The 140,188-nt window shown below is 49.3% G+C and overlaps 6 protein-coding genes, 3 long non-coding RNA genes and 1 pseudogene across 13 annotated transcripts in view; 6 read left to right on the top strand and 4 right to left on the bottom strand.

Annotated features, from left to right (window-relative positions):
• LOC141998070 (killer cell lectin-like receptor subfamily B member 1B allele C) overlaps positions 1-11,283 on the top strand; it is a 16,466-nt gene extending 5,183 nt beyond the window's left edge. Inside the window, exons 2-7 of the mRNA XM_074970706.1 lie at positions 720-833; positions 4,471-4,569; positions 8,111-8,260; positions 8,951-9,105; positions 9,786-9,898; positions 11,169-11,283. Coding sequence (XP_074826807.1) covers positions 720-833; positions 4,471-4,569; positions 8,111-8,260; positions 8,951-9,105; positions 9,786-9,898; positions 11,169-11,283 — 746 coding nt within the window. The remainder of the gene's footprint in view (positions 1-719; positions 834-4,470; positions 4,570-8,110; positions 8,261-8,950; positions 9,106-9,785; positions 9,899-11,168) is intronic.
• A 2,231-nt stretch (positions 11,284-13,514) lies between these two features.
• On the bottom strand, positions 13,515-20,375 carry LOC141998654 (C-type lectin domain family 2 member D-like). Its single transcript, XM_074971526.1, has 6 exons — positions 20,318-20,375; positions 19,917-20,027; positions 19,180-19,272; positions 18,532-18,710; positions 16,738-16,841; positions 13,515-13,729 (listed from the first exon to the last, which is right to left on the bottom strand). The coding sequence occupies exons 1-6, from the start codon at positions 20,358-20,360 to the stop codon at positions 13,525-13,527; spliced, it is 735 nt and encodes a 244-aa protein (XP_074827627.1). The 5' UTR covers positions 20,361-20,375; the 3' UTR covers positions 13,515-13,524.
• Positions 20,376-34,706: 14,331 nt separating this feature from the next.
• On the top strand, positions 34,707-45,776 carry LOC141998069 (killer cell lectin-like receptor subfamily F member 1; annotated as a pseudogene).
• A 6,097-nt stretch (positions 45,777-51,873) lies between these two features.
• Positions 51,874-63,636, bottom strand: LOC141998663 (C-type lectin domain family 2 member D-like). 4 transcript variants are annotated; one of them, XM_074971548.1, is made up of 6 exons: positions 63,472-63,636; positions 60,370-60,550; positions 59,167-59,271; positions 58,072-58,280; positions 57,174-57,283; positions 51,874-55,327 (listed from the first exon to the last, which is right to left on the bottom strand). In XM_074971548.1, the coding sequence occupies exons 2-6, from the start codon at positions 60,407-60,409 to the stop codon at positions 55,183-55,185; spliced, it is 609 nt and encodes a 202-aa protein (XP_074827649.1). In that variant the 5' UTR covers positions 60,410-60,550; positions 63,472-63,636; the 3' UTR covers positions 51,874-55,182. The 4 variants fall into 4 exon arrangements, with proteins under 4 accessions (XP_074827649.1, XP_074827652.1, XP_074827651.1 ...); XM_074971551.1 differs by having other exon boundaries at positions 57,174-57,280; XM_074971550.1 differs by having other exon boundaries at positions 60,370-60,546.
• Positions 63,637-71,430: 7,794 nt separating this feature from the next.
• Positions 71,431-74,226, top strand: LOC141998670 (uncharacterized). The gene is made up of 3 exons (XR_012641879.1): positions 71,431-72,267; positions 72,397-72,558; positions 74,158-74,226. It is a non-coding gene; the product is annotated as an uncharacterized LOC141998670 (long non-coding RNA).
• On the top strand, positions 74,225-77,643 carry LOC141998669 (uncharacterized). Its single transcript, XR_012641878.1, has 3 exons — positions 74,225-74,244; positions 76,356-76,458; positions 77,162-77,643. It is a non-coding gene; the product is annotated as an uncharacterized LOC141998669 (long non-coding RNA).
• Positions 77,644-78,582: 939 nt separating this feature from the next.
• LOC141998667 (natural killer cells antigen CD94-like) lies at positions 78,583-91,941 on the top strand. Its single transcript, XM_074971557.1, has 6 exons — positions 78,583-78,777; positions 79,293-79,530; positions 80,201-80,311; positions 87,159-87,394; positions 88,326-88,432; positions 89,600-91,941. Exons 2-5 carry the CDS (start codon positions 79,434-79,436, stop codon positions 88,362-88,364), a joined length of 483 nt encoding a protein of 160 aa, XP_074827658.1. The 5' UTR covers positions 78,583-78,777; positions 79,293-79,433; the 3' UTR covers positions 88,365-88,432; positions 89,600-91,941.
• Positions 91,942-92,622: 681 nt separating this feature from the next.
• Positions 92,623-98,670, bottom strand: LOC141998671 (uncharacterized). 2 transcript variants are annotated; one of them, XR_012641881.1, is made up of 3 exons: positions 98,593-98,670; positions 94,209-94,450; positions 92,623-93,117 (listed from the first exon to the last, which is right to left on the bottom strand). It is a non-coding gene; the product is annotated as an uncharacterized LOC141998671 (long non-coding RNA). The 2 variants fall into 2 exon arrangements; XR_012641880.1 differs by lacking the exon at positions 98,593-98,670 and adding an exon at positions 95,737-95,882.
• A 574-nt stretch (positions 98,671-99,244) lies between these two features.
• Positions 99,245-117,699, top strand: LOC141998658 (C-type lectin domain family 2 member B-like). The gene is made up of 6 exons (XM_074971531.1): positions 99,245-99,418; positions 100,250-100,503; positions 101,062-101,160; positions 108,935-109,170; positions 115,676-115,782; positions 117,091-117,699. Exons 2-6 carry the CDS (start codon positions 100,410-100,412, stop codon positions 117,206-117,208), a joined length of 654 nt encoding a protein of 217 aa, XP_074827632.1. The 5' UTR covers positions 99,245-99,418; positions 100,250-100,409; the 3' UTR covers positions 117,209-117,699.
• Positions 117,700-122,652: 4,953 nt separating this feature from the next.
• Positions 122,653-128,326, bottom strand: LOC141998666 (killer cell lectin-like receptor subfamily B member 1B allele C). The gene is made up of 5 exons (XM_074971556.1): positions 128,191-128,326; positions 126,854-126,934; positions 124,337-124,491; positions 123,688-123,800; positions 122,653-122,776 (listed from the first exon to the last, which is right to left on the bottom strand). The coding sequence occupies exons 1-5, from the start codon at positions 128,324-128,326 to the stop codon at positions 122,653-122,655; spliced, it is 609 nt and encodes a 202-aa protein (XP_074827657.1).
• Between the last annotated feature and the right edge of the window lie 11,862 nt (positions 128,327-140,188).

The raw sequence follows: 140,188 nt of genomic DNA, 5'->3' as shown, positions 1-140,188 counted from the left end.
AGTCTGTGTCACAGAGCTGGGATTTGAACCCCCAACTCACAAGTTGTTCCTTATCCACAAGAGCATCCTTGCTCACTAAGGTTTTCAGAGCTTATGCAAGGTAGCCTACATACGCTCCAACTCTATACCTGTGAGCCCGGTCCCTGTGCATTGCGAACTCTTTGGAACTTGTGCACAGACCCCGGACTCTCAAGTTACCCCTAGCAAAATCCAGCATAGCAGCCTCTGGGACAGAGACTGGAAGGAAGAAATCAGCCGTGATGTGCCATCTACCCAACGCCGTCTCTTTTCACAGGAAGCATCTGTACAAGAGCTTGACGATCCCAAAGCTGTGGGAAAGGGAGAGGGGGCAGGTCTGGATTGGGCTGCTCCCAGCAGGTCTGGGAAATACCCGTTGTAATTTTATTTCCACACTCTTTCTCAATTTTTATGCAGCAAAAAATGTTTGCCCCCCCCCCACAGCTCGCAGAGCTGCAGTTTACAGGAAAGCATGGGGGCGTCTGGAAGCCAATCAATTCAATGCCTCCCAGCTCTGCAAGTGCAAATGCCTTGATTGAAATGACGCGATCGGTTCAGTCCTTAGCCTTAAACAGCAAAGGGAATCCACAGAGCGGTGATAGGCAAAGAAATTCAACAGCTTCTGATAGATAAGACTTCCTGGCTTTGGATGTGGTGTTCATTTTGTTTTATGCACAATAGGTGGTTCTCCTGATTCACAGCCCTGCTTACTGGCGTGCTCTCTTCTCGGGCTGTACATGCCATGGCTGGGGACGTCGTCTATGCTGACTTAGACATCCCGGGAGCCCGCTTACCTCGTTCATCTCAACCCCACAGTGAGTGTGTTCTTACTTCCTACTTTTGTGCTAAGACTGGGATTTTCAGGTACATCTCCCGGTGTCTAACTGGAGAGGAGTGTACAGAGATGGGGTCCAGAACAGAGACACTAGTTTGTGTAATATAGAGTCATAGAAATGTAGGAGTAGAAGGGACCTTGCTGGGTCATGTGGTCCATCCCCCCATGCTGGACAGGACCAAATCTGGGCCTTGGGTCTAGCCGAGTAAATGACTATTTATTAGTTGATATGTATAGTACAGTATATTTTAAACTTTGTACTGTGTCAATGTAAATGTCTCCCAGGCCACTTCAGAACTAACTTTAGTCCTAGCACAGAAAGACAAGCAGAGTATAGCTTTGTCAGAGTATCCTTAATGCTTATTTTAGTTTATTATTTACAGACTTGGGGTGGAAACAAGTTAATGCTGTAGGTGACAATGTTTCCTGCCGAGTGTCTCTAGAATAATGGGGTACGTAAAGGCTGGCACGGATTCACAGGGTCTAGTCTGTGCCCCTTCAGCGTCCCAAACCCCCAGGGTTCACGCAGTGCCACAGCGGTCCATGGACCCCAAGACTAGGTCTTTGGGCACACGTGATCCCTGCCAAAAATCCAGCCAAGCCAGAGCCCTGTGGGTGGCTTGTTCTGTATCCGTCCAAGGGCACAATGCGCTCAGGGAGTATTTGCAGTGATGCAGGCAGCCTTTTCCGAACACGGTAATCATTTATTAGTCACCTGGCTACAGACTCTGAACATCCTTGGGTTGGCAAAGAAGCAAAAGTTACATCATCATCCATCCTGGCCAAGCCAGTGCTATGAACCAGCCAAGCTGCAATGGATTTCATCTCTGGCTCTCTCTCTGTCCCTTTGTCCTCCCCAGGGGAGAGCTTCTTAGTCCCTGCATAGAGAAGTCCCTATTCCATCCACCGAGCACCATTTTCCCTTTTGTTCTCCAGCTCTGTTCACGTCTCACCTGATGAAGTTTCCTGCTCTTAGGCATTGATGGTTCAGTCCTTGGGACTTCTCTCCGAACCGTCTGTTGATCTGGGTCGGTTTCAGCCAGTGCATTAAGGACCCAATTCATGCCAGCCAGGCAGCGAGGTGACACACACACCCATGTCTCCTTCACTTTTCCAGGAGCAATGTTAATTCCCCTCCTGCCGACACGTTGGTGGCAATGCAAAGTTCAGAGGAAAACTGAGGCATGCATAGGAATCATGAAAATATTACAGATTTTTCCCACTTTGTCACAGAAGGGATGAAAAAAAGCTTCCACGGTTGAGTTTGGGGAGAATGAGTGAGAATGAGCATTGAGATTCGGGATGCTCAGAGAGTGAATTTAAATGTATTATTTCAGAAAGCAGGGCAAAGACTCTGCTCTCATTTAAACCAGTGTAAACCCAGACTAACTAGTTCTGGAGTCACTGTGAATTGACATCACGGTCACTGAGATCAGGATCCAACCCCGACTCCATTGACTGCAGTGAGGTCACTCCGGATTTACAGCAGGGTCAGTGAGATCAGAATTTAGCCCTGAATACTTCAGATAAGAAGCTTACATTTGCAACAGAAAGAACAGGAGTACTTGTGGCACCTTAGAGACTAACAAATTTATTTGAGCATAAGCTTTCGTGAGCTACAGCTCACTTCATCGGATGCCATATCAGCATGGAGTAGAGCGCCAGAATTACTTCTTGTGTCTTGCTTACAACGCTCCTGTTAATACATCCCAGCACGATGTTAGGGGTGGGGTTTTTGTTGTTTGTTTGTTTGTTTTTTGCAACAGTGTTAAACTGCTTACTGAGGCTAGGTCTGAAATAAATAAAAATCCCTAGATCTTACCTGGGGCTTTTCACCCCTAGATTTCAAAGTGCTTTACAATGGTCAGTATCATTATCCCTGTTTTACACATGAGGAAACTGAGGCACAGAGCAAGAAAATGACTTGCCTGGCATCACCCAGGTGGTCAGTGCGGTAGCTGGGAAAGAACCGTGGTTTCCTGCATCCCACTCCACCGGTCCATCCACTAGGCCGATAAAACAAAATGAAAGTGACCTTGGTTTAAAGACACCCCCTCCATGTTCTCTCTCAGCAGTTGATTTCCTCTCCCGGGGCCAGGGCATTACATTTATTCACTCTGACATTTTCGCCAACTGCTGGCAGCCCCCAGGGCTCTGATCTCGTTTAATCAATTATGTCCCCATCCAATTTTGGTGTCGTCTGCTGATTTGATGTACGATGTTAATCAGCTGTGATAAGGGCACAGGTAGAGCTGTTTAGTTTTGGTGTTCGTTGCCATAATCTTGTTTTCTGGACTGTTAAATGTAAGACGCCTGGCTGGGGTGTGAAGGGGTTTCGAGAAGGAGGATCTTGAAAAGCAAGAGACACCCTCTGTTGTTTCTCTCACAACGACTCTATTTTTGCTCTTTGTGGTTTTCTTTGGTCTCGGATAAAAACCTTACCCCTTTGGCTGAGAGGTAGCCATATTCACAGCCTGCCAGGCCAGCTTTCCTCTGCTTGAGCCCAAAGAAACAGCTGTCGTGCCTCTGTCCCTCTCCAGGGATTCACACAGATCAACACCTTGATTCAGCTGCGTCTCACTACAGTGGCCAACCCTCCAGGATTGTCCCGCAGTCTCCAGGAATCACAGATTAAATCTTAGGTCATGTGATGAAACCTCCAGGAATAAGTCCAACCAAAACTGGCAACTCTAAGAGTGCCAGAAAGGGGGGGGGCTAGAGGGCCATAAGGGCGAGCGACAGGGCAGGGAGCAGAGAGGAGTGAGCGGGGGACGGGGTCTTGGGAGGAAGAGGCAGCGCAGGAGCAGGGCCTCGGGGGAAGACCCAACACGCCGCTGGCTGGTCGTAGGCTCACACCAAGGGTCAGGGACAGACACGTTCTCCCACAATATGCTGCAGAACAATTGCTATTGTTTTACTACTTCATGATAACATTAGGGGCTGCATAATTCTGCCTAGGCAGTTTCAGGGATGCTCTTAAAAGGGACATTCGCTGACGGACAGCTGTATGGTAGCCCCCAGAATCATGATTTATTTATCGTTCGATGAGCCAAGGTAGGGTGGTCTGGTGGCTAAGATGCTGGACTGTGATTCTAAAGATCTGAACTTGGTCTGCCGTAGACTTCCTGCGTGATCACGGGCAAGCCGCTCCAATCTCTGTGGACCTGAGTTCCCAGCTGTAAAATCAAGGTGTCAGTACTTGTCTACTACACAGGAGTACTGCGAGCAGTCGCGGGGAGCGTATTTGCTGGTGCAGTATAGATTGGCACGCCATCCTCTTGCATGGGTTTCTGGACAAGCTTTTAAAGAGAATAACAAGGAGTCTGGTGGCCCCTTAAAGACTAACAGTTTTATTTGGGCATACGCTTTCGTGGGTAAAAACCCACTTCTTCAGATGCAGTCTCCATGCATCTGAAGAAGTGGGTTTTTTACCCACCAAAGCTTATGCCCAATTAAATCTGTTAGTCTTTAAGGTGCCACCGGACTCCTTGCTGTTTTTGTAGATACAGACTAACACAGCTACCCCTCTGACACTTGTCTAAAAGAGAATGTAAATCATCAAGTAATTCCAATATTTCCTTTTTTATTATAATTTCCCCAAATACTGAATTGGCCAGAATTCCATCAGTGTCCACACTGGCATCAACTTGTCTTGAAGATCGGAGCTGCTGGGTACGTTGTCCTGCTGATGACAGTCATAGTGCTGAGTGTTTGGGGTAAGTTGCTCCACGCCCGTTATTCACTCTCAAGCATAACACAGGCAGTCAGATCACAGTAATACCTACCGTTAAGGCATTTCTATTACAAGGGACATTTTTGGAGTCTTATAATTTCCCACAGTTTTCACATTTTGAGCTGAATTTTCCCCTGGTCATTCTTAGCAATATTTTTTAAAAAGTTTGAGCAAAAGTAGCTCAGATGTTCTTGGATATGACAAAAGTGGGGAGGGGAAAATAAGCTTGTGGCTTTTTTTTTTCTTTTTGAACAGTTGTGTGACAGGGTGTTTGCCACAGAAATGAGTTGGGGAACAAGAGAACCAGCTCCCCTAGGAATTGGGCAGCCCAGAACTGAGGCATTCTATTTTATTGCAATTTATGTTTTATTTGTAAAATTAGTTAAAAGAGCTCCTCTTCGAAGCAGCAGTTGTTTTTAATGTCCTAGAAAAAAGATTTCCGGCTAACACAAGGCATTGAAACAAACTTGCTATTGTAGTTCGTAATCAGGGCTTTTCTGATTTTCTTGCTCAATGTGTCAAATGGTTTCATAACATCAAACAGGAGACACATCCAACAAGGAAATAAGATAAGCGCTCAAGGTGTTTGAGACCGCCGGTAGCTGCTGCTTTTAATAATTTTAAAAAGCAAATGAAATGAAAAGAAATTGAAAAATAGAACCAAATATAAAAACTCAATAAACAATTTAATGATAAACTTAATAAAAATAAAAATTTGATTTCAAAATTTTGAAATATTTCAGCATTTCATTTTGAAATTTTCCAATGCAATTGTTTTGATTTGATTTTTTTTTTAAATTTCCACTCCGCAGAAAATTGTGAAATTTCTACTTTTTGTTCCAAACAATTTTGGAATGAAAATGTCATCACAATGCAGTGACACAGAAATTTGAATATTGACCCACTCTACTCATCAGTTTGGGGGAGACATTTAAAAGTTCTAAGCCTTGAACATCCGGTTCACCAACGTTCCTTTCTGTGATTCCTTAACATTTTGATTTGGGGAAATTTGAAGGATTTGTTGTTGCTGTTTTTTTAATAGTTCAGTTATCATGCACAGTGATTTTCGTTATACTAGGAGGATGATTTTTAACAGCAGATCTGCTCCCTTAGCACTTTGCTTGTAGATAGAATTTAAATGGAATTTCTCTGATGCCGACATGGAGGGTTTTCCCAGTTTAACTAAAGGTGTGAATTTAAACGAATTTAGTTTAGATAATTTAGTTTAGAATTTAGTTTAGATAAGCTATTACCAGCAGGAGAGTGGGGTGGGAGGAGGTATTGTTTCATGGTCTCTGTGTATATAATGTCTTCTGCAGTTTCCACAGTATGCATCCGATGAAGTGAGCTGTAGCTCACGAAAGCTCATGCTCAAATAAATGCGTTAGTCTCTAAGGTGCCACAAGTCCTCCTTTTCTTTTTGCGAATACAGACTAACACGGCTGCTACTCTGAAACCTTTAGTTAAATCGACACAACCCCAGTTGTTGACCCTCTTATTTTGGCTTAACGTGACTGGGAGCAGATTTAAGCAAAACTGAAATAAGGGCATTGCTAAGAGTGTTAGTGATGATCATGCAATATTCAGGCCGGTCTATTTGCCTGAAGTAGGAGTCGAGGCAGTCTTCAAGTGTACGCTTGTTTATTACACTCCCACTCTATCCAGAAACACTTTAGCTTTATCGCTTCTCTCTCTTTTCACCCCGTCTGCGTGTGGGCAGATGTAACACACAGTGTCTTTGTTCACACATATTAGTAAGAATATAAAAATATCAAAAGGCAAATGGGCAAACAACTCAAGACCCCACATTCTATCTCAGGCAAATATACGGGCCTGAATACTTCATTATCATCACTAAAAGAAAAGGAGGACTTGTGGCACCTTAGAGACTAACCAATTTATTTGAACATGAGCTTTCGTGAGCTACAGCTCACTTCATCGGATGCATCAAATAAATTGGTTAGTCTCTAAGGTGCCACAAGTCCTCCTTTTCTTTTTGCGAATACAGACTAACACGGCTGTTACTCTGAAACCTAACATTATCATCACTAACACTCCTAACAGGCATCCCCACTAATTAAACCAGTGCAAGTTTGTGTGTGGACAAGGCGTGTATAATCCGTAAGCAGGACCCTCCACCCCTAACTGCCCCCCCAGGACCCCACACCCTATCCAACCCCCCTGCTCCCTGTCCCCTGACTGCCCCGACGCCTATCCACACACCCTCCCCCCCCCGGGACTCCCACGCCTATCCAACCCCCCCCGTTCCCTGTCCCCTGATTGCCTCTTGGGACCCCCTGTCCCTTATCCAAACCCCCCCTACCCCGCTCCCTGCCCCCTTACCATGCCACTCACCACAGCAGGAGCTCGCAGCCCCACCGCCCGGGGCCCGGCCAGAGCGCTGGTGGTGCAGTGAGGTGAGGCTGCGGGGGAGGGGGAACAACGGAGCAGGGGCCGGGGGCTAGCCTCCTTGGCCGGGTGCTCAAGGGCCGGGCAGGACGGTCCCACGGGCCAGATGTGGCCCCGGGCCGTAATTTGCCCACCTCTGGCCTAGAGCGCTTCCCACATAAATATCCATTCACCCAGCTCCCCGGCTCAGTGACGGCGGGAGATAGAAGCAGGTGCTGAAGAGGTGAGGCCTGAAATCAGGAGTGATCCAGCCAACCCAGGAAACTGAACGGCTCTGGTGCTGAGTGCAAGAGGCAGCTCTGCAAGATGCGGCCCCCCTTGCTTCTCACACACTGCCTACCATCCACCCCCTTCAGTGAATCAAAGGCCACCCCGCATCCCTGTCACAGGCACCATCTAATCTGTGCACTGAATAAGGCCAGGGTTCTGTGTGGACAGCCTGCGTATCATAGACTCATAGACTATCAGGGTTGGAAGGGACCTCAGGAGGTCATCTAGTCCAACCCCTTGCTCAAAGCAGGACCAATCCCCAATTTTTGCCCCAGATCCCAAATGGCCCCCTCAAGGATTGAACTCACAACCCTGGGTTTAGCAGGCCAATGCTCAAACCACTGAGCTATCCCTCCCCCCCTCATACTAACACAGATGCACCAGGGAGGCAGAGGTGAAGTTGCACAAGCAAGCTTCGCCCAGACATTTGCCTAACTTTGGAGCGCTGCCCTCTGCAACCTCCGTGGTCTTTGAACATAGAAAAAGCTAGGGAATTGTAGGGATTTTCTTGCTCGTTTTCACGCCTGTCACACTTGCCAGTGAACAACTTGCTCATTCTCAAAGGCAGGATAAAATGAAACAGACGGGATCCCAGTGCATGAAGTCACCCGAGCTGCTCATGAAGGCCTTGCCTTTGTTACACAGACAGGAAAAGTGAGAAGGAGCTGAACGGTTGTAGCGAAGGAGATGCCCAGTCTATCCATTTCTTTCAGTCCCCCCCCCCCCGTCTCTTTCCCTGGTACAGTCACTAGACGCTGCTGAAGGAGGTGTAATTTACAGACCCGCATTCGTAATGTTTTAAAGCACAGAAAGCAACGTTCATTCACATGGATGTTGTGCTGAAGTTTTTCAGGGCTCCTCGGGGCGTGGACTGGCTCCCGAAGGCGATGTGGTCTCCGAGAGACCCAGAAACGAAAGTAAATGTGTCGGCAGCGTGGAGAAATTGTCTCACCTGAAACAGCACCTGTGTGACCCACCCCAAAGCAGCTCAACAGGTAACCTCACAAGCGTTGACTTTCATTTTTCTGGGTAGCTGCATCTTCAGCGGTTTGTTATTTAACCTGTTTTCCCCCAGGCTGTTTGTGGGACCTGCTTTTAGCCATTCGCTCCCCGGCCCAGAGACCCTGTACTGGTACGAGAGCTTGGAGGGGAATGGAAAGTTCTGTTCCATGGGAGATTCCAACCCTTGGGAATTTTTTTTTTTTCATCCGACTCAGAACCAAGAGCGGAAGTCTTGACGTTTCCTGGGAAACGAAAATGCCAAACAATTTTGATCCAGGACCGTGGCAATATTTCGGTTTGATAATGTCAAACACACACCGCCCCCCCCCCCGAGGCTCCACCCTCGCTCTCTCTCGTCCTGTCCCCACTCCACCCTCTCCCCGATGCCCCCGCCCGCTCACCATTCTCCACCCTCCTCCAAGCCCCTCCCTGACCTGCCAAACAGCTGGTCAGCAGCTACAAACAACTCCTGCTCACACTGGAATGCGTTACCTAGGGAGGTGGTGGAATCTCCTTCCTTAGAAGTTTTTAAGGTCAGGCTTGACAAAGCCCTGGCTGGGATGATTTAATTGGGGATCGATCCTGCTTTGAGCAGGGGGTTGGACTAGATACCTCCTGAGGTCTCTTCCAACCCTGATATTCTATGATTCTATGATTCATTAATGATGCTTTTTCCCTTCCAGAAGGCTCCAGCTGCGTACTTTGCCCCCGGGACTGGCTGCCGTACAAGGGAAAATGTTACTGGGTGTCTAAAGAAACTAGAATGTGGAACAGCAGCCGTGATGACTGCTTAACGAAGAGCTCTCGTTTACTGGTGACCCAGGACCAGGAGGAGATGGTAAAGTGAATTTTCTTGCAGGATATTGGAGCACTGCGCCGTAATAAACCAAATGTGGGAAAATGTAGTTCCAACCCCACCGGTAAGCTAGCGGATATTTTGTTTGAAGGTCAGCGGCTGGGAGTGCCAAGATCCCAAGTGCGGTATGCACGGTTGCCCGTTTGGGTAATATTTAAAAACCTGACACTCCTGCAGGAGTGCTGGAACCTCCCTGCCCCGCCTCTTCCCCCCCGAGGCCCTGCCCCTGCCCGACCTCTTCCTCTGAGGCCCCACCCCCGTCCACTCCTCTACCCCCATATCCCCCGTTGCTCGCTGCTTTTCCCCTCCCACCCCCCTGCCCGGGTCAGGAGGGACTTGTCTATGGAGCTGGGGATGGGAGCTGCAGCCGCCTAACGATGATAGGAGACAGACCAGGCTGATTAGGGGCTGGCGCGGGTGATGATCCCCGCCTCCCCTGTTCACAGTAACTGGACTTTGGTTGTCCAGTCGGTAGATCTGACCGGACACAGTCAGATCCCCTTTTCCACCAGACTTTCCCATCAAAAACCAGGCACCTGGCCACCCGAACGGCATGTTGTGTTGCGTTGGATTTTTATTGCCCTTGGATTAACACTGAAGCAGACTTCAGAGAATTAAAGCACCATTTATTCACCCAGATGCCTGTCTCGTCCACTTTACAGGATTACATACAGACGATCACAACCGAGAAAAATTCTCTTTGGATTGGATTAAACTTTAAATCTCCCGAGAGGACGTGGATGTGGGTAGATGGCTCCCCCTTCAATAGAGACCTGTGAGTTTCCTAATGTTTTTCCTATTTGTGTTTGCAAACAATCTTACTGCCTCGTTTGCGGATTCAGAAGCCAAAAATGTGACACTTCACCTCCTTTGAAATTATTACCGTATGGGAAAGCCCAAGCTTTCAAAACCCTAAGTCAGGTCCCCAAAATGGTGAGATTTGCTTAAAAATCATGAGTAGTGGGGGTTTTTTTTAATGCATTTAGGGTTCTTTGTCTTTGTCTTCTGGTTTTCGGGGTCATGTTTTCAATCAAAAGGACGGGTAGAAACTTTGTTTTTTAAAAGGCAAGCTGAGATTCTCTCATAATCACCTGACTCCAAGAGCTGGAACTTAAAGAAAAGCACAAAATAGCATGAGGCTGGCCGTAAAACTGCAAGTGCTCATAGTGCTGCAGAAGGGAAGGTCACAACATGTGTCAATGGAAAGGCTTGGGGGTTTGTGTGTATTTCAGGTGTCGCAATAACCAGAGAGCCAGGTTCAGCATAACCTGATGTTCAGGTGAGAGCAAGGCATCTCTTCTAAAACAGTTTGGTTTGAGCCACACTGGCAGATTCTAGGAATTTCAGTTAAAGCCCTGGTCATCCGGACCTGAAAGATGTCCCTTCCCAGATGATCAAGGACGTGCGTCTGTGTGCAGCTAACGAGGCCTAGCGGGCACTTGAAAGTTGTAACACTATCACTGCATCAGTTAGGGGAGGTGAATTTTTACTGGTATAATTATACCATTATAAGGAGGGAGTTCTCCCATCAGCATAGTTAATCCACGTCCCTGAGAGGTGGCGGGCAGGTGGACAGAAGAATTGTTTTCTGAACCTTGCGCTGGCTGCACCAGGAGTTAGGTCAGGTTAGCTACGTCTCTCGGGGGTGTGGATTGTTCACACCCCTGTTAGACCTAGCTGTACCAATATAAGTCCCTAGTGTAGGCCAGCATCTAGGCTCCTAACTCCCATGGATTTCAGTATTTAGATAGAAGGGATTAGGCCCTAACTTCCATTGAAATCGGTGGTAGTTCGGAGCCTAACTACCTTTGAGGATCTAGGTCTGAGTGACTTGACAAAGGCCATGCAGGGAAATCTGTGGCAGAGGCTAGAACCAAGTGCTGATCTCCTGGGGCTCAGCCCAGTGCATTAACAATAAGGCCAGCCTTCCCTTTGAAATGGTTGGGGGGAGAAAGTGACAGCGTCCTGCCCCACGGCACCACTACAGACCCAACTCCCTGCAAAGTCTAAACACATCGGCAATGACTGACTCTTTGATTCCACAGCGCAGGGAAACCCGGTGGAAGGGACTGCGGGGTGTTAAAAAGAAACCAGATTGCATTGGAAACCTGCAGCGCTGAATTAAAATGGATCTGCCAGAAAGACGCGCTCCTGATCTAAGCAAGGCCGTTGCAGAACTGACAGAGGAGAGGGCTTCTGTCTGGGTCTGCCCCAAGAAGATTATTGTAAGGGCTTTGTAACTTCCGTTGTTCCACTGTTTGATGCATCTGGGGCAGGATCCCAGCTGATGTAAATCAGCACGGCCTCGTTGGCAGAGCTGTGGGCCAGGTTACACAAGATGGGGATGCTGCTGACACTGAGGTGGCCCCCGATGGTTGATTCACTGCTTCAGCTACATGTTCTCCTGCACGGCTCTTTCCCCACCCTGCTTCTCTCTCTCGCTGAGATTCGTGGTGGGGACTGGACCCTGCCGTCAACCTGGGTTGTTTAAACCTGGTGCTCACGAAACGCCTCTGAGCAGGATTAGGTGGTATGGTGCGTACTGGAGGAGGAGGAGGCCCTGAACCATGAGGCCCTGAACCATAAGCCCATGTACCAGAGGTCTGGTATGAGGCCTGGGCTAAAGTGGTCAAAACTTTGCTGACATGAAGCAAAACCAGGTTGTAAGCAAGAGGCAGGCCCTGCTCACGCAGACACATTCCAGGGTGGTACCCGAACACCTCGATACCAGCACATTGCCCACAGATCTCAGGAACCCACTGACCCATCTTAAGGACAAAGTCAGATAACAACATGATGAACACAGGTGTTTGGTTCAAACCAACCCGTACAAGGTAACGGGTGGCCCCTGGATATGTCAGTGGGTGGCACCCTGATCCATCAGAAGTGATACATAGCTTGTTTGTATCTGTGTATAAAGATGTATCTCAGAGACTGTCTTTGTCCGGTCTAGGGGATAGCGGAAAGTCCTGCCATCAGCTGAGCTAGTCCATCACAACGGGCATACATGTGTTAGCGTATCTGTAATCGTCAAGCCAGGGCATTAGGACTGTGCTTTATTGACAATAAACCTGACCAAGCACCTTCGCATCTTAATGGATCGTGTGGTCACTGAGCGGTTTGCTCGAGGTTGGCTGTGCCAGCTGTCTGCGCAGAGCTGGGATGGCACACAGGGAGAAAACACACACTAACCCAACCACACCTACGATGGTGCTCGGTGTCACTTGTGGATCCCCTCAACCTCCCTGTCGTTTTTGGGACTCAGTCTCTTCAGGTGCATTTAACTCCAGACACTGATCCTGCATCCCTTAAAAAAAACAGATTGTCTGAAAAGTCTCCCGTCACCACCCTGGGGCACGGGTCACTTGCTGGAGGATTCTCTGCACCTTGAAGTCTTTAAGCCATGATTTGAGGACTTCAATAGCTCAGATATAGGTGAGAGGTTTATTGCAGGAGTGGGTGGGTGAGATCCTGTGGCCTGCATTGTGCAGGAGGTCAGACTAGATGATCATAATGGTCCCTTCTGACCTTAATATCTATGAGTCTAAGCTGTGAGCTCTGAAGCAGGAGGGTTCGGATCCTGTGTAACTTTTTTCTAAGCAGCGAAAGTTCCTTGTTGCAGCATCGCCTGCCCGATCTGGTTTTGGGCTAGCTGCTGCCTCAGTTTCCCTTCTCTCCAGTGGGAATCTCCCAACCTTCCAGCCTCGCTTGGTTGTTGCAGGGACCTGGCCCTCCAGCTAAGTTGTAAAAGAAAATTCCACCCTTTCCAATGTCTCTGAGGACATAAACAAACACAAAAGAATCTGCTACCCCAGCCTAAAGTTTTCCTCTGTCTTCTTTCCTCTAATTCGTCTGACCATTAATTGAGCAAAGCTCTTTCCTAGACTCTCTCATAGCTCCTGCTGAGGTTCTTAGAGTCTCTACCAAGCATCAATCCCCAGAGCTTCCTACCTGGCATTTCCTATCTTCTGCTCCGCAAGCTTCTCTCCTTTCGCCACCCCTCGAGGCTTGAATTAGCCCCATGACCTGCCTGTCATGTGACTTAGCTTGCCTCCCCAGGTGGAGAAAATAAGCAAAGTGTAACAGGTGTGGCTGGGACCCATCTCCCCTTAAAGGGCCAGCCACCCTGTGATAGTCCCATTCTCCAGCTAAATGTCCAGTCCTCCGTTGAATCTTGCTGAGCTCGTGGCCTCAATAACATCTTGTGGCCATGAGTTCCACAGGATAATTAAGCAGTGTGTCGATACAAAAAATTCTTTTCATCTATTTCAAATATGCTGCCTTTCCATTTCATTGGCTGCCCTCTTGATTTGATTGATTTTTTACGTGGAGTAGATGCCTACTGATCAGCTATGCGTTACAAATGAGCATAAGACAGTTTGCATATTTTCTTAGAAGTGTTTATTGAGGAACAGCATTTAAAGGAAAAAGGAGGCAATTATTCCCTTGACTGTTACTGTTTTGCTGTCTCTTCCAGGCTGTTCTCTTTTCATTTCCCATATCCAACAGTCTGGCACAGATCCAGTTCTTCTCTGTCTCGCAGCTTGACGTGCTGACACCTATGTCATTCAGATATGCACAGTCTCCTCCTCCCCTTACTTCGAACCTGCAACCAGAAGCCGCGGAGCTAGAATCAGTCCGTAGCCAAGGCTAGTGTGTCCCACCCACAGAGAGGCATAAACTTGCGCGGATTTTGTTAAACTGGGGGCAGCCCCCTGTGTGGATGGATGCCGTGATTCCGGTTTAAGAGCGTTTTATTTTGTTTTAGCTCATACCAGTTCCCAGCTGACTGACACTAAACCAGAATAAGCCACTTAAACTGAAAGAAGAATGTCCAGACAGCCTTTAGCACTGGTTTAACTAAACCGGTATAAAATCACACCTCGAGTCTAACGGGGGCTACTCTGCATGTAGACCAGCCCAGAGACAGACAGTGGAATTCTCCGCACCAAAGCAGAGCCCGAGAGGAAGCGTCTAACCTGTTCTTAAAAACCTCCCGCAACAGGGATTTCACCACCTCCCAGCTAACCTCTTCCAGGGAGTAACTACGCTGATAGTTAGAAGGGTTAGGCCATGTCTACACTTGCATTTTATAGCACCCTAACTTGCTGGCTCAAGGGTGTGAAAAATCACACACACACACCCTGTAGCTGCGCTCCCCGCACTCAGAGCTATTCCCCTCGTGGAGGTGGATTACACAGAGCGCGGGGAGAGCTCTCTTCCAGCCCTCGCGCGTGACCACACTCACACATCAAACTTTGTAGTGTGTAGACTTAGCCTTAGACAAATGCCTGTCAGGGTCCTGCCGCAGTGCAGGGAGCTGGACTAGACGACCTCTCTCAAGGCCCCTTCCAACCCTACATTTCTATGATTTTGATGAGTCGATGAATGGAGTTTGTAATACAATGCTCAACTGTATCACACTGTTAAGCCACTAGATGGCGCCATGTGTCACATACCTTATTGAAAAGTTTCAGAGTAACAGCCGTGTTAGTCTGTATTCGTAAAAAGAAAAGGAGGACTTGTGGCACCTTAGAGACTAACCAATTTATTTGAGCATGAGCTTTCGTGAGCTACAGCTCACTCATCGGATGCATGCTCAAATAAACTGGTTAGTCTCTAAGGTGCCACAGGTACTCCTTTTCTTTTCTTTTTACGAATACAGACTAACACGGCTGTTACTCTGATACCTTATTGACGCTAACCTCGGTCATACCTGGCTCAGTATTAAAGGATCGTAACACGGCTGCTACTCTGAAACATATCTGGTGTGGGTCTCTATAAAGGACGCTCTGTAGCCAGCCCATAACCCGGTACCAGAGCCTGGCCTGCTAGGGGCAGCCCTGCCACCTACCCTGTACACAAAGCACATGACAGAGTATGTTGGAAAGAGAGAACAGAGGGTGGATAATCGGATGCTGATCTTTAACAACAGCCGGTCAGGGATGTGAAACATGAAAACAGCCTGGCAGTAATGTGAAACAAAGCCCTGATGTGGGGAGGCGGGTTGGAACTGGGCTAAGGTGGTTGCCACCCAGAGCGTAACTTATTATTAGTAAAAAGAAAAGGAGGACTTGTGGCACCTTAGAGACTAACCAATTTATTTGAGCATGAGCTTTCGTGAGCTACAGCTCACTTCATCGGATGCATAGCATATCGTGGAAACTGCAGAAGACATTATATACACACAGAGACCATGAAACAAAACTTCCTCCCACCCCACTCCCCCGCTGGCAACAGCTTATCTAAAGTGATCATCAAGTAGAGCCATTTCCAGCACAAATCCAGGTTTTCTCACCCTTCCACCCCCCCCCCCCATACACATACACACAACTGTGTGCTGGAAATGGCTCTACTTGATGATCACTTTAGATAAGCTGTTGCCAGCGGGGGAGTGGGGTGGGAGGAAGTTTTGTTTCATGGTCTCTGTGTGTATATAATGTCTTCTGCAGTTTCCACGATATGCTATGCATCCAATGAAGTGAGCTGTAGCTCACGAAAGCTCATGCTCAAATAAACTGGTTAGTCTCTAAGGTGCCACAAGTACTCCTTTTCTTTTTACGAATACAGACTAACACGGCTGTTACTCTGAAACCTGTCACTTATTATTAGGTTTATTAAGGTATAGCCTGAGGAGCAGAGGAGTGTAGGATCCGATTGCGCTAGGTGCTGTACAAACACAGAGTCACTGACGTTCCCTGTCTCACAGCGCTGACAATCGGCGTAGACCTGACAGACACAGGGCAGGGGTAGGAGTGGCACACACAGGTAGCGTGAACGATGGGATGGCAGCAAAGGGCATGGGAGTTGCACCATTTTTTATTTATTTATTTTATTCGGTGGGTTAGTGAGGAGGGGCTCAGCTAAGAGGAAAGGGGGGAGGGGGAAAGGACAGAGCAGAAGAGGGGCAGGGGTGGCATGAAGCACCTGTGAATACATCTACACTGCAAAGGAAGATGTCACTAACACCAGTGGGCATACCCACACTAACCTTAATCTCGCTAGCATGGGTAATAATCACAGTGCCCAGGTGGCAGCATGGATGTCAGTGCGAGCTAGCCACAGGAGCGCATAGTCTGGACGCCTGGCATGCATGCACTCAGGGTGCTCAGCTGTGCTGCCAGGCCTACCCCACACTAAAATGACACCTCCATCTGGGGTGCAGAAAGACCCTGCAACAGAGTGGGGTAGAGACAAGGGTTGGAGCAAACAATCAGAGATGAAATCCTGGAGGCACTGGGCCAGAGAGGCAGGTAAGGCTGCCAGCATGGTTTTGCTTTTCCATTCTAACCTAAAGACCTAAAATACTGTATTCCTATTAACTAAAACACCTTGGCTTTCTCTGCAAACAGCTGCTGGCTGCATCGCTCCCTCAAGGGGTGAAGTCTCTAAGCAGAGGCTTGTGCTGACGCCAGTTTCAGGAGAGTGGGGCCACAGGGTTCCCCCCCCCCCATAACAAACTAAACCCACAAGGGGTGGAAATACTAGTTTTTCACCTATTTTTGACTCATGTACATTTGTCGGGTTGATCTCCGTTGTTGATCTCTCTGCACTCAGCACTTCCAACACCAATGACTTAGCACTGAGAAAATTTAGAGCCAGAAACAGACTCACCGGTTGTCAAATTCGGTGCCGTTTGGCCACTTCCACAACTGGCTGGGCTCCCTTCTGAGGCCGATCCAATGGTAAACGCTCCCTTTGTAGCGCAGAAGGAATGTCTTCAAAACAAACAAAGGGAAAGCCTCGGTCTTTTTGTTTATTTATAAGCATTTCCATGGTGCTCATCCCCTGAGCACTAGCCGCAGTGAGCACCTCTGGGACTCTCCCGTCTCCGTTCAGTTCTAACGTCTGCTGTACACAATGCTGCGTAACACACAGCCTTTAATGCTTGCCCAGAATTGAAGCTTTTTTAAAAAAAATAAACCCATCGAGCTTCCCAAGCCCACTCCTCTGCTCCGACTCATAGGAGTACGGACTGATGCTGCTTTATGTTCTGGGCTGTTGTGCCATTCAGGTTGGTGCTGCGTGGCTGGACACCCCAGCTAAATGAAAACCTGACAGACTCCAGAGACAGTTACTGGTCTCGGGGCTTTAGCTGAAGTTCTGCTTTACAGGTGTTTGGGGAATTCTTGGACATTGTGGGTGTCGGAGCATGTCTCGTGACAGGTATCGCAACCCTCTGCAGTATCTTTGGGGACCACTGTATTGCATTATGAATGGTTTACGATTGACGCCCTGCCCATCACGTCTACCAGCATAGACCGAATCTATAATGCGGGGTGGGGGGGAAAACAGCAGGGGGAGTGGGGGGCATTTTAAAAAAGAACAACTTTTTAGGCCACCTTCCTCTATCGTCAGAAAGCAAAATAGGGCGCAAGCCCCAGTGCCTTTGCTTTAGAGGGATTGTGATGGGCTGGACTAGGCCCAAAGGCCCCCTGCTGGAGACCTCAGGGCTCTGCCACGCCCATCCCAGGAAAGGAGCAGCGGAGAGGCCCTACAAGCCGGCTAGAGTGGCTGCAGGGGAAGCAGCCAATCAAGGCCCAGGAGGGCCATATAAAAGGAGCTGCAGAGCAGAACAGCAGTTAGTGACTGGAAAAGAAGTGACTGTGTACCTGGCTGGCGGCTAGAATGGAGCCAAAGACAGTTTGCTCGCAGAGCCTGGGGGAACAATGAAGGAGCTCCCGGCTGGCTGCGGACACTGAGTAGGGACTGAGCCGGTGGAGGGCTGTAAGATAGTGTCTCCAGAGAGGAAATCCTGGGGATACAGCCCCATAGCAGGGCTGGACTGGTTTAAAGGACGCAGACACACCCAACCAGAGGGGGCGCTCGCAAGCGGTGGGTGCCAACTCTGTTACAGGAATATTGGAGGGAAAGCGTGTTGCTCTCTGTAGGGGCTGGGGGTGCTGGAAGACAAGGCTTTATTGTAAAGGGGACCAGCTCACTCTACAATGCCCAAGAGCCGGGCAAAATCAGGCCATCTCTTCAGCCAGCCACTCCTCCCGTTCACCCATCCATATGGGACCACTGACTGCGCTGAGCTGAGCGGGGAATGAACTCCCTTTCATCTCCAGGAGATGAGCAGGGCCGGAGCTGTGTTTCCCCACTGAATTCCTGCTTGGAGAAAGAGCCGGGGCAGGCGGACCATGAGCCACTTCAGTCACGCACAGGCTGCAAAGCCCCAGCTCCAGCCAGGGACCTGGGAAAGATCATTCGCTCTGCCCTCCCGGCACAGGACACACAGGGGCCCCTCACGCTGCAGGGCCTGGGCGCTGTCCCACTGGCTCACATGACAGATTCTGTCTAGGCTGGAAGACGTTATGGGCCGGGTGTCAAACATAAGCCATTCATCATTGGCGCTGTCGTGCCAAGGCCTGTCTAGTGCGCTCACAAAACACCTGGGTCTCTCACCATCTCCAGGCCGCTGTCAATCCCAGCCAGGGAGGCGTCGTGTGAAGAGCAGTAGTTCTGGCTGGCGGTCCAATTCCTTTCGTCCTCGGAGAAGAAGTAGCAGTGTCTTCGGTAGCCAACCCAGCCATCCGGACATGATGGGACATCCGCAGAATCCAAACATGACTTCGTGGTTCTGACTGAAACAGAGAACGTAACACAGGGGCTGTCCCCTCCTCATCTCTGTATCCAAGGGGAACAAGTAGGATAATCCCCTTAGACCAAGGCCTCAGAGAATCCCCTAAGCAGCTCTGGCAATTGCTTGGACGCAGTGGGTGACGTTTTCAGTAAGGCAATTCCACACTCGCATGCAGGACAAGACCTCCCCTTCCAAACGTTTCACAAATGGGGAGGGGGCGCCGAAGACGCTCCTCGCTTGGGGCGCCATTAGGTCTAGGGCCAGCATTAAAAAACAAGTAGGAGGCAACTACAGGAGCTAAAAACCGGGAAGCCGTTTGGCTAAGCTTTTCCCGTTTGGCTGCAGCGCGATGCCGGCTCCTCCAAACCTCGCGAGGACGTCCGCTCCAGGCCCTGCAGACGTGCGCTCGAGCCAGCTCCGGATCTGAACAGAAAAGGCAGAGAGCGAACCCATAAGAGCTGCGCACTCACCTGCCAGGGCGGCTGTGGTAGCGATTAAACCCGAGATGAGGACGGTGACGGCTGCGACGATTGTAAGTGCTGTAGGTTTCCTGAGCCTGTAACCTGAAAGAGACCAAGGTATGAACACCCCTGGGGCTGCTGCAGCGGGGAGGAATCGGAGTTATTTATTTACCATGGCCCAGTGCAGAGACGGGACGGTTTGCACACCCCCCTAGTCAAGCAAATGGACAGTCACGAGCTTCTTGGTAGATCAGAGTTTGTCGCTGTCTCTGATCTACCCTGCACTGAATATGGGATTACGAATTTCCTCCCAAGCTTTTCAACGGCATTTATCCCCATAGTAACTCGGCGAGAGATTTAAACGGGTAACGATTAGAGACCGGCATGGAACAAGCCAACCTGCGCCCTGCGCAGCTACGCTTTTGCCGTCATGTCCCAGCGAAACAAACGGGGATATTCCGCCCTGAACCAGAGGGGGAGAGACAGGGCCACAGTCCCAAATGGGTGCCGCTGGCAAGCCCACAAAATGCCCCTGCACCCTGTTACACAGCCATAAGTGCCCGGCTGCAGGGCAAGTTGTAGCAGTCCCTGCAAAGCAAGCCGCGGGGCTCATAGGAAGCCGGTGGGGTGATCAGATCCCTGCTGCGTTCGCAGGCAGGCGCTGGGGCTGCTGCACCCAAACCTGAACACCTGGCTTCATCTGCGGAAGCCGCAGTGTTTCTCCCAGGCAGAGGGGCTCCACCTACCTGGTTTCTTTCCTCGCTCTTCGTCTCCATTGCTATTAAGGGGAACATCCAGCTGCTGTTCCTTACAGATACCCAGGCCATTGTACATGCTTTGTCTTTCTGGGTCATTCTCTGTTAAAAAAAAAAAAAATCACAATTCTGCTTGAAGTCACAGTGATATAATTGAATGATTAGAGGGGGGAAATTCTCTGTGGTGTGTTTCCTTTGTGCGTTGGACAGCAGCTTGTCTTGTTATTATTTGTTATCTGCATTACATTAGGGCCCGGGTCCCCCTGTGCTCCACGCGCCACACACAACTAACAAAAAGCTGTTCTCTGCCCCAGAGAGTTCGCAATCTAAAGGCGGGTCGACACTTAAAATGCCGAGTCAGCACAGTTGCACCGCGGCTGGTAATAGCTCACCTTTCCCGATCGCTCTGGTTACAGTCTCTACAGTGACACCCATTGTTTCATGCTCTCTGTGTATACAAAATCTCCCCACTGTATTTTCCACTGCATGCAGCCGATGAAGTGGGCTGTAGCTCACGAGAGCTTATGCTCCAATAAATTGGTTAGTCTCTAAGGTGCCACAAGTCCTCCTGTTCTTTTCACTTTAATGAAGACACTCTCAGCCAATGGGCGAGAGCTCTCCAGTCAGCCGACAGGATACTTACTCCACCTCCCTGAGAGGCGGTAGCTATGGCGACAGGAGCAGTTCTCCCGTTGACAAAGCGCTGTCTACACTGGGGGTAGGTCGGTATTACTATGTCGCTCAGGCGGGTGTATTTTTCACACCCCTGAGCGACGTAATTATACCAATAGACGGCTGTAGTGTAGAACTGACCTAAAGACCCCAATCCTGCAAACACTGACATGCCTATTTAACGTCACACACTGAGCGGGCTCCCGGAAGCCAAGGGGGCTACTCACAGCACGAAGCACGTGCATTCATTTTGGCAGATCAGAGCCAACCGATCAGACAAGAGGCAGCGGGTGAATCCAACAACGAGATGGGAGGAGCCCTGAAATGGTTCTGATGACGGTAACTAGTACATCATGGGTTCCACCGGTTCCCCTGTATAGTCAGTCAGGTTCCTGTTTTGTTTCATGTGTGAGTTTCACTCAGCAAAAAGGGAGTGAAAAACCAGCTAACGACTAAAGGACATTTGGTTGTAAAAAAACCTGGCAGGGAGACTCCGGCTTAAGTGCGGAAAACCACAGCTGGTTTAATCTTATTTATTAAAACTGATTTGGTTTCAGGTTGACTGTATCTAGGGGAACCTTACGTTTTTCTCCCTTCCAAATTTGTTTCATACCAGACAATACATTGCTACCAGGGGCCAAGATCCTGAATTGCAGGGGGTATTGTCAGTTACAGGGAAGTGAAGGGATCACCCTAAAGCAGTGTTTCTCAACCTGGGGGTTGCGAACCCCGGGGGGGGGGGGTCACGGGCAGAGCCATCCCTTGGGTTGGGTGACTCGGGGCAACCACTCCGGACCCCATGCTTTGGGGGCTCCGTGGGCTGGTGCAATTGGCCAGCGCGGTCGGTCCCGGAAGATGAATCTGTCACTTCCGCAGGGCCCACCATCTTGTTGGCAGTTAGTGGAGACAGCGCCTGGCTTGGCCGCCTGTGTTTTGGGGCAGCGAGTCCCCCGCCCTGGCCGGAGCCCTGAGCCACTGGGGCGCTATGGCCAACAATAGCCCCAGGGTAGGCGCCAGCAACTGCCAGCAGCAGTTGGTGGCCCAGCACCAGGCCGGATCCGTCCCACCGGCCCAGCCACCAATGCACAGCGGGGCCCCTAAGCTGGTGGGGGCAGATTTGTCCCAGGCCCTGCACCCCCCTAGGGACGGCCCTGGTTGCGGGATGGATTTAGGAGGTCACAAGAGCAGTGTCAGTGTTAGGGGGTGGCACGCTGGGCAATTGCCCATGGCCCCCTCTACAAGGGGGCTCCACGAAACTAAGTTACATGCTTCCACCCTGGGCGGTGGGGCTCAGGGCTGAAGCTGAAGGCCGAGCCCGCTGCCCAGGCCGGAAGCACGTAACTTAACTTCATGGGGCCCTGGGCAATTGCCCTGCTTGCCACCCCCTAATGCCAGCCCTGAGTCTTTAATCATTTAATTTACTTAATGATATTTAAGGGGGGGGGGGTCACAATTTTTCCAAGTCTTAATTTAAGGGAGAAGGTCACAATTTTATTGTAAGTCCAAAGGGAGTCGCCAACATACAAAGGCTGAGAAACACTCCCCTAAAGCAAAGGTCAGTTCAACAGCAGGATGTGTTTCAAAATACTTTCAGTTTTACTACTGACTTGAATCACAAGCAATGCAAGGGGTCCCTGCCCCCGGCCTGTCTTCTCTTTGGTCTGAAACTCGTTGCAGTCCCCAAAAGAGGCTCAGTTTAGAGACCAGACCTGGCTCATTCCTATTCCTGGTGTCAATACTGCCTAGTACACCGGGGTGCACTTCGATCCTCCTGTCCCACAACCCCAGTCTCTCCCTGCCCCTCCCCTCCCCCCCACCCCTGTCTCTCCCTTCTCTCTGCCCCTCTCCACCCCTCACCTAAATCACCCCTAGGCTTTGCAATATGATTCAAATCCCGCTCTCCCCACTCCGTAAATAATGAACAAGTATGAAAACCGGGCTCCCGCTCCCCACTTCGCTCTGATCCCGGAGAAGTGAACTTACCGAGTTCCGGGACTGAAAGAGAAAGAACAAATATAGTCCCTGAACTATATACAGGCAAACTCCACCCCTATGCTGTGCACTGTAAAGGAGGATGGCCTACAAAGTGGCAGCTTAGCTACTTGGTGTTGCAGGCTGCAACTGGGAGACAGGCGTCAATTTTATTTTGGGGGAGAAAGGGAAGGCGGCAGAATGAAGCACAAAGCTGGGGCTGTGGGTAGGGCACTGGCTGGACAACTGGATTTGGGTCCCAGCTCTGTCCCAGACTCCCTGCCTGACCATTAGCCCTCTATGAGGACAACAGCCCTGCCCTACCTCACAGGGTAAATACAAGAAAGATTGCGACATACCGACAGTGGCAAGAAAAGTACCATAGAAGGAGAATTGTGTGGGTGATCGGGGGTTGTCTAAGAAAGAATGTTGGGACACAGTCTCATCCCTACTTGTTGGGAACAGCCCAGTTCAGTGAGGAAACCTAATGTGGGGGAAAAGGCAATTTTCAATTCTCTGTTCCAAAAACACCAGCACAAATCCTGCGTCAGGGCAAAATCAGAGGCACAGCGCACGCTTATCATTGTATACAGAGCACCGAGGCCCCGGCTGAGATCAGGGCACCACTGTGCAAGGTGCTGAAGTCGTGCAAAGCGAGAGGCACTCCTTTCTCCAAAGAGCTTACAATCCAAACGCAGCATCGTCTCTTGGCAATAACTGCAAGTAGCAGATCCCCTCGTAGATTCCAACGCCAGAAGGGACCGTTGTGATCATCTAGTCTGACCTCTTGGATAATGCAGGCCAAAGACCTGCTCCGAAAATAATCCCTAGAGCCGAACTTTTAGAACAACATCCAATCTGGATTTTAAAATTGTCAGTGATGGAGAATCCCTCAGGACCCTTGGTAAATTGTTCCAGTGGTTAATTACGCTCACTGTTAAAAAATGTCCTGTTATTTCCCGTCTGAATTTGTCTAGTCTCAACTTCCAGCCACTGGATCATTTCAGACCTTTCTCTGCTCGACTGAAGAGCTCATTATTAAATATTTGTTCCCCATGTAGGTACTGATAGACTGTAATCAAGTCACCCCTGAACCTTCCCTTTGTTAAGCTAAATAGATTGAGCTCTTCTATAAGGCAGGTTTTCGAATCCTTCAGTGATTCTCATGGTTCTCTGAACCTTCTCCAATTTATCAACCACCTCCTTCAATTGTGGGCACCAGAACTGGACACAGGATTCCTTCAGCGGTCACACCAGTGCCGAACACAGAGGTAAAATAATCTTCTGCTCCTCCTCGAGATTCCCCTGTTTATATCTCCCAGGATCGCCTTAGCTCCTTCAGCCACAGTATCGGACTGGGAGCGCATGTTGGCTGATTATCCACCATGACCCCCAAATCTTTGTCAGAGTCCCTGCTTCCCAGGGTAGAGTCCCCCGTCTTGTACGTATGGCCTGCATGCTTTGTTCCTAGGCGTATGACTTTACCTTTGGCCGTATTAAAATGTACATTGTTTCCTTCATCCAGTTTACCAAGTGATCCAGACCGCTCTCTATCAGTGACTAGTCCTCTTCATTGTTTACCACTCCCCCCGTGTTTGTGTCACCTGCAAACTTTGTGAGTGAGGATGTTATGTTTTCTTCCAGGTCACTGATAAAATTGTTAAATAGTGTAGGGCCAAGAACCGATCCTGCAGGACCCCACAGGAAACAGATACGATTGGTGACAATTCCCCATTTACAATTACATTCTGAGACCTGGTGGAGGGGGTAATACATTTTATTGGACCAACTTCTGTTGGGGAGAGAGGCAAGCTTTCAAGGCCCACCAAGCTCTTCTTCAGGGCTGGGAAAGGTACTCAGAATTGAAAACTTTGAGACTGAAAGGGAATTTGCTAGGTCATCTAGTCCAGTCCCCTGCCCTGAGCCAGGACTAAGTATTATCTAGCCCATCCCTGGCAGATGTTTGTCTAACCTGCTCTTGAAAACCTCCAATGATGGAGATTCCACAACCTCTCTAGGCAATTTGTTGCAGTGCTTTGTTCAGTTAGACAATCTCCACGCACAAATGCTTAAGGAGACTCCACTCTCAGGTCAGTGCAAACCTGGAGTAAATCGGGGGGGTCACTCTGGATTAACTCCGGGGCCACTGAGATCAGAATCCAGCCCTGACTGCAGTGGGGTCACTTTACATTTACACTAGGGTCACTGAGATCAGAATCCAGCCCTAACTTCATCAGCTTCACAGAGCTGGCTGCCCAGGTCCTCTTGCTGACCCCAGAGCTGGAATTCTGTCCAGCTGGCTGTTACTGATTGGCAGGATAAAGTACAGCGTGTCTGAGTTTCCACCGCCGCCCGCCCTAGTCTTTCGTCCTGTTTTCTGGTGGGGAAATGAACCAGGGGGTTGGGGGGAGAGGAAAGGAGGAAACCCCCAAAATCTAAACCCGAGATTTTTTTTTCCAGTTTTCAAAAACCAGAACAAAGTGAAAAACGTTATTGCAGGCTGAAACACAATGTCAAAAATCAAAGAACGCTGGCAGGATCGAAACCGCTCACAGGAAATTGGGTTTGGTTGAAGAGGCATATTTTGTCCAAGAAAAAGCTCTGCTCCCAAAGCACTTTATAAAGGTGGGTCAGTATCAGTATTTAACAGAGGGGGAAACTGAGGCACAAGAGCGGGGAAGTGACTTGCCCAGCATGCCACAGGGAGTCAGAACCCCATTCTAGCAACTAGACCCCACCCCCCTTCCAGAGCTGGAGCTAGAACCCAGGAGTCCTGGCTCCCAGCCCCCCTGCTGTAACTACTAGACAACTGACAAAAACTAACAGGAGGGATTGCTAGTGATAGAGATGCTGTGAGGAGCAGAGTGTGGAAAGGATTTGAGTGTGTAAAACACTACACAGGATAATTATTGTGCACCCAGATGAATCCATCCCATAATAAGAGTGGATCCCTCCTCCACTGTCCCACACACTCCCCCCAGTAAAGCGGAGAGAGGTGCTGAGGCAAACATCCAGGAGGAGGGAGTCCCACACCGAGGAGCATTGCCACGACACCACCAGCTTCACCAGCTAACCTGAGGCTCGCTGGTGGGACCCATAAAAGATGGGTGAGGTTAGAGCCAGATGATGCCCAAGGAACAGGTCTCGGTGACAGTGGGACCAGCTAAGCCAAAGCTCAAGGCAACTCAGGTCCAGCTCTTCTGCATAGCCAGTGTCTGTGCTCTGGGACCCTGATCCAAACCCCAAGGAAGTCAATCACTGATGTCAATGGGCTGCCTTGAACCAAGACCTGCCTGATTCATGGATGTTAAGGTCAGGAGGGACCATCAGATCATGTAGCCTGACCTCCTGGATATCACAGGCTGGAGAACCCCACCTCATTATCTGCTCAGTGAGCCTAGTAACTTGTATTGGATTAACGCATCTTCCTGAAAGGCATCCAGGCTTGGGTTGAAGACATCAAGCGATGGAGAATCCACCGCTTTCCTTGGCCACTTTTTCCAGTGGTTAATCACCCTCACTGTTAAACATTTGTGCCTGGTTTCGCCTTTGAATTTGTCTGGCTTCAACCACTGCTTCTTCTTCTGCCTATCTCCACTATATTAAAGACCCTCTAGTACTTTCTCCATGTGAAGGTACTTACACACAGGAATCACGTCACCTCTTGATCTTCTGTTTGATAAACTAAACAGACAGAGCTCTACGTTTCCTCCATCTTCTCTCGGCTGCAGGGAGCCCTGCAGTTTCTAGACACCCTCATAACCCCACTGTGAGGGAGGGAAGTGTTATCCCCTTGTTAGAGGTGGGGAAACTGAGGCCAAGAGAGATGAAAGGTCACATAAAGACTCCATGGTAGTGGTAGGACTAGAACTAGTAACGTGAACAGAGCAAACAGAAACATTCTCAAAATATTTCTTAGTGGCAAGAAGATATTTATTGGACTGTGTAATAGCCTCCCCAGGAAAGGGGCAGAACTAGGGCTGCGTGAAGTGCAGGAGAACAGACTGCAGGCACCAATCCATTCTCCGGAGGGGTACACAGCATGTGATCTAAGCAGCTACACCTTATTGAGTCTGATGCAGGAATCAGTGGGTGAGTTTCTCTGGCCTTATGCAGGAGGTCAGGTGAGATGATCTGGCCTTGAAATCTAGGAGTCTTCTCTGGTTTCTGCAATTCTCCTAAGCTTTGCATGTTCCTTTCTTTTCATGTAATCAGCTGCTTTCCCCCAGATCCATTTTTTGCCTGTGTAGCACTTTACAAATCACATGGTTGCATGAGTCTGGTTAAGCACAGTCCTCTGCCGTCCTCACTGCAAATCCATAACTCAGAAGAAATGAGACTTAGTATGCATCTATATAGCCAGAGAGGGAGACATAGCACAAATTCAGGCTCTCCAAGCGATGCAGGGAGTAGCTATGTACACAATCACTCCGGATTTCCCTTTCCTGTATCAAAAATAATTGTGCAGATCCTTCCTGCCACAGATGGAACAAATTTGCAGGGAAAAATACAAAAAAGGACAAGGCACGGACTGTCCTTTATGGGTGTTAGTGGACTTTGAAAATTCAAGCTCTTAAAAAGAAAGCTCCATGAACTAACTAATAACTATGGAATTGTGTGTGTAAAGCTCCTACCACAACGAGGCTCCAAACCGTATTTGGAATTTCTAGAGGTTACAATAACACAAATAATAAACAGGTTTCAGAGTAGCAGCCGTGTTAGTCTGTATTTGCAAAAAGAAAAGGCGGACTTGTGGCACCTTAGAGAATAACCAATTTATATGAGCATAAGCTTTCGTGAGCTGCAGGTCAACGATAAAGAACAGCTACTGGGAGACGTCCATGGAGGGGAGAAAAGCTTTGAGCCTGAATAGTGCCACCTGGTGGTGGAAGTAGGAAGGCTTGACTCTACAGCTCTCTTGCCGGAGCTTGGTTCAGGACACACTGCAGTTAATCTGGTTCCTTCCAGGCCTTTTCATGGGGCTAATTAGAGTTTGGGAGGGGTTGGTTGGAGGGTAATTTGCAGGGCAAGGAGGTCTCTGGTTTTTATCATTACTATGTGGTACACTTTATAATGGATGTACAGTGCCCAGACCTATACGGTGAGTGCTTTTATCAATAGAAACATAGCAGTTGCCAGGCGGCATCATACCCCTGGTCCATTTAGCCCAGTCACCTGTCTCTGACAGTGGCCAGCACCAGCTGCTTCAGAGGACCAGGCAAGAAATCCTGCAGTTATACAATAATCTGCCCCCAGAGAAAGTTACTGCCCGGCCCTCATTAGTGCCCTGAAGCACAGAGCTTCACAGCCTTTCTCTAACTTTTTCTTTTTTTAGTAATTAAAAAACTTCCTTTGTATCTAACTTTGGATCCTCACATCACCTATATAAAAGTCCAAGCCCACTGTGAATCTTGCCAAGTTCTTGTCGTCAGTGACATCTTGTGGCAATGAGTTCCACCGCCTAATTATGGATTGTGCAGAAGAGGATTTCCATTTAAAGCCTCATTCACTTTTCAGCTGCTCCTTTCTTCCAGGATTATTTTTATAATCCTGATCCAGGCTTTGTTCCTTCCCTGCACGGTTGTTTCTGGGCAGAAACACAGTCCTGCCACAAGTGACTTCAGTTCTGTGCAGAAACAGTCTCACCACAAGCAACTTCAGCTCGCAGTGAGCCATTTAACATAACAAAAATGGCTCCTAATGAAACCTATTTAGTTCTATTCTTTAAACAGCTAAGCGGGATGGGATGGGGAAACAGGTTAAACCAGCCTAGGAAAGACCTTCCAGGGTATACAGCCTCCTGGCTAATATTCCTGACCCCACCCCTTTTTCTTTCACAGACATTCAAACCCTTGTTTTAACAAGGCTCAAATAAATTTGTTAGTCTCTAAGGTGCCACAAGTACTCCTTTTCTCTTAACACTGAAAGTGACTCCTTCCTTTGGGACGGGTTAAGCACAGTCCTTCTTTCCTGTATTCCCACAATAATTACAAACACTGGTAACCATAATTTCACTACTCCCATATTCAGTACTAACATAAAAGCCTGGGGAAATATTGGGCTTATTGGTGTGCTAAAGAGACGTTGATGGCTGCATTATAAAACAAACAAACAACATTAGAAATGAACTCAAAACCACTGGTTTTCAACCTTTTTTCATTTGCAGACCCCTACAAAATTTCCAGTGGAGGTCTTTGGAAATCTTAGACATAGTCTGAGGACCCCCAGGGGTCCACGGACCACAGGCTAAAAACCACTGTTCTATGGTAACGACAAACTTTTGTAGACCCCATAGACGTAGTTAGACGTAGTTGTTTCTCCAAATGCAGCAGGGGCGAGCGTGGCAGGGGGGCTACGGGGACAGTACGGGGGGGGGGGAGTGGAATACTGGAGTCTCTCACAAGTAGGCCCGTGTCACTGTGAAATTAAGGAGGGGTGCACCCAGAGTGCCACACTAGGCCACAAGGGGGCGTGCAAGGACTGTCCACACCTTTACCAACAAAAGCTCCCAATGCATCTTCCCTGTTCCATCCATTATTGTATAGACCAGTGGGTCTCAGTCAGGGATACGTGTACCCCTGGGAGTACTCAGAGGCCTTCCAGGGGTTACATCAACTCATCTAGATATTTGCTTAGTTTTACAACAGGCTACATAAAAAGCTAGTGTAAATGATCTTTGGGAGCAAGACCCTCAGCATTAAGTCCATTAGGTCACCCCCAGTCATGGGGGTCTGTTTCCCCTAGTGGCCATTCTATAGAATTGACTGAATTATACTACACCACTCTTAAACCTCTTCCTCCCTCTCCTGTTGCATAAAACGAGTAACTAGCAGCCTCGCGGCCAGGGTAACTCACTGCCACAGGCTGTTACTGAGGCCCAGAGCTCAGCAGGATTCACAGAAGGATGGGACCTTGACATGGATAATGAGACCCTCCAGAGTTATCCTGGAGAGGGTTCTGTGTCTAGGGGATACGAACCCTCCTGCTTCAGGCCATGAGCCAGCCACTGACAGAGAGAAGTGTTCTCCTGACCCCCCCGGGCAGGTTATTCTCTCTGAACCAGAGTACGAATAGAAGAAATATGAACCTTCCTGCTCCGGCGCCTAGCCAGCCTCTGACTGCATTTTGGAGGAAACGTTCTCTGGAGCAGGCTCTCTCACCACTGCCCATGAGATAGGGTTGCCAGGCATCTGGTTTTTGACCAGAATGCCTGGTCCAAAAGGGTCCTTGGTGGCTCCAGTCAGCACCCTGACCGGGGCGTTAAAAGTCCAGTCCGTGGGGCTAAGGCAGGCTCCCTGCCTCCCCTGGCTCCCTGCAGCTCCCGGAATGACTGGCATGTCCCTGCGGCCCCTAGGTGCAGGGGCAGCCAGGGAAGCTCCACGCGCTGCTCCCGCCCCAAGCACCAGTGGGAACAGCAGCCAATGGGAGCTGCAGGGGCGGAGTCTGTGGGCGCAGGCTATGCATGGCACAGAGCTGCCTGGCCGTGCCTCCGCCTAGGGGCTGGACGTGGCGGCCGCTTCCGGGAGCGTCGCGGAGCCAGGGCAGGTAGGGAGCCAGCCTTAGCCATGCTGCGCAACCAACTGGGAGCCACCTGAGGTAAGCGCCGCCTGGCCAAAGCCCAAACCCTGTCCCGCACCCGAACTCCTTCCCAGAGCCCGCACCCCCTCCTGCAACCCAACCCTCTGCCCCAGCCCAGGGCCCCCTCCAGCTCCCTGAACCCCTCATTTCTGGCCCCACCCCGGAACCTGCACCCCCACCCGCATCCCAAACTCCAGCCCCGTGAAAGTGAGGGAGGGAGAGGGAGCGACAGAGAGCGGGGGGCTGGAACGAGTGGGGCCTCAGGGCAGGGGACGGGGCAAGGGTGTTCAGTTTTGTGCAGTTAGAAAGTTGGCAACGCTACCATGAGAGGGCGTCCTGCCATTTCCTATGAAGCTCCTGGCGCTGGCCAGACTACGAGAGCGGCCCATCTAGGCCACTAGTCCGATCTGGTTTGGCACTTTCTGTTCCTCTGTTCCTGCTTGTTCTCCACAGAGACGAGACGATCTCTCACCCTGGGTCTTTTCTTACTTTTCCTGCCCCCCCCCCCGCCCAGTGGTGATACTTAAGCAGTCTCCTCCATGCCCCCCAGCTGCCTCCTGGTGCCCAGGCTGGTTCTGGATCCAAGGGAAATGTGACTATTTTGCTAAGGCCGAAGGGAACTGGTCCCACAGCCAGACACACCACCTCCATATTGGTGCACAGAACAAAATTGATGTGGCGGGGGTGGGGGGCAAGGGGTTCAGAGTGTGGGAGGGGGCTGAGGGCTGGGGCAGAGGGTTGGGGTGCGGGCTCTGGGGCGGAGCCAGGGATGCGGGGTTTGGGGTGCAGGAGGGTGCGCCGTGGCTATGGCGGGGAGAGGGGACTCCCCCCCCGATGTCTCTCCCCGGCAGCAGCACCTGGGCTGTGGGGGCGGGGTGCCTCGCCCCGCCGTGGCAGGTCTGTGGCTGCGTTGGGGTCGGGGGAGGGGCGCCGCAGCAGGCCCCGGGACCAGGCGGCCGCGCAGCTTACAAAGAATTTAGGAGGTCACCCAGCAGCCCCCTTCTCCCACCTCCGCCCCAGGACACAGACGTGCCAGGGAGGCTGCGCCCGACCCTGACACAGTGCAAGGGCTGGGCCTGCCCCAGAAACACCCTGGGGTCCTGCCCCTCTGCACTGGGTATGGGGCAAGCAGGCTCAGCCCAGCAGGATCCAAGCATGGAGGGGCTTAGTGTGTGGTGGGGGGGGGGGATCCAGAGGGTTCTGGGTGCGGGCAGCTCAGCGGAGGGTCTGGATGTAGGAGGGAGTTGGATGCCGAGGGGCTCATTGGAGGGTTCTGGGTGCAGGGCAATGGGACTCTGCAGGGGGTCCAGGTGAAGGTGGTCCGGGCCCATTAGGACGGTCCAGGTGCCATGGGGGTAGGGTTCATTGCGGTGGGGATCCAGGCATGGGGCTTGTTGGGGTGCAGGGCTGGGTGTCTGGATGTGGTGGTGGGGGGGTCAGGGAGGGATCTGGGTGTGGGAGTCTGAGGCTCAGCTGGGGGATCTGAGGATGGAGGGGTCTGGATGCACAGGGATTGGGCGGAAGGGGGAGCAGCTCCCTGTATTGTGATCCCTCCCCCTGTGGCCGAGGAGCGATGGGGGTTGGGGAGGATGCAGAGCTTCCTGCAGCCAGAGGACATTTCTGCGGGTGGGTCTGATCTGGCCCGGCTCCTCTGGGGAAGAGGTTGCTCTGTGCAAAGTAGAGGAAGTTCAGTCTTCCCCAGCTGGGACTAGCACCTGAACCTGGTGCAGGGTAGGAGGCACCAGCTGGGGCATCCCCAGCCCTGCCCCCCACTCCCGTGATGATTTACCTCTCTGCTGGCTGCTCTGGGCACCTGAAACAACATACCTGCGCTGCTGGGGAGAGGTGCTTGACCACTTCTGCAGCTTCCCTTTGCTTCCCTGTCCTTTTTCTGGGGGGAAGCAAAAATTCTGCAGGGGACATGAATGCGGCAGGGCAGTTGGGGCTGAATTCCTCCAGGAGTATTAGTGCCAAAATAATCAAAGTCTCCACAGCAGTTGGCTATGCTTAAATCAGCTCCACACGTGCTTATCTCCTTCACACATGGGTGCAACTGTAAAACAGTGATTGAGTGTATTTGGACTCAGTCTGTAGCTTCAGGCTCAGGCCTGTGGTAGGAGCTTTGCTTCTCCATGAAAGTGACTGTGAAACCACATAGGAAGTAAAGACACATGGCCCGACAGGCAGGATGAGAGCCAGACACACCTCGTGGTGACCCCATAGCTAAGCTTCTAATGAACAACGTCCCGTGACCAACTCTATCTTGTCAGGCTGCTCCATCTGCTCCAGAGAGGCTGCTTTCCACTGGAAGTTTCCCACGCACGTTCTCTAGCCAGAGGAGATCCCTTGTGCGCACATGCAAAGTTTGAGCTCAGTGACCGTGACTTGCCCACGGTCTCACAGGGAGTCTGGGGCAGAGCTGGGAGCTGAGCCCACATCGGCTAAGTCCCAGCCCAGTGCCGTAACCTCAAGGCCAGTGTCTCTGTCTCTGTCTCTCTCTCTCTCTCCGGGTTGAGTTTATCTTTCTAAATCCATCAGTGTCTCCGCCCATTGGGTAACTGACTCTACAAAGTTCAAGGCAAGGAGCGGATCACGCTGCTTATCCGCACTTGACAGTGCTGCACGGCCCTGCCCCTGCCCACATCTCCATCCCTAGCTCTGCCCCCATTCCAGTTCTTGGGCTGCACTCCCAGGATCGCAGGGATTACCAGACCGGGGGTCCCTCTGCCCACTCTCCTGTCTGTGACTCTGGCCAGCACCAGAGGAAGGAGCAAGACACCTCACAGTCTAGGATAACCTGTCCCCAGGGGAAGGTCCCTCCTGACCCCACTCCACCACCTCCTCCCTCCTTTGTCCTTCACCTTCTCCCCCTTGGGCCTACAGGGTTTTGTTCATGCAGCCCCCAGTGTCTGGATTGGCCTCTCTCTCCCAGGGCTTAAGGAGCCTCTCAATCCACCTCCAGATCCCTCTTCAAACCCCACTTCGCTGGGCCAGCTCCCATCACCGCCCTTTGCTCTGCTGTTACCAGCTTGGGTTTAATGACCTGCCCTTTCATGCCTCACAACACTAGTTTGGCATCTTCTTGTCGTTACCCTTTGCCCCTCCCCACCCCCATTCCCTGCAGCCCTGCCCATCTCAGTAATGGGTGAGGCTGGTCTTTGGGACACAGGCAGAGCCCGGGGAGTGGGAGGTGAAAGCAGCCACCTAGCACCAACAGGAAGCACTGATCTGAGCTAGCCCGCAGCATCGGAGGATGGTGATGGTGTGAACAAGCCACCCGGGTGCTACGCAGTTTCTTGACCAAAGGCAATTTCCTGTGAGAGCCCCTGGGTCAGGCTCATGCTCATGTGTTTGCTGAAGTGGCTACAAAAATTTCCAGCGAGCTCTCTGGCTGTCTGCAATTCTTCCTACTGCCAGCACTAATTCCGAAAACCTCTCTATTGACCTGCCGGATTGTAGCAGCACGAGTTGGTCAAACAACACACAATGTGATACGCAGCTATTCTGGCAAACAAATGCAGGTCACTGATATATAAACACTGAGGGAAAATCCCCACCCCACAACACAACCTTAACTCTGCCCTCTTTGAGCCCTGCCCCAGCCTGCCACTAACACGCATGCCAGCACCCTGTTCTCGCATATGCTACAGGACACGCTGAGCACAAAGCCCGTGAGCGCGGTAGGACAGAGTACTCTGGGGGTCATGGAAGATGATCAGCTGAACATGAGCTCCCACTGCAACACTGTGGCCAAAAGGGCTAATGCGATCCTGGGATGTATAAACGGGAATCTCGAGTAGGAGCTGGGAGGTTATTTTACCTCTGGATTTGGCACTGGTGTGCCTGCTGCCGGGATCCTGTGTCCAGTTCTGGTGCCCACAATCCAGGATGATTAAAGGATTGGAAAACGCGGGCTGGCGCATGTGACAAGCACCAGCAGGAATTGAACCAGGCAGCTTGAGAGCGAGAAGTGTGAGCCTCTACAGTGTGAAGAAGAGAGCCAGGGGCTGTACATGGGGCTGTAACAGACCCACATCCTCTGCAGATCAAGCACAGCTGAGGATATGGAACAGTGATTTATACAGGTCCATACATCCCCTCCCACTTCTGCCCCTCAATGCTCTGGGGGGGTTTCTGAGTTTCCCAGAATGCACTGCTTCTGGGGGCTGAGCTGAGAAGAGTGGGATCAGTAATCAGAAGGCATTGCAGTGGAAACGATTTAGGAGGCCGCTAGTGCAGACGCAGGGCGAACTTGCATCGGTTTGAAACCTGGTTCAGCACGGCTAGCCGAGGGGCCCTGACCCACTTTTATTCAAAGCCGTTCTGTCTAACCAGTTCAGGTCTCCTGTACAGTCCAGGAGAGGGTGAAGGAGAGAGATGTAGCTAAGACCACACATGCACTTGATACCTGCGTTTCCTGTGTGGTTTCCCTTGAAGAACGGTCAATGCTCGTGGGAGCCCTGAGCTGCACAGACCAAGTCTGATGGCCAGTTAATGGGGGGCCTCCTTTCCCCGCTCTGAGCACCTGCTGGGAAATCAAACCAGGGACGCGCTTGGCCAATGGAGGATGAAGAGGGCTACATGGTATTAAACCTCCGGCCGAAGCAGAGACAACCAGGCTGCCCCCCGGGAGCTGGGCACCAAGGTAAGTGACTGAGCATCGTCCCAGAGCGTCCACTTTCACAACACAGCAATTGCAGGGTGTGGCTGGGGCTTCAAAGAGACCCAAGGGAACTGAAATTTACTAGGAGAGTTGGGCGCCCAAGTCCACTGGACAGCTTTGACAGTCCCAGCCTGGGTCTTTACATGCTGCATTTCAGAAGAGATGAGTGAAAGTGTCTCAGGGTGAGTGGATGACTCCCTGGGAGTAAGAGTGGCAGAATCTGGCCCTTAATACTATATTTCCAATGTCACAGCTAGGGACTTGATCCCGCAAATACTTACTACTTGGTGTAGGGTTCACTACGCTGCATAGCACCGTTCAGGGCCTACACCTCAAACGATAACTAACATTTCTCACAAGCTGATGTTGAAATCAGTGGAGCTCCAGCAGTGACTCCATACAGCCATTAAGCAGAAGGCAGTTTTCAGCACAAGCCTGATTCTGAGTGAACTTCACCTCCCTTTGTAACTTTCTTAGCGGTTGGGAAATCTCTGTTTAGCCCGAATCGTAGGTATGCAGTGTTGATGCAGCTGTGTTGGTACCAGGATATGAGATAGACAAGGTGGGTGGGTAATATCTTTTATTGGACCAACTTCGGTTGGTGGAAGAGACAAACTTTCCAGCCACACGGAGCTTTCCTTCAGGTTTGTGTAGTTCAAAAGCTTGTCTCTTCCACCAAATAAAGTTGAACCAATAAGAACATAAGAACGGCCACACTGGGTCAGACCAAAGGTCCATCTAGCCCAGTGTCCTGTCTTCCGACAGTGGCTAAAGCCAGGTGCCCCAGAGGGAATGAACAGAACAGGGGATCATCAAGTGAGAGGTAATTCTCCAGCCTTAATGGGTAGGTCTTGGCTTAGGAAGATCCAGCTGAACTGGGCAGAAGTGCACTGAATGACTAAAGAAGAAACCGGTCTGCCCCCTATACTAAGGAACCATGCTGCTGTTTTTGGAGGGGATCTGGGAAGTATGAAGGGAATCACTGTGACATTGAAATATGTGTGTCGTTCTGAGGCTAGGGGAGAATTTTCACTGAAAAGTTTGGAGTAAATTGACAAGCTGTATTTTCAATTCAAAGGCAGGCAAAAGGGGATTGTTTTTTCTCCATGCAGACCTCTATATGGTTTGTTCTGTAAAATCCATACTAGTTTTATTCTTTAGAGAGAAAACTGCTCTTGTGGCTGACATTTGCCTTCTGCTGGGTTCCATTCCCAGCTATACCACTGGGTCCCTGGGCAACTTGGGGCAAATCACTGTATCTCTGCACCTCAGTTTCCCCTGCTGTAGCATGGGGATGAAAACGAAGGCCCTTATTTTTAAAAGCTATTTCCCAGGAATTTATCAGTGTTTATTCTAAAAAAATTTTAATGTGTTCAAATCAGCAAAAACTGAAAACAAAAGGCAGTGGGTGGGTCAGAGGGGTCTTGGTCTCTTGGGGGCCCAGGGAAAGGGGGGTACTCATGATGTAGCTGTCAGGTAGTCTCAGCTATCGAGATCCTACTCATCTTGTTCCCCCACTTCTCAGGGGAAGCGGACAGGGCTAATGTGAAGGGCTGGGGTCAGGAGGGGCACACAAAGTACTGGCCCTCCTGCCAGACAGAGCCTTCTCCTGATCCTGGCCCTTCAGCACAGCCCCAGCTGCTTCCTGGGGCCATGCTGAAGGGGTGAGGCCAGGAGGGGGCTCTGTGCGGAGTCAGAAGAGATTCTGTATGACTGGTCTTGGCTGCCAGGACCAGGCTCCCTGCCCATCTCGCTCTCCAAGGCAGAGAGACCCGTCTGCTTCCCCTGTCAGACAGAACCTGTGCAGGAGAAGTAGGTGGGACTACGCTGAAGGGCCAGGGTCCGGTGGAGTGCTCAGTACTTAATGTGTGCAGTCTTCCCCCCCCCCCACCCCACCCCCCTCCACTGCCCTTCATTTTAAGTTTCGGTTCTACTTCTTCTGCAAAAAATTCTTGGGTCCCAAAAAAGGCAAAGTCGGGTGGAAAATCGGTACAACCTGAATCCTGGCTTTTTCAAAACTTGGGAAACTTTCAGAGAAAAATGAGTAAATACTGAAAATGAAGGGGATCCTTGCATGAGGATCATAATCCTTTCTTTGCCTAGGCTAGTCAGATCACATGCTCTCGTATTGTGTTTGTGTGGTGTGTAGTGCAATGATGATGGATGAACTATAAGAATGGGCTCCTGATATTGGCTGGACCTTACTGTAACATTAGTAATAATTAACTAATAACTTGGGTATCAATAAAAATTCAAACCAACACGTCTAACTTTTATGAATTATGGGCTCCAATTTTAAGATGTAGTTCAAAAGGAATACATTTGGGGCAGGTCTCTGGCCTGGGTGAAACAGGAGGTCAGATCACAGTGGTGTCCCTCCTGGCCTTGAAGTCTACTTATCCAGAAGTTACTCAAAGTCAGATTATTTAATGCTGGGAGCACTGTGACTTCTGCCAGGGCAATTATAAGCGTTGCTGGAAGGCCCGAGACTAAACAAGCTTCATTTAAAGTAGAGCTGGTTGAAAATGCTACAAATTTTTTACAAAATTCTTTGAAGTTTTTGTTTGCTGGTTTGGAAGGTGCATTATTTTTCTAATTTTTACAAATTTTCATCAAAATATTGAATTGAAATTTTTAAACATTTTTGTAGTATTTCCCCCTCTTTTGCTTTTTCTTTGCTTTTCCCATTTTGCCACTGAAAAGGGAATCCCACCCCTTTTCAATGGCAAAATGGGGGGAAAAAGGGATGGAGGGAAGGAAGTGGGGGGGGAGGGTAAAGGGAAGGAAAAAACAGACATTTTCCCTTTCATCAAAAAAACATTTTCGAAGCAACAAATTTTGCCAACATTTTCATTTAAAATTTGTAAAAAAAAAAAGATGTTTTGAACAAAAATTCCTACCATCTCTAGTTCAAAGTGAAAAGTAAATCTCTGGTCCTGTTCCTATGGAAGACAGCCTTGAAAATGTGGAGTTGCCATTCTACATAAGCCACAGTGGCTTTCTATACAAGTTGTTCACAGCATACACAAAAAGAACTTAGATAAAAACGTAACTACTCTTGCTGGAAGGTTGCAATGTAATACGACTTTATTTTGTAGAATTCAGAATAAGAATGCACAAGAACCAAAAACAGAGAGAGACAAAGCAGGCTGCTCCCTAAAACACAGCAGCGCAGCTCACTCCACCTTACTCAAGGCTGGCTCTCTGCAGACTGACTGTAATGGCACATTTCCTTACAGCGCCCAGAAGCCTGCAAGCAGGACCAGGAAAACCCTTGAGGATTTAAAGGGATAGCTTGTCATTTTAACACAGCTTTCCACATACCACAACCGGGATGACTGAAGCACAGATTCACTGTGTAGCCACATGGGCAAATACCCATCACCACCCCCTTTGTGTAACACTGTCAGTGAGTCAGAGTGCCTGTTAATTAGTTACCTGGATGACAGTAGGTCGTATTATTGTTTGCAGTGGTGGATAGCCGTGTTGGTCCCAGGATATTGGAACAACAAGGTGGGTGAGGTGATACCTCTTATTGGACCAACTTCTCTTGGTGGAAGGGACAAGCTCTGAAGAAGAGCTTGGTGTATCTCAAAAGCTTGTCTCTCACCAACAGAAGTTGATCCATTAAACGATGTTCCCTCACCTTCCGTGTCTCTCTCATAGGTATCATTATTGTGTGCTTCAGCTTCCCTGTACATTATTCTGGTTATCCCTATACAGCTGAAACGGCTGCTCCTGACAGTACCTGGATACTGCATGGGCTCCACGGCAGAGTCTCATGTCTCATTGTTATCCCTTCCCCTGGATGTTGACTGTGCTTCAAATATTGATGGTTGCAGGTTCCCATCAGCGTCCCCACTGGATTCGAATTGCTCTGGGGTCGGATGGGCTGGGAATATTGTCCTGCTGGCAGCTGTCATAGCACTGGGGCTGCGGGGTGAGTAGTTCCAGGACATGTATCCCTTTGCACCGGTATGTAACAATGCACCATGAATTCTCCTTCCTCCACAACGCCATCAGGATTCCACTTCTGCTTCCAGTGTGCCTGTGACTAAAACTCCAGGCACACCCTCATCATCAGGTGTACATCAGAGCTGGGTACATGAGATTCCTGGGACCTGCCTAGACCATGTCGCTGTTAAACGTGGAGGGAAAAGGGGACTGCACCTTACAATGTGTGACGAAAAAGAGTCTCATTTGTTCTGTGTCTCACTCCAGCTCTCTAACCCTACCCTAGATTCAACAGATACAGTATTTAGTGGGTTTAATACTAGGGTTTGTAACACCTGGCCAGGTTTTCCCAGGATCGTCCCTTTAAATCTGTCCAGGTGTCCAGTACACACTGCCAGCTGTCTAGTTATACGGGCTCAGGATCATCCCGGATGTCCCAGGTTTTTGTTCCTCAAAGGTGACAACCCCATTAAACACTCCGTTTTCTCCAGTCCCTCTTGTCATTGACGCTGCTGCTGTTTTGAAGTTTTCCAGTTACAAGTCCCTTGTGAAGAACGGACCAGAGGAGCAATGAATACCCTGCACAGCGACGGGGCCAGTCACAGACCCACCAATGGAACGAAGGGCGACACTGGCCTGGAGGATTTCCTGTCTCGCTTGAAACAATTTCTGTGTGAACCTCCCTACAGCAGCTCAGGAGGTAACCTCAGCTCATTCAGCACTGCAGTGATATCTAGTGGTGAATTTGTAATTCAGGGTGCACAGAACAGGTAACTTCAATATGTGCAGTAAATATCCTATTGCTTATGAATCTTGCATTCCATGGGTTAAGACAGGGATCTCAAACTCAAATCACCAGGAGAGCCACATGAGGACTAGTACATTGGCCCGAGGGCCGCATCACTGACACCTTTTCATACAAAGATACAAAAGCCCCCCACCCCCAGCCCTGCCTCCACGCCACCCCTTCCATGGGGCCGCGCCTCTGCCCGGCCTCTTCCCACTCCTTCCCCGCCCCCATTCCAACTCCTTCCCCAAAGTCCCCACCCCAACTCCATCCCCTCCCTACCCCTATTCCAACCCTTTCCCCAAATCCCTGCCCCCGCCTCTTCTCCACCTCCTCCCCTGAGCATGCCGCATCCCCGCTCCTCCCCACTCCTTCCTGGAAAGTCCTAAGCGCTGCCAAACAGCTGTTTGGTGGCAGGAAGCACTGGGAGGTAGGTGGAGGAGCAGGGATGTGGCGCGATCGGGGGGGTGAAGGCGGCAGGCGGGGGTGAGGGGAGCTATGGTGGACCGCAGGAAATAACTCCTCAGGCCACACGTTTGAGACCCCTGCGTTAAGAGATCCCCTAATCCCTTTCCTATATCCCATCTTATACACACCAGTGCCCTGCAGGGGAAAGAGATTGCCCTATGGCTTAGCTATCTCTCTCCCATAAAACATCTGGCAACAATATGCAGCCATCTCTGGGGAGAAACCTTCTGGCTCTTTAGCAGCACACAGCAACACTGTACACAATAGCTAAGGGGCAGAAATGTCCAGCTGAAATTTCAGGGGGGAATTAAGGGAAGGGGAAAATGTAGCTACCCAAACTGGTACAGCAACATCACTGTTCAAAACAGGCAACAAGATTTAATAAGCTCGTTTTGATTTCACCCTCTGAAAGACTGGAAGAGCTGATGAGATCAAAACCCAGAGGTGCTAATTTTCAGTGCCCCAAGCCCTACTGCTGTGTTTGGAATGGCAGCAGCTGAGAGCCCAGAAACACGATATTTTTCTAACAAGAGAGTTTGAGAAGAGTTGAACTCCATGAAACTAGATTTTCTTTATTTCCCAAAGAACAGCCTTCCTGTAACTCATCCGAAAGATGTGAGATGAGAGGGTCTGTAAAGAGCCCGCAATGAGAAATGTGGCTTTGCTGTGCCAGAAAAGAATTGTTTAAGAAATAAGTGTAAGTCATGCGCAGGCAAAAAATGTGATCTTTGTTAATGTTTAGCATTTAGATCCCCTTCCATCGGAGCATCACAAAGGGCTTTACGGTCTCAATAGATTCAGCTTCCCAACCCCTGGAGGTCGTTATACCATTTTCACTGCAGGGGAAACTGAGGCACACACGATGAAGTGACTTGTCCAAGGTTAAGCAATGGGTCAGTGTCAAAGCTGGGATTAGAATCAACATTGCCCGATTCCCAAGACCTCTGCTTGGACAGAGGTCCAAACTAGGCCAGTGCTGCCTTTTCTCCTGATTTTATGGGTGCAGTTATCCAGGAACATGCATGAATAAATGTATATGTATCTCCACACAACCGTCAATTGTCAGGGTGTTTCTTGCACACCAGCAGATCATCACTCTCCAGCAGGCTTCCCCACCACCAACCTTTAAGATGCATCAGAAGAAGGCCAATGGGAATGGCAAGCTTTTTGCTGGACAGCTTTAGTTTCCTATTTTGCATGATCTTCGGGTAGACGGGGGAGACGTTCACCGACAGTCCATAACTTTGATTTAAATACATCCACGATCTAATGATTTCCACGTTCAGATAAAAGCACCAGATCCCCACACAGTTCCACACATGATCTGGCATTATCCAGTACCCGGGGGCTGGCTGACACCTTTACCAATGCACCTCCACCCTGGGCTGCAGTGCTTCCTGCTATGTGAATACTGGGCCTGACCTTAAACAAAATTAGAGGAGAAATAGCCTCGATTGAATGTTGAAAATGAAGATTCTGTACAGACATCTCTGTCTTCATTCCCCACTCCAGATGGCTCCAGGTGCAGACTCTGCCCCACGGAATGGCTCATGCATGGGGAAAAATGCTACTGGGCATCTAAAGAGAGTCGAGTTTGGCACAAGAGCCATGATGATTGCTCAGTGAAGAGTTCTCACCTCCTGGTGATTCAGGATAAAAATGAGATGGTAAAGTAAAAGGAAAGTTTACATAAACTTCAGCTGGGGTAATGGGTCGCTAGTTGTAATAGCATTGCCCCTATTTCAAACACCACTGCTGCTCCTCTGCCAAGCAGAAGCAGCATGCCAGGGCCTTGTTGGGTGATTTCTGGTGCAGGAGAAGTCAACGACATGGAGTCTGGGACTACTTTCTATATTTACACATAAACACCAGTCCTGGAACAGAGATGGTCAAACAGCACACCGGGCAATCCTTTCTCCCAGGCATCTAAGCCCAACACCAATGGCCAGTTCCCAGTGAGTGCCTCTGCCTCCAGCATTGACCTGTCTTTGGAAGGAAGTAGCTTTGGCTCAGGTTCAAGGGGAAGAAGTGCTGACTGTTTCTCCTGATAGCCACTGAAGATCAAGAGCCCAAAGGGAGTATGCAGGGAATTCTAGCAAGTTATGGCATGTTCACCCATTCCCTTCTACTTTACACTTCACAGGATTTCATATCCAGTGTTACACAGGACACAAATCCAGTTTGGCTGGGACTCACCGTGACATCCCCAGAGCGGAAGTGGACCTGGGTGGACAACTCCCTTCTAGATCAAACACTGTGAGAGTTTGCTGGGCTTTACTATTTTCTATCACCCTAGAAAAAATAGTTTAATTTTCTGATTTGACAGGGACAAAAAGTGATACACTACCTCCTCTGTCACTAATAGGAATTGAAGGTCATGACACAGGTCAGTAGGAAGGTAATTTTCTCTGAGGTATTACTATGTATTTTGCCCTATTTGAGTTGGTGCAAATCTGCCAGAACTCCACTGGCGTCAATGGGGCCAGATCCCCAGCTGGTGTGAGTTGCCGATAGCTCCACTGACTGAGGGACTGGTGACCCACTGTGCCAGGCATTGTACACACACCTATAACAAAGAGGGACCCTCCCCCACAAAGCTCTCACCATATAGGTATATGACTTAGTTGTGGGTTTCACCTATTACTAGGCTAACTATGGACCGAAGCTCTTTCTTCTGCAGCTATCACGGTGGTACTCAGAGAGCGAGGCGGATAAGCCTTCCCCTTTCCTACAGTGAGTGTAACACAGCACTTGACTAACTTCACCTTGTTACCTGACATCCAGCCAGTTACGAAACAGAACCTGGCCAGAACATTCTTTGGTTGCAAGTTTGACAGGCCAGATTCTCTGGGCATGCATATCCAGTACCCTCGCAACACTTCACATCTCTGTGTCTGCAACTCAGCTGTTAGCTCACATAACTGGTGACCTAGGTTCTCTGGATCTGATCTTGCCATTGGACTCAGAGTTACTCAGTCTGCCTGCGGAACAGCCCATATGCCCACGCTTCATGGAGGTGCTGATTGTGGTAACCAGTCTCTGCAAAGCTCCCTTATACGTCCATGTATTTACTACGCGTTTGCCTGTTACACATCTCCAAGTGGGCAAGAACCGCCCACGCCTTTCCCCACCCCATGAGGGCAAACAAACCCTAGACTCCTCTCAGCTGCATACTCCAAAACTCCCCCGCATCATTCAATGGCCTGCTTCCACAAGGTACACAAATGTGCTCCTATTTCAGGATTTTAAGAGAACACACCCACTAATGTAACTAGATCATGCATTCAGAACATGAAGGGGCCTGCATCTGAGTGGTACATTCTTCTCCCAGCACACAGCGTCTGTGTCAAAGTACTATCTGATCAAAACTTGAAATGTTCAGGATTTGATTCTCTCCCCTTCCCTCCCCCCCATGCTCAACCTCTGCTCAGGCACAGTGGAAAGGGTGGGGTGGCAATCAGGGTGTCAGTCGCTGACCCCAATGTAACTTAGAGCTGAAGGGGGGGAAAGGGGGATGGAAAAAATCTAAAGTGTCTTTAAACTTCAGTTCCAATTAGCTCAGCCACCAAATCTGAGCTTGATGCTGGAATCTCTGGGTGCTATTACGTGGCCTTGATTATCATAATGGGTCATTCTGAACACCGAAATGCAGACTAGATGATCCTAATGGTCCTTTTGAGACTTACGATCTATTAATCTAAGCTAGGACTACAAACACTAAAATACCTTAATTGTCTGGTTCTTGCACGGTGTCATTACAGGGCAGTGTTAAGGTTGTTTAATTTGCCAACTCTGTATTTCCATGCCTCAACAGGTCTTTTAAATATAACCTTAATTGTGGATTTCCTGGGTTTATAACACTGATTTTGGGGATAATTGCAAATCCCTCGAACATATTTCACTCTAAATTACTGATGTGTGCACTCAACCTTCACTCCAGCTTAATCTGGTCATTTGTGTCTGGGAATTATTACACATTTATTGCTATTATTACTCCTGGGGAATTCTGTGCCAAAAAACTAAAAATTCTGTACACAATATTTTAAAATTCTGCACATTTTATTTGTCAAAATAACACAATATAATCACGGCTGTTTCAATTGTTTTGGTCATTTATTTCAAAATACCTGTCAGCAAGTATGTCTGTAACAATACAGACAACAAAAAAGATTCAGGAAATGTTTTTTGACAAATTAATTCCTTACTAAGTATATTTATACAGAGTTTTGAGTAATAATTAATTTAAACTACAATACATAAATGTATTTCCCGCACCCCTCGGAAGTAGTGCAAAGGCTTGGGAGACTCAGGGATAACGGAGGCGCTGAGGAAGAGGGAAGTAGTCTGTAGTGAACCTGGAGGGTTGTGGGGTGTGGGTGGGAGAAGTATGAAACAATTTTTTGGGAGGGGGAGGGATTGTTAGAGAGTTGGGGAGCCTCCCCTGTGCAGACCCTGGGTGACCCCTAGCCTCTCCCATTCAGTCAGGCACATCCGCCCCTGTCTGAGTGTGTCCCTGCCAGCCCATTCAGCCACACCCCCTCACCCCTGTGGCCCTGCACCCCTACTCCCATTCAGCCCCAGATCAATGCTGTCACCCCACTAGCTCCTGTGCCCCTGCCCCAGGCTGTTCCCCCCACTACCCCTTCTGAACCCCAGTCTGTGTGACTTCCCAGCAGCCCCAGGCTGTCCACCACCCCCCTCCATACCCTGTGCCTCCTCACCTGGCCCCACGTGCAAGGCACCATGAGGAAGGCAGCCTCTGCCCCTCCCTCTCCACAGCTGGGTACTCCAGCCGTGAGCTGATGCCCTCTCTTCTGGTGCCACAGCAGCCCCTGGTGGGTGAAAGGTGTGATTGCAGCACCTCCCTGTCAGAATATAATACTCTGTAGGGGGCAAAAAAGTCTGCGGGAGATATGAATTCTGTGTGTATGCGGTGGTGCAGAATTCCCCCTGGAGTAAATTATCCTCAGCTGATGAGTGGGGTTTTTGTTGTTGTTGTTGTTTTTTGAACTAACAGCTAGGATAAGAGAGGACAGATGACGTTAGAAACTTGGCTTAGCCACCATCAATTTAGGCATGACTCTGGGCTGAAGGTCCTTTCTGGTTGCAGAAATACAAGGTCTTTAGAAAGAAATCTGCGTCCTCTGTGTGTTTGTATTCAGAGAGCGGATTGCTGTAGTTTTAACACGTGACTTACACCCACAACCGGGTCAACCGGAGTAACTGGTTTGGTAATAGTATCTGTTGCATCTGAAGAAGTGGGTTTTTTACCCATGAAAGCTTATGCCCAAATAAATCTGTTAGTCTTTAAGGTGCCACCGGACTCCTTGTTGTTTTGGTAATGTAGACAAGTGTTTTCTGCTGAGATACACCAGTGCATCACCTATCACTTGGGACACTGTAGGAAAAATAGAGGGGAAGGAAGAAAGAGACAGGTATCACAATGTGTGTCCTTGAAGTGAAAGAGCTGTCGTAGATTTGTTTAATACATTCAAATGCACAAATGATGAGTTTCTCCTATGTTCTGCAGGTTCCCAGTAGTCGGCCCTGGTGAAAGGAACAGCTGTGGAGTGATAAAAGGGAAGCAGATTCATTCTGAAACCTGCAGTGCTGTTGTTAAATGGATTTGTGAGAAGGAAGCTCTCCTGGTGTAAGCAAAGGCATTAATGACCCCCTCTTTGTGGAAATGAAGCAGAAAGCAGGCTTAGTTTTAATCGGTCACTGGTTCAATAGTTTAAGGGATTGTTTTTTTCATTTCAAAGCTAGAATAAAAAAGTTCAAAAGAAAAATGTTGTACTCAATGGAAGTTAGGAGCCTCAATAACTTTGAGGATTGGGGCCTTAATTGCTAGGTCCACTTCTATTTCTCTGGCCCGACAGGAGCTGGGATTGACTCCCTGAAAAGTCTCTCACCACCTATGGGTGGGTGTGCACAGTTGTGAAAAGTTTCATTTTGAAAGTTTGCATAATGAAGACGGAGACTGCCAGAGCATTTAGCACTTACTGTTGCATTTCTTTGAGTCCAGTGTTGGAAATAATTTCCCGAATAAGTTTAAGGTTACCCTGACTCACTTTCCACGCATACGCACCTTTATTCATCCCAAAGACTAGTGGTGGGGGTTACATCAGTACAAATATAAGCATATATGCCCATATTCTATGCCCTAGCACCATTGCTGTTTAAGCACTCGCCAAAATACTTACAGTAGGTTCAGGCCCAGGAGGTATCTGCCCATAGGTGCTAGAAGTAGGAGTGCTGCGGCAGGCCCTGGCTTGAATTGCTTTTCATTATATGCAGATTTTACTGCTTGGTTTAATGGCTCCCATCCAATTTGTTCCAGCTCCCCTGCCTGACTCCATAGGGGTAAGGAAGAGCTCTGGTGAAGTACCCCTAGAAAACCTTGTTTAATACACTTAGGATGACCAGCTGTCCTGATTCTATAGGGAGAGTCCCGATTTTTGCATCTTTTTCTTATATAGACTCCTATTACCTCCCACCCTTGTCCTGATTTTTCACATTTGCTGTCTGGTCACCCTAAATACACTATAACAAACAAGTGATGTCATTGCTGGTTATTGGACCTTAGCTGTTGCACTTTAGGGCTGTATTCTGCTTTCTTCTAGGTTTTCCCCCTTACCTTGCTACATTTTTTCCTAAGGATTGGGCTAAGCATTTCTAGCCAATTATTTACCGCACCCAGTGCCCCATTAACTATGGGTTCTTTATTTCCTAAATCTTAAATAAGATAACGCTGGTATTCCAAAGGGTCACTCCTAAGTTTAACAAAAACAATCCTTTCGCCTGCGTTCATTCCTTTTAGTCACACGCTTTGGGTCTATTGCTAATGCTAACAGCCAAACTCAATTAATAACCGTACTTCACTCAGACCCAACTTGGGCCTATATTCCTACAATCAGAGTCTTCAAAAATACGCTTTTGTAGTTACACAAGATATTGGGTTGTGGCTATAACTCAAGGGATATTAGCAACTAAAAACATTTCCTTCCTAGAGTGTTTGAACTCTAGCCTCCCCAGTTTAGAAGAAGCCATGGAGCAGTGCTGAATATTACAGAATGGATCATGATCAAACCCTGCTCCTCAAATAAGGCAGATGAGGACAAACCAAAATGGCCGTGGGCTGTAGTGTTCGGGCTGCGCCATCTGAGAAAGTCTCCTCAAAGTGTTCCTCCAGGGCCAGTAGGTAAATCCCCAGGTAAATCACAAGGCTAAATAAACCTTTAAAAGTTTGTGGCCAAGTTTGGCTACGGCCAAGTTCCTCAAAACGACAGAACTTTGGACAAGGAAACAAACACATACTAGATAATGAAAATGTAAGGCAGACTGGATGCCAGCCTAGTATAAAATGTTTACTAACAGGAGCCCAAAGGCCGCAGTGAGAAGTGGGGCCCTGGTGTACTGGCACTGCATAAGCCAGGGGCGTAGCCACAGGTGGACCCGACTGGGCCATGGCCCATTCATTTACCATCCAGGCCCCCCAAAATGGCATCAGGACCCTGCTCCCAGGCGGGCAGGCAGAGTGGAGCAAGTTCCTGTGCTTGGAGCCAGCTCCCCCATGGGCTGAGTGGGGCAAGTCCCCATGCTGTGGGGAGAGTGCAGGGTGTGTAGGCAGAGTGGGGCAAGCTCCCAACCCTGCCCAGAGGGAGTGCCAGGTGGGAGGATAGGGCAAGCCCCCCCCACCCAGACACCATTTTCCCAGCAGGAGTCTGTGGGGACTGCAGGGCGTGGGGACCCCCCCACTTGTCCTGGCCCAGGCCCCACAAAACCATAATCCCCATGGGGGAGGCAGCCCCCATCATTGCCCGCCCACCCGAAAGCTGGGCCCACCCCATTTTCCTAGTCTAGCTACACCCCTGGCATAAACAGAAAGGAAACTATCCCTGTCCAGAATGGCTTAAATCTAAAGACGCAGCCAGAGGAAGGGCGAGTAAATGAATTTGATGAAGAAGGGGTAGGGCTTTGTTAGAGGGACAGTAGCGTTTGTTTAGGTGGGTTAGAGGTAGAGAAAAGGAAGGAGCGTAAAGGAAGAATAATCATAGCTAGTGGTCTAAAATCCAGCCTACAGATCAGAGCTAGGAAGGTGTTCTGGACGATGAGCTCTGAACAACTTGAGACGCTGGCTGGGAATGCTGGCAGAGGTCAATGTCACAATATGTTACTAGATCATGGGGGTAGGGTGCAGCTAAAGTCACGAAGGGCCTGCCTGAAGCCTGAATGGGTTAGAAGGGGGGTTGTTGAACACCAAATGTCTTTATCCCTAAAATTACTAACATTTAGTCAGGGAATTGAGACGTGGTAGGAGCCCAAATGGTAACGGTCTCTCAAATGATAATTCAGGTCTGACTCCACCCTATGTTAAATCACATAGGGTTCTCTGTCTTGCCTTAGTGGACACCCTGATTAAAAACCAAACAAAAGTCACGAGAAATAACGTTTTATTAAACAAAAAACAAACAAAATGACACATCCAATTGCTACTTTAGTGACAATCTCTTCTCTAGGTCTCCATAGAAAGCTTTTAACAGAAATCTACTATTTCTCTCCATTTAGCAAGGTTAGTGTACGTCTCCAAGAGCACAATCTCAGCCCTTCCAGTGTTGAATAGCCTTGCAATAGCCCATTACAATAATCCCTAGGGGGTGTAAAAAAAAAAAAACAACAAAAAAACCCACAAAATCTAGCTCCTTGGCAAACGCACCTGTCATGCAAGAAACTTAATGAGGGCAGGTGGCTAAAGTAGTGCTGTAGTGAAAGGCTGCCGGGTAGCTTCTTTGTTTTGCCTTCCTGATGCTGTTTGCTTACAAAGAGACAAGGTGAACTGGCTGAGTGTTGAGACAGGAGCAGAGAAGGTTTGCTTAATGCAGAGAGATTTACACTCTTCTCCTTTCCTAGCATCAGTGGAGGCTGCTCTAGGGCACCCCTGCCCAGGCAGGCCAGCAGTGTCTGCTCTGCCTGCAGAGCTGGGCTGCTGGAGAGTGGTAGGTGCTATATGGTGGCTAAAGCAAGCTTTGGGGTGGCTATAGCCCCTGCAAGCCTGCTCCCTTCCCCCCCCAGCACCACCCCTGCTTAAGACCTTCATGACCAGCTATTGGGGCCAACTCTGTTTGCATATGCAATAGGGTGCAAAGGTCTTTGATCTTGTGCAGGGAATGCTCAGAACATTTTGGAGTTTAGTGTTTCAACTCTGGTATGTAGTCCATTTTCTGGGATAGACCTTTAGTTTTATTAGGGCTTCCATAGGAGTTTAAATTCTGCTTCAGATATATAAAAAGTAAAGATGTTTGGATTTAAGAAGTCAGTCTTTTTAAAAATTTACAGGATTTTTATAAAAAGTCTTTAGCTTAAAATGGTTTTCAAGAACAGCATTGACTCTTAACAATTCTTGGGGAGATGGCTCTTGACTTGCAAGTTAGGTAGGAAAGTTGCTTAAGCACTGCCAGATAATTACCCAATTAACAATACTTGATACTGAAATGGCTTCTTTCAATAAGTAACTAGCGATCACATAAATAGGGCAAGGTCATGGAATACTTAGAACATCTTACTAAATTGGCGATAGTACATAGAACCTCAGAGTTATGAGCCCCCAAGTTATGAATGGACCGGTCAACCCCCCCACCCACCTCATTGGGAACTCAAAGTATACAAATCAGGCAGGAGCAGAGACCCCCCCCAAAAAACCCACAAACAAAAAAACCCCAACAGTGCAAATACAGTACAGTGTTAAAATGTAAACTACTAAAAAAAATGGGAAAGTTTAAAAAAAGATTTGACAAGGGAAGGAAACTGTTTGTGCTTGTTTCATTTAAATTAAAATAGTTAGAAGCAGCATTATTCTTCTTGTGCCTGCCACTTAGAGGAGAAAGCAGAAAAGTTTCCTAAGAATGTCCTTCATTAACCTGAATATTTCATTTAATAAAAAAATATATAGACAGGGTTCTCCCAAGTATTATGTATATAAAAATACTTTTCCTCAAATTTCAATAAAGGCACTTGCTTAATATTACATTAAAATAAATTATGAATACCACCAAGGTTTTATTGCCTACACTTCTATTTGCTGATGAGGTGAAGGAGAACCCAGTGTAGAAACTCAGCAGGGACTGTTGTGGCCAAAGCAATGGACAATGATTATTGTAGTAACAGCCTTCTGAAGCTTGACATGAAGAAAGCTACTACAGTCAAAGCCAGGGAAGGGGAGGCTGCAGTAACCTGGCTGTGAAATGATGAGGGGTGGGATGAGTTTTGGCCATGTGGCGTCAGAGGAAAGATCAGAGTTTTGAGAGGAGTATGATACAAGTGGCAAGGTTTAGAAGTTGCCTGAATGGTCAAGTCCAGTGAGAGGGCAGAGTCACAGATACCACCCAGGTTATGGACCTGATTGGTGTGGCAAAAGGGGGAGAATGGAGTTCACTTTTGGCCCTGTTGAGTTTAAAAATGAGTGAACAGTCCTCAAGAGATGGTAGAAAGGCTGAGAAGAAAAATAGATGAAGGGAAGAGATGGAATCTGATGTTTGTGGATAGAGCACCTAAAGATAAAGGAGAAGAGAAGGGAGCCAAGGACAGAGACTTGAGGGATACCCACAGAAATGGGAAAGGAAGACCCACCAAATGAGACAACGAGTGATCAAAGAAGTTGGAGGAGAACCATGACAGTCCAGGACCAAGGAAAATAAAACATCAAGCAGTAGGGACTGGTCAGTGATGTCAAAAGCCACCCAGAGGTCAAAGACGAAGATGGAGAACAAGTCCTGGCCAAGAAGGTGTCATTAGAGACTTCCATGGAGTGTAAAGACCAGAAGCCACACTGGAGAAGGTCAAGAACAGAACTGAAAGACAAAGTGCAGACAGCACAACAAATTTGCAGTTGTCAAGGCAGCAATCAGAATACAGCTTTGGAGGGGATGGACCACCCTGCATTACTCCCTAGATACCCCTCTACCATAGAAAGCTCAGGTAATACTTCATCACAAAGGCAGCTGAAAAGTTTAAGGGTCACGACTGTACACAAGAATGTTGGAAAGGAGTTCCGAGAAGAGCCACGAGAATGATTTAAGGTCTGGAAAACCTGCCTTATCATGAGAGACCAGCAGCCCAATCTATTCAGTTCAATCCAAGAGATGAGTCAAAGGTAATAGGATTATGACCTACTGGTACCTCCACCTTAAGGAGATTTCTGACAGCAGGGGGCTCTCTAATCTAGCAACTAAGGGCAGAGCAAACTCTAAAGGATGGGAGCTGAAGCTGGACAAATTCAGACTAGAAATAAAGTGTGAATTAATACAGATTTTAACAATGAGGTTGATTAACCATTTGAACAACTTGCCTAGGAATGTGGTGAATTCTCCATCATTTAAGAGTCTTTAAATCAAGATTGGATTGGTCTTTCTAGAAGAGAGATGCTACAATTCAAACAGAAGTTAGAGGCCTTGATGCAGGAATTAGTGGCTGAGGTTCTCTGGCCTGTGTTCTCCAGGAGGTCTGATAAGATGATCATAGTGGGAAGGGAAAAAAAAAAAAAAAAAACTATGAATGGGTAAAAGTATCACAAAACATACACTGGTCCCACTACAGGGAATGTGGAGGATGGATCAGTGGATCAAAAAGCACCAATATTCCAAACAGAGCAAGTTGTGGGGAGGAACAGAGTGAAAATCCTCCCAGAATCAGAAGACGGTTGGCACGTCCCCTCCCTAAGGCACTGATAATACCCGTCAATAAGAGCACCACAGTTCAGCTGCGTTACGCAACCAGGGTGAGAAGGAATGACGATGTGATGCAGACGTATATTCCAAGTAGGTGTGCGTGCGCCTTGCAAGCTGGAGACTTTTGCCTAGCAGTACCCGTACAGGAGTGGCATTTGCACCTCGTGCCTGTAGCCCCTCCCTGGCTATATGAAGCAGTGCCACCCCAACCCTTCTCAGTTCCTTCTCGCTGAACGCTCATGGGAAGAGATGCCAATGCAGAGGGGTTGGGGAACACAGGCTGTCATAAATATAAAGGGAAGGGTACACACCTTTAAAATCCCTCCTGGCCAGAGGAAAAATCCTTTCACCTGTAAAGGGTTAAGAAGCTAGGATAACCTTGCTGGCACCTGACCAAAATGACCAATGAGGAGACAAGATACTTTCAAAAGCTGGGAAGAGGGAGAACATCAAAGGGTCTGTGTCTGTCTGGGGGATGCTTTTGCCGGGGAGAGAACAGGAATGGAGTCTTAGAACTTAGTAAGTAATCTAGCTAGATATGCGTTAGATTATGATTTCTTTAAATGGCTGAGAAATTGAGTTGTGCTGAATAGAATGAATATTCCTGTCTGTGTGTCTTTTTGTAACTTCAGGTTTTGCCTAGAGGGATTCTCTATGTTTTGAATCTAATTACCCTGTAAGGTATTTACCATCCTGATCTTACAGAGGTGATTCTTTTTACTGTTTTCTATTAAAATGTTTCTTTTCAAGAACTGATTGCTTTTTTCATTGTTCTAAGATCCAAGGGTTTGGGTCTGTGGTCACCTATGCAAATTGGTGGGGATTTTTACCAAACCTTCCCCAGGAAGGGGGGTGCAAGGTTTTAGTGAGGATTTTGGAGCGGGAAGACGTTTCCAAACGGGCTCTTTCCTAATAAAATAAAACTGGTTAGACATTTGGTGGTGGCAGCGAAAGTCCAAGGGCAAAAAGTAAAATAGTTTGTACCTTAGGGAAGTTTTAACCTAAGCTGGTAAAAGTAAGCTTAGGAGGTTTTCATGCAGGTCCCCACATCTGTACCCTAGAGTTCAGAGTGGGGAAGGAACCTTGACACAGGCAGTCCTTGACATTTATAAATTGACATCCTGTTTCAACTTTACGACTCTCAGACATTGCTCCTATGGGAAATTCGAGTTACGTTTTCGACTTAAGACACAATTTTCAGGAACCAATGGTGTCATAAGTCTGAGGACTGCCTGTACATATCTGCATCACAACCTGAAGAACCAGTTACGGTAAGTAACTATTTCTTCAAGTAGATGCAGATGTGTATTCCCAGAAGGTGACTAGCCAGCAGTACCCTCATCCGGAGGCAGGCCTCAGAGTCTACCTGAGTAAGAATCGCAGGACCGCTTTTCCAACATGAACGCTGGCTCTGGAAGCAGCAGCGAGCGCATAATGGTCTGTAAAAGTATGCCTGGACAACCATCTGGCTGCCCTACAAATCTCCAATATGGAAATGTCATTGAGGAATGCCACCAATGTTGCCTGCGCTCTCGTCGAATGCACCCACATCTGTTGAGGAGGCATAGCCGATGCTATCTCGTATGCAGTCTTGACCCTTCATAGGATACAAATAGGTGAGGTGAAGCACAAAACTGAAGACCAGACGGCATCTAGCGTAGAGGCGCTGCTGTTCGGGGGAAGAATGCACCTCGGGGAAAAATACAGGCAAATACATCACCTGGTTCAAGTGAAACTGAGAGACCACCTTGGATACAAACTTTGGATGTAGTTGAAGTGTAACCTTGAGAATGGCTCCTGTGTCTCTTCAGAGAGATCCCTGCCCCGAAATGGGAGGCAACGGTGCTCTGAGCCAGAGGGCAAGCTGCTGCCCAAGGAAAGCCTTGGCACTGGGTCAGGCCTCGTGGCCTACTCAAGCAGGGGCTGCTTAAGGAGAAGGTCCTGTGCCACCCAAGTCTGCTTCTTGAATGATCTGCAGATCGAACACCACGCCTTAAGGTGGGCTTTGCCAAAGCAGAGCAAGCACCGTGTGGTGGTGGTCACGGTTGGGAATCGCCACTCCGCATGAAGAGCGATGCTTGAACCCTGATAAACACCACCAACGCCAAGACTAGGCTAAAACTTTTAGCAACAGAGTAGGCTAAGATACAAATTCACAAGGTTGTAAAGCAAGAAGCACACAAGACTAACTCCAGCCGATGGGCCGTAAGACGGAACTGATGGGGGGCTGGGGCAGCGCTGCCTCATATAGCCAGGGGAGGGTCTACAGGCACAAGAGCCACCTCTCTATGGATACTGCTAGGCAAGAGTCTCTGGCTCCTGGGCACACACAGATCTACTCGGAACACACGTCTGCATCTACTCAAAGAACCATACGTCATGTGTCTTCTGCAAATCCAGAAACATCATGGATAACCTGGTCCCACACCTGGAGAGCAAGAGCATGAAAACTCTCAAACAAGAGGCACTTCCAGTGAGACTAGAGGGGTTGATTTAAGAGGAAAGATTAAATGAGAACCGGCCTAAAATCATCACTGGTGTAGTATCAGTGTTGGTCCTGAGGCCTGACTCAGGACCAGGGCCCCATTGTGCTGGGCACTGCACCTGCAGCAAGACAAGGAACCTGCCCCAAGTAGCTAACCATCTAATTGTAGAACAAAAGTGCAACAAGTGTGTTTAATAAATAGGAGGAAGAACTGAGAGGAGGAGAAGGGTAAGAGTGGGAGGAAGTTAAACTAATTTGTTCTATTGATGTGGTCACTGGGTTCCTGGATTTGATTGGAGGTAACGGATGGTCTACTTAATACTGTATTTATAAAAGATTGCCAGAGACCCTGAGAGAGTTGGATGGGTGCTCATGTGTTGCAGCACCGTGAAACTCCAAATAAGGGAAAAGAAAAAATAAGATCGGGGTTACACAAGCTCATGAATGCCCAGTTTGATTGGTCAGGAGATGTATATGAAGATGTACCTAATCCACTGCCTATTTCCATTTCAAAAAAATTTTTGCTGTTATGAATTCCTGCACCAGTTTCCTTTCCCTTCTTTAGCTCCGCCTTCACATTACAAACCAGTGAGGAGGTAAACCCAGGGTCGCCAGAAAACAGCCACCTATAAGCGTACTCCTAAGGGGCAGAGGCTTGATCTAGAGCAGGACATGCGGAAAACACTAGAGATTGTGTACGCATGGGGTATAACTAGGAGAACTGAGTAAAGAGGGCTAGTTAATTTCAGGAAAGTTTCCCTAGAAAGCGACAGCTCTGTTCTACTTTGGATCAAGCTATAAAGAACATGGAAGCCCCACTGTTTGAGGTATTGACAATCAGAAACAGGACAGACCCCGGGGGAACAGACTGTAGGGAATAAATACATATCCTGGTCTGTCTACAGGTGCTAGGACTTCAAGCTTTTCCAGATCACATTTTGATTATTCTCAAACTTTCATATCCTAGGCTGTGCAGTTCCCTTTCCCACTGTATATGCGTCACGTTTGCTGCAAATCCAGTTTGTGAGTGAGGAGCACCTTGAAGAGCCAACAAATCCATCACTCAGATATGCACAATGTCCTCCTCCTTTAATTTCAAACCTGTAACACAAAAGCCAGAAGCTAGAGTCAAGCAGGGTCTGGGCATTGCCTGCCCCTCCCAGAGGGAGGGAGGTGCTCCACGTTAATGCAATGCCCCAATTAGCCATCAAGCTCCCATTGTACAGGGAGCAAAGAGGGCCACTGAAATTCCTCCCTGGAGGAAAGGGAGCAAATGGGAAAGATGGAATTAAACAGAGCCAGTCTGGGGTTAGCAGGGCAGAGAAAGAGGTAGAGGGGCAGCCCCAGCTTTTATTCCAGGTAGATTTTTTTAAATCCCAATTCCTGGTCATTTCTGCCCCCAGTTTGGACTGGTGATCGGCTCTTGCAGCCAGATTTCCAGCCAGAGTGCCCCAAAAGGAAGGATTCCAGGGACCATTCCCACATGGCATTGAACATGGAGCCCACGCGCACACGGACTTCCCCAGCAGGGATGCTTCTTAGACCTGCGGCTCTCAACCTTTCCAGACTTCTATACCCCTTTCAGAAGTCTGATTTGTCTGGCATACCCCAAGTTTCACCTCACTTCAAAGCTACTTGGCTTACAAAATCAGACAAAAATACAAACAAAAAGAAGCGTCATAGCCATTATTACTGAATAATTGCTACTTTAATTTTTACCATGTAAAATATTGATTGGCATATAAATATTGTACTTACATTTCAGTGCATAGTCTATAGAGCAGTATAAACAAGTCATTGTCTGTAGGAAATTTTAGTTTGTACTGACTTTGCTAGTGCTTTTTCTGTAGCCTGTTGTAAAACTAGGCAAATATCTAGATGAGCTGATGTACCCCAGGGGAATGTGTACCCCTGGTTGAGAACCACTGTCCTCGAGCACTGAGAATCTGTTTCAACCCCTGAGGTATACCAGGACAGATGGATTCGTTCCTGAGCTAAGTTCGGCTCCTTTTATGACAGCCTCCACCATGCCCAACAGATCTCAAAGCCACAACCCCAGGAGTAAGAGTCCCATGCTCCACCCAACCCCTTCACATACTATCCCAAGAGTCGGATGAGTCCAGAGACAGACCCCGACAGAGCTCAGGGACCGTTCATAGAGCCTCCAGTTTCACAACTGGTTCCATGGAGGGCTGGTTAGGATGCTTGTTATCCCTAAGACCGTCTTCAGGGTGTTAGTATTACTGGGGCGGTTTCAGAACCCAAAGCAGCGGTAACTGAATGGTTTCACACCAGGTGGTGTCAGGAATAAGCCAATGGGAACACAGCAATTTGGTCCGATGAAAGATTAATACCAGTAAGCGTGCTCTTAACTACTATTTATTAGCTATTAAGCACACACACACACACAGACAGTTTAGGACACCCCAGATATAGTTACCCACAATCTGAGATGGTTTTAAGTAATCACCAGCCGGCCTTCCAAGGGCCCTCTTTCCATCCCGCTGACAGGGATTAAGAGGTCAGATCCTTTCCCGGAAAATAAACACCTCAGAGCAGTCCAAGGAAGAGTCTTTTAATGCATCAGCACAATAACCTCCACTGGGTTGGGTCACCAAACTACTTATTATTGCAAAACATTTTTAGTATTTTTAGCCTTAATATATTAGGGGCCCCTAAAACCATGGTCGCTATGTACTTACTCTTTTCCATCAGTTTTTATTCTATTCTTCCGTTTTAATTAACAAACTGCAAACATGCAGCTGTCGGACCTGGTCTCACAAAGGCCTAAGGTGATTCCTCGCTATGTGATGTTTGGTTATCAGCTGGCGGCGGCTGCACATACAAAATGTCTGACTGCAGCCCTGCCAAGTTCTGGGATACATGCAGAAGGATACATGCAGGAATGTCAAATTCCGGGGCAACATTAGTACAGAGAGGGACTCACTGGTTGTTGAATTCGGTGCCATTGGCCCATTTCCAGGGCTGGTCCTGGTCCTGCTCCCTCCAGAGGCCGAGCCAATGGACAAGTCTGCCTTTACAGCGCAGCAGGAACTGCTTTATTAGAAATACAAAAGCAAAGGGACAGCATGAATGAGACCCTGAGATCATGGTACTGAACCTCACCCACCCCAGAGGGCTCTACACTACAGGGAACATAAGGCCTTGCGGCATGATTTTTTCAAGGGGAATGCCCGCTCACATTCGAGGAGGCCGAGGCATTCAAAGGATGAGCATTCACCCTTTCTATTCACACTATACCCCTGGGTCTTGTCTCCCGATCACTCCCCTCCCACAACAATTTCCTGTAGGGGAGGGAAAGCTGCATGGCTCAACATGGATATAAGCTCTAGTCCCGCTCTGCAAGGCCACTCGTACCTTGTATCCTCTCTCCCCATCACTGGAGTGGGGCTAGGAGGACAGAGCTGGGCCGGGAACAGAGCCGGGACCCTTTGCAGAGCCCAGAGGAGGTATACGTGGGTATAAAGCGGATATCCTGCTCAGCTGGACATTCCTCCCACCCCGAGCATGGCAGCATAGCAGTGCCAGGTTCACAATCCCCTCCTGACCTGCAGCCAGCCCCACTGGCCAGGCCTTGGCTGACCCAGCCCAACCCAAAGCAAGTACTTCTCCTGCCTGGAGCTATGAAGAAAGCACAATCACATACTGACCACAGCTGGATTTCAGCTGCTGGACTTTCATTCCCTTTGGCCTCCCAGCAGGAAAGGGACCAGAGCTCCTTCTGGAACTACAGAGGTCGGGCCCTACCCCAGTGCAGCCATGTCTGACCCGCCAAGCCCAGTCTAGGTCATTATCAAGCATCCATGCTGGTGTCTCTCTCTCACCATTTCCTGCTCATTGTCAATCACAGCCAGGGAAGCACCGAGCGCAGAGCAGTTGTTCTGGCTGTAGGTCCAGTTCTCTTGGGCCTCGGAGAAATAGTAGCATCTCCCTTGGTATCCGACCCAGTCATCTGGACAACAGGGGCCAGGAGGGGGATCTGGAGAGAGGACCACAGCAGGGCCAGGGTGGACCGAATATCGGCTTGCTATTCCTGAAAATGAGAAAGTAACGTACTAAGAGCTTGTCCCTTCCTGCATCCGGGGGAACAAGCCCCTCATATCCAGGATTCAGAGGTTCCTGAACCCTCTGCCAGATGCTCAGAACTTGAGCCCCAGTGGTGAATTCAGTGAGTCTATAACCGACCCAGTGCCCTGAACAGAGAGCTAAGCCCTCAGACTTAAAGCAGGAGGATGCCAAAACCCAATTAAAGATGGGAGTTCAGAATAATCAACTGTAATGGCTATCCTGGGGCAGGGCAGGCTGGTTCTCTTCCAGAAACGAGGCAGCCCACTTCTGCCCATAAACCCCCACAAAAATTTCCCCTCCCAAGCTGAGTTCTGATCCCAAAAGGGGAAGAATGCCAGAAACTCCAGGAAGTCCACGAGGGACTTCACTATTGCTGATGATTTTACATGGGAGGTGCCCAGATACTGCAGTGATGGGCAGCAAGAGAATATGCTTTGAAACTTGACTCTTAGTTTAGGTTCTCAGCCACAGCCCTTTCCTAAAAAAGGCTTTTGCACCAAATAATAAAGCACACTGTAGTTGGCACTGCCTCTGACAGCAAGCTCAGCTTGGGACTGACTGAGGAGCTCACGGCATCATCTCCCTCTCCCAGGGAAAGGGTGAAGCTGGTAGAAAGGCAAGGCCAGCAGTCTCATAATAGCCTTTAGATGGGTGGCAGAGCTGCTGCACAGCTGGGCGTGGGCTCTGAATTCAGTCCATTAAGCCCCATATAGCTCCAGAGAGAGCCGGTGTTTCACAACAGGGAGTTGAAAGTTTTCTGTTTAAAGCGGAGGTGGAGAAAATGAGACACTATGATGGCTAAAGGGAGGAAACAGGACACAGAAAACTGGCCAGGGAGGGCTGGGACTCACCTGAGAGAGCTCCTACCAAAGCTACCACCAGAGCACTTATGATCAAGACCCAGACTGGGACTTTATTTGCTAGGCATTTGCAGAATGCGGAGTTAGCTCGATCGCCTGAAAAAGAAAAGCCATTAATGGTCCTAGGTACTGCTCGGGGCCGGGGGGTGGGGGGTGTCAGCATTAGTTACAATCAAGCCTGGTCTATACTGAGGAAATTTACAAGATCAGAAGGGACCACCAAGATCAAGCTGGACCTCCTGCACAGGTTCTATCTAGCTTTGCAACTGGCTCCATCCGATCTGCTTGCAGAAAGGGTACATTACAATGGGGACAGTCGCTCTGGCTGAGATTTCTCCACCCTACAGATCCCCACTGGCCCTTCCATCACCAGTTCAACTAAAAACCAACATTTGAACCCCTGGGAGTTTTTGTGTTTTCCCAGCATAGCTACAAAGTTGGTGCCCTGGCAGGAGGAAGGATTTAGCAATACGCTCCCTGCTCTGTAGCGGGATACGTAAAGCTATTTTATTACTTAAATTATACTCATGTGCAGTCAACAGCCAGGTTCAAGATCTGCTGTGATAAGTGCTTTACAAACGCATGGGAAGATACGGTTCCTGGCCCAGAGAGTTTACAATCTGAGAAGACAGATGATCAGAAGGGATACCAAAATATATATCAATCTTTTTCTTCACCCCTTTCCCCAGTGAGCAGGTGGTTTGGGGAGGGATTTTAGTTGAAGACATCACAGTAGCAAGTCTGGATACGAGACCTACAGGAGGGTGTCAGGTAATTATGGATCAGTTCCACTTCACCACCACCACTCCTTCCTCCTCCCTACAGCCTTCTAGGGCTGTTATCCAGAGAACGCCAGAGGTCACCAGGGCACAGAGTGGAGCAGGGATGGGAAATGTGTCTGCGTCTCAGATGCACCCTCACTCTGCAGCTTCTGCCCCCTTGTCTAGGGGATCAGAATCTCAGGCATTGTACCCAGCTCCCTGCATTAGACCAGGTTGCTCCAAGACCAGTCAGAGGGTCTGGCCATATGTTTTCCTGACCCCGCCTTAGGGAAGGCAATATATCGGGTATCAGCACCTTCTGAGGGGCTGCACACAACAGTAGCTGCACGTACGAGCTGGGAAACTGCCTGATGGAATCTAGTAGAGGGATCAGGTCCCCCATGGGAAGTAGGATTTGGGGAGTCACACCCACCAACAAAATTACAGATCGGTCTATATACGTCTCGGTCCATCTCCCTGTCATGTATTCACACAACGGTGCTCTGTTTACTTGGGTCCTCTTCTGGGTCTCCACTGCAATGCTCCACGGCACCCTCTGCTTTCTTCAGTCCTCGGGTTCCTGTGCTGGGCTGTGATCAGCTTCCGCTCACTGGCTGCGGGGAAGGCCCCAGAATCAGTATCAGCAGGTGTACCAACCGTCAATACCTTCTCACCCCACCAACCCCACCCTAGAGCCCTTCCCGAGAGCCAGGGTGATGCAAGAGGCAGACACGGGGACCAAAATGCAGAGACATCACCGCCTCAGGCTGAGCACGAGCAGCTCCTGGAGGACAGGGGAGAGGAAAAGCGGCGCGCACATTATGTGCGGTGCTGTTGTAGCCGTCAGTCCCAGGATCCCTGTTATAGTCAGTCAGTAAATGTCACTCCCCCCCCCCCCCCCCCGATGCTAGTGAGGGCAACGTGGCCCCATGTGTCAGCGCTCCCCCACACATGGGCACAAAGGGAAGGGGTGTGTGGGGTCAGCCGGAACAGCCCTGGCCAGGGAAAGAGACGCCCACTGCAAACACCTTCTATCCATTCTTCTCCATTGGTAACCAGTGATCTGACAGGGGCTGATGCTCTGCAAAGCAAACTATGGCTTTACACTAGACAGTTGGCTACAGGAGGAGGGGCAAAGGAACTAGAGACCAGGGAGTGGAAGGGGGCATCTGCCCTGACAGTGAGAGGGGGAAAGCACAAACATCTTACACCACCAGCTACAACAGTGCCATGTGAACACCTGTTCTCACGGTCAGGTGACATTGTAAACAAGAAGCGAGCAGCATTTATCTCCTGTAAATGTAAACAAACTTGTTTGTCTGAGCGACTGGCTGAACAAGAAGTAGGACTGAGTGGACCTGTAGGCTCTAAAGTTTTAGACTGTTTTATTTTTGAATGCAGGTTTTTTTGGTACATAATTCTACATTTGTACGTTCAACTTTCATGATAAGGAGATTGCACTATGGTATTTGTATTAGGTGAAAAGAAAAATACTATTTTGTTTTGTTTTGTACAGTGCAAGTACAGTAAAAGTTTTGTTATCCGGCATGCTGGGGGAATGGGGAGTGCTGGTTAATCAAATATTCTGGTTAATTAAGAGTAACATTTACCCATGGAATACCAATTTTCAAAGAATTAGAATACAATAAAATGAATTAAGTATAAAATAGTATACAGGTACTCACCAGTCCAGGAATAGTAATACTGCACTGCAGAGTACTTGGTTTCTTGAAGCAGTTAGGGAAAGTTTTCCATACAGTAGGTTATCTTATGACACTACATATCACTATGGGTGACATATGGCGTACACACACATCACTAAAAATACATTTAACACAAACGATACTGAACATAATTTCATCTTTCTTTGAAGATTCAGAAGGCACTTCAGGATCTTGCAGTAACTCAGGGTCATCATTATCAACATCAATTATCGTTGTAGATGTAGAAGGTGTAAGAGACTCGGCTGAATTGATACTGACCCTATGACACACCCTGGAAGCTGCTTTTTTGAATAACCCCCTGATATCAGCTTCCTGACTTGTCTTCTGCCTCTTTTGCATAAAAGCAGAGTGCAGAATGTACAGTTGCATAACCTCTGGGGGCAGTATACTAGTCCCGGTTACTAGATTGAAGATTTGCACTGGGAGATATCAGAAATGCAGGTTAATAGAGCTTTCTGGTCGGTTAAGTGCCGGATAATACAGCTTTTACTGTATTTGTAATCCAAAATAATAATCTAAAGTGAGCACTGTACACATTGCATTCAAAATCAATATATTTGAAAACATAGAAAACAACCAAAAATATTTAAATAAATGGTATTCTATTAACAGCATGATTAATTTTTTTGATCACTTGACAGTCCTCATAAAAATTTACAATTAAAAATCACAGTAAAGACATAGGAAGTGCTACCCTAGAGACAAATGTCATTGCTAAAATTTGCAACTATTTACTTATAAATATTTTCAATGATTTTTTGCTATTAAAGTATAAATTAAATAGCACGATGACATCCATCTGTACAATGGTGACAAAGGATGAGTGCTAAGAGTAATAAAAACAACATTTTAAAAAGTACACAGTTAAAAGGGGAAAAAAAACTATTTTTAATATGGATTACAAGGAAGGGAGTCAGGTTTCAGCAGGGGAGCAGCGTTAGTCTGTACCAGCAAAAACAAGAAGGAGTCCTTGGGGCACCTTGGAGACTAACACATTTATCTGGGCATAAGCTTTTGTGGGTTATAACCCACTTCATCAGCTGCATGGAGTAAAAACATACAGGAAGCAGTGTCTTGATCTCACAGCCCATGAAAAGACAGAAGGGAGTGCAGGTCAGGGAATCACAGCAGTGGATAAGACAAACTTGTGAACAGTTAGGGGACTGTATGCAGACATATAAACTGATAAGGGATCCTTTTAAAGACCCAAAATGGGAGAGACAGGTTTTGGGGCATGTACATAAAAACAGTCCATTGACTCAAGCGCCTCGGCACTGGAATGTCTCTAAGCCCCGCAGCATCCTGCGAGAGGGGAAATAAAGAAAGCCCCTCTGCCCCCCACGTGCTCTTTCTGCAAACAGGGCAGGTCGATCATCCCACGGGGGTAACTGTTACCCCCCTCTGCCCCTCCCCGTGCCGGGTTTTGCCCTCTGCCACCATCTGGCAGCCCCTCACTCCTGCGCTTAACCCAGCTCCTACCCGCCCCAGAATTTTGCCCCTCAGCCCCTCTCCTGCCCCTGCCTCCAGCTGTTTGACCCCCCACATAGTTCCCCCCCCCCCGATTTGCCTCCTTTTAGCCCCCGATTTTAAGCCCAAGCGCGGGGCAGAGGCTTTGTCCGATGCTCCCGAGTTAAGTACGCTCAGTACAAGCCGAGCAGCAGCAGGGTGCTACGGGGTAGCAACAAGGGGGGGGGGCCTAAGGCAAATGTTGGGGTGTCTCTAGCCCCCCGCAAGCTGTGTCCTTCCCCGCCGTCCCTGCCCGGGGCCAGGGCTCCCCGTCCCCCAAGCGCGTCCCCTGGGTCGCTTCCTACCCGCTGTGCCCTGGGGCAGCAAGGCGCCGGTGGCGGCACCTCGTCCTCTCTGGCCCAGGCGGGCTCCCCGCGGGGCGATCGGGCGCCCGGTCCTGGCGGTGCGGGGCCCGGGCGGCGGCTCGGCAGGAGCTGGGGACAGCCCAGCTCAGCGCTCCGCGACCAGCCGCGTCTGAGGGCGCCGCAGGGCGGCCGGTCGCCGTTATGTGCTCCCTCCTCCGTGGGATCCGGCAACGGCGCACGCCCAATGCCAAGGGGCGAGGCGTCTTGCCGTCGTGTTAAGCCTACGAAAGCGTGTGGTCGGGCTTGAGACCTAAATTGTACCCGCAGCCACCGGCAGGGGGCGCGGCAAGTGCTGTTCTCCGCTGGTTTTCTAACTGCGCGGAAACTTTTGGCCTTTGGTTGCAGAGGGAAGTTGCTCAAAGTTTCACAAGCTTCCCAGCGAAACACCCCCCCACACACACACACACACACACTCCACCCCCTTTTCTTGTGCCACCGAGATGAGTCCTGCCGCTAGCACCCGCTGGGCACTGGAGGGGAGCCGCCAGGGCACCCCAGCACCCCCAGAGCCCAGCTCCTCCCTGCCCCCATTCCCCCCCCCCAACACGGGCTCAGATAAAGTCTCTCCCTGCCCCAATGACAACTCCCCTGTGGGTGCTGAATGCAGGCGGCCACAGAAGAAGGCAACTTCTCCGCAGCCCTAAGGGTAGGGGGTTAAAGGGATTGAGTCCAGGTGCCCACCCCAGCCATGGGGCTGCAGTCCTGTGACTTGAAGGGACACATTCCAGCCAACCCCCCCCCCCACACACACACACACACACACACATCAGCAAAGAGGATGCAGCAAGCAGTTGAAGGGACAGAGTCCAGCTGTAGGGCTTACTTGTAAGCAAAGATGTGCCTGGCCTCAAGCAATTTTTTTACATTCATAACATTTTTATGTTATGCTGGGGCTCTGAACTGTTAACTCTAGGCATGCCGGGCCTCAGCCCTGGCACAAAGCACTGTCCAGCTGCCTTCTCCCTCCCCCAGCCCCAGGAGTTACAGGGACAGAATCCAGCTGCTCCTTCCACCCCTCATCTCCATCCATGGGGCTAGAGCCCTAGATGTTAAAGGGGCAGAATCCAGCTGCCTTTTCCCATCCCCAGCCATGGCTGGGGGAGAGACAGGCTCCCCATGTCAATACAGGTCAGGAGCCCAAATATCTTGGTTGATCTGGGCCTGAGAGAGAGGGGAGCAGTAGGAGCCTAGAGAATGGAGTGTGTGTGTCGGGCTGATGAGAGTGGGGGAAAAGGGAGACAATTGTACCAGGGCCTCAAGCTCAGGGAGCCGCCCAAAACATCTCTGACTGGGGTGGAATGGAAGGGGTGGGGTTCCAGCAAACATGATGTACTCCAGATTTCTCTCGACGGGCCTGCACAATGTGCGTATGTGTGTCAGGATGAGTTGTGATCTGATTTTCGTATTCTTGCAACTCCATCCATTATTTCTTTAACTGTGGCCTCATAGCAGAAGGAATTTCCTCCTTACGGGGAGCGAATGCAAGCTGGATCTTAATAGGCAACACCAATATTTGGTCCCACCCTCCCAGCCTCCTGTTGCCTAAAGAGAGAACCAGTTTAGCTGCACCCAGAGCATGCAAATATTCTGAAAACTGCCCCCAGGGAACATTCCCTCCTGATCCTCATTAGTTATTTTGGATCATGCCTTAAAGCATAAAGGTTTATAGCCCTTCCCAAACTTTTTTAGTGATTACTAAAAAAATCTTTAGTATCTAACTCTGGATACTCATGTCACCCATATAAAAGTCCAATTATTCTGTGAATCTTGCCAAGTTCTTGGCCTCAGCAACATCCTGGGGCAATGAGTTCCACAGTCTAATTATGCATTACGTAGCAGACTATTTCCTTTTATAGCATCATCTGTTTTTCATCTATTCCTTTATTCCACGTTGATTTTTAAAACCCTGATCCATGGTTCATTCCTTTCCCACACAGCTGTGTTCATGGCACATGCCTGTGGACCCAGCTGCATTCCTCTTCCAGTCTCACCTGCCTCAGAGGGAATGATTCCTACCATCAATCTCACATGGGGCTAACAGTGCCGCTCTCACACAAGGGGCAGGGACTTTCTTTGTGTTCAGTGTGTATACAGCACCTAGCACAATGGGGTCCTGGCCCGTGTGCGGGGCTCCTAGGAGCTGATGTAATACAAAATAATAATAATCATAGAATCATAGACTTTAAGGTCAGAAGGGACCATTATGATCATCTAGTCTGACCTCCTGCACAGTAGCTCAGACATAAGTTAGGGGTTTGTATAATAATTAATAAGGGCAGAAAAGTTTGATCGGACTCTCTCCTAAGCAGCTTGGAAATATCAGGCTTATTAATGTGCTAAAGAGACTGTGATGGCTACATTATACTAATAAAAAAAATACATTTGGAATAAACCCCGGGGTATTAAAAGGGAGGTGAATGACTTAGAAAAGTGCTGTAATTTTCACTCAGTGGCAGGCAGTGGGCATGTGGTGCGGGGCCACAAGAACTGCATGCCCCAGACTGTTAAGACACTAACTCGAGACATTGCTAGAACGTGATTCACCGTTTATTTAAAAGGGGGTGCTTGTTTCTCACAGGAGGAGACGGGTTAAACAAGAGAGAGAGACTCAAAATCAGTGTCTGAAATTTAACGCTTTCAGGGCCTTGAAGAAGAAGCGGTTGGGTCACTTATAAATTAGTATGAGTTTTATGGTAGCATCTAGAGATCAGGGCTGCATTGTACTGAGCGCTGCACAGAGACACAGTCCGCCACCCTGAGATCAGGGGCCCCTTCTGCCAGGCTGGGGAGCTGGTCCCCTTGCCTCCAACCCCCTCCGCAAATGAGTTGTCAGTGTGTTGCCCTGTGGAGCTGATCTTTTTTGTTTCCTGTTTCAATGCAGTTCCTCCTGTGGGCGGGGAGAGGGGCAGGAAATGGACAATTCATGAAATGGAGTCAGACTGATCTTTGAAAACAGCGTGAGAAAACTCAAACCCTGTAACCGCCATTTCCGGGAGGGATCTGGGGTCCCTCCCAGCTCAGGGCCAGGGGCCACAGGAGGAGGAGGGGAGGGTGCTGTTGACAGCCATGTAGACAGACTATTAGGGAAGGTTTCTGGCTGTAACAACCATAGCACAAAATGTTCACTGGAAAGTGAAAGTGACTCAGGACGACACAACAACACATTGTTCATCATAGAGAGCAGGGGACACGGACACACACACACACACACACACACACGCACACAGTTGCTCATCACAGAGAGCAGGGTTCCCCCTGAAAGCCTATTCCCACACCCAGAGAATGGGCTCCATGCAGAGCAGACTCAGGAGAGGGTTTGGGGAGAACACGGGGGTGGAGGGGTTGAAATTGAGGTGAGGAAAGGAAGGAGGGAGGATTGAGAAAAGGGGAAACAGGAGAAACGCAGGAAGGGGACGGGGGAGAGAAAGAACTGGGGTAGAAGCAGGAACTGGAGAAGGAAAGAGAGAGAAGAGAGGAGGGAGAAGAAGAAAAACCAAAAGAATCAGGGAGGGAAGGTGGGAACAGCCCCCAGCGACTGCGACAAAGAAAACCCAGAGCTGGGAATGAACCCCAAAGTCACTGCCCCTGGAATCAATGTGCACTTCTGAGAGGTGAAACACTGATGGGGGCCTGGGGGGTCAGATTGCACCCCTCAGCCTGGCCCCCCTCCATGCACCATGTAACCTAAACCAGCTCCCCACATCAGGGAGGTGTTTGCTGCTAGACAGAGACACCCAGGTGGGATGTGTTAGCAGGGGGTGGATGTGAGGTCTGTGATGTGTTTGTATCATGTTAATACCTACCGCAGAGTGACTGAAGCCAAGAACCAGGGTGGGCAGCAGAATAGGGCAGAAGTTGGGGTGTAATATAGAAACACTGACTGCCCGCCAGGATCAGTGAGGTGGGGGGGCAAGGCACCTTCGAGTGACTGTGCTCTGGGACCAGTGCACATGTGTGGGGGACTGTACACCTCCACCGACTGTACCCCAGAATCAGTGCAAGTGGGGGGCAGTACTGCACCCCCACAGTCACTGCACCCCAAACTCACTGTGTAAGGAGGCTGGTGCTTTTGAACTGTTGACATTAGCACTGGAGTGTAACCAGGGTTCGAAGGCTCTGACCACAGCAGTTGCTGATTAGTCTCTAAGGTGCCACAAGTCCTCCTTTTCTTTTTACAGAGAGCACAGTCATTGTGAAACAGTCTTGAGTCACTTTTGTCCTCCCAACCACAAAAGTTCCTAGCAGAGACTTTGCTAGCTGGCTGGCAGCCCAGTCGTTGGAAGTAACAGCCCAGCAAGGCCTGGAAGAGGAAGTTTACATTCAGAGTGTGCATTTATGGACATTCACTGGCTCATGCTTATCAGCAGATCTCAGCGTGCAGCTGTCTCTCTCTCTGCTGAGCAGTTTTACTCTGCCAAATCTAGGCAGGCAGCCAGCCAAGAGCTCTTCAGTGGTTACTCTAGGCTGAACTTTGAAGCTACAGTACTTTAGCAAAAAGAAAAGGAGGACTTGTGGCACCTTAGAGACTAATCAATTTATTTGAGTATAAGCTTGCGTGAGCTACAGCTCACTTCATCGGATGCATACTGTGGAAAATACAGAAGATGTTCTTATACATACAAACCATGAAAAAATGGGTGTTTACCACTACAAAAGGTTTTCTCTCCCCGCACCCCACTCTCCTGCTGGTAATAGCTTATCTAAAGTGATCACTCTCCTTACAATGTGTATGATAATCAAGTTGGGCCATTTCCAGCACAAATCCAGGTTTTCTCCCCTCCCCCCCCCCCCCACAAACCCACTCTCCTGTTGGTAATAGCTTATCTAAAGTGATCACTCTCCTTACAACCTGGATTTGTGCTGGAAATGGCCCAACTTGATTCAGGCATCTGATCTCAGTTTGACTTGCTGTTACAGCCATGGTGAGAAACGGGGTGCTGGAGCCCGAAAGCCAGGCTAGGAGTCGATGAGGCTGTGTGGCCTGCCGTTGTGGAACAGCATGGGCCCTGCCCATGGGCTCCGGCAGACTGAGGGGGTGACACCCAGGAGAATGTTTAAAAGCCAGGGTGTAGCAAGGCTGGGACACCCCCATGCCAGGGGCTCTGTGTGCCCACCCTTCCCCCATGCTGGGTTCACCACGTCTCCCCACCCCCCGGGTTCTGTGTGTTCCCCATTCTCCCCTCACCTCATCTCCTCCCCATGGCCAGGGTTCTGTGTCCCCATCACCCTACCAGCTCCCCTATTTCCCTCCAGCAGGGGTTCTATGTTCCCCTATTCCTCCTCTCCTTATACCAGGTTTTGCCATTCTTTCCCCCATGGCAGGGGCTGTGTGTGGCCCCATTCCCCTTCCCACCCCACGCCCGAGTCCCCCAATCTCCGCCCCCAGACGGATTCTGTGTGCCCCATTCCCACCTCTCCCCCATGCCAGCAGCTCTGTGTGGTCTCCCTTCCCCTATATCAGGCTTCCGATTCTCCCCCAATATCAGGGGCTCTGTGTGCATCCCCATGCCTCCTGTTACCCCCTCCCCCACCAAAACAGGGTCCTCCAATCTCTCTTCTAGCAGGGGTTCTTCTGTGTCCCCTCCCCATCATGGGTTTATGTCCTGGACTTTAAACAGTCTCCTGGGAGTATCCCATTAGTGCCGGGGATGAAAGAGTCTTCCTAAAAGGCGGGGGAGGAGGGGGAGGGAACAAGGTCCCACGCCCTCTGTGGCCCCACCCTGACCCTCCTTGGAGTGGCCAAGCTGAAAGCCGGAGCCAGGCCCGGAAGCCTGGGGCCCTCCATCTGCCTAGGCTGGGGGTGGGGGAGCTGAGAGCAGCTCCTGGCCCATGTCCCCGTCACCTGGGCACCCTGCCCAGGGCAAGTGGAGGGGCCACAGCTGCCCGCGCAACCCTTACCCTGACCTGGTTCCTGCTTCCAGCCTGGCCAGGGGTGGGGCCTCGGGGGGAAGAGGAGGGGCAGGGGGCCAGGCCTGTGGGGAAAAGTGGGGCACCCCTGATTAGTGCACCAGACCCCTGAGGGCTCACACTTGTCCTCGATGACTCCTAGACTGGCCTTCAGGCTCCCGAAACCCCTGTTCTTCACTATAGCTCTAAACAAGTCCAGCCAAAGCACCGTTCCCTTTTCCAAGGCAGGGGAACATTCATTCATCACCAGGAATGCAGTGTCGGAGAGTGCTTAGAGAGCATGGGAACGGGCACCTTAAATCAGAGTCCGTGCTGCTGGGAGCCATGGCCCAAGAAGCCACGCTCCCCTTCTCTGAGGTCCATCTGCACGCTCTGCCCCTGTCAGTCAGTCTGCTGCTCTCAGCAGAAAGATAAGGCTGGGGTGGGAAAGGAAATGGGGGTGTGTGCACAGAAGCCTGGGCAGAGGGGGGAAAGGGGGGGCCTGGTATGCAGCAGGGGGGTGGGGGGAGAAGGGCACAGAGCCTCCAGCATGCAGAGGAAGGTGGGAATGGGAGGCAAACAGCCGGCGAAGGAATTTTCACTATTGCTTGGTCTCTCCGGGGTGTGAAAAATCCACCCCCCTGAGCAACTCAGTGATTCCATCCCTGTTGGTTAGCCAGAGACAATACCTTGAAATAGTCCCTGACTTTTAGGACCAGGTGGAATTACAGGCCCTGTGTGAGCCAGGCTGGATGTTTCCAAGATTTGAAATGTATTTCCCCGGGCTGCCTGCCAAATCTTGACACAGAGCAAGACAGGAGCTCCCCCAGTGATTACTGTGGGCTCAGTGCAGGCAGTGGTATTAGTCACACGCACATTGCATTGTGCAATCCAGGCGGAAGCTACCCTTAGTATTGACATGAGCAATTGCAGTGGTCAGAGCCTTCAAACCCTAGTTACCCTCCAATGCTCATGTCAACATTTCAGAAGCACCAGCCTGGTTACACAGTGAGCTTAGGGTGTAGTAACTGTGGGGTGCAGCACTGCCCCCCACCTGCCCTGATCCTGGGGCACAGTCACGGCAGGGTGCACAGCTCCCCATCTGCATTTATCCAATGGTGCAGTCCTATATTTCACCCCAACCTCACTTCATTGGAGCTGTAGCTCACGAAAGCATATGCTCAAATAAATTGGTTAGTCTCTAAGGTGTCACAAGTACTCCTTTTCTCTCCCCCCTATGTTCTCCCCCCTCTCCTGAGCCTGCTCTGCATGGAGCCCATTCTTCTGTCTGGGAGTGGGGACAAGGACTTTCCTACTGTCCCGGTGGGGCGGAGTCTCTCTGGGATGAGCAATATGTTGTTGTGTCCTCCTTCAACTCATGAGTTACTTTCACTTTCCAGGGGACATTTTGCGCTGCGTGCTTGTTACAGCCACAAACCTTCCCTTCACTCCCTGCACTGAAAACAGTGTCAGAAACCCAAACCCCGGACGTGCCATTTCTGGGGGTTCCAGCACAGGGCAGGGGGCGCAGGAGGGGGAGGGGGACATTGGTGCTGCTAGCAATGCGGACAGAGAGAGATTCTTCCCCCCACATCGCTACCGCCTCTGGGGGAGGCGGAGTAACTGCGCCAACAGCCGTGCCAGGCACTGGGGTGTTTTCAGTGGGGTGCACAAGCCCCAGGGGAGAAGCAATCTCTCCGAGCAGGGAGGGGGGGAGCAGGAACCGACTCGCAGAGCCAGGCCAGGTCAGAGACAGAGCAGGAAGGGGGCAGGAGGAGCTGGGAGGAACAGACTCGCAGGGCGGGGAGGAGGAGGAACAGACTCTCGGAGCCAGGCCAGGGCAGAGACAGAGCAGGAAGGGGGCAGGAGGAGCAGGGAGGAACAGACTCGCAGGGCGGGGAGGAGGAGGAACCGACTCTCGGAGCAGGGCCAGGGCGAGGAGGATCCGAGCGTGGGGAGGAGGAACAGAGTCACAGGGCGGGGAGGAGCTGAGCAGAGGCCGGGGAGCGGCGCGGAGGCTGGGTGGGTGTCTCCCCATCACTTGTAAAGGGCTGTCAGGACAGGCTGCCGCACTAAGGGGGCGTGAGCGGGTAACCCCTGAGCTCTTGCGCGGCTGCTTTGCTCTGCGCTCCTTCTGCCCGGCTCCCCGGGGCGCCCCCTGGGACCAGACATCCCCGCGGGGACATTCTCCATCCCTGACTGACCCCACGGGCTGCGGCGGCTTCCCCAGCCCCGCTGCAAGGCGGACCGGGGCGTGACAAACCCCTGGAGCGCTGAGATCCGGGTCAGGCGCTGACTCTTTGACAGGGGATCTGGAGGAGACCTGCTGATGGGGGCTGGGGCAGGGTTTAAAGGCTCACAGAGTATTTCCCTGACACCCCCCCCCCATGCTATGAAAACTCCAGGGGGGGTTGAACGTATTTACCGGAGCTCCCCCCTGGGCTGGGCCGATGGTGTCTGTAAATCGCATGGTTTTCGGGGTGGAGATTATGTAATTTCCCTGCATCCCCACTGGTAATAGCTCTCGGGTAGCTCTCGCAAGCCATTTTAATTAACAGCAGGAGACCACAACGCCCCACAACCCTGGAGATCAGCTCACCAGGGGAAGCTGCCAAGGCTGGAGGAGCCGGGGTTGGGATCCCCTGCAGCTGCCTGGGATGGACACTGGGGCCTTTGAAGAAACCGCTGACCGCGAGAGGGGCGCTGATCCCAGCCCAGTGCCCGCAGGACACAGCTGTGTCCGTCACCGAGAGGGGAGAGATGCGGCTCGGAGTGCGCGCCCCTGACCACGACCTGCCCTGGAGCAGCCCCTCGGTGGCCATGCAGACCCAGAGAGACTGTGGGAGCCAGGTAACCCCCGCGTCACTGCCTAGGAGCAGGCTGGGGACAGACACTCAGAGGTGACTCATGGGAGGGGGCGTGTGACCCCCAGATTTCTGCTGGGTTTATATTTTTATTTCTTTTTTTTTTTTTTTGCAGGGAGTGGGGTCAAAATTGTGCCACTCCCCACTATCAACCGTTATCTGTCGCCTCTGCTAACCCAGATGAGGCCACAGTTTCAGTGGCAGCTGGAGCTAACACCTTCCCCCATGCCTCGGTGACCGGCTGATGGCCACGTGGACTTCTATGGGCACAGCACAGGTACAAGTTAGAGGTGTGGAGCAGGCAGCTTTGGTAAATGCAGGTATCCTATCCAGGGTGGATAAAAATCAATGATTAAAAAAATAATTAAACCGGATTGTTTTCATTTAAGTTAAATGGAGATTTATTTAAAAAGAAATAAATCTATTAAAATTAAATCTGAAATTGACAACTATGTTTTAAGCTATTAACATCATTTTAATTAAATACAGAAAATAAGCAGTACAGGTCTGCTGCCAAGTTTTAAAGAAAGTCAAACCACTGAAGTGGTGGAAGTCACTTGGCAAAGCACCTGGTCAGACTGGGGAAAGGCTAAACTCACTCTTGCGCACAGTAGCTTCTTCGCAGGTGCAGAAAGAAAATTTTTCTCATTTCAGTTTATTCAACTAGTTCAGTCCAATGATTAGTTCCTTCAAAGTTAAGAAACTTATTAGGAGCTGGAAAAGCAGGAAAACTTGTTTTCCTCTCCCAATCTATGAATGAAAACTCGATGTGATAGGGTGAGATCTACTCATTCTAAAGTCTTGAAGGACACAGCGACCAGAACTAATCAGTTCAATTGATACAGATAATACTTCCTATGATTAGTAAATCAGTTAGTTTTAAATGCAAAACATATTTTGATAAACTTTTTCTGATGCATCCAGCCCATTTAAGGTAGTTTATTTAATTAAAGAAAAAACCTGTTTTTGTTAATTTTTAATGGAATTTGAATTTCCATCCAAATAGAGCTTGATGCAACTTACAAATAAAAACTAATTATCTGGTAAGTAAGAATTACACCATTCACCATTTTTGAACATAATATGAAATATAAAAATTACATTTATTCAGATTCTTAAGTTAACCTATATAAATGCTTAAAAAAAATGTGTATAGATATAGCATGTCCTCCTGCTTAGCAAAAAGAAGCACCAAATGTAGTGTAAAAGCAATATTTCGTTACAAATCAACATGTTTTAATGGTTACTAAACAATGAGAAACAACCTCTCTTTAGGAAAATAACTAAAAAGTACAAATGCAAAACATGTTTTAAATAATTGATTTTAATTAAGGTTTCCCGCTTGCTGATTTAAATCATGATTAAAATCTGTGATTTAAATCAATCCACCCTGATCATACTCCCTCTGTAAATTCTGGTCCAGGCCTCTCCTTTGGTCTTCCTCTTTCATTTCACTTTTTCCTTCTTCTGGTCATTTTAAGGGACAGACTTTGAAATATGTGAGTGATGTGGGCGTGTGGAAAGGTGTCCACATGCAGAGCCCTACATCTATGCATGTAAATATTTTGTTGTTTGTAGCATTGTCACAGCAATCCACAAATTACCCTTAAAGAGGATTAGGTTATGAACGAAAGCCCCTTTACTTCAGTTTTGGAGCATCCACACCGGGGATTAATGCAGTCCAAGTTATGCACATTAATGTCACAGCGTTAGTTGATTCCCCTTAACTTTCCTGAGTGTTACCATGCAGATGAGTTGTGTTACTACCTGAGTGCTGCCCTCACCCACTGGAGACTAACCCTGTCTCTAGTCCCCCCCAGCCACCAGGCTCCTCCTTTAGAGCAGCCTCAAAAGCATCAATGGTTTTCTCTTTCAGGTTATCAACATAAACTCCAGTTCAGGAAACACAGCTACACATGGAGTGAATTGGCAATCTTGCCCATCACCCTAGTTACTCCAGCAGGTAAGTTCCAGCCCTCCGTTCTCCAGGCTCTGTGCTGCCCATCCTCTCTCTGAAGCTGTCAGTTACACATTTCCTGCTCCCCCGTCTCACTAGGCTCTGCAATCCAAGCTCCAAATGGCTTTAAACAGGGCACTACACCCGGCTCCCCCAGGCATCTTCTACTCCTTATAGTAACGTGGGACTCCTTAGTCATAAATCTGGGTTACTGGGCAGAATTTAGTCCCCACCCTCAGCTCTTAGGAAGCTGGGTAACCCTGTCTGCAGAGCATGTGAGGCTAATGGCCTGGACTTTCTGAATCTACATTCTCACCCCTCTTCCATCCCCATCCCATTCCCGCATCAGTCCCAGGCAGAGCTCACACCTGTGAAAGCCAGAGTAGTGACACCAACGGCTCGTGCTTTATGATCCAACCTGGACAGCTGGGTTAATGCAGCGCTAAAGCGGAGAGTTTTAACCCTGAGGCAGACTGTGAAGTGCAGGCTCCCCACAGGGATGTTGGTTGGCCCCTGTTGCACAGACCTGTATGGGATGATCAGAGGGTTTGTGGCTTATGCTGTTGAATATGAACCTATCGATGTGCAGTATTTTGGGAGGGGGCTGTTGGCTACTGGGCATTTGTTAGGAGCATTTAATAGCTGTCTGGGAGGACCAGAAATTAGTTGTTGGGGTTACTGGAATGTGACTATTGCAGTGATCTGTGGTGAGTGTTGGATCCAAACACCTACTGGTGCAGGGCTCCTTCCAGAGCAGGTGACAGTATATAGGGCATAGGAGAGGAATTGGGGAAGCAAACGCAGTCAGAGGCTCCCAGAAATGAAAGGCTTCTTTTGATGCCATCAGAGCGCCCCTTTCTTTCCAGTAGCTTGGACAAGGGCCCAGCTGGGCTGGCAGACTTTGTTCTGGGGCCTGCACATCAGATTTCAAATGTTCATAATTTTACCATTGCTGGTTGCAACTGCTCCTGAGAGCTCCTCTAAGGCAGTACAGAAAATAGCCACAGCAGGCTGTGTGTTATCACTGATGACTTTAAATGCCCAGATACACAAAGGGCGTGTGCCAGCTTTTATAGGGACACAAGTGGCTCTGCAGGGAAATGTGTTGTGCTGGGCACACTCTGCCTTTACTCTCGGCTTCCTCACTTCCTAAAAATGAAAAGTCACTTGTATAAAAAAGCATTTTACGGTAGCACCTAGAAACTCTCACTGAGATCAGGGCTCCATTGTGCCAGGCGCTGCACAGACACACAGCAAGAGAGAGTCCCTGTCCCCAAGAACTTAGCATCTAAGGCCTTGCCTAAACTTGGGGGGAAAACAGCTGTTGTGCTTAAAACCCTCATACCATGTAGTGTAGAAAGTGCACCTGTGCGGACTCGCTGCGGGAAGCGCACGGTGTGATAAGGGGATGCTGAATGCTCCGAGGTCAGACCCAGGAAGGTCGAAGCAGTGTAAGCTTCTTGCCCTGGAGACAGTATGCTCATGGAGAGGAGTCTTCCCCAGAGTCCTGACTGGCTTCATATGGAGTAGTTCCCTTTGGCTGCTCCGCGAACCACTGCTCATACTGCACCCTCTGCAAGGACCTGGGGCCCAGTCAGCTGGGTCTGGTTCCAAGATAAATGTTACTGTTTCCCAGCAGTCCAAGCAAACTGGAGCTGCAGCCAGAGCCACTGCTCTTCCCTCAGTGCCTCCTTGGCTGGGATCGACGGTGAGCAGGGCGCAGTGAGAGAAACACACAGATGCTTCTGTCATCACAACAGCCTGGGCCTGGCAATGACTCGCAGGGCTGGAATCAGGCTGGGCTCAGTCCATGTGGCTGGGAGGTCAGAGTGAGTGAGACTCATCTGCCTGCCCTTAGAGTCCTAGATGGGTGAATCCCCCTTGGTAGGACCAGGCCAGTTGAGTCTGCTCTTATCCTTGTATGACCATGAGAAGTGGGGAAGGGGGTATCCCACTGAGGGTGAGGCCTCCTTTCACGCTAAGCCTTCCCTTTGAGGCTCCCTGCCCTGCTGCGGTGGGAGAGAGCACAGACTCCCCGGGCACAGAGTCTTGTGCGACAGGGACCAGTGAGCAGGGTTGGATACCTGCTCTCCCTCCGCTTTCCTTATTTCCCCCAGGTTTTCATGCTGTGCTACGAGGGTTTCCCTGATCACTGGATCGGCCTCCGGAGGACCCAGGCCAGCCCTGGAAATGGGCCACTGGCACTGAATTCGAGCCCAGGTGAGTTCCTCCTTCCCGGTTCCCAATGCCAGAGTGAAGGGGAAGGAGAGGGATTGAATCCAGGGCTTCTGTGCTGCTGCCATGCAGGAGCGAGCAGTGGGATCCCTTGCCTGGGACTGGGGAGAAGGTGGAGGCGTGAAAGGGCCTTCGCAAGCCCAGGGAGAGCGAGAGTCCTGGGATAAAAGTGCCCGTTCAGTCCATGGTTTTTAGTGTGCAGCAAAGTTATGAATGTAAGCGCCAGGCTCGGCTTTGGAAGGTGTCAGGCAGGTTTCCTTTGAGGACAGGGTGGAAAGATCAGACCTGGAGTGAGCGCTGTGTGACAAGTGCTTGCCCACGGGTGACGGTGTTTTTTGTCGGTATTGTTTGGTCCAGTAAAAGCTGTTACCTCTCAGGCAACGTTGGGTGGAAGCATACAGGAAGGGACCAGTATGCAGGGAAGGGGCAGAGGTGGATTAAGGTCTCCTGGGCCAGAGCAAGTGGGGGGCCCCTCCCTGCCCCTTCTGCCTGTGGTCCTACCTCTGTTCTCCCCCTTTGGCTTGCGGCCCCACCCCATTCCATCCCTTTCTCATGGCCCTGTCCCTGTTTCTCCCATGGTTCCTCCCCAACAAATCAAGACATTGCATCGGAGTGGTTTTTCCAAGCTTGCTCCAGTTGGGGATTCACATGATGATTACTTAAATTTATGCTGGATTTTTGGATTCAGGGGGATCATAGTGAAACTAGGAGCATCAGCTGGAGCCAGCCACAGCCCAAACTTCTTGTACACAGCTCTGCTAAAGCAACTTTGTCCTGACCTGCAAGGCTCCTGCCATCCCAGTATTGGGCCTCAAAGCTCTGCCAATACAACTTGATACTGCTGCACTCACTTCTCCTCCCGTCTTGGCGTATCCCAGCCCATCAGCCGACCTGCAGACACCACACGGTTCTGTAAAACCCAGACACCTCCAGTTTTGTCCACAAGAACCAAGATAATTACCACGAGATGGATGAAGGAAGCTCAATACCAGCGTGCATTGGAATGAACACAGCTGGCCAGATCCTCAGCTGGTGTAAATCAATATAGCTCCACTGAAGTCACTGGAGTGCCGCCGAGTTACATCAGTCAGAGATTTGGCCCTTTGCTTCTAAGGCATAAGTAGGGAGGGACAATTCTTTTCTGGGGTTTGGATTTGCAGGAAAGGTATCAGCTGAGAGAGACAAACCCAGTTTCCTCCTCTTTGTTCCTTGCCTAGGGCATTAGCATTTTACACTTCTTTTGCCCTCCTTGCTCAGCCACTTTCTCTCAGTTGTTTTTGTTTTTTTAAACGATCCTTAACATTTGTATGAGGTGTTCAGCTCCAGTCCAGCTACCCGCGTTGAATGGCGGGCACGCACATCACTGGGAACAGGCTCTGGCAGAGGGGATTCACTGGCATTAGACACACCCTGCCGGGGAGCAGGCTCAGGGCACGCGGGTGACCATTTTTCCAGGCCCCCCAAATTGGCCAGAGCCCCGGGCCCCGTTGGCCCCATGGCTAATCCGCCACGGGGAGGGGGCTCGGCTGGAGCTTTCGCTCGCTGACTTTCCATCAGTCAAGCGCGATTGCCCGAGGTCTGCTCGGTGCTGCAGCCCCGCACCGGACGGACGGACGGGCGCCCTCCCTCGGGCGGGTGTGGGGGCTGCTCCCGGGCGGGCTCCCCCAGCACGGGGTTTGAGACCGGCCGGCGGCGGCTCCTTCTACCGCTGCAGCCCGGAGCCCCGCGGCCGGGGAGACTCACCGGCGGGCTGCGGAGTCCCGGGCTCCTCCGGCCTCCCGCGCCCCGGCCCCAGGGCCCCGCGGAGGCTGCGGCGCTGCGCGCCCCGAAGCACCAGCTGAGAACGGCCCCGGGCTGCGCCGGCCACGCGGGCTGCTAGTGACAGAGGGGCGGAGCCGCGTTACCAGGAGCGGGGCGCTGAGTGGCGGAGCGGTGCCAGGGGGCGGGGCAGAGCGTTGGGCGGCGCTGAGTGGCGGAGCGGTGACAGGGGGCGGGGCGGAGCGTTGGGCGGTGAGGAGTGACAGAGCGGTTCCTGAGGCAGAGCGTTGCGCGGCGCTGAGTGGCTGTTGCAGGGGGCGGAGCGTTGCGCGGCGCTGAGTGGCTGTTGCAGGGGGCGGAGCGTTGGGCGGCGCTGAGTGGCTGTGGCTGCAGGGGGCGCAGCGAGCCCGCAATAGCCCGGAGTCGCTGGGCAGATCAGAGCCCGGAGAACGCGCGGAGTGAGGCTCGTGGCTCCCCGCGTCCGATCCCCGCGATCCCGGCCCGGCCGCGCACGTGCCGCCCGCCCGGAGCCCGCGGGACTTTCGGGTGAGAGGCGCCGCCGGGGCGCGGCCGCCCGGGGAAGAACGAAGGGACGAGGGAGGGGCGGAGCCAGCCTGTCGGTTTCGATCGTGACCCGCGAGGCCCCCTAGTGGCAAACAACAAGACATGCTGCACATGCGCACTTAGGGCCCCGGGTCGGGAGCGCTCTATGCAAATGACCCGCCTGCCCCGCCCTCTGTGTCCTGTTGGGAAACCCCTCGGGGCGGGGCATCGCGGTTCCCTCTGGCGCTGGCCGGTGACCCCCCCTCACGGGTCTCTGCTCGCGCCTCTTCCTGGAAGGTTCCGTGGGTGCCTGTCACGGGTGGGCGGGGCCGTGGCAGATCAGGTCTCTGAAGCCCCGGGGGGTGGAGGGGCTGATGGGGTTTAAGGGGGTTCAATCATCATGGCACCGCCTCTGGCAGGGGGTTGGGCTGCTGGGCAGGGAACGAGAAACCACAAATCCCGCCCCCCCCCCCCCCGCCGCCTCTGAGCTGTCTTGCTGGGTCTGTCTCGGCTTCCAGATTGGAGAGTCCGGAGCAGGGGGGCGACCAGGGCCAGGACCCCCGCCCCGGCTCGGCTCGGCGGCTGCTGAATCGGACCTAGTCAGACCCAGCCCAGCGCCTGCAGCAGCGCCTGTAGCCTGGGTGTCGCTGAGCGAGACAATGGAGCCAGCAGCCGGGAATATGGAAAGCAAAGAGTCGCTGCAGCAGGGGTCCCGTATTGGTGGCAGTAGACACCTGGAGACTGGCAGGGAGCCAGGTAATGGGGCGTGGCTGCCTGGGAACAGGCTGGAGAGAGACACTGAGGCTGCCCAACATGGGGCCAGGCTCTCAGTGGCAGCAGCCAGTGCCCAGCAACCCCCCGTCTGTGGGCAGCAGGGACTGGATCAGCCCCAGGGGCTCTCAGGGCACCGATCCCTGGCTCACACCTGCTGTCTGGTGCACACAGCAGTGGCCGTGGGGCTGTGCAGGTCCCTCCTGGGCTGGGTGTGTCAGACCCCCTGTGACAGCCCTGGTCCATCTCTGCCTGGTTCGTTCTCCCCCCTTCTGCTGTGTATGGCCAGTGTGAGACCCCAGTGTGCGGGGAGAGGGGCACTTGGCAGTGTGGGCCCAGCCAGCACTTGGCAGGGGGCGGGAGGGGGGAGTTTGAGCTCCTGCCACCAGAAAATGGGGGTCCTTGTCTCTGTGCCCCTGAGCTCACCAGGCCCCATGACAGCATGACTGGGGGTGCCCAGGGAGGGCACTGGGCTGAGGGGAAGGAGGGGCTGTTCTGCCAGCCCCAGCCTGCCTGACCCTCCGGGCTCCTCTCCCAGAGCGTCTGACGGAAGGAGCAATCGAGAGAACGGGGCATGTTCTAGGGCAGGTCCAGCCCTGGTGCCGTCGGGGAGACGTGTCCTCGCGGCCCTGCCTGACGGGTCTTTCTGTTTCAGACCCTCGTTGTAACTGCAAGAAATGTAACTACTACAAGAAACATACAGTTGTGCTCGCAGTCGCCCTTGCAGTTGTGTCCTTATGTCTCATCCCTGCTATTGTCCTGGCAGGTGAGTTCTCAACCTTCCCTTCCCCCTCTCTGCACATCCCATTCCCCCTGGAGCCACCACAGTCAGTCTCTCCTCCTGGCCTGTCTGGCTTCTGCCCCGGGACAGAGGATTCCTGGGGGATGTTCCTCCAAGACCCCCCTCCTGCTCCCTCCCAGACCCCTGCACCTGCGCGCTCTCTGTGTCGGAACTGACATTAGTTCTGCCAGCAAATCTCTGAGCACTTTGGGTCCAAGTCGCTATTGCCGGGCCCCAGGCACAGTCACTGATACTGGTGCAGATTGCGGGTGATTGACAGGAGAAGGTGCAGGGCAGCAATGAGCTGGGCCGTCTGCCTGCAGTACGTTGCCCTGAGGTACCGGCCTGGCCTTCTGGCATCCCCGGGATGGCAGAAGCTGCGGCGTCACTGAAGTGAGCCGTAGAATGTAGTAATGACACCTCCCTCAAGGGAGCTGGTCTGTCTGTCTGGTTTTTGTTTTTGGCTTGCTTACAGTTTATAGCGTGCTCTCTTGGGGATTGTGTGTTTGGGGGCTGTGTGGGACTGGGGGCCAGAGGCCTACTAGATGTGTGTCCACTAGCAAGGCTCTAGCCTCCTGTCCTTTCATGCTTGGTCATCCTTGTGATCACTCTTTTCCTGTGTGTTAAGACGGGGCAGGGCTGACCTAGGAGAGAAGGGCTTAAAAGCCACACGCTAAGGCTATGTCTACAGAGTGCTAAAAGTCCAGCACTATGGCAGTGGCTGGCCCGTCTCTGCTGACTCAGGCTCGTGGGGCTCAGGCTGCAGGGCTAAAAATTGCCATGTGGATGTTTGAGCTCAGGCTCCATCCAAGACTGAGCATCTGCACAGCAGTTTTTCAGCCCCATGAGCCTGAGTCAGGTCACCTGGGCCAGCTGCGGGTTTTTTCTTGCCGTGTAGACACACCCTAAGCGACCAAAGGGAGCTAGTGAACAGGGGAGTTTGAGAGGGAGTTTGGAGGCAGTAGTAGGAATAAAATTAGCATGGTTCGGTAGGGCCTCATAGCCAATGCCAACACTGCTCCTGGCTCCTCCACCTGTATCTTTGTCTTGAAAGAGAATCTGACCGTGGATGCCTCTACCCAGGTCCTGGTCCAGGTCCTGGTGTGGATTTGCAGAGACTGTGGCCAGCATTTCCCCATCACAGAAAGCCAGGCTGGGGGGACCATCCGGTGTGACAGGTGCTTACTGGTAGAATCTCTCAGAAAGCAGGTGGGAGAGCTGCAGGAGGAGGTGGCTAGGCTGAGACGCATCCATCCACATGAGGAATTCATTGAAAACATGCATATGAAGACCTCCAAGGTGGAGGAGCAATCCAGCAGGAGAGGACTGCACTTGCTGGCTACTTCTGGCAGCAGGCAGTGCTCCACCCCTGCTCCCCACCCACCATCCTTAGTGATGAAAAACCAGTATACTGCCCTGGTGATGAGTCTCCCCGAAAGGTGGAGGAGGAGAAGCCTTGTACCCCCAAGGCTGGGAGGATCCCGGCCATCACTCCCAAGAGGAAATGAAGAGTGGTGGTCAGTTACCTAATGGGGATGGAGACTTCCTTCTGCAGGCCTTGCCTGGCATCCTAGGAGCTGTACTGCCTGCCGGGGGCCTGTATCTGAGACATTACATAAGGGTTGCCAAGGATCATTTGGCCCCCTTGCTACTACCCCATGCTGCTCATACACGTGGGCACTAATAGTGCTGCGAGTCTGACCCTGAACAGATCAGAAGCGACGACAGGGCTCTGGGAGTGAGGGTGAAGGAGTGGTGGATGCAGGTGATGTTCTCTTCGATCCTGCCAGTGAAGGGTGTGGGCTGAGGTAGAGACAGAAACATCCTGGGGGTTAATGCATGGCTGAGTGGATGGTGTCACCAGGAGGACTTTGGCTTCCTCAACCATGGGATGCTGTTCTGAGAAGGACTGCAGAGCAGAGATGAGGTCCCCCTATCAAGGAAGGGGGGGAATATCTTCGGATACAGACTGGCTAACCTCCTGAGATGGGCTTTTAACTAGGTTTCACAGGGGCAGGAGACAAAAGCCCCTGGATAGGTGTCTATGTTTTGGACTTGGGTGAAGGGTTGGAGTTTGGGGTGGGAGCAGGGACGAAGGAGTGATGAGGGAATATAGAGGGGAAATGTATAAAAGGGCAATAAGGACAACCCAGTTTAACTTCAATCCCCAGATAGATAATGGAGCAAATAAACAATTTGTAAGCTTATAGCCAGAAGATAATAAGGTGATAAGTAATAGTCCACATGGATTTGTCAAGAAGAGAGCATATCAACCAACCTAATACTTTGACAGCGTAACAAGCCTTGTGGATAGCAGGGAAGTGGTAGGTGTGGTATATCTTGACTTTAGTAAAACTTTTGATACTGTCTTACATGACCTTCCCATAGACAAACTAGGGAAATACAGCCTAAACTAACCTACTATAAAGTGGGTGCACAACTAGTTGGAAAACCATACTCAGAGAGTAGATATCAATGGGTCACACTCAAGCTGAAAGGATGTATCAAGTGCGGTTCTGCAGGGATCTGTCTTAGGTGCAGTTCTAGTCAATATCTTCAGCAATGATTTAGATAATGGCATAGAGAGTATACTTATAAAGTTTATGGACAGTACCAAGCTGGGAGGGGTTGCAAGTGCTTTGGAGGACAGGACCAGAATTCAAAATGATCTGGAAGAACTGTTTCGAAATAAATATGACAAAGTTCAATAAGAAAAAATGCAAAATCCTACGCTTAGGAAGGAATAATCAGTTGCATGAATACAAAATGGGAAATGACTGCCTAGGAAGGAGTACTGCAGAAGAGGATCTGGGGGTTATAGTGGATCACCAACTAAATATGAATCAACAATGTAAGACTATTGCAAAAAAAAACAAACAACATTTTGGGATGTATTAGCAGGAGTGTTGTAAGCAAAGCATGAGAAGTAATTCTTCCGTTTTACTCCGTGCTGATTAGCCTCAACTGGAGTACTGTGTCTAGTTCTGAGCACCACACTTTGGAAAGATGGGGCTAGATTGGAGAGAGTCCAGAGAAGAGCAACAAAAATTATTAAAGGTCTCGAAAACATGAGCTGCGAGGAAAGATAGAAATAAATTGGGTTTGCTTAGTCTGGAGAAGAGAAGTCTGAGGGGGAACATAAGTCTTCAGGTATGTGAAAGATTATTATAAAGAGGAGAGTGATAAATTGTTCTCCTTAACCACTGAGGACAGGACAAGAGGTAGTGGGCTTTAATTGCAGCAAGGGAAATTTAAATTAGATATTACAAAAAACTTGCTATTGGTAAAGTGTAGTTAAGCACTGGAACAAATTACCTAGAGAGGTTGTGGAATCTCTATGGTTGGAGGTTTTTAAGAACATGTTGCACAAACACCTGTCAGGGACGGTCTATGTTTACTTGGTCATGTCTCAGGTGACCTATTGAGGTCCCTTCCAGTCCTACATTTCTATGATTCTATGACTTACGCAGAGTTGACTCCCCCAGTCTGCACAGACAGCACCTGCTAGTTCCGAGGGTGGCTGTTCCTGGTGAATGTGAACCCTGCTGTACCAATAGTCTGGAGAAGCAGGTGCTGTAAGATTGTCAGGGGTGGGATTTATCTGTTCCCCTGGGATCTGATTACTGGACCCAATGAGAGTTTAGCAGCTAGGAGCGTGGGTTGAGTCCAAGCTAGTCTGCATCCTTTGTGTCAGTGTAATGGCATCAGTGCAGCTGAAGAGGTGCAGACAGAGAGGGGCTTGATGCAATTCACTGCAGCGACCAAAATGAGCCACCCATGGTTCCACAGAGACTCATTCAGCACCATTATTACATCCTTGGAAATTGACCTGCCATAGACGGCCCCTGAATCCCATTGACTCACACAGTGTAAGGTGAGGGGAGATCTGTGATCTCTGAAGTTCTTCACCTCGAGGTGCAGAGAGGTTCCCAGAACAGAAAGGCTCCTTGATGTACCTCTTCCATTCTAGGAGTCTTTGGAGGGACCTAGGAGGTCTGGCAGCCTCTCTCACGGGTCTGTAGAGTCTTAATATTCAGTGCTTTGTACAGGGTATGAAACTTGTAATTATTAAACTCTCAGCTGCAGTCGCTCCTGAAACGAGTTGCACAAATATATGCTGAGCATGTGTCAAAAACTATTTTAGGGGGCTGTGTACAGGAATGTTTAGTTCACGGCAAGTTGGGGACTTAATGTGTGTCAGTAGGGTGCCCATAGACAGTCAGACCGCAGCAGACTGGTGTGGGGTAGATTCACACCTCAGCTAGACACAGACATTTAGATCGTGGTGATGAGTCCTAATCACTGACTTCCCTACTCAGTTCCACAGTATACGTGCACGTGGTAGTATGCACTAAACCGGGGTGGTCAATTATTTTTAGTCAAGGTCCACATTTCTTGGTCAAGGTGTAGCCAAGGTCCAGACTCCAGAGAAAATAATAATGAAATATAACAATAGTAATAAGTAAATAAAGAAGATTTCAGGGTCCGTTCAAAAGCACCTAGCGGTCTGGCTTTGACCCCCGGTCCACCTATTGACTACTCCTGCACTGCACAGTTAAATCCCCAGAGTAATACATGCCTTGTGTATGTGCTGAGCATGCTCTTTCTTTGATAACAATGGCCTGGTTTCCTAAATCTTCCAGACTTAGTGTCTGTTCCTGACTGAGCACCAGCCACATGGGTGCAGCTACTGAGTTACCCTGGTGCAGAAAAGGAGATATGCTCAAAAATCTCTGGGGCGGGGGGGGGGGGGGGGGGGGCGGGGTCTGACTCAAAAACTTCCCACCCCAGAAAAGATCATCTCAGGAAACAATCCCTTCCAGGCGGAGAGCAAGCAGGAGGGATTATTGTGGGGGAAACTGCTAACTGATGTGGGGTTTAAGATGGTTTAGCCGTTCTTACCCAGCGTGACCCTAATAAACCTGCCTCTGGCTATCCATCCACTGCACTGGATGTTAGTTATGGTGATCCTACTGCTCCTCTCTGATGGCACTGAACTGGTTAAACTTCTAGCATGTATGGTTCTGTTTGCTGGGTTATGGGAAAGAAAAGTAACTTGATTCACCTCTTACCTACAGACAACATTCCTGGCCACTCAGTTGAATAGGCCCTTTCCTATTGCTAGAGTTCTGGTGCCACCTTGTGGCCATTTCATGTCCCTGGGTGAAAGTTACTTCACTTCCTTCTCAGGGCATGTCTACACTATAGCATTGTGCTGACCTAAATTAGGTCAGCATACAGCTGCCCCAGTGATTACCTCGTGTTTGCGTGTCCACGCTATGCTCCTTGGTGGCAGTGCACGTCCTCACTAGCAGCGCTTGCATCGATGCAGAGAGCAGTGCACTCTGGGTACCTATCCCTCTGTGAAACTCAGCACCATATAGCACAGGGAGTTTTGTGAAGGTTTTGCAGTGCCCCATGGGACTAAAATGAGTCACACAGAGGTGACTGGGACCATGATTTCAACATCCCCACTCTACCTTGAATGGTCCCTTACAATGTGTGCCAACTACTTATGCTAAAAGTCTGTTTTGTGCTCCGAGGCCGGGAGAACCTTTCCCAGACCTGAAGAAGAGCTCTGTGTGGCTTGAAAGCTTGTCTCTCTCCCCAACAGGAGTTGTTCCAATAAAAGCAATTACCTCACCCACCTTACCTCTTTAGTAGCTTCTGTTTAACATCTTCCAGAGATTCTAGTGGAATGGAAAGATTATCACCATATATGATGGGATTATATCATCTGTTTATACCTCAAATACAGAACAGAAATATTTATTGAACAGTTCTGCCTTTTCTGCATTATTATTGATAATCCTACCATTTTCATCTAGTAACGGACAGGTCCATGGTCAGGATTCTTTTTGTTCCTAATATATTTTTTAAAAACTCCTCCTTATTCTCCTAAACTCTGCTGCCCACAGATTTCTCCTTGTATTCCTTGGTTTCCCTTATCAATTTTCTACAATTCCTACAATATTCACTCTCAATTTCCTCTTTGTATATTGTTATAACTGCCTTTACTTCCCCTCTAAACAAGTTCAGTTTGTTACTAGGCCAGTATCCCTGTCAAAAAAGGAAATGAGGATGGTTTGGTATGATTTGTTCTTGGCAAATCCATGTAGGGTTTTCCTCATTACTCTGTTATCCTCTAAGTGTTTACACATTGTTTAATTATTTGATCCAATGGAAATATTCCTGCTCTATTGACAGAGGTCGGGGAGGCAGACCCAGTCAGAGTGGCTGCCAGCCCTCAAAGTCTGCTTCTAGTTCTATACGAGCGCCCTTCTCTTTTTAGTAGCATTATCAGGCCCAGCAGGGCTGGTGTCCTCCTCTCTCCTGGGTCCACCACTATCAATTTCAGTGTTTTATCTCCTGAAATGGATATTCACACTTTGGTCTCAACATGCCTCTCCAGGAGAGCAAAGCAAAGAGCAGGAAGAGGGAATCAGCCAGCCCAGTGAAGCAGTCTGTGTCCTAGCTGATCAGAACAAAATCGAGCTTTTCTGTATTCTCCTGCTGGTCCTTTGACAGTTCTGCAGCTCCCTGAATTTGGGCCAAGCTCTGAATTCTGCATTTTGTGCTGATGCATGGAAATCCTGTCTGTCTGCATCCTCACTGAATTCAGCCCAACACTCCACACCAACAAACCGAGGCGTGGTGGCCCCTCATAACTGGTTCAGTTTCTAACAACCTGGCTCCCTCCCATCCTCTGAGCAGCTTCCAGAGGCTTAAGAAGCCTGAAATGTGGATCTGATGAGATTATTCCTGTTTGCTCTTCTCGGAGAGCAGGTATATGCGTCACCAGTCTCTTAACCTTGTGTTCTTTCATTTTCAGTGCTCCTATTCACAAGATTTTTGGATGCTCGAGCCATCTTTGCTGTCCCCTCTCCAGGCCCACCTTTTGTCCCCTCTCCGGGCCCCCCTTTTGTCCCCTGCTGCCCGGAGGGGTGGGTCGGATACCGAGGGAAATGCTACTATTTCTCAAAGGAAGAAAAGAACTGGGATTCTAGCCAGCACTTCTGCTCTTGGTTCAATGCTTCCCTGGCTGTGATTGACACCCAGGAGGAAAAGGTGAGACTCCTGCAGATTCTTTCTAACTGCAATGGACTGGGCTTGGCATGACAGACAGACAGTTGGAATGTGGGCAGAGCCCCATCCCTGGAGTGTGAGTAGGACCTTTGATGTTTCTCAGGATTGGAGGTGAGAATGAGTGAGATTCTGGAAGCTAAGTCCCTGCCCTGGCTTCAGTGTGCCTCTGTGATCAGTATGGACCTTTTGAACCCTCAGCTTCTGACTGGAGATGGCAGCTTTATGGTTTGGGTTTTCTTGGCAATCAGCCAGGGTGATTGGAGTTGGTGGCTGAGTCTCTCCCATCCTCCACCGAGAGACCCAAAGGAAGCTGGGGGAGGGGGGAAGCGGCAGCAAAGCGCAGGTGTGACTGAGCTGGAAGGGGAGCTGTGGGCAGTAGCTGCTATTGCGGAGAGGAGCCGGGGAGATAAGGAGCCTCTGGGATATTCCAGGAAGGCAGGAGGGGGCAGAAGAGAGGAAAACCGTTCTCTCTGGGGGTATACATGCAGTATGGATTCCCCTGATCCCAGAGTACAAAGGGGGAATCCCACCCAAAAATGAGACACAAGCTGAGGCCTAGTCTATACTAGAAGCGTTAACTTCTTTTAAGGGTGCGCCTTTTGGCTTCTTGCCAGGGTAGTTATACTGATCTAAGTCCGAGTGGAGATATAGTTATACCAGTATAAAGGTGCCTTGGAGCAGGGTAGCTTAGATCTCTTCCTGTACCTAAACAGTCACTTTTGTACCAACGTACGTGCAGCCAGACTCATGGGGATTGTCATGCCGTGACTATACGGGTGTAGCTCAAGCTCTGCAACTCCTACGTGGAGACAAGCCCTTAGCTAGACAACTGAGATTCCCTGCTGTACAAAGCCCTGTGGGGCAGGAACTGAGCCGCACGGCACAATCTAATACACACTGTCCTCTTGTTCAGGATTTCATGATGAACTATGCAGGCCTCGTTGAGCACTAGATTGGGCTCAGAAGAGAATCAAGCCAGCCCTGGAAGTGGGTGAACGGAACCATATTCAACCAGCAGCTGTGAGTCCATTTCTGTCTTTTCGCTTTCCCAGGGGTAAATCACGAGCGACTGAAATGTTAGCTTGGACGGATCCACAGCTTACCCCATTAGAGCTTTTAATCTTAAAACTGGTGTTAAAATAGGGCCTAACTTTTCTGTGCTGCACAGTACGGTGGAAGGAGGAGTGTGTGTCTCTGGCCTTGATCTGGGCTCCCAATTCCCTTTCTCCAGCCTGCTGTCTCGGTAGGAGTTAAAACCTCTGGGGGGTAGCGTCCCAGTGGATGCACATTTGCAGTGAAACAGGCACGGACTTTCTAAAGTGCCAGGGGGTGCTCAATCCCCGGCTCTGCCCCAAGCCCTGCCCCCACTCCACCCCTTCCCCCAAGGCCCCAGCCCCACTCCACACTCGCCCCTCTCCCGAGCATGCTACGTGCTCGCTCTTTCCCCCTCCCTCCCAGAGCCTCCTGCACGCCCTTAAAATAGCTGATCACAGTGGGCGGGAGGCATGGGGAGGGAGGGGGGAGGCACTGATACATGGGGCCCACTGGCTGATGGGTGGTGCTGGGTGGGGGGAGCTGAGAGGGGGGCTGCCAGGGGGTGCTCAGCACCCACTATTTTATCCCCCATGGGTGCTGCAGCCCTGGAGCACCCATGGAGTCAGCGCCTATGTCTAACTCAAGCCCAGATCCTCAAAGGATCTGGGCCTGGGTCACTTTTAATTTGAAGGTGCTCAAGAGATACCTCACTGTCGGGGTACACTTCAGTTTCCATGGTCCACAGATTCAGGCAGAGGTTGCTACATTGGCTACACCCTGTTCATATTTTTAAAGTTTGCATCAGTCATAAAGGGTTAAAAAAAAAATGCCTAAAGACAGCTGACTATGGCCGTGCCATGGAAAAATTCTGGTTTGCTGAGCAGCCGAGAGCTGCCCCACTCGGCTCCCTTTTTCGGCTTGCTGTGCCTAATGATTGCCTGAGATGTTTCCTCCTGTTCTGATCCTTGGCTGCCAGGCGGGAGTTTTGGGGTGAATCCTGTTGCTGGTGCAGAAAGGGGAAACCCTGAGAACCTGTGAGCGCTGCAGCTCTGCTTCACCATCCAAATGTGTGGAACACCACCTTGACCGTGACAGATGCAGGTGGAGGGGGAAACGGTCAGCTCCTGACTAGCTCCATGGCTTACATTACAGGTTTGAAGTAAGAGCAGAAGGGGACTGTGCGTATGTAAGCGATGTCTTCGTGAGCTCTTCAAGGTGCTATTCTCTGAGGAACTGGATCTGTAGCAAAGTTGATGCATATACAAAGGAAAAGGAACATGCAATGGAGGGGGACTAGTAGGGATGTAGACAAATTAGGGTATGTCTACACTACGAAATTAGGTCGAATTTATAGAAGTCGGTTTTTTAGAAATCGGTTTTATATAGTTGAGTGTTTGTGTCCCCACAGAAAATGCTCTAAGTGCATTAACTCGGCGGAGTGCTTCCACAGTACCGAGGCTAGCGTCGACTTCCAGAGCGTTGCACTGTGGGTGGCTATCCCACAGTTCCCGCAGTCTCCGCTGCCCATTGGAATTCTGGGTTGAGAATCCAATGCCTCATGGGGCTAAAACATTGTCACGGGTGGTTCTGGGTACTTATCAGGCCCCCATTCCCTCCCTCCCTCCGTGAAAGCAGCAGCAGACAATCTGCTGATGAGCTCTGCATGGTCACCTCTGCTGATGAGCTCTGCACGGTCACCTGCAGCTTGCCACACTGGCCGAACAGGAAATGAGATTCAAAAGTTCGCGGTTCTTTTCCTGTCTACCTGGCCAGTGCATCTGAGTTGAGAATGCTGTCCAGAGCGGTCACAATGGAGCACTCTGGGATAGTCCCGGAGGCCAATACCGTCGAATTGTGTCCACAGTACCCCAAATTCGACCCGGCAAGGCCGATTTAAGCGCTAATCCACTTGTCAGGGGTGGAGTAAGGAAATCGACTTTAAGAGCCCTTTAAGTCGAAATAAAGTGCTTCGTCGTGTGGACGGGTGCAGGTTTACATCGATTTAACGCTGCTAAATTCGACCTAAGTCCTAGTGTAGACCAGGGCTTAGAGGATTGGGCCAGAAGTCTGATGAGGTTCAACAAGGACAGGTGCAGAAGAATCCCATGCACTGCTACAGACTAGAGACGGAGTGGCTAGGCAGCAGTTCTACAGAAAAAGACCTGGAGTTACAGTGGACAAGAAGCTGGATACGAGTCAACAGTGTGTCCTTGTTGCCAAGAAGGCTGGTACTAGGAAGATCATTTACAATGTTCGAGTAAACTGCCCATTCACCCTCCGATACAGAACTCGGCCGCAGAATTCTCTGTTCATAGTCACTACAGTTGTGGGAGTCCATGAACTTGCTTGGGATCGAGGATTCTGACATTGCAAAAAAATCTATATGCTGTCTGTTTTTAAGTACCCCTGCAGTTTCTCTCCACAGCTTTAAAAAACTTGATGTTTGACATTGTCCAGTCCAGTGCGTTCTGTCCTTCGTACTGAAGTGTTGCCAACAGATCAGAGGCAGTGTTTATACCCTTCTGTTGGTAATGTCGAAAGTGATTCAAACTTAAGTCTTCATATGTATATGACTGTGTGTATACAAACGATATATATGTATGTGACTGCTTTACCATTTAACAAATTCTCTTTATTTTTTCTTTAGCATCTAAACTTAAAGGTTTATTATAAAGCATTGGCTGTCAGCGTGGTATTTTGGGTAAGATCCAGACCTATACTGAGCTGGTGACATAGCTGACCCTTTGGGGTCAGAAGAACATTTTGTATATGTGAGCAGAGTTTTAAAGTAACTTCTCACTGTACTGGACTTAGCTGCTGATTGGGAGCCAAAGAACTGCAATGCAATCAGGGGGCTGTGTGATTTCTTCTTTGCTTCTTGATACTGTGGGAACCAGAAACACAGTTTGTAACTGCTTGGGGAGTTTAACTTCAGTGTTAACCACCACCAGTCTTGGGAGTATCTGCTCTCCTTTTTGCAACCTGCCTGACCTTAGCATTTCCAGTGAGGGCTGCCCTAGGCACCCTGGGTCACACAAGCCTCCACCCAGTCTTAGTACTATCTGTTCCCTTTATTTCTGATTTTCATTTTGTCGTGCAAGTACACCAGTAATTGTGAGCTCATGCTTTGTTGCATCACCACTCTTTGCCCTTCATTTTCTTTTTCTGTTGCTATAACATAATGTGGACCTTTCATGTGGTCCTTTTTAAGATGGTCAAGAACTTTGCTGCAAACTGTACAAAATAATTTCCCTCCATCCATATGGAGCACATCTTTGCCAAATTCTTTAATTTGTCCTCAGGCTTAACCATTTTAGGTATTGGTAGTGAACGGCCAAAGCACAAGGTGGAAAATCAGAAGGAATCAGAGGGTCAGGGAGAGGCTCTAGCTGAGAGGGAACTGCACAGAGTCTGCAGCCAGCTGGGGCAAGGTCCAGCTGTGCACAGGAGCGAGATGTGAGCTGGGAATCTAGAGCCAGCTGTGTACTGGGGAGAAGGGCTAGAGCCAGCTGTGCAGGGGAAGTGGGGGGACAGATGCTGGGCGCTGAGGGCAGGAGCCAGCTGTGTGCAGGGAGGTGAGCGGGGGAGAAGCACTGTAGACACTGCCAAGAGCAGGTGCGAGCACCATCCGCTCTGCAGCACGGTGAGGGAGTCAGACGCCCAGCTGCCAAGTGCCCTGCCTGCCCAGGGGAAGCTCCCCAGTGGTGTGGCCGAGCCCAAGCTTGCCACCAACTTCTTCCCTCCTCACACAAGTCTCAACATTAGCCAGCCCTCAGCCTCTGTCCTGCACCCTGGGGAGGAGTCAGGTGTCTCCTGGCAGAAATCAGGGAGGTGGGGCGGGTGCACGAGACCACCGCCACCACCCCCGTCCCCTCTGATCAGCGATTCTGGAAATGAAACATGGTTTTGGAAAAAACTATGGTAAGAGCAGCAATTTCCAGAAAACACTGGCCCTGAGCCTGACTTGGGGTTGCAATTCAGACATCCAGGCGTGTCCAGTGATCTACGCCGAACTCTAGATTCTGTTACTGTGTTTCACAATGTAGGCAAACAACCTCACTTGAAGAGATCATTATAACTTCTTCTATGTGGAGTGGCTTCCCTCAGCATACCACTGCCCATTTATTAGGGCTGAGCTGAAGTGCAACTGTCCTTTTGTATCATAGATAAGCAATAAAAAAAAAAGAAAGAAAGAAAAGTCTTTTGCTGCTTTAATTGCCTTTGAGAAGAATTAGGCAGGGTTTGCCCAGCTGCTGTCTCTTAACCTGGACTTTCGTTATGTTCTGCCGTACCTCCTCTGTCTCTTCCCCACCCCGCCGCACACTGGTGAAAGTGGTCATTTAATTGGGGTTTTATGGACTCCGAGGCTGCAGGACACAATGCACTGCATAGTTCAGAGTGTAGAACTGGACCTAGATAGAGTTGATGGAAGAGCCATGTTCTGTGAGTAGCGTCTGTCGGCGCTCCACTCTCGGTGTAGTCGGGCCCCTGCGCCTCAGATTGGAGGTTGTAGGTAGCAGTGTCCATTTGGCCCACGTGCTCCCCCATCTCAGGGCGATCTAGCACTGCATGGGCGGACAGCCTCAGTTCCTTCTCAGCCGCCTTGCCTTGCCCACAGACAGTACCTCAGCAGCGTCCGACGTGAGATGATCTCATCTGTATTCTCCTTTCTATTCAAATTATTAACGTTTAATTCATAAATATTCTGTTAGTTGTTGTTTATACTCCGCTTTTTTCTTTTCTTCCACAAAAACATTTCTCTATCATGTTGTTAGAATAGCCACCATCCTGTCCTTGCTTAGTTCTTCTGAAAGCCAGATGGGAAATGTGCCCCGCTTTCCTGGGTTTAAACATTGCCTCTCCTGCCAGGAGAGGCAATTCCAATCCACTATGGACATTCCCACCGCATTTGCTGCCTCGAAGAGTCACATGTGCCTCAAAAGTGTACTTCCTGCCCGTAACGAAAATCGAGGGCTAGGAAGAACCATGAACTGAAACGGAGACTTCTAATGATGGAAAGTCCACTCACTCTAAAGACTTGCTGGTCTCAGAGATGCCTGACTCACCCCTACTCAGCACTGACACGATCTCAGTGCCTACCACATTGCGGTCCCCTGATACCACACTTATGTCAAGGCACTGCCCCTGTGCATCTAAGGACCTGGAATTTTTATTTTCCCACCCAACCCCGAATTCCCTTGTTACTGTCAGCCAGTCACTCCTTCCCTCAGACGCTCTAGGAGAGGAGCCCGGAGGGTCAGGCAGGCTGGGGCTGGCAGAACAGTCTCTCCTTCCCCTCAGCCCCGTGCCCTCCCTGGGCACCCCCAGCCAGGCTGTCACCAGGCCTGGTGAACTCAGGGGCACAGAGACAAGGACCAACATGTACTGGTGGCAGGAGCTCAAGCTGCCCCCCCCCCGCCGCCCCCTGCGGAGCGCCGGCTGGGCCCACACTGCCGAGTGCGCCTGTCCCTGCACACTGGGGTCTCACACTGGCCATACACAGCAGAAGGGGAGGAGAATGAACCAGGCAGAGATGGGTCAGTCTGCCACCCGCACAGCCCCACGGCGATGGCTGTGTGCACCAGACAGCAGCTGTGAGCCAGGGATCGGTGCCCGGCCAGCCCCCAGGGGAGATCCAGTCCCTGCTGCCCACAGATGGGGGGTTGCTGGGCACTGGCTGCTGCCACTAAGAACATGGCCCCATGTGGGGCAGCATCAGTGTCTCTCTCCAGCCTGTTTCCAGGCAGTGACGCCCCATTACCTGGATCTCCTTTGATCTTCCTGTATCTTCTCTCATTAAGAGCCTTCAGTGGTTTTTCACTCTCACTGGAACTTGTTCCTTGCCCCATTGTCTCTCTCAGCAACACTCAGGCTACAGACACTGGGCTGGGGTCCGCTCCCCTCAGTCTGACTGGATCCAATTCAGCAGCAGCAAAGCTGGGGCCAGGGTCCTGGCCCTGCTCCCCCTCCTCCTCCCGCCTTGCTCCGGACTCTCCAGCCAATCTGGAAGCCGAGACAGGACCAAGCAGGACAAGTCAGAGGTGGGGGTGATTTAAGTTTCTTGTTCCCTGCCCAGCAGCCCAACCCCCTGCCAGAGGCGGTGCCATGATGATTAAACCCCCTTAACCCGCACCGGCCCCTCTGCCCGCAAGGGCTTCAGAGGCCTGATCTGCTACGGGTCCCACCCGCCCGTGACAGGCACCCAGCTGGGGGGAAGCAGAGTCCCTCGGTACCCGCAAGGGCTGCAGTGGCCTGGCCGGCGCCGGAGGGGAATGGTGATGCTCCTATTTAACAACAGAACATAGGCGGGAGGTAGCTGATTTGCATAGCACGCGCACGTCCAGGTGTAGTGGAGACGATCGAAGCCCACAGGTTGGCTCCGCCCCAGCCATAACGTCGGGGTACCTCTCTCCCCCCACATGGCCCTTCCGTTTCTCCGGGTGCCCCGGCGGCGCCTCATACCCGAGCGTCCCGTGGACTCCGGGCAGGCGGCACGTGTGGGGCCGGGCCCTAGGTCGCGGCGATGGGGAGAAATGAGCCTCGCTCCCAGCCACGTGACGCTTCTTCTCAATGTTCTTCCCAGTGTCTTCCTGGCTGCTCCGCCCCCTGGAACCGCTCAGCGCCTGCTCCCGGTGACGCGGCTTCTTCCCCCCGTCATTAGCAGCCCGCGTGGCCAGCACAGCCCGGGGCGGGGGATCCGGGGCCCCTCCCGTACCATCCAGCTGTTGCTCCGGGCTGCACGGCGCCACCCGCTGGGATGGGCGCCCTGCACTGCAGCCTTCACGGGGCTCCGGGGCCGGTGCGCGGGACAATGGAGGAACCGGGACTCTGCAGGCAGCCAGTGAGTCCCCTTCCCCCTTCTTTTGGAGCCATTCTACCACCACCAAGGGGGGCTGTCTTCTCGCTCGGGCTGCTTCGCCTTTTTCCTCCCCTTGCCCCACAGTGGCCTACTTAGCAGTGGCCTCCGTTTCTCCCTGCAGTGTGTTGCTAGCCTGCCACCTTTTACACAGGCTCGAGCTGGACTGGAGGGGACTGCTCCTCAGTGGGATACCCCCTTCCCCACGTCTTGTGGGCATCAAGGATAAGAGCAGACTCAGCTGGCCTGACCCTACGGAGGGGGAAATCACCCATCTAGGACTTTAAGGGCAGGCAGGTGAGTCTCACTCACTCTGACCTCCCAGCCACATGGACTGAGCCCAGCCTGATTCCAGCCCTGCCAGTCGTTGCCAGGCCCAGGCTGTTGTGATGACAGAAGCATCTGTGTGTTTCTCTCACTGCGTCCTGCTCACCGTCGATCCCAGCCAAGGAGGCACTGAGGGAAGAGCAGTGGCTCTGGCTGCAGCTCCACTTTGCTTGGACTGCTGGGAAACAGTAACATTTAACTTGGAACCCGACCCAGCTGACCGGGCCCCAGGTCCTTGTAGAGGGTGCAGTATGAGCAGTGATGCGCGGAGCAGCCACAGGGGGTTTAGATGCTACCACTGAAAATGAGAAAGTTAAGAGTCTTGAGTTCTGCACATCAGGAGAAAGTTTTCCACCTTGCCCAATTTGTTTGCATCCCTCTCTGTGCTGCAGGGACTCAACAGCAGCTGATTTTTAAACCTTCCCAGGTGGTGTGATCGCACATCACTGCATGGTAGTAGTGAGGCACCATGGTCTAGTGGAAAGGGCACTAGACTGGGGTCAGGGTTCAATTCCTAGATGTGCCACTGACCTGCTGGGTGACCCTGGGCAAGTCCCTTCCCCTTCTCTGTGCCCGTTTACCCTCCCATCCTCTATTTAGGCCTCGTCTAGACCCAAGGTTCCCCACGAGTCTTGACTGTGTCCTGTTAGCACCTTTAAAGTAGTATTCAACACTTTCTACACTACATTCTATCAGGGTTTGAAGCACAACAGCTGTTCACCCCCCCCCCCCAAGTTTAGGCAAGGGCTTAGATGCTAAGTTCTTGGGGACAGGGACTCTCTTGCTGTGTGTCTATGCAGCGCCCGGCACAATAGGGACCAGATCTCAGTGAGGGTCTCTAGGTGCAATCGTAATATGCTTTTTTATACAAGTGACTTTTCATTTTTAGGAAGTGAGGAAGCCGAGACTAAAGCAGAGCGTGCTCAGCACAACACATTTCCCTGCAGAGCCACTTGCGTCCCTATAAAAGCTGGCACATACCCTTTGTGTATCTGAGCATTTAAAGTCATCAGTGATAACACACAGCCTGCTGTGGCTATTTTCTCTACTGCCTTAGAGGAACTCTCAGGAGCAGTTGCGACGGGCAATAGTAAAATTATGTTGTCAAGGTTCCTTCCCCACTCTGAACTCTAGGGTACAGATGTGGGGACCTGCTTGAAAACCCCCTAAGCTTATTTTTACCAGCTTAGGTTAAAACTTCCCCAAGGTACGAACTATTTTACCTTTTGCCCTTGGACTTTATTGCTGCCACCATCAAGCGTCTAACAAATATATAACAGGGAAAGAGCCCATTTGGAAACGTCTTTGCCCCCAAATTCCTCCCAAACCCTACACCCCCTTTCCTGGGGAAGGCTTGATAAAAATCCTCACCAATTTGCATCGGTGAACACAGACCTAAACACTTGGATCTTAAGAACAATGAAAAAGCAATCAGGTTCTTAAAAGAAGAATTTTAATTTAAGAAAAAGTACAAGAATCACCTCTGTAAAATCAGGATGGTAAATACCTTACAGGGTAATCAGATTCAAAACATAGAGAATCCCTCTAGGCAAAACCTTAAGTTACAAAAAGACACAAAAATGGGAATATACATTCCATTCAGAACAGCTTATTTTATCAGCCATTTCAACAAAACAGAATCTAACGCATATCTAGCTAGATTACTTACTAAGTTCTAAGACTCCATTCCTTTTCTGTTCCTGGCAAAAGCATCACAGAGACAGACCCAGACCCTTTGTTTCTCCCCCCTCCAGCTTTGAAAGTATCTGCTCTCTTCATTGGTCATTTTGGTCAGGTGCCAGTGAGGTTATCCTAGCTTCTTAACCCTTTACAGGTGAAATGGTTTTTCCTCTGTCCAGGAGGGATTTTAAAGGTGTTTACCCTTCCCTTTATATTTATGACATATGTATTAGCTACAGAACATTTGAAATCTGATGCGCAGGCCCCAGAACTAAATCTGCCAGCCCAGCTGGGCCCTTCTCCAAGCTACTGGAAAGAAAGGGGCACTCTGATGGCATCAAAAGAAGCCTTTCATTTCTGGGAGCCTCTGACTGCGTTTGCTTCCCCCAATTCCTCTCCTATGCCCTATATACTGTCACCTGCTCTGGAAGGAGCCCTGCACCAGGAGGTGTTTGGATCCAACACTCACCACAGATCACTGCAATAGTCACATTCCAGTAACCCCAAGAACTAATTTCTGGTCCTCCCAGACAGCTATTAAATGCTCCTAACAAATGCCCAGTAGCCAGCCGCCCCCTCCCAAAATACTGCACATCGATCGGTTCATATTCAACAGCATAAGCCGCAAACCCTCTGATCATCCCATACAGGTCTGTGCAACGGGCCAACCAACATCCCTGTGGGGAGCCTGCGCTTCACAGCCTGCCTCGGGGTTAACACTCTCCGCTTCGGCGCTGCGTTCACCCAGCTCTCCGGGCTGGGTCATAAAGCACGAGCCGTGGGTGTCCCTGCTCCGGCTTCCGCAGGGGCGAGCTCTGCCGGGACTGACAGGGAGGGGGAGGGAAGAGGGGCGAGAAGAGGGGATTCAGGGAGGCCAGGCCATTAGCCTCGCCTGCCCCGCAGACAGGGTCGCCCAGCGTCCTAAGAGCGGAGGGCGGGGAGTGAATTCCGGCCAGGAACCCAGATTTATGCCTGAGGAGTCCCGGGCTGCTGGAGGAGCAGAGGACGCCTGGGGCAGCCGGGTGCGGCGCCCTGTTTCAAGCCGTTTGGAGCCTGGATTGCAGAGCCGGGGGAGCAGGCAACGGGCGACGGACCGCCCCGGAGAGGATAGGCAGCCCGGCGCCCGGGGACTTCCCCGCCGGAGTAACCGGGGTGGAGGCCAGATTGCGGCTTCGCTCCGTGCGGAGCGGGGTTTCCCCAGCGGCCGGCGGCTCCGACACGTCTGGATTCACTTCCGCTGCAGCCCGGCGCCCCGCGGCGGGGAAGGGCCCCGGGAACTCACCGCCCGGCTGCGGAGTCCGGAGTCCCTCCGACCGCCCGCGCCCCGCGCGGCGCTGGCCACGCGGGCTGCGAGTGAGAGGGGCGGAGCCGCGTTAGCAGGGGCGGTGCGGTGACGGGGGGCGGGGCAGAGCGTTGAGCGTTGCTGAGTGGCTGTTGCAGGGCGCGGGCAGAGCGTTGGGCGGCGCTGAGTGGCTGTTGCAGGGGGTGGGCGGAGCGTTGGGCGGTGCTGAGTGGCTGTTGCAGGGCGCGGGGCAGAGCGTTGAGCGTTGCTGAGTGGCTGTTGCAGGGGGCGGGGCAGAGCGTTGAGCGTTGCTGAGTGGCTGTTGCAGGGCGCGGGCAGAGCGTTGGGCGGTGCTGAGTGGCTGTTGCAGGGCGCGGGCAGAGCGTTGAGCGTTGCTGAGTGGCTGTTGCAGGGCGCGGGGCAGAGCGTTGAGCGTTGCTGAGTGGCTGTTGCAGGGCGCGGGCAGAGCGTTGGGCGGCGCTGAGTGGCTGTTGCAGGGGGTGGGCGGAGCGTTGGGCGGTGCTGAGTGGCGGAGCGGTGACAGGGGGCGGGGCAGAGCGTTGGGCGGTGCTGAGTGGCTGTTGCAGGGCGCGGGGCAGAGCGTTGGGCGGCGCTGAGTGGCTGTTGCAGGGGGCGGGGCAGAGCGTTGCGCGGCGCTGAGTGGCTGTTGCAGGGCGCGGAGCGAGCCCGGAAGAGCCCGGAGACGCTGAGCCGATCAGAGCCCGGAGAACGCGCGGAGCGAGGCTCGTGGCTCCCCGCGTCCGATCCCCGCGATCCCGGCCCGGCCCCGCACGTGCCGCCCGCCCGGAGCCCGCGGGAGTTTCGGGTAAGAGGCGCGGCCGCCCGGGGAAGCCGACGGGCCGGGCAGGGGGGTCCCCCCGATATTACGGGGCTGGGGCGGGGCTCGTGCCCTGCGCGCCCCTCGGGGCAAACCACAGACACGCTGCCCCCGGCTCGTGTGTTCTGGGGGGAAACGCCCCGGCCGGGGCACGGCGGGTCCCTCCCGCCCTGGCTGGCCCGCAGCGGGTCTCTGCTGGCCGGGGGTGAAAGTAAATTAAAGGAGTTACGGGTTTGCCGGAGTCCTGAGGGGGGGGCGCGGCCCCAGCCGGGCGACGTGAATTCAAGGGCCCGGGGACCCCGGCCGCTGCAGCGCTCCGGGCGTTTTAAATCCCTGCTGCAGCCCCGGGGCTCCTGCCCCTGTGGGGACCCCCGGGCCCTTTAAAGCCGGGCCAAGCCCCTGCTGCCAGAGCTCCGGAGGTGATTTGAAGGGCCTGGGGCTCCCCGCGGTGGCAGGAGCACCGGGCCCTTTAAATCACCGCCGGGGAAGCCGGTCTGGTCCGGCAGGGTGTACTGGCTCTTGCCAATACGCTGGTCCGGACCGGCTTACTTTCACCTCTGCTGCTTCCCGGAAGGCTCTGCCCCTCTTTTCCCCTCCCCCCTGCCCCCGCTGGGTACCTGTCCCGGGTGGGCGGGGCCTGTGGCAGATCAGGTCTCTGAAGCCCTGGGGGGTGGAGGGGCCGGTGGGGGTTAAGGGGGTTTAATCATCATGGCACCGCCTCTGGCAGGGGGTTGGGCTGCTGGGCAGGGAACGAGAAACCACAAATCGCCCCCCCTCCCTCCTGCTGACCTGTCCTGCTGGGTCTGTCTTGACTTCCAGATCGGCTGGAGAGTCCGGAGCAGGGGGGCGACCATGGCCAAGACCCCCGCCTCAGCTCGGCTTGGCGGCTGCTGAATGGGACCCAGTCAGACCGAGAGGAGCCGACCCCAGCCCAGCGCCTGCAGCAGTGCCTGTAGCCTGGGTGTCGCTGAGAGAGACAATGGGGCCAGCAGCTGGACCTGCTGGGGGCGAAGAGCCGCTGCAGGAGTGGCCTGTTGAGGGCAGTGGACGCCTGGAGGCTGGAGGGGAGCCAGGTAAACGGGCGTCACTGCCTGGGAACAGGCTGGAGAGAGACATTGAGGCTGCCCCACATGGGGCCAGACCCTCAGTGGGAGCAGCCAGTGCCCAGCAACCCCCCGTCTGTGGGCAGCAGGGACTGGATCTCCCCTGGGGGCTGGCAGGGCACCGATCCCTGGCTCACAGCTGCTGTCTGGCGGACACAGCGGGGGCTGTGCAGGGGCCTTCTGGGCTGGGTGTATCAGACCCCCTATGACCGCACTGGGCCATCTTTGCCTGGTTCGTTCTCCCCACTTCTGCTGTGTATGGCCAGTGTGAGACCCCAGTGTGCGGGGACAGGGGCACTCCGTAGTGTTGGCCCAGCCAGCACTCAGCAGGGGGCAGAGCAGGGGTGGGGATGGGGGGGCAGTTTGAGCTCCTGCCCCCAGAGCATGCGGGTCCTTGTCTCTGTACCCCAGAGCGTCTGAGGGAAGGAGCAATCGACAGAACGGTGCATGTTCCAGGGCAGCTCCAGCCCTGGTGCTGTCAGTGAGACGTGTCCTCGCAGCCCTGCCTGACGGGTCTTTCTGTTTCAGAACCTCGCTGTAACTCCAAGAAATGTAACTACTACAAGAAATATAGAATTGTGCTTGCAATTGTGTCCTTATGTCTCATCGCTGTTACTGTCCTGGCAGGTGAGTTCTCAGGCCTCCCTTCCCCCTCTCTGCACATCCCATTCTACCTGGAGCCACCACAGTCACAGTCTCTCCTCCTGGCCTATCTGGCTTCTGCCCCTGGGACAGAGGATTCCTGGGGGATGTTCCTCTCCGACCCTCCTCCTGCTCCCTCCCAGAGCCCTGCACCTGGGCACTCTCTGTGTTGGGACTGAAATTAGTTCCCCCAGCAGATCTCTGAGCACTTTGGGTCCGAGTGACTATTGCTGGGCCCCAGGCACAGTCACCGATACCCGTGTAGAGTGCGGGTGATTGACCGGAGAAGGTGCAGGGCAGCAATGAGCTGGGCCCTCTGCCTGCAGTATGTCTCCCTGAGGTACCAGCCTGGCCTTCCTGCATCCCCGGGTTGTGCCCGGGGCCGGGGTGGCAGAACCTGCAGCGTCACTGAAATGGGCCTTACAATGCAGTGCGGACACTGCCATCAAGGGAGCTGGTTTGTCTGTCTGGTTTTTGGTTTTGGCTTGGTTAAAGTTTACAGTGTGGTCTATTGGGGATTGTGTGTTTGGGGACTGTGGGGGCCAGAGGCCTGCTAGATGTGGGTGCACTAGCAAGGCTCTAGCCTCCTGTCCTTTCATCCTTGGACATCCTTGTGATGACTCTCTTCCTGTGTGTTAACACGGGGCAGGGCTGACCTAGGAGAGAAGGGCTTAAAAGCCAGACACTAAGGCTATGTCTGCACAGTGCTAAAAGTCCAGCAGTATGGCAGTGGCTGGCCCATCTCTGTTGACTCAGGTTCGTGGGGCTCAGGCTGCAGGGCTAAAACTTGCTGTGTAGCTGTTTGGGCTCAGGCTCCATTGTCACAGGGTCCCAGGGCTCGGGCTCCAGCCCAGGCTTGAGCATCTACACAGCGGTTTTTCAGCCCCGTGAGCCTGAGTCAGGTCACCTGGGCCAGCTGCGGGGTTTTTTCTTGCCGTGTAGACACACCCTAAGCGATCAAAGGGAGCTAGCAAACAGGGGAGTTTGAGAGGGGGTTTGTAGGAGGGAGAAGGAATAAAATTAGTATGGTTCGGTAGGGCCCCATAGCCAGTGCCAACACTGCTCCTGGCTCCGCCACTTGTAACTTTGTCCTGACAGAGAATCTGGCCATGGATGCCTCTACCCAGGTCCTGGTGTGGATTTGCAGAGACTGGCCTGCATTTCCGCATCACAGAAAGCCAGGCTGGGGGAACTATCCCGTGTGATGGGTGCTTACTGGTAGAATCTCTCAGGAAGCAGGTGGGAGAGCTGCAGGTGGAGGTGGCTAGGCTGAGAAGCATCCATGCACATGAGGAATTCATTGCAAATATGCATATGAAGACCTCCAAGGTGGAGGAGCAATCCAGAGGGAGAGGACTGCACTAGCTGGCTGCTGGCTACTGCTGGCAGCAGGCAGTGCTCCACCCCTGCTCCAACCCACCAACCTTGGTTATGAAAAACCAGTGTGCTGCCCTGGCAACGAGGGTGACGAGTCTCCCCCAAAGGTGGAGGAGCAGAAGCCATGTACCCCCAAGGCTGGGAGGATTACAGCCATCACTCCCAAGAGGAAATGAAGAGTGGTGGTCAGTTACTTAAGGGAGATGGAGACCTCCATCTGCGGGCCTGGCCTGGCATCCTGGGAGCTGTGCTGCCTGCCAGGGGCCTGTATCTGAGACATTACGTAAGGGTTGCCAAGGATCATTTGGCCCTCTGACTACTACCCCATGCTGCTCATCCATGTGGGCACTAATGATACTGCGAGGTCTGACCCTGAACAGATCAGAAGTGACGACAGGGCTCTGGGAGTTAGGGTGAAGGAGTTGGGGGTGCAGGTGACGTTCTCTTCGATCCTTCCCGTCAAGTGTGGGGGCCGAGGTAGAGACAGACATGTCCTGGTGGTTAATGCATGGCTTAGCCGATGGTGTCGCCAGGAGGACTTTGGCTTTCTCAACCATGGGATGCTGTTCCGAGGAGAAGGACTGCAGAGCAGAGATGAGGTTCCCCCTATCAAGGAAGGGGGAGAAAATCTTTGGATACAGACTGGCTAACCTAGTCAGATGGGCTTTTAACTAGGTTTCACAGGGGCAGGACAACCCAGGGAATTATAGACCAATCATTTTAACCTTAGTACCCAGACAGATAATGGAGCAAATAAATAATTTGTGAGCACCTGGAAGATAATAAGGTGATAAGTAATAGTCCACATAGATTTGTCAAGAAGAGATCATATCAAACCAACCTAAAATCCTACTCTGACAGGGTAACAAGCATTGTGGATAGGAGGGAAGTGGTAGGTGTGGTATATCTTGACTTTAGTAAGACTTTTGATACTGTCTTGCATGACCTTCTCATAAACAAACTAGGGAAATACAGCCTAAATTAACCTACTATAAGGTGGGTGCACAACTAGTTGGAAAACCATACTCAGAGAGTAGATATCAGTGGGTCACAGTCAAGCTGGAAGGACGTATCAAGTGCGGTTCTGCAGGGATCTGTCCTAGTTGCAGTTCTACTCAATATCTTCAGCAATGATTTAGATAATGGCATAGAGAGTACCCTTATAAAGTTTGTGGACAATACCAAGCTGGGAGGCGTTGCAAGTGCTTTGGAGGACAGGACCAGAATTCAAGATGATCTGGAGAAACTGTTTGAAATAAGTATGACTAAGTTCAATAAGAACAAACGCCAAGTCCTACGCTTAGGAAGGAATAATCAATTGCATGAATACAAAACGGGAAATGACTGCCTAGGAAAGAGTATTGCAGAAGAGGATCTGGGGGTTATAGAGGATCACCAACTAAATATGTGTCGTCAATGTAACACTGTTGCAGAAAAAGCAAACATCATTCTAGGATGTATTAGCAGGAGTGTTGTAAGCAAAGCATGAGAAGTAATTCTTCTGCTCTCCTCTGTGCTGATTAGCCTCAACTGGAGTACTGTGTCTAGTTCTGAGCACCACACTTTGGAAAGATGGGGCTAGATTGGAGAGAGTCCAGAGAAGAGCAACAAAAATTATTAAAGGTCTCGAAAACATGAGCTGCGAGGAAAGATTGAAATAAATTGGGTTTGTTTAGTCTGGAGAAGAGAAGACTGAGGGGGAACATAACAGGCTTCAGGTATGTGAAAGATTCTTATAAAGAGGAGGGTGATAAATTGTTCTCCTTAACCACTGAGAACAGGACAAGAGGTAGTGGGCTTTAATTGCAGCAAGGGCAATTTAAATTAGATATTATAAAAAACTTGCTATCATGAAGTATAGTTAAGCACTGGAACAAATTACCTAGGGAGGTTGTGGAATCTCCATTTTTGGAGATTTTTAAGAACATGTTGCACAAACATCTGTCAGGGACGGTCTATGTTTACTTGGTCATGTCTCGGGTGACCTACTGAGGTCCCTTCCAGTCCTACATTTCTATGATTCTGTGACTTGTGCAGAGTTGACCGGTGACCTCGGCAGTGAAGAGTCCCTTAGTGCCATTCACTCCCCAAGTCTGCACAGACCGCACATGGTAGTTCCGAGGGCGGCTGTTCCTGGTGAATGTGAACCCTGCTGTACCATAGTCTGGGGAAGCAGGTGCTGTAAGATTGTCAGGGGTGGATTTATCTTTTGCCCTGGGATCTGATCACTGGACCCCAGGAGAGTTTAGCAGCTAGGAGTGTGGATTGAGTCCAAGCTAGTCTACATCCTTTGTGCCAATGTAATGGCATCAGTGCAGCTGAAGAGAGGGGCTTGCATTGATGCAATTCACTGCAGCGACCACAATGAGCCACCCATCGTTCCACGGAGACTCATTCATCACCAGCATTACATCCATGGAAATTGTTCTGCCATAGACGGCCCCTGAATCCCATTGACTCACACAGTGTAAGGTGAGGGGAGATCTGTGAGCTCTGGGGTTCTTCACCTCCGGGTGCAGGGAGGTTCCCAGAACAAAGAGGTTCCTTGATGTACCTCTTCCATTGTAGGAGGCTTTGGAAGGGACCTAGGAGGTCTGGCAGCCTCTCTCACAGGGTCTCTAGAGTCTTAATATTCAGTGCTCTGTACAGGGTATGAAACTTGTAATTATTAAACTCTCAGCTGCAGTCGCTCCTGAAACGAGTTGCACAAATATAAGCTGAGCATGTGTCAAAAACTATTTTAGGGGCTTGTGTAGAGGAATATTTAGTTCATGGCAAGCTGGGGTGTGGGTCCTCAAGGAATCAATTTTGAAGCACTTAGAGGAGAGGAAAGTGATCAAGAACAGTCAGCATGGATTCACCAAGAGCAAGTCATGCCTGACTAACCTAATTGCCTTCTATGATGAGATAACTGGCTCTGTGGATGAGGGGAAAGCAGTGGACGTGTTATTCCTTGACTTTAGTAAAGCTTTTGATACGGTCTCCCTCAGTATTCTTGCCAGCAAGTTAAAGAAGTATGGGCTGGATGAATGGACTATAAGGTGGATAGAAAGCTGGCTAGATCATCGGGCTCAATGGGTAGTGATCAATGGCTCCATGTCTAATTGGCTACTGGTATCAAGCGGAGTGCCCGAAGGGTCGGTCCTGGGGCCAGTTTTGTTCAATATCATCATTAATGATCTGGAGGATGGCGAGGGTTGCACCCTCAGCAAGTCTGCAGATGACACTAAACTGGGAGGAGTGGTAGGTACGCTGGAGGGTAGGGATAGGATACAGAGGGCCCTAGACAAATTAGAGGATTGGGCCAAAAGAAATCTGATGAGGTTCAACAAGGACAAGTGCAGAGTCCTGCACTTAGGACAGAAGAATCCAATGCACCGCTACAGACTAGGGACCAAATGGCTAGGCAGCAGTTCTGCAGAAAAGAATCTAGGGGTTACAGTCTACGAGAAGCTTGATATGAGTTAACAGTGTGTCTTATGAGTAGAGGCTGTGGGAACTGAGATTATTTAGTCTGCAGAAGAGAAGAATGAGGGGGGATTTGATAGCTGCTTTCAACTGCCTGAAAGGGGGTTCCAAAGAGGATGGATCTAGACTGTTCTCAGTGGTACCAGATGACAGAACGAGGAGTAATGGTCTCCAGTTGCGGTGGGGGAGGTTTAGGTTGGGTATTAGGAAAAACTTTTTCACTAGGAGGGTGGTGAAGCACTGGAATGGGTTACCTAGGGAGGTGGTGGAATCTCCATCCTTAGAGGTTTTAAGGCCTGGCTTGACAAAGCCCTGGCTGGGATGATTTAGCTGGGGATTGGTCCTGCTTTGAGCAGGGGGTTGGGCTAGATGACATTTGACATTTAATTGCTTAATCCCCTTTGAAAAATAGATTTAGGCTTGTCTACCCTAAAAGGCTATAATGCTGCAGTTCTCCCATTACCATAGGTAATCCACCTCCCCAGAAATGGTAGATAAGATGACAGAAGGATTCTTCCCTCGACCTAGCACTGTCTAAAATGGGGGTTAGGTCATCTTTACTATGCTCTCAAGAGTGTGGATTTTTCATACCCTTGAGTGATGTCATTAAACCAACTTAATTTTCTAGTATAGACCAGGCCTTAGGTTCCTAAGTCAGTTAAATGCTGCAATCCTGAACACAGAAATTCCTAAATATATTTCCAAGAAACCAAGAAACACTTGACAAGAATAGTAGAAGGAAATATTTTCTTTTCATATATTACTACTTCCTGTACAGAATGATGCGGACCCGTGAGTAGGAAGAAGAACATAGGAGCAAAATTGAATAAAAGTACTTCACAGTTTCATTGCAACTTTCAGCTTAGGATTTCAATTGCTTCATAAATATCAATGAATTAAACCCCCAGAATACTGTGCGAGGTGACTGAATATTACACAGACCCATTTAGAGATCAACAAACTGAGGTACAGTGACAACGAACAGAGAGCAATGTGTGCTTTTGAAGGAGAGAAGCAGAAAGACTGAATGGACATTGAAGAAAAGTCTGGGAGCTTCTGACATGCAAAGTGGTATATGTGGCTGGGGAGTAGTTGGAGCAATGGGAGAAAGTGAAAGAAAGACTGTTTCTGAAGATGTTCCTGAGGTCCCTTCCAACCCTGATATTCTATGAATCTACCTCACACTAGTCTGCTCTGAGTTCTCAGTGTGCACCTTGCTGATGCACGTTTAAATTTGTTAATGTGATTTGATCTATTCCTCTTTGAAAGGGGAGTAGATCAAAATGTATTAACAAACTGTTAATGCATGTCAGTAGGGTGCCCATAGACAGTCAGACCGCAGCAGACTGGTGTGGGGTAGATTCACACCTCAGCTAGATGCAAACATTTAGATCGTGGTGACAGGCCCTAATCACTGACTTCCCTACTCAGTTCCACAGTATGCATGCGCATGGTAGTATGCACTACGCCGGGGTAGTCAATTATTTTTAGTCAAGGTCCACATTTCTTGGTCAAGGTGTAGCCAAGGTCCAGACTGCAGAGAAAATAAAAAAATATAACAAAAGTAAAGTAAAAAGATCTCTGGCAATAAAAAGCACCTGGTGGTCCAGATTTGACCCATGGTCCACCTATTGGCTACTCCTGCACTACACAGTTAACTCTCCAGGGCCATCTCCATCTCAGCATGCCTTGTGTGTGAGCTGAGCATGCTCTTTCTTTGATAACAACGGCCTGGTTTCCTAACTCAGTGTCTGTTCCTCACTGAGCGCCAGCCACATGGGTGCAGCTACCGAGTTACTCTGGTGCAGAAAAGGAGATATGCTCAAAAATCACTGGAGGGGTTTGACTCAAAAACTTCCCACCACAGAAAAGATCGTCTAAGGAAACAATCCCTTCCAGGCGGAGAGCAAGCAGGAGGGATTATTGTGGGGGAAACCACTAACAGATGCGGGGTTTAACAGTTCTTACCCATCGTGTCCCTAATCGACCCACCTCTGGCTATCCATCCGCTGCACTGGATGTGAGTTATGGTGATCCTACTGCTGCTGTCTGATGGCACTGAAATATATATATATATTGTTATAACTGCCTTCACTTCCCCTCTAAACCACTTCAGTTAGTTACTAGGTCAGTAACCCGGTCAAAAAGGGAAATGAGGATGGTTTGGCATGATTTGTTCTTGGCAAATCCATGTAGGGTTTTCCTCATTACTCTGTTATCCTCTAGGTGTTTACACATTGTTTAATAATTTGATCCAATTGAAATATTCCTGCTCTATTGACAGTGGTTGGGGAGGCAGACCCAGTCAGAGTGGCTGCCAGCCCTTAAAGTCTGCTTCTAATTTTATATGAGCGCCCTTCTCTTTTTAGTAGCATTATCAGGGCCTAGCAGGGCTGACATCATCCTCTGTGCTGGGTCCAGCACTTTCAAATTTCAGTGTTTTATCTCCTGAAATGAGTATTCACACTTTGGTCTCAACATACCTCTCCAGGAGAGCAAAGCAAAGAGCAGGAAGAGGGAATCAGCCAGCCCAGTGTAGCAGTCTGTGTCCTAGCTGATCAGAACAAAATCGAGCTTTTCTGTATTCTCCTGCTGGTCCCTTGACAGCTCTGCAGCTCCCTGAATTTGGGCCTAGCTCTGAATTCTGCATTTTGTGCTGATGCATGGAAATCCTGTCTGTGTGCATCCTCACTGAATTCAGCCCAACACTCCACACCAACAAACCGAGGCGTGGTGGCCCCTCATAACTGGTTCAGTTTCTAACGACCTCCTGGCTCCCTCCCATCCTCTGAGCAGCTTCCAGAGTCTTCAGGCGTCTGAAATGTGGATCTGATGAGCTTATTCTTATTTGCTCTTCTCGGAGAGCACGTATATGTGTCACCAATCTCTTAACCCTGTGTTCTTTCTTTTTCAGTGCTCCTATTCACAAGATCTTTGGTTGGTCAAGTCACCTCTACTGTCCCCTCTCAGGGCCCCCCTTTTGTCCCATCTCAGGGTCCCCCTTTTGGCCTCTGCTGCCTGGAGGAATGGGTCGGATACCAAGGAAAATGCTACTATTTCTCAGAGGAAGAAAAGAACTGGAATTCTAGCCAGCACTTCTGCTCTTCGTTCAATGCTTCCCTGGCTGTGATTGACACCCAGCAGGAAAAGGTGAGACTCCTGCAGATTCTTTCTAACTGCAATGGACTGGGCTTGGCATGACAGACAGAGCTGGAATGTCGGCAGAGCCCCACCCCTGGAGTGGGAGTAGGACCTTTGATGTTTCTCAGGATTGGAGGCAAGAATGAGTGAGATTCTGGAAGCCAAGTCCCTGCCCTGGCTATCAATGTGCCTCTGTGATCAGTACGGACCTTTTGAACCCTCAGCTTCTGACTGGAGATGGCAGCTTTATGGCTTCCCAGCCTCCCCTGCCCAGATTTGCGTTTTCTTGGCAACCAGCCAGGGTAATTGGAGTTGGTGGCTTCTGTTAGTCTCTTTACTGCATCCATATTATTAATGGGTTTGCCGGTCGTTGTTATAAAACCCCTGCGTGACCACACATCCATGTAGTCGTGCACTACTCTGAACGCGTACCTGCTATCTGTGTACACTGAGTCTTTTGCCCTCCCCCACTCTTAGGGCTTCAGTGGGGGCTGTTAACTCTGCTTCTCAGGCTGATTTTGAACCATTCAACTGACCTGACGCTCTTACCGTTCCATCACTGACTGCCACTGCCCATCCTGTACATGGCACTCCATTTGCATACTTCCTTGATCCATCTACATACAAAACCATGTCTGGATTCTCCAATGGCTCTTCCTTAACTATTCCCTGCACTTCCTCCCCCTTATCTAGGAGTACTCGTGTACCTCTCCATCTGTGTTCAGGTATTCAACCACATTTATTCCTTTGTCCCTCAACCACATTTATTCATTTGTCCCTCACTATGGGAAAATTGGGGTTTTTGCAGACACGGTGTTGATTCCCCCTGACTCCTGCTGGCATCCGTTATGGATTTTAACCGCCCGGTATTAAGGAGGTCAATGAGTGTGTGTGTGGGGTGTGCAATACCAGCGTGCCCGTAAGGGTGTATGGCTTGCAGGCTTTTACAGCCCAGGTTCCACAATCCGGGGCGGCCACACACGCCGGTAGCCCTTGCGATATAGGGGGTCTTAGGGTGGACATGTATGCCCCCGGGCGCTGTCGGTCGCCGTAGAGCTGGGTCAGCACTGCAGCGTATTGGGTTTTACTATGATTGCAGTAAAAGTGGAATGGTTTTCCCATGTCGGGTAAGCCCAGGCTGGGGGCGGAGGCTAGAGCTTGCTTTACCTTTATGAATGCCTCCTCTTGTGCCAGGCCCCATGTTACTGGCTCATTGGCGGTAAGTACTTGGATCGGCTCCACCATTTCTGAGTACTCCGGTATATATGCCCTGCAGTAGTTAAGGAGTCCCAGCACTTTCCAGACTTCTTTATCTGTCCGTGGCCTTTTTAACTCTCGAATGGCCCCTCTTCTGTCTGCTGTGAGGGTTTTTACTCCCTGCGCTATCTCGTGCCCTAAATACAGGACCTCTGACTGCTGTAACTGACCTTTCTTCGCGCTTAACTTAAATCCGGCTTCGCGAAGATACATAAACAGTCTGTTTAGGGTTTTTAAGTGATCCCTCTCATTTGAACTGGCGATTAGCAAGTCATCGACATACTGCAGTATCCACGTATCTCCCTCCAAGGGCACCCGTGCTATTGTTTCTGCCATTGCCATATGGAAGATGGAAGGAGAGTTCTGGAACCCCTGGGAAACACGGGTCCAAGAGTACTGCTGGTCTCCCAGTGTAAATGCGAATTTCTCCTGGCTCTCTCTCGCGAGAGCAATGCTCCAAAATCCATTTGCTACATCTAGGACTGAAAACACTGAGTGACCCGGTTTTAGCAAATTGAGAATAGTGGCAGGGCTTGCCACAATAGGATGGGCTTTTGCGGTCACCCGGTTAAGGTGGGTGTAGTCTATAGTTAACCTCCTTGCCCCATCCGGCTTCCGGATGGGCCATATTGGGGAGTTAGTTGTAGAGGTGGTTTTCCTCACCACCCCTCTAAATTCTAAATCCGTGACTATGTTTTTAACTGCCTCTAAGGCTTCTGGTTTAATCGGGTACTGCCTGTGAGCTTTGTGTGTTGGCCCTCCTATGACTATAGGCTCCATGTTTACCATTCTGCAGTCCTGTTTATCTGTTGCCCAAACTTCAGGGTGAAGGGAGCACAGTGTCTCCACTGGACTCTCCCCGCACTCTGGCATTATTGCCTTGCTACTGGCAATCGTGGCTATATTTTGGAATGGCCTTTCCTGCTTGGACCCTCTGGTCCATTCAATGCTGCTGGCGCTGGGGTTGAGCTCTCTAAGGAGATCTATGCTGCAAATTGTGTCTCCTTGCTCGGGGCAAACCCAGATTTGGCTTACTGTGATCATATCCTCAAATTCTATTTCTACTGGCTGACTTAGGGTTGCTTTTAATCTTCCCCCTCCCATCCCTTCAATCCATACAGTTCGCTGGGTAAGGGGAGGTCTTGGCTGGTTATCGATACCAAGGCTCCCGTGTCTATTAACATTTTGCACGACTGGCCCCCTACTCGTGCGTTATGAAACATCCATGGGTCGCCTACGGTGCCAGCCACGGAGGCTGCTATTACCTACTTGCTAGCCAGGAGTTTGAGTAACTCCTGGATTTGTTTAGCCTGTTCCTGTTCTTGGGTTCTGGTTTTATACTTTTTGTGTTGCTTGCTTGGCCACTGGCCTTCCTTACCCCCACCCGAGGGCGGAAGCAATTCTCTTTCGTGTGGCCAATTTTTTTAGAGTTACTGCACATTTTGGTTCTCTTCTTGTCCTTACAATCACATGCCAGATGTCCTGGCTTGTTACAGGTGTAACAGGTAGCAGATCTGAGTGTGTGAACTGCTGCAACCTCCTCGGAGGGGATGGTTGCCACTATCTTCTTTTTCTTTCTATTTTCTAAATCCGTGGCCCATTTCATCACGGCTGAGTATGAATCTCCAACCAAGTTGCCTAACGCCAGGACCGCTTGGTGGTCCGCAGACAATCCTTCTTTTAGAATTTTGGAGGAACGCGTCATGGTCTCGGGTTGTTATATTATCCAGGCCTGAATAAGAGCAGAACGCATCCCACTTCTTTTCGGTATAGGACGTGGCAGACTCCCCTTTCTGCTGAATCACTGATTGCAAGGCCTCCCATTTGGTGGTTTGAGCTCCTAGAGCTGTAGAAAGTGCAGCTTTAAATTTGGTTACGCTTCCGGATTCTGGGTTCGGGGCTGGTTCTTCTGTGAGAGCCGCTCCCACCTGGTTGGAGTCATGATCCTCAGCCCAGTGCCTGGTTTTCCATTTGTTGTCTAAGTTGTCCCACACATCCCTGGGACATTTGCACTTGGCCAGGATGTTGTTAGAGAGCTTATGCCTTCACTCTCCCACTTCCCTGGTCCTTCTCGCATGAACAGAGAGCAACAATACCCGAAGTCCAAAGGTGCAAACAATTCGATGTTTATTGGGGTGAACTTCCAGCAAGCTTAAATACAAATTCCTTTTCCTTATTTTCGAATCCCAACTTACTTCCTGTTTGCCCCTAATTTATATAGTAATATTCTTAGCTATACCTTAACCAATCATTCTACTGAAATTTAACTAACCAATCCTAACATATTGTAACATGATTAGCTAATCAATTATATCCCACCACAATAATTAGATTACACCCAGCAAAATTAATTATACAGCAGACAGAAACAATCACAGAACCAGACAGAGATTATACAGACAAACAATAGCAAAGTGGGAACTATAATGACAAAACAATACAGAAGTGAGGATTTCACATCCCAGCTGTTGATAAGTGAGTTCTTCCCAGACAGGATGCTATCAAACTAAGTTTCCTTTTACATTTTCTAGGCACTTCCCTTTCTCTGGAGGTGATAGGAATTATCAGGACAGGATTGTATTCAGGACAGGATTGTATTCCTAACAGCCCAATAGCACCTTCTTTCAATGTGACTAGTTTGGAATGTGAGGATGTGACTGTTCGCTTCCTGGCTTATGGCTGCCTCTGCTGCTTAGCCAAAGGCCTTAGCCTAAGCACAGGGCCTCAAACTGTCACAGTAAGAGAAGGCCCTTACACCAGCAGACAGTGATTTTGATTCTTTCTTTTATACCTCTAACTAGCCAAGTAATAAGAATACCCCTAAATTCTTAAAGTACAGGCCTTTACAGACAGGCCTGAATATCTATATCCTAACAGATGTGAACATCCTTTTTGTGTAGGCCGTGCATTTCAGTCAGGCCATCCGGTTTGTCCCAGAACTCGGCATTCTTATTATCGCGCTTGAGTTCGGGGAGATCGGACAGCAGCACCTGGTTTTCCTGTGGGGTAAAGGGACGGTAGATCTCGGTGGTTTCAGTCCTGAATCCCCGTCCTGGCTCACCATTCGCATTAACATTTCTGAGCCTTCTTGACTGCGTTTTAATTGGTGCCATGCGTTTGTACATGATGGCAACTAACCCCTGTGGCTCCCCCTCACCCCCCGTTATCCCTGGTGGTGCCCAGATTTGGCCCTTGAGGTGCTGGCCCATATGGGGACATGTATGGAGGGGGTTCAGGTCTATCGCCTTTGCTCCTCACTGCCAGATCTTTCCACGGATAATTAATCGGTGGTACAGTTGGCTGTCAAGTGCCAGTTGTGAGCTCCCCCTCTTCTAATCTAGGGGTGTGCCCGTGGCATGGTCATTTTGATTCTGTTGCTTTGGGATCTTTCCCGTCTGCCTGACAGCTACACATTTTGAAGGGAGTATTGTCATTCTGGTACAGGCTTTTATCTCTTAGTGCCTTATTATCAGCTTTTAGAGTTTTATTTTCCTTTTCTTTATATTGAGGATATCCAATATTACTATCACTGCTTTGTCTGTTTTGTCACCTTTTTGGTCATTCCACCATTCAACCAACTCTTCCGCTGGTCCGGCTGCAGCATAATTTGCTTTTTTAACTGCCGCCTGCCGGGTCTTTATGTGTTTATACTCTAAATATTCCCGAGGGCTGACTTTCGTCTCCCCCTTAGATGCCATGGCTTTTTGATTACCCCGACTGCTGACCTTATTGGGGAAGTACGTTCCCCCCCACACTGCCCCGCTTATCACCATGGTCTCAATTTACACAAAATTGCTGGCCTTGCTGGGGACTTGTACTATTCAAGGGAATATACATCACGTGCCTGATGGGGGGCGCTCTGTCAGGACTTGCAATGTTACGTACAATGAGGAAGTGGGATCACCAGTTCGCACTGCCTACCACTCGCATACCCAGCCAATTCTGGGCTTAACTCACGGCCAGTCGCTTGCTGGTGGTTTGTCCAATCCTCCGTAACACACCCCTTAGTTAAACAGTATATAACCCTCTTGTACGCGTCTCCCTTCCCAATTGGTACCCCTTTTTAACCCCTACACTTGGATTACACATGTCTAGGTTCCTTTTCACTTAAATTTTAAAAAGCGGGAGCAAGCTGTTTCTGAAGGGGATGAGAGACGTTTATCCCTAGCCTAATGAGGTGGTAAATTAAACATACTCACCTCTCTTTTGGATGTCTGACTCTGGCGCCCAATCAGTTCACAAACTTGTATCCCATCTTCATCGCCATCTGAAGGAACAGAGATGGACACCGTGTAGAGTCAAGCAGCAGGGATTATTACACACAGCGCTGGCAGAGTTTCACTTTGCTTATCAGGCCTAGTGAGACACTGCCAAACAATTGATTACAATAGATTATATAGGGTGCCGATGGGTGGAGAGAAGCAACGGGGTGGGAATTCCCGAGCCCCTGGCTAGGTTCTAGCAGCAAGACAAAATTAGTCCAATAAGCCAATAGTCTAAAAGATTACATAATGGCTCCGCCCGTAGCTCAGGTTAACATGTCGCTAATACACAGTTGTTCTCCGTCAAACGTTTCCTGTTGCAATGTGTAGGTTAAATGCTGATTTTTGGTTCCACAGAAAGGAGAGGGCTCTTCCACTGGGCCAACAGGTACGTTCCTGGGGGTTTAAAGCAAAAAGAATAGTGAGCAGTACACAGCTATAGCAATTGTTTTAGGGTTACCACTGTGTTTCTGCGAACTAGGATTAGCACCTGTGAAAGGGAGGATGTCATAGCTCATGCTGACATGTTAGGCCTCTCCCTGAACTCTGGTTGGCCTTTGGGGAGTGTGTCAAGTCAAGCACTTTATCTTCTTCCTTAAGGCTCCTTTCAGTACTTTGTGCCTGTAACTCTGACTCCTAGTAAGTCTCACAATCTGGAATTATGCTGACTCCACTTAACTAGTTGAAACAAAACAAGGTTGTCTCCTGTTTACCCCAGCTGTCTTTTAGCCATGTATTGTTCATTGTTAGCTAGGCCTCATGCCTCAGACCAAGCTGTGGAATTTGGGCCTATGTGAAAAGTTCTTAACAGAGACTGTGGTCAAGGTCTTACATACATATTAATGGATTTTTGGCCTTTCAGTAACTATACTGGTATAGCTCATGCTCTGCAACTCTGATGTGGAGCCAAGCCCTTAGCTACACAACTGAGATTCCCTGTGGGGCAGGATCCCAGGAACACGGCAGAGTCTGATACACACTGTCCTGTTGTTAAGGATTTCATGGTGCGCTATGCAGGCCTCGTTGAGCACTGGATTGGGCTCAGAAGAGAATCAAGCCAGCCCTGGAAGTGGGTGAATGGAACCATGTTCAACCAGCAGCTGTGAGTCCATTTCTGTCTTTTTGCTTTCCCAGGGGTAAATCACAAGCGACTGAAACGTTAGCTTGGATGGATCCACAGCTTACCCCATTAGAGCTTTTAATCTTAAAACCGGTGTTAAAATAGGGCCTAACTTTTCTGTGCAGCACAGTACGGTGCAGGGAGGATTGTGTGTCTCTGGCCTTGATCTGGGCTCCCAATGCCCTTTCTCCAGCCTGCTGTCTCGGTAGGAGTTAAAACCCCTGGGGGTTAGCGTCCCAGTGGATGCACCTTTGCCGTGAAACAGGCTGTAACGCCAGAGGCTCTTTGTGATCCCTTGCTGATCAGCGCAGCTGCTGCATTTGTCTTGCGCATGGGCTGTGCACTGCCTACCCCCCCAGGCACCAACTTTCTAAAGTGCCGGGGGGTGCTTGACCCCCGGCTCTGCTCCAGGCCCCGCCCCCACTCCACTCCTTCCTCCAAGGCCCCACCCCCACCCCGCCTCTTCCCACCCCCACTCCACACCTGCCCCGCCCAGTTCTGCCTCCTACCTCGAGCACGCCGCATCCTTGCTCGTTCCCCCTCCCCCCAGAGTCTCCTGCATACCGCGAAACAGCTGATCGCAGCGGGCGGGAGGCGCGGGGAGGGAGGGGAGAGGCACTGATCTGTGGGGCCCACCGGCTGATGGGAGGCGCTGGGTGGTGGTGGGGGGAGCTGATAGGGGGGCTATCGGTGGATGCTTAGCACCCACCATTTTTTTCCTGTGGGTGCTCCACCCCCGGAGCACCCACGGAGTCAGCACCTATGCCTACATCTAACTCAGGCCCAGATCCTTAAAGGATCTGGGCCTGGGTTACTTTTAATTTGAAGGTGCTAAATAGACATCTCACTGTTCTGATACACTTCAGTTTCCATGGTCTGCCGACTCAGGCAGAGGTTGCTACATTGGCTACACTCTGTTTGTATTTTTAAAGTTTGCATCACTCGTAAAGGGTTAGAATTTTTTTTTTTTTTAAGATAGCTGACTATGGCCGTGCCATGGAAAAATTCTGGTGTGCTGAGCAGCCAAGAGCCGCCCCACTCGGATCCCTTTTTCGGCTTGCTGTGCCTAATGATTGCCTGAAATGTTTTCTCCTGTTCTGATCCTTGGCTGCCAGGCAGGAGTTTGGGGTGAATCCTGTTGCTGGTGCAGAAAGGGGAAACCCTGAGAACCTGTGAGCGCTGCAGCTCTGTGTCACCATCCAAATGAGTGGAACGCCACCTTGACCGTGATTATTGTGGGTGGAGGAGGAAACGTTCAGCTCCTGACTAGCTCCATGACTTACATTACAGGTTTGAAGTAAGAGCAGAAGGGGACTGCGCATATCTGAGCAATGTCTTCGTGAGCTCTTCAAGGTGCTATTCTCTGAGGAACTGGATCTGTAGCAAACCTGATGCATATACAAAGTGAAAGGAACATGCAATGGAGGGGGACAAGTAGAGATGTAAAAGTTTAACCAGTTAACCCATAAGCCTAATGCTTATCAGCAAGGCACTACCAATTTCATGGGGTATGAAAAATGCATCAGGGGCCAAAATAAGCCCTTCCCTGTGAAATCCGATGTCTCCTTGTTCCACCCTTCCAGAAGCAGCAGCAAGACACCTTCATCACCCTCCTCCTGCACACGTCATTGCTTCCTTCCCTCCTCCCCTGTCCTCCCCCAGCACTGAATGCTTGTTTGGCTGAGCGATTGGCTGAACAAGAAGTAGGACTGGGCGGACTTGTAGGCTCTAAAGTTTTACGCTGTTTTATTAAGTGCAGTTACTCTTTTTTACATAATTCTGCATTTGTAAGTTCAACTTTCATGATAAAGAGATTGCACTACAGTACTTCAGTGAGGTGAATTCAAGTTTCTTTTTTACAATGGAAATGTTTGTAATAAATATAAAGTGAGCACTGTACACTTTGTGTTCTGTGTTGTAATTGAAATCAATATATTTTGAAACTGTAGAAAACATCCAAAAATATTTAAATGGTATTCTAGTATTGTTTAACAGTGCCATTAATTGCGCAATTAATCGTGATTTTTTTTTTAATCGCTTGACAGCCCTAATTAATACAAAACATACAGGCATGACATCTCCCCATGGTTACAAGCTGGACTGTGGGACTGCTGCGTCCCCTTAAACTCTCCAGCCTGGGCTCTCTCACGGTGCCATGCAAGTGACGAGCAGCAAACCCCTCCGTGTACTGTGATCACTCAGCCATCAACAGGTGGAGACACAGCCAAATGAGTTTACGAGTATCTCTGTCAAACCACGCTGTGACGTTCCCCTGGTGTTATCTGGACCGGTGATCTGCTAGATCACTCCAATCCTTGACTCTGGGAGCCAGCCTTACCCTGCTCTGCTGTGAGAACCCCCACTCCTGGGCTGTTCACGCATAGCCTCTGGCATGTAAGCTGCTCCTTGGATTGTGCAACCGAATGACACTAGCCAATATCTCTGGTCCCAGACACAAACCTAGGAACCTCCGTCTTGCAGTGTCCAGTTATGCCTGCTGGATGCTGCAAGCTCATATGAGTTCGTCAATTTAACAAAGAAATTGATATGCACCAGGCTTGTTTTCCCAATGGGAGTCTCTGACATGCTTCAAACCAAACGCACTGCTTCAGGTAGAATAAACAAACAAATTTATTAACTATAAAGAGAGATTTTTAAGTGATTATAAGTCAAAGCACAGGAAGTCAGATTTGGTCAAATGAAATAAAAGCAAACCATATTCTAAGCTGCTCTTAACACTTTCAATGCCCTTACAAACTTAGATGCTTCTCACCACAGGCTGGCTGGTTGCCCTTCAGCCAGGCTCACCCCTTTGATCAGAGCTTCAGTCACTTGGTGGTGATGGCTGTAGATGGAGGTGGAAGAGAGACAGCAAGCATGGCAAACATCTCTCCCTTTTATCATGTTCTTTCTTCCCTCTTGGCTTTGCTCCCCACCACCCCCATTCCCTTCAGAATCAGGCGGGCAGTCCCAAACTGACCAGAGAAGGGGAGTGACTCACTCGAGAGTCCAACAGATCCTTTGTTGCTGCCTAGGCCAGCGTCCTTTGTTCCTGTGAGGCTGGACTGGGTTTGTCCCAGACATGCCCTAAAGAGGTGTGAACTGCCTCTCTGCTCCTGGAGAGTTTTCCCTGGGCTTGTTTTAAGCCATGAGGACACATTTTCAGCCTCATAACTATATTATAAGGATGAACATGGGGGGGCCAGGGGTTCCCCCGAGGCACAAAGTATCACACGCCTTCTGTTTAGACAGGGTGATTTGTTCAATACCCATTGTGTCCTTCAGCTCCTTCCTGAACCTTTGCATGCAGCAGATGCTACATCAGGAGTGGCCGTATTTACTGCAGTGATGCGTCCTTCATATTTATAAATTGGGCAGGAGGTGGTGATATGTTTAAATTATACAGATATTTGCAATAAAACAGTTTATCACCTATCTCAGCATACAAATATTTATTGACACACACTTAGGACACAGTCAAATTTATTTGGGCACACATAGGGTGACCAGACAGCAAATGTGAAAAATCAGGACGGGGTAGGGGGTAATAGGAGCCTATATAAGAAAAAGATCCAAAAATCAGGACTGTCCCTATAAAATCGGGACATCTGGTCACCCTAGGCACACATATTCATAGTTTTCAATGACATACAGTAATGTTTTGGGGTAAGCACTTGTTTAGGTTTGGAGAAACTGCATTCAGAACCAACTGAATTGCACGGGATCACCAAAAGAATGCAAGCAATCTGGCTAAGTTTTGGCAAATGTGTGTCTGCTTTTCCAAAAGCTGGAGAGAGAAATGTCATGGGTACTAGGAAGATCATTTACAATGTTCAAGTAAACTGCCCATTCACCCTCCGATACAGAACTCAGGCGCAGAATTCTCTGTTCATAGTCACTACAGTTGTGGGAGTCCATAAACTTGCTTGGGATCAAGGATTCTGACATTGCACAAAAATCTATATGCTGTCTGTCTGTCTGTCTTTAAGTACCCCTGCAGTTTCTCTCCACAGCTTTGAAAAACTGGATGCTTGAGATTGTCCAGTCCAGGGCGTTCTGTCCTTCGTACTGAAGTGTTGCCAGCAGATCAGAGGCAGTGTTTGTACCCTTCTGTTGGTAATGTCGAAAGTGATTCAAACTTAAGTCTTTGTATGTATGAGACTGTATGTACACAAACTGTGTGTTTGCAAAGTTGGGGCGGGTGGGACAGGGCTTAAAAAAGGGACTGTCCCTGCCAAAATGGTCACTCTGCCCACCCCATGTGTCTGCAGAGGTGCTGCCTGGAGCGCCAGGAGGCTGCGCGGGACAGGGCACCCATCCTGTGCTGTCAGTGCCAGGAAACACCAAGGCTGCACCTCCAGGAGCAACAGCTGGGCGCGGCAGGGAGGGGGCGCTGCTTTGCTCCCCTCCCCATCTCTGCCCAGGGGGCTGTCGTGGCTGCCTTTGAAAAACACTGTATTCGTGGGTCCCTTGAGATGGACTTTCAATGCCATTCTGCCAGGGGAGGAACTTCCACAACTTCAAACAGAAGCTGTTCTGGCTCTTCTCCCGAAAGGTGGAAAAGACCTTACCCCTGTGCCGTTCCTGTCGCCCTGTATTTCTGCTGACTCACAACAAAGTCTTTAGCAAAAATAGGAACTAGCTGAGTCCAGCCTGTGATGGCGTCTTCTCGAAATCCAGCTACAACTGGATTCATTAAGGATAGACAAACGTCAGACAATATTCGGCGAGTACTTGGAATCATCCATAATGCCAGAGCAAAAAAAAGATCCATTTCTCTGGTTGTCGCTAGACGCCGAGGAAGCCTTTGATAGAATAGAGCAGTGGCTCTCAAACCGTGAGTCAGGACCCCAAAGTGGGTCACAACCCCATTTGAATGGGGTTGCCAGGGCCAGCATTAGACTTGCTGGGACCCAGGGGTCAAGCTGAAGCCCGAGCTCCACCCCCACCCGGAGCAGCGGGGGTTGGGCTGCAGCCCCCTCTCCCTCCATTCGGGTGGTGGGGCTTGGACCGCGGCCCCTTCTCCCCGCACGCGGGGCAGTGGGGCTCAGGCTCTGCCCCCCCAAGCTCACGTAATAACTTCGTTGTCAGAAGGGGGGTTGTGGTGCCATGAAGTTTGAGAACCCCTGGAATAGAGTGAAACTTCGGCTCTGGCTACACGACGAGGCTTTCAGCAACTCGGCTGTGCCACGAGAGCCATGCTGCTAAAAGCCGCGCAGTGTAGCTGCTGTTTGTCGGCAGGAGAGCTCTCAAAAAAAAAAATATTTTGTTCCATAACCAAACAAAATTTGGTTATGGAAAAATTCACACACCACTTAGGTACCTAGCAAAATAGACCAAGAACAGATAGATGTATGGTTACCATTTATTCAGTACTCAGAAAAAGTACATTCACCCACAAAAAAGCCAGCACATCTGCCCAACTTCTTTTGGAATACTAACATTTGGCAGACGCCACAGGTTTGTTAAATATGTCTTACACATACAGAGCTTTCATAGATTCATAGATATTAAAGGTCAGAAGGGACCATTATGATCATCTAGTCTGACCTGCAGAATGCAGGCCACCGAATCTCACCCACCCACTCCTGCGAAAAACCTCTCACCTATGTCTGAGCTAGTGAAGTCCTCAAATCATGGTTTAAAGACTTCAAGGTGCAGAGAATCCTCCAGCAAGTGACCCGTGCCCCATGCTGCAGAGGAAGGCGAAAAACCCCCAGGGCCTCTTCCAATCTGCCCTGGAGGAAAATTCCTTCCCGACCGCAAATATGGCGATCAGCTAAACCCTGAGCATGTGGGCAAGATTCACCAGCCAGATACCCAGGAAAGAATTCTCTGTAGTAACTCAATTTAATAAAATCACTAGAAATACAATCGGTGTAAAGATATATGGTATCACCCTGTTAAATAGAAAGATCTGATGACTATATTCCTCTGTAAAGTCTCTGTAAACAAAAGCTAACTGTTGTAATGATTGCTTTGTTTCTGATAGTTACATGGCAAGGATGTGTAAGCTTGTTAAAGCTTCCTAAATAAATAGTTTTAAAAAAATTAAACACACCCACCTTTTGGGCCTTCATCACGGAGAAGCAAATTAAAGAAAAAGGTGGGGATGGATTCCCACCCCACTCCTTCCAGAGCATCTTAAAGGCTAAGTTGCAAACTTTGCCCATAATATCCAGAGGAACACTGTGGTCTTAGAGATTTTCGAAGCACACTGACTTTCAGTCAGAATTGGGTGCCTAACTGCCCTACCTGCCTTTGAAAATCTCACTCTGTATGGATTCCATCGTATCTCAAAGCCTTGGGACCAAATTTTCAGAGAATATTCCCTCTAAACTTGCCCACCCAATTTCTTTTCGGTAGCACAGAATCTCAGATTTGGGTAAATAAATGGCATTTGTTCACCAAACTGGTCAGCAGGACACGCAACTACGAGACCTGAGGAACAAAATCAGAGATTTTGGGCACGCAGATTTAGAGGCTAGTTCTAAAAATTTGGCCCACATGCAAGAGTTCTCAAACACTTACGTTTGTCAAACGAACCAAAACAGCACTTGGGTGTCCCAACCTGCCTCTGCTATCAGTTTTGAAACAGTTGTTCACACCTGAAAATATGATTAAGATCAAGATGAGCAGAAAATTGCTGGCTTTTCAGGGTTTCGTAACAGCGGTCTCTTAAAACCAAGAAATAGAAGAATAGACCCTGTTTTGAAAATCGATTCCTAAAGTAACAGACCTTGAGAATTAAAATGATTAAACATAGAACCATTTAAAATAATCACGTTACAAATTATCACGGTGGATGCTTTCGACTTCAGTTCAATCAATACACATACTTAAAGACCCTGTTTATATTTGAAAGGCTTCTTTCTGGCAAACCCATTTGAATTCAGCACCACAGATATCAGAACGAATCTGTCCCTTCTTCATCACCCCACAACTGTTCTGTTCAGCAAGGCCGGTTATTGGGAACCTGGGGAATGAGGAAAATATATTATCAGAGGTTTAAATTTATTCAACAAGTTCTATTGTAGTCATTTGTCCTCATTTGTGTGCAGTGGGCATGCACATGTAGAAGAGGTACCCGTTCGGAGGAATGTGACAGGGTGGTCTGGTGCTTTGTGGAGTTGTCATAACAACAATTAGGCAGAAAAGATGGGGTAATTGCCCTAAATCCATGTCACAAGGACACCCCAAGCAGTGAATCTGGCTTCAGTTTAAAAACAAACAAACAAACAAACACTCTCAGTTGCTTTCCCTCTCTCAGTGGTGGAATAAAAGTTTCATTTGGTCTTCTCTGAGCTGGGAGATGATTGGTACCAAGACATTACAAACCCTCCAGCCTCAAAGTCCCAATTCAGGTTCCCCAGCTGGGTTTTTCCAGCAGACCTCCAAGCTTTTAGCCCCAGCATATGTAGTTTACCTGCCCCGATTATCAGGAGCAGGAGGCCAGGAGCTTCCAACATTTGAATTGTCCCGTGGGATAGTCTCCCCCCCCTGCTTCCCCCCTAAATATATTAATCTGGTGTATCCTGCTCAGGGCATCCCTGCAACAAGGAGAAAGTACTGCCTACTGAATGCCCAGGTTACCAGGTTAGTGCTTAGATTCTACAATGTGTGTGCTATAGAAAAACCATAACCTGCACAGAAAGCCAAGTTACATGTGAAAGCCAAGCCCTTAAAGGAAATTAATTTCCCAGGGACATACATTATGGCTTTCAATTCCTAGTAGGCTACTAGGGGATGCCATATCACCTGTTGTACATTTTAAATCAGAATATGGATTGAGGTGCCGAATTTTAAGCACCCAAGTTGGAAAGCAATGGACTAAGATTTTCTGCCAGAGTTATAAAATAAACACATGAAAGGTCAAAGAGCACTCACAGTGTTTGATTGACTAGGGAGCCATCCACCCACATCCAGTTCCTCTCAGGGGATGTAACATTAAGTCCAATCCAAACATGATTTACACCACTTGTAACATTCTGTATGAAATCCTGTGAAGTGTAAAGCAGAAGGGACTGGGTAAAATCACTGACACAGGCTAGAGTTCCCGGGGTACACCAGCACAGACACACCCTGCTTCTTGCTTCAGGGGCTCTGCCCGCGATGCCTCCGGGGGAAATCTGCAGCCCCGCTCTGAGGGCCTGAGCCAGACAGCGAATGCAGCGTCTGCCCCTGGGAAAATGGAATCTCAGTGTAGGACTGAGAGGTTCACACTATAGTTATAAGAAAAATCCATTTGCTATTGAATTATGAACATGAACATGTTCTTTTCTACTTAAAAAGTATAAGAAATAAGCAAAAGAAAATGAAGATGGGGAGACACCGTAGGAGCTGCGTTGTTTAGCATTTTCCCCCTCTCTGCTTCCAGATGTAAAGAATGTTTTGTTTTAGCTTTAATGAATCCAAATTTCACACAGCTGAGCCTCCTTCCAACACTTTCTTTCTGTACTTATGGCTGACACAAGTCCTGGTATTATACTATAGACCCATTTCTCCAGCGGAAGGTTCAGCATCATATTTTCTTTACCATCTCGTCCTGGTCCTGGATCACGAGCATTTGAGACGTCTTCACTGTGCAGTCTTCAAAGCTCTTCTTCCAGTTTTTAAATTCTTTAGAGACCCAATAGCACTTCCTTCTGTGCAACAACCAATCCCTGGGGCAGAGTTTGCACTCGGCGCCCTCTAGAGGGGGAAAGGGAAAGAGGGTGTCAGGAATGGTTTTGAAGGTTTTAAATAAAATCATGCATGGAGCTTTCAGATTCAGTGTCCCAACTAGGGTGTCTCTCTCTTTGGATTGTGTGTGTTGAGGCAAGGCTCAGTTCTTAGCAAGACACACTTTAGGGCAGGATTAAGGGTCTTTGGCAGAGCTAGGAAGGGTCAGGAGTGAGGACTAGAACTGCAGGAGTGAGCTGTGATATTCAGGTGTTTTTAGTATGTTCATCACTGCAGTACATGAATAGCACCCGGAGGAGTGGACCAGCAGGGAATAACACAGGCCAGGTGTCACTGACCTCCTTGCCAGCCACCCACCAGATTGCTGTGAGGGGAATCCAAGCCTCTGGGTCCCTAGATCCGCAGGTGTTTAAGACTCTGGGACCTGAACCAAGTCCAGCCGCTACCCTAATCTTGGGGGTCCCAAGACATGTTCTCAGGGCACAGATCTATCTGGCACCCACTTCAGTTACAGTTGAACTCCCTCTGGAAGTTCACAGTAGTGTTGTGAAGCATTTAATACACAGACACTTTGCTCAGAGTCTAACACAATTAATTGCTCTTCTACTTAATCATCTAAAGCACAAGAGAGTACAGCTCATACAGAACACAGTTGATCTCAAAGCACTTTTCCTCTTTAATGGATTTAGCCTCACGACACCCCCGGGAGGCAGGGCAGTGCCTTTATCCCCGTTTTACAGATGGGGAACTGAGGCACAGAGAGGTTAAGCGATTTCTCCAAAGTCACATGGGAGGAGTGTGGCACAGCAGGGAAATGACCCCAATCTCCCAAGTCCTGAGCTTGTGCCCTAAATCCTGCACCATCCCTCCTCCTAACAACAGCACAAACCTCTACAACTTGAGCTAGAGATGATGGTTCTCTAGGTGGGAGCTGTAACAGACTCACATTCCCTGTGAGCCAGCCAAAGAGGGGGGATGTGTAACACACACTTGTGCGTGTATATTGTGCTATTTTAACTCAGTAATTTCTTTCATTAACAGAAGAAAGCCTAATTCCTCACTGAGAACTGTACACAGGAAAGTTCTGAAGCCTATGTTCTCATCTCACTTCCTGCTGGTGAGTTTAGGGGTAGTATCCTTTGGAAAGTAAGACATTTCCAGATTGTGCAGTTCAGCTCTTATTAACTCAGTTGCTACTTTTCTAACTTGTTTCTGGACCCTCCGTTGCTATTACTCCAAAGAGAAAAGAGTAGATTGATACATTAAAAGTTAGCACTTGGATTTGGATTTAATCAGATCTTACAAGGATCATAAGTGAGTATGTGGATGGGGAGACCTCCAGGGAAGACCATGAGTGCTAGGTATTAAATGGCATGGGTAATTAAGAAGAAAAAGCAGCACCCGGTAAGTTAGAACTAAACCTAATGCCCAAACCTACCACTAGCTGGTGCTGTGCTCCTGGTAATGCCTTCCTTCATGTGAGAAATAAAACTTAAGTCTGCTTCAGAGTAACAGCCGTGTTAGTCTGTATTCGCAAAAAGAAAAGGAGGACTTGTGGCACCTTAGAGACTAACCAATTTATCTGAGCATAAGCTTTCGTGAGCTACAGCTCACTTCACAAAAGCTTATGCTCAGATAAATTGGTTAGTCTCTAAGGTGCCACAAGTCCTCCTTTTCTTTTAAGTCTGCTTGTGATCACAAAAATCCTATGGCCTTTTTTGAATACCGGAGGTCTAAACAGCTTGTGTAACAAATTTTGCCTCTCTAAAATCTCCCTGAATTTCTCTAATGGTACCCAGGACACTCCTGTTCTGTGGAGAACTCCCTGAACACATGATTGTGGCTCTTCCTCCACTTCCAGCTGCTAAATTTCATTAAAACGTTTAAAATACCTGAAATACTTTCCTAATACGCAGCGATTGTAGTTGCCCAGGGATGTTACGATATGGGAATGTCCTTCCCTTCTTAGCTATTGTGCACGGCTGCTGTGCGCTGCTAAACAAACACTAAGCTTCACCCCAAAGGCAGTTGCATTTGTGTAGTGGGTGAAGGGATTCCTGTATCTGCTACATAATTTGTCAAGTACTTTGGGATCCCAGGATCTGTGAGAAATATTTATTGCACTGCAAGTTGATTGCCCTGTACTTACTGGGAATTACCCTATCTGGCCACTAGATGTCACAGCTTCTGCTTAGCACCAAGTGGAAATGAGAAGAGAACTAAAGACAGGGAGGAGGATCATGAAGGTGTGGCAGATCTCTGCTATACAGAAAACGAGAGCATTTTGACTGCCTAATTTGATTTTAAGTTGCAGCGAATTCTTCCGGTGGGTATGAAATGGGGGAAAGGAGCTCAATGAGAATGAGGTTACCTGTTGAGTTGCTGTGTGATGAAACACAAAGCATTTGTTTCAGTTGAGATCGGAAATCCTCCAGGCGGGATCCTTTGATTACTATTTCAGGATTAGGAAAAAAAAAAAAAAAAAGAAAAAAGGTAGAGGGTATAAAATCCATTAAATACTGTACTGTCTGTCTAATCTATGAGAGGAACAGAGAGGAAATCTTATTCATTCCACTTTGTAATGTATATTCATTCCACTTTTCCCTGCACATTTAATGATGAAGCTGTTTTAGTCCAATCACACAATTTTTATATCCCAAGCTCTTATCTACATCTAGTTAATGTAAAGTTTTGACTTGCATGGCCAATGTGTCAAGTATTTCATTCACAAATAGACGGGAATCAGAAACGAGATCTCCGTGGGATTGTGAAGTAACAGGCAAATTCAAGGTGCACATTAAGACTCCTTGGCTAAGGGACAGTCTAACCGGGTACCTGTAAAGAACCCAGTAAAATGGGGGCCCTGTAAGCCAGTGTAGTCACCTTGATCACCTTGATCCTGCAGCCCTCATATAGATTGCGCCGACCACAACACGTCTTCCATTCTTCTCGTACCCTGGCCTTCCTTCTCTGTGTGCGACCTTTTCACGATAAAATCTTCCCCTCTCTTTGGAGATCGGCTGACTGGTCATTTCAGTTCCCATGGGTACTACTCAGCGACAGCTGCAGTCCATCGATTGTCAGGGAGCCTCGCTTGATGCCCGGCCCATCGCATTTTACTGTACCTGCTTTCAACAATGGCATCGTGCACTTCACTCTGCTGTCTGATCACTTCACGGGGGACTCAGTCGCGGATTGAAATTCCCAGAATTCTTCTTTCCATCACCCTCTCTGTGACAGACAGTTGCTGCTCCTGTCTTCATCAGCGTCCATGTTTCACTTCCATACAACATTGCTGGCAATGCTGTTGAGTTTCAGAGGCTGGCGTGTGTTGCCTGGTTGATTTTTCCTTGGAGGACAGCCTTGATAGAATTGAATGCACACCAACCTGATTTCCTTCTTTGCGAGAGTTCACCTTCCTGATCGTGGCACATGTTAATTTCTTGGCCCAAATAGACCTATTGCTCAACTTCTTCTATTGGTTCTCCCTTGATTGTTATTTGGGCTTTTGGCAAGGTATCAGACCGCATAAATTTCGTTTTAGAGCAGTTAATTTTCAGTCTGACTTGGCTGCTTTTTGTGCTGAGTTCTTGCAACATTTTCTGTAGTTTGATAGTATTTTCGGCAATGAATACAATATTGTCCATGAATCTGAGCTGATTTTACTGTAGTAATAATAACAAAAATATAAGGCCTGCAACTACTCACCCCAGACACCCAGCACAATCACAGCTCCCGCCAGGATGACATTCCCAGCCCATCCAACTCCGAGAGCGATCCGATGCCAATGTGGGCACTGAGGGAGACCTGCAAGAGTCAATATTTGGTGAAAATCCTTCAGCATCCAGTGTGAGGAATAAGAAACATAGCAACATGTTCTCCTTTGAGCCTGTGCAGCAGTATTTTGAGAGTTTACTAGAAGGTTGCTTTTGAAAAAAAAATTCTTCTTTGGCTCACAATTCCTCCAAAATGGCTGGGCTAAGAAACTCCAGATTTGTTGTGGTTTTGTCTATACCAAAACCAGAATAGATGCATCTGCTGACAGGTTCTTGTAACTTGGGTATTGGGCTCTGAGGCAGAAGACAACTTGCCTCAGATGTTCGGCTGTGTGTGTGTGTCCTCTCTGTGTTCTCCCTATGTGCTGCCCCAGCTCTGCGCAGACAGCTGGCACAGCAGACCTCGAGTGAACCGCCCAATAACCACAAGATCTGTTAAGGCATGAAGGTACCAGGCTGGGTTTATTGTCGACAAAGCACGGTAATAGCACCTGGCAGACTCTACGAGGATACTAAGACATGTTTGCCCGTGATAATGGACGCAGCTCAGTCAGCGGCGGGACTTTCTGTTCCCCCCTAGACTGGCCAAAGACACTCCCTCTGAGATACATCTTTGTACCCTGATACAAACAAGGTACACACTGCCCCTTTGACACAGCTAGTTACTGCCCCTAACGTGGCTAGTTATCACCCATCACCTTGTACGTGTTGGTTCGATCAAAACATCTCTATTACGTACTGTCATCCTGACCTTACCTTTTAGGAGGGGTCAGTGTGTTCCTGTTCTCCTTGGGCGATGTTTTTGTACCATCCTTGATACCGGGATGTTCTGGTACCATTTGATATCGGGATGTGTTTATGTGAGTACTCTGTGCCTAGCACTTCTTAGGAACGTGTATTTCTGCAATATTAGCCCTGTTCTTGCCAGATTCTGTGAGCAGGTCCTGCATCATACCAGGCCTCTGATGCAAGGGCTTAAATCTCAGGCTCTCTTCCTACTACAATGTGGATTTCAAAGACAGCACTTTTCTCTCAAAAACAAAGTTATTTACTTCATTGAGAAAAAAACACAGCAACAGGATGATTTACAGACAAAACCACATATCTTATCTAAGCTTCTTCTTTACTCTAAACCAACAGAAGTTGCAGGAAAAGACCCAAACCAACTCACATTCTCTTAAAAAGCAAAGATCCTTCCGTGGCTGATTCTGGTCACAATTGATGGCATGCCTCAATGGCCTCCTTAACTGGGCACAGACCCTGTCTTAGAGTTGCACCAGCTGAATGCTGGCCCTTTGAGTAACTTCAGAAAATGGTAGCCCAGTGTTCATAAAGACAGCTGGCACAGCAGACCTCGAATGAACCGCCCAATGACCACAAGATCTGTTAAGGCATGAAGGTACCAGGCTGGATTTATTGTCGACAAAGCACGGTAATAGCACCTGGCAGACTCTACCACTGCCCGCTGCATTCGCATTTTTGTTGAGCTCAAGAGCATGATCCCATGAACACAGAGGCACATGCTTTACTACAAAAAGAAAAGGAGGACTTGTGGCACCTTAGAGACTAACCAATTTATTTGAGCATGAGCTTTCGTGAGCTACAGCTCACTTCATCGGATGCATACTGTGGAAATTGCAGAAGACATTATATACACAGATACCATGAAACATCACTTTAGATAAGCTATTATCACTTTAGATAAGCTATTACCAGCAGGAGAGTGGGGTGGGAGGAGGTATTGTTTCATGGTATCTGTGTATATAATGTCTTCTGCAATTTCCACAGTATGCATCCGATGAAGTGAGCTATAGCTCACGAAAGCTCATGCTCAAATAAATTGGTTAGTCTCTAAGGTGCCACAAGTCCTCCTTTTCTTTTTGTGAATACAGACTAACACGGCTGTTACTCTGAAACCATGCTTTACTACTACTCACTACTCACATGTGTTAAGTTAATCACATGAGTGTTGGCAGGATCGTGGCCTTAATACTATTAATTTGAAAGAATAAATTTGTTCATAAGTTATGAGTGGGAAAAAAATTGGTGAAAACAATTTCCCAAAAGTGAAAACTGTCCCCTCTCTCCTTTCTTATCACTAAAAAAATAAAATGATTGTTGAATTTACTTCAAACTTTCCAAAGAACATTCTCATCTAGCCTCAGACTAACACACACATTTCAGGCTAAAACAATCATTTCGGGGGGGGGGGGGGGTTAGAAATGGAGAAGCAGTGGAATTCTAGATCAGGCTTCTACTGTAAACTGTCTTTCAGTTTGACTTATTATTTGATGTTACTACCATGTTTCCACAGAAAGTTAGTTTTCATTTCAAGTTTAGGGACTAAAACCAATGGGACTATTCATAGCAGCAAGCTCTCTGCTCAGTATTATTTGCCGAGTAGTTGTGACATTGGAATTATTATTTTCACAGTCAATTCTCAACATAGCGTAATTTTAGCTAAGAAACAACTGAACAATTTGAGGGGCAAATTCAGCTATCGGTTACACTGATGTAAGCTGGGAGTAACTCCAGTGACTTCTAATGTTACTCATGAACAGAATCTGGCTCTTGAAAAATATTTTTCAAGAGAAGAATATCCAGTCCTATGTGAAAGTAACGTCTGAAGAGCGCTGATATAGCTTTGTAAAAGCTTACACCTTGACAGCTAGATAAGAAGGGCCTTATGCTAAAACAAAAAATGTCATGAAAATATAAACTATTAATACAAGTCTAAAGGGGTACTTTCGTAAGAATCATTTTCAGGCCCTGTACAATAATTTAATTATATTCATAGGTGTGTATGTAAAAAGAAAATAGCTTTATAAATACAGTTCATCTGTAAGTTCAAAATAATTACTTTAAAATACAAATAAAGAGGAGAACATGATAAAGCCAGATTGATACAAAAAAAATCATCACTATGAAATACCATTATGGATAGTACAGCAGTGTTATATATATAGTGTGTAAGTAGCTTGATAACATGTTTGGGATATTTACTTAGCAAATTAAATATCAATACAGTGAAAATATGAAGGCTCAGATCAACAGCTTAATATAGTTAATCATTTAGATCAATTTCCCTGCTGCACTTACAGAAAACACACTCTAAAGTTATTAAACTAACTTACCTTTATCTTTATCATAGTTCTCCAAAATATCAAAGTTTTAAAGTTTTTAATTTTCAAACGTTTTCAAAAATGTATACTATGATTTACATTTTACAGCTTTAAATTAAACCACACAAGTCTCCTCTCATCCTGACTACCCTGCCCCTCTCTGTTGATCTCCCCTAACTCACAACTCATTACACTGCAACTGACTTGCATTACAGTAGCTCCTCCATGACCACGCTCAGAAATGGAAACATCATCCCTGTCCTTGGAAACCGTCTGTGACTTTCTGTCCATTTCAGAACGCAGTACAAAGATTCCCTGGTTGCCTTCATCATCCGCAGTGGCCAGGTTCTCATTCACTTCTTCCTCCTCTTCAGCCCCATTTCCTGAGATAATAGACCTCTGCCTCTTTAGTTGCCTCTCCATAATATCTAGTAGAACCCTTCTCTACATGCCCCTCAGCTTCTGGTCTTGCCTCCAGGACCTTCTGCATCAAAGTGGCTCCATAGCTATTTTCAGATCCCATCTCTTCTCCCCAATCTATGTTAAACTTCTGCAATAAAACAATGAAATCCTCCTGCTCCTTGAGTCTCTCAGATTCCATGTGTTCAGTCATTCTTCCCCAGACTCATCCAACGCATGGCTCTTTATGTACTACAGTGGGCAAGTCAGTGTTTTAGCTTAAATGCTTTACTTCCAATGTGTATGAAAGGTGTGCAACATAACACTGTATTGCCCTGCACTTCAATTTGTATGTATAGAGACTGTCACTGGCTATGAAGTTTTCTGAATTGCATTAGAGAGATTCACTTACCAGTTCTGACCGTGATAAAGGACTTCACATTAGCCAAGTCCTGCCACTCATATGGTACATAAAACACAGACCTGCTCTTTATTTCTCTGAATCTCTCTCTCTCTCTCTCTAAATTATTTCTGCTGCACTTGAAGGAAAAAAATCACTTGAAAAATAGGAGCCCCCTCAAAGATAGAAGGTATCTGATATAAAATCAATAAATTAAATCCACTTACTGAGGTGCTGAGATGGATGTGGTGGTCTTGAAGAGGCTCCAGCAGTGTTTAAATCAGCATAAACTATATCTCCAGCCATGACAAGAGCAGAGGAAGGTGTGAACGTACAGAGGAGAAACTATGTCTAAGAGCAGCCTCATCGGTACGTCTTAGCAGGATGACAGACACATCCAAAATGAGGAAGTGTTGTCTATCAAACATTTGACTTCCTTTCCCTAGTAACATACCAGAGAAATCCTTGCAATATAGGTAATTAGTGAGTAGGTCTCAGATTGCGAGTCAAAAATAAAGTTTAATTACACAGGCAATTCCTGAACTTTCCATAAGGGGAAGCCATCTTTAACATATAACCTTCCCTCCTAGCTCTCCCAGCTCGTGTTCACTCTTTGTGAAACAACTGGGTATTTGTGATTCTGTGGCTGAGTGCCCCATTCGAGGGGAAGACAGCTTCTTCCATGTGAGAGCTCAAACCTGCAAGATGCGCTGAGCAAGCTTAATTCTCCCTGAAATCAATGGGAGGGGAGGGCAAACCACACCTCTCAGGATTGGGCCCTGTGTCTAAAAAGGGAGTCATGGTTCTATACTTGTGCCCACCTTAAGATGGTTGAGTTCCCATAGTCACACAAGTTGAGGTTGTGGTGCATGGACGTTGTGCTGTCCCTCTACACAGAGGTGGATTTCACCCACAATGACCTAGCCAGTGGGAAGAACACCTGGAAGGAATCAGTCAGTGCATGCCAGGAGGCAGGGGGGTCTAGTGGATTGCCAGCTCCTCTGGCATGGCTGTACCACCCCCAGCCCTGCCCCCCAAAATCCATATTTAAACTTTTACGCCATTTTTAATATTTAAAAACAAAATTTAGAGATCTTCGCTTCTGACTCCATGCTTTCCCCAATACGTCCTCGGCCTCTACCCCTCGGTCCGTTATTAAACATGTGACTTTTAAAATGTTTCATCCTGGAAGTGGGGTGGAGGGTGAGCAGTGGACAGGAGGCATAAAGGTGAAGTGGGCATGGGGCTGGTAGAAATAAATTAAGTATTTAAACTAATTTAATTTAATTTACAAATACATGTGTATTTTTGAAAATAAGGGATAGATTTTTCTGGAGGAATTGTTGCATGTTATTGACTAACAGGAAATAAATTTATCCTGAGTATTTCCAGGGACAACGAGGCTGGGACTCAAGTCGTCTATGTCCCCAACCTTAGACTGATGTGCATACAAGTAGACTGTACCCATATGTGCTCTCCCCTCCCCACGCTTCTCAAGCAGATGAAAGAGCAGAGAAAAAGAATTTTGTTTGTTCCTTTAGGTGTATTTTCTGCAATGGTATTTGTAAGTGTGTACTACCCGACAGAGATATTGACCACAGACATTTCAGCGACAAAGTGACCAAATCCTGTCTAACCAGTGACTGGCTACGTCTTGTTGTTTTTTCCCCTGTGTGGTATGAAAATATCATTGATCTGGTGGCAAAAAAGTGACAGAAAATGTGTTCTTTCCGATGCTTCTTGTGAAGACACCTTACTCTTTCTTTTTGCACAAAGAAAACAATTTTGAAACATGACAAAAGTCCTTTTATAACTAAAGCAACTGAAATATCTGACAGTAGGTGCAAAAATAGAAAGCCTTCATGAGACTGAAGAATATTTTTTCTAATTCTGAGTAAGCGTGATTCTTGCATAAACAATGGAGAACAGGCTAGTTATTTTGCTAGCTACCATTTAACACAGCTTCGCTAACGTGGTTTGCCAGGCCTGATGACAAAGGCTACTGCTATTTCAGTCCTGGAACTGTTTATATTGTTTTGTAGAAATGCTTCTGTAGGAAGAGTGAGTTTGAGACTCCCAACTATTGATAGGAGATGGGCTCCAAACCCTTTGATCCTAACAGTACTTGCACGGGAAACGATAACCTTCTTTGGATTTATGTTCTCCTCCCCATACCTTTTCATGGTGGAGCAAGGGCTTAAAGTCTGCAGCTCAGCCTGCTCTATGGAAGCACCAGGTAAGCTACTTGTAAATACCACAGCAGTGCATTCATAGTGCACTTCAGGCAAGTGCTTCTGTGACTTACTAGAAAGATACCTCAAGGTCCAGGCAAGGCACACTGGTGCAGGGGATTTTCTTTTTAAAGAAAACAATCAGAAAGTTTAGGCTTCAATTATACAAAGCACTTAAGTGTGTACTTGGCTTGATTCGTATGCTTCAATCTTGTAGACTTAAGTACACACTTAGTTTTAAACATGTGTATGGGGATTGTTGGCCCCTTACTAAAACTGAGTCGCATTTTTTTTTGGTTGGGTAGCTCCCAGTACCAGAAGTAAGGGGAAGGGTCAATGGGAAATCAGGGCCCTGAGACTGACAGTCCCCAGGGGCAATGGGGAGAGGCCAATGCTCCAGGTCAGCCTGATTGACAGGGTGGGCAGGCTAATCAGGGAGTCAGGAGGCCAGGGGGGTCCCGTCCTCTGTGTGAGCTGGATTTGCGTGGGTCAGACAGAGAGGGGCCGAGCTAAGGAGAAAGCAGGGGGCTCAAGCTGAGCTGCGGAGCAGGTCCGTGCCAGCCAGAGGGACCAGAAAAGCAGCCCAGGAAGCAGGTCAGTGCTGGGAGCAGAGTCACAGAAGCAGCCCAGGGAGCAGGTCAGTGCTGGGAGCAGAGCTGTAGCAACCAGAGGCAGAGGGGCCAGAGAATCAGCCCAGGGAGCTGGAGGCAGAGCAGCAGCAGGAGCTGTGCTGAGGCAGAGTGGAGCTGGAGCTGGAGCAGTCTGGAGCCAGGTGCGGTGAGCAGATGGGAAGAGTGAGGGGGACCCTGGGCAGTGAGCCCAGTGCAGGGAGACGCCCCCAGTGTTAGACCCGCAATAGAGGTTTTAAAAATGTTCCGTATTTTTCTTGGAACGTAAAATTGTTTTTGCACAAAAAGTTCTAATAGTCCTTGAGCTTAAGTCCTTGCTTCGGTTGCTAACTTGCAATGCATGCATTTATGTTAAGCATGCATCATTTATACGAGGCCTTAATAACCTCTAACATATTACATAAATATATAAATTACAATGTATATTGATATATATATATATATATATATATCCCAACACCAGTCAAGACACCTTGCAGGCCAGACTTGGAGGGGGATCATAGCCCCGACGGGGGGGCCGATGCTGGGAAGAAGGGTCCTGCCACCTAAAGTCTGAGGGCATGTGGCCACCACCAGAGCAAGTACAGAAGTTAAGCTGACTGGTCTGTAATTCCCCGGGTTGTCCTTATTTCCCTTTTTATAGATTGCCCTTTTATATATTTGCCCTTTTCCAGTCTTCTGGAATCTCTCCCGTCTTCCCTGACTTTTCAACGATAATTGCTAAGGGCTCCGATATCTCCTCAGTCAACTCCTTGAGTATTCCAGGATGCATTTCATCAGGCCCTGGTGATTTGAAGACATCTATCTTGTCTAAGTAATTGTTAACTTTTTCTTTCCCTATTTTAGCCTCTGATCCTACCTCATTTTCACTGGCATTCACTATGTTAGGCGTCCAATCACCACCAGCCTTCTTGGTGAAAACTGAAACAAAGAAGTCATTGAGCACCTCTGCCATTTCCACATTTTCTGTTATTGTTTCCCCCCCCTCATTTAGTAACGGGCCTACCCTGTCCTTGGTCTTCCTCTTGCTTCTAATATATTTGTAGAATGCTTTCTTGTTACCCTTTATGTCTCTAGCTAGTTTGATCTTGTTTTGTGCCTTGGCCTTTCTAATTTTGTCCCTACATACTTGTGTTATTTGTTTTTTATTCATCCTTAGTTGTACAATGACCCTCATACAATCTGGGAACCCCATCTGTGCAAATCCGTCAACAATTGTCTTCTGTGCATTTCCAGGCTTTATGACCCAGGACAGCAGCACCTGGCCAAAATCAGCACACACCTCCATGACAACAGTCTGGACAGGCAGTCTACCAACACAACTGAAGAGCCGTCATTGGGGGTGGTGAGCTTCCAGATGGTGATGTTGTCATGGAGCCACAGTCTTGGTGCTCTGGAACCGCTCTGAATCAATCCCTGGGAGGACCCTCTGCAGTGTGACAACCCTCCCAGGGCACACTCTCAATAGGGTAAGCCTCCATGGCTTCAACGCTGCCTGGAATCAACCTTGGAGCCTTTGGCGCCTCTGCTTCACACCGTGAGCTCCCTGCAGTGAGTCCACCTGAATAGGATGCATGGGGAAGCCTTGCACTCACACCCAAAAGGGGAGCAATGCACCCCACACCTTCCTTAGCAGCAGTGACTCTCAGCCAGCGTTGTAAAACAAACAGGTTTATTAGTTGTCTGGAACACAGCATAGAAAATCCTTTGTCCGCACAGAAAGCAGGAAGTTACAGCAAAGTCCATCTTGGTCAGGCCCAGAGACCTGACTCTCAACCCCCGAGTCCCAAAATCCCCAGCGAACCCTCCTTCCAGTCGCCTCACTTTTAGCCACAACTCCCTGCTCCTCCCCAGCCGGTCAAACAGGCTGGCTTCCTGCAGAAAGTCAGCCACCCGGGGCCGTTAGTTGCTAGGCATCAGATATCCAGGCCATCAGAGCAACCATTGTCTGCTGAGACTCTGCCCAAAGGAAACACCCTTCCCAGCACGTGGTTGAACATACAGCACATGGGAGAACTGGGGCACACACAATATTCTTCCAAAATTTTATGAAAAATTCCCACTTCGTCACAGCTGGCCACATGCCTCTTCGTGTGGAGGGCGTCACTGGGATGAGCTCTGCACAGATCCGTGGGAAATTAGACATCCTCATCCTGAAATTCAGCCACCACCGTTGGTCATCCCAGCTCGGCATCACTCTTCTGTCCCACCATTCACTGCTAGTTGCCTGAGCTTCCAGTGGCGCTCCACTGAATAAAGCCATTCCAGGAAAAATCTATGCAGAAGTAACTGCTTGATTTCATCTTCCTCCTTTAGCCATATTGGATTCACTGGCCCACTCAAAGCCTTCCGGCTCTCAACTGAACATACACGTGGATCAGCCTGTTCATATTGAGTGTCAGGACCACAGCATTCTGCACTGCATCTTCCATGCTACCTGACAGCATTCTGAACGTGAACCCCATATTTATTATTAAAATATTGTGTTTCCTAAGCCAGTCGCATGAATTTCTGTAAACAACATCAAGACATCTGGGAACAAGTCTTCTGTGCACATGTCCGCAGCAGTTTGCAAGACAAAAAGTGGCCTGTTTGCTTTGCAAAGGCAGGCAGGAAACAAGGATGCCGCATTGGTGGTTGACAAGTGATAGCAGGGCTATGCAGACCACGTAAGTTTTTGCTAAGTGTTAATAACAATGACCCTATTTTAATGCACAGAGAATGCAAAGATACTTTTCACTGGATCTGGTTTTCTCTACTAGACTTTGCATTCTGAAAAGGCAACTAGGCTTGAGGTATCACAGCTTGATGGCTGAAGCTGTCCATTTCCTTTCTTAAAAAAAGAAATATATAGCAGAAAACTTTGCACGATTATGTTTAACACAGTGTGGTTTGGAACATATACTGTAATGGAAAGTTTGTTTATGAGACGGTCATGCAAGACAGTATTAAAAGCGTTACTAAAATCAAGATATACCACATCTACTGCTTCCCTCCATCCATGAGGCTAGTTACCCTGTCAAAGAAAGCTGTCGGGTTGGTTTGACACTATTTGTTCTTGACAAATCTATGCTGATTGTTACTTACCACCTTATTATCTTCTAGATGTTTGCAAATCGATTGCTTAATTATTTGCTCCATTATCTTTCTGAGTTCAGACGTTAAGATGGCTGGTCTGTAATTCCCAGGTTGTCCTTATTTCCCTTTTTATAGATTGGCACCATATTTGCCCTTTCCAGTCTCCTGGAATAATATAGGACCTACATTATTTTGTTCTGACTAATGGATACAAAAAAGAAAAGTCACCTGTGTTTAGGACTGTAGTTACTGTGGTGCCATTGTTAAACAGATTATGTGTTTCAGTCTAGAGACAGTGGTATTTCAGTTGTAGATGAACTGATATATTCCAGGGTCCAATTCTGCTTATTCAAGCAAAAGAATAAAAGAACAGAGCCTCAATTTCAAAATATTTTCTAAATCTACCATTCCAATTCATGTACAAAAAACACATTTGATGTGCAAAGATCATTGGCAAGTGTAGTAAGCACAGAGTACTCATGCAAACAGATCCCGATATCAAGTGGTACCAGAACATCCTGGTATCAAAGATGGTACAAAAACATTCCCCAAGGAGAACAGGAACACACTGACCCCTTCTAAAAGGTAAGGTCAGGATGACAGTATGTAACAGAGTTGTTTTGATCGAACCAGCATGTACAAGGTGATGGGTGATAACTAGCCACGTCAGGGGGAAGTAACTAACTGTGTCAAAGGGGCAACATGTACCTTGTTTATATCAGGGTATAAAGATGTGTCTCAGAGGGAGTGTCTTTGGCCAGCCTAGGGGGGAATGGAAAGTCCCACCACTGACTGAGCTGCGTCCATTGTCACGGGCATACACGTCTTAGTATCCTCGTAGAGTCTGCCAGGTTCCATTACCGTGCTTCGTCGACAATAAACCTGGCTGGGTGCCTTTGTACCTTAATGGATCTTGTGGTCATTGGGCGGTTTGCTCGAGGTCTGTTGTTCCAGCACAGAGGAAGAACATACAGACGCGGCCAAACATCTATCAACATCTAACCACAGCAAGTAGTTATCAGTTTAATGGGTATGCAAAAAAGAGGAGGTTCCTTATCTGTAACTGGAGGTGCGTGGTCGCTATTTTTATTCCAAACGCTGGTGCGCAAGTGCACCATGCGCTGGAAACAGAAGATTTCTGTAGCATTGTCCATGCATTGTATGTCGCTTCCTGCTCCAGGTGAGGTTATATAAGGCCACTAGGCAGCAATGCCAAGTACTGAGGGAAACTGAGGTACAAAAGTATTACAGAAAATTCCTGCTTGGTCACAATATCCACCAACTGGAGAGCAACCGTCTCTAAGGTGAAAGTCTAAGTGGCTGTCAAGCAGTGCGCATTAGCCACTACAATTCAGGACTGGAGTGCTCACATCCTCACCCATACCCCTCACTCCTGACTGCAGCGCCTCCTGCTGATTGAATATTGGACCTGTCCCCCAAAATAAGGATATTAGTTCTAGCTGCACGAAGGCTCTGTGATTGACTTGGGTGAAGGTCAGCATTCGTCAGAACCTTCTGTTCCATTAAGTGTTTCCATTTTCCCCTCCAGAAAGATCAGGCTGTAAGCTCTGCCCCACAAACTGGCTCCTGCACATGGACAAGTGCTACGGGGTGTCTAAAGAAAAAGCTCCCTGGGACAAAAGCCGCGACGTGACTGGCCCAAGGTCACACAGGAGTCTGTGCTGGAAAGGGGAATAAAATCCAGCTGTCCTGAGTCTCTGGCTAGCTCCTAAACTACTGTAACCTCCTTTCTCCCTGTCAGTTTATTGTTCCATGTCAATTACAGGCTTTCATACAAATTACTTCCAAAGATGTAAACCGGATCTGGCTTGGACTCACCATTACATTCCCTGCAAGGAAAAGGAATTGGGTGGACGGCTCCCTGTTAAATCAAACAGTGTGAGTGTTATCCTTGGAGTCCATGTAAGATGTGCAGCAGGGGCCACAGGGTTGTTGGCTTTCCAGCATTGCTGTGAGCAGAGGCTCTGTCTGGGCGTAAGGGATGTTCAGTACTATGCACAGTCGTCTGCACAGAGAGGTGATCAGTCCTAAACCTCAATAGATGATTTAC

The sequence above is a fragment of the Natator depressus genome, chromosome 14 (genome assembly GCF_965152275.1).
Source record: "Natator depressus isolate rNatDep1 chromosome 14, rNatDep2.hap1, whole genome shotgun sequence".
Lineage (NCBI taxonomy): Eukaryota > Metazoa > Chordata > Testudines > Cheloniidae > Natator > Natator depressus.
Note: the sequence above shows the minus strand (reverse complement) of the source record. Positions and strands in the feature narration are given on the sequence as shown.

Bases quoted from the DNA above. Each gene is read 5' to 3' on its own strand.
- LOC141998658 (XM_074971531.1), top strand. From the start codon at position 100,410: ATGGGGCCAGCAGCTGGACCTGCTGGGGGCGAAGAGCCGCTGCAGGAG. The intron at 100,504-101,061 runs GTAAACGGGCGT...TTTCTGTTTCAG, and splicing joins GGAGGCTGGAGGGGAGCCAG to AACCTCGCTGTAACTCCAAG. The intron at 101,161-108,934 runs GTGAGTTCTCAG...TTTCTTTTTCAG, and splicing joins CGCTGTTACTGTCCTGGCAG to TGCTCCTATTCACAAGATCT.
- LOC141998654 (XM_074971526.1), bottom strand. From the start codon at position 20,360: ATGGGTGTCACTGTAGAGACTGTAACCAGAGCGATCGGGAAAG. The intron at 20,028-20,317 runs GTGAGCTATTAC...TTTTTTTAACAG, and splicing joins AACCAGAGCGATCGGGAAAG to AGAATGACCCAGAAAGACAA. The intron at 19,273-19,916 runs GTAGGTGGAGCC...GGTCTCTTTCAG, and splicing joins AGAGCGAGGAAAGAAACCAG to GTTACAGGCTCAGGAAACCT.
- LOC141998667 (XM_074971557.1), top strand. From the start codon at position 79,434: ATGGAGCCAGCAGCCGGGAATATGGAAAGCAAAGAGTCGCTGCAGCAG. The intron at 79,531-80,200 runs GTAATGGGGCGT...TTTCTGTTTCAG, and splicing joins GGAGACTGGCAGGGAGCCAG to ACCCTCGTTGTAACTGCAAG. The intron at 80,312-87,158 runs GTGAGTTCTCAA...TTTCATTTTCAG, and splicing joins CCCTGCTATTGTCCTGGCAG to TGCTCCTATTCACAAGATTT.
- LOC141998663 (XM_074971548.1), bottom strand. From the start codon at position 60,409: ATGGACCGAGACGTATATAGACCGATCTGTAATTTTGTTG. The intron at 58,281-59,166 runs GTGAGTCCCAGC...TCTCATTTTCAG, and splicing joins TTTGGTAGGAGCTCTCTCAG to GAATAGCAAGCCGATATTCG. The intron at 57,284-58,071 runs GTGAGAGAGAGA...TTTCTAATAAAG, and splicing joins TTGACAATGAGCAGGAAATG to CAGTTCCTGCTGCGCTGTAA.
- LOC141998666 (XM_074971556.1), bottom strand. From the start codon at position 128,326: ATGCTGAAGGATTTTCACCAAATATTGACTCTTGCAGGTCTCCCTCAG. The intron at 126,935-128,190 runs GTGAGTAGTTGC...ATCCTGAAATAG, and splicing joins GATTGTGCTGGGTGTCTGGG to TAATCAAAGGATCCCGCCTG. The intron at 124,492-126,853 runs GTAACCTCATTC...TTCCCCCTCTAG, and splicing joins ATCACACAGCAACTCAACAG to AGGGCGCCGAGTGCAAACTC.